At 40.5% G+C, this 144,179-nt stretch overlaps 6 protein-coding genes, 4 long non-coding RNA genes and 1 pseudogene across 13 annotated transcripts in view; 8 read left to right on the top strand and 3 right to left on the bottom strand.

Annotated features, from left to right (window-relative positions):
- LOC120434235 (protein NLRC3-like) overlaps window positions 1–19,959 on the top strand; it is a 22,831-nt gene extending 2,872 nt beyond the window's left edge. The window contains exons 5-12 of the mRNA XM_039601917.1: window positions 658–777; window positions 1,612–1,731; window positions 9,026–9,165; window positions 9,242–11,018; window positions 15,512–15,682; window positions 16,485–16,658; window positions 17,545–17,573; window positions 19,140–19,959. Of these exons, the coding sequence (XP_039457851.1) occupies window positions 658–777; window positions 1,612–1,731; window positions 9,026–9,165; window positions 9,242–11,018; window positions 15,512–15,593 (2,239 nt within the window). The 3' untranslated portion in view covers window positions 15,594–15,682; window positions 16,485–16,658; window positions 17,545–17,573; window positions 19,140–19,959. The remainder of the gene's footprint in view (window positions 1–657; window positions 778–1,611; window positions 1,732–9,025; window positions 9,166–9,241; window positions 11,019–15,511; window positions 15,683–16,484; window positions 16,659–17,544; window positions 17,574–19,139) is intronic.
- A 10,959-nt stretch (window positions 19,960–30,918) lies between these two features.
- LOC120434232 lies at window positions 30,919–35,609 on the bottom strand (annotated as a pseudogene).
- Window positions 35,610–51,453: 15,844 nt separating this feature from the next.
- LOC116328673 (protein NLRC3-like) lies at window positions 51,454–83,920 on the top strand. The gene is made up of 11 exons (XM_039608018.1): window positions 51,454–51,626; window positions 62,430–62,549; window positions 63,013–63,132; window positions 66,234–66,353; window positions 66,747–66,866; window positions 73,067–73,203; window positions 73,336–75,145; window positions 76,392–76,562; window positions 77,108–77,281; window positions 78,136–78,164; window positions 83,397–83,920. The coding sequence occupies exons 2-7, from the start codon at window positions 62,476–62,478 to the stop codon at window positions 74,337–74,339; spliced, it is 1,575 nt and encodes a 524-aa protein (XP_039463952.1). The 5' UTR covers window positions 51,454–51,626; window positions 62,430–62,475; the 3' UTR covers window positions 74,340–75,145; window positions 76,392–76,562; window positions 77,108–77,281; window positions 78,136–78,164; window positions 83,397–83,920.
- LOC120437435 lies at window positions 70,012–72,184 on the bottom strand. Its single transcript, XM_039608019.1, has 3 exons — window positions 71,905–72,184; window positions 71,607–71,747; window positions 70,012–71,450 (listed from the first exon to the last, which is right to left on the bottom strand). The coding sequence occupies exon 3, from the start codon at window positions 71,377–71,379 to the stop codon at window positions 70,231–70,233; it is 1,149 nt and encodes a 382-aa protein (XP_039463953.1). The 5' UTR covers window positions 71,380–71,450; window positions 71,607–71,747; window positions 71,905–72,184; the 3' UTR covers window positions 70,012–70,230.
- A 4,826-nt stretch (window positions 83,921–88,746) lies between the features above and the next one.
- Window positions 88,747–92,593, top strand: LOC120437764. 4 transcript variants are annotated; one of them, XR_005611393.1, is made up of 6 exons: window positions 88,758–88,810; window positions 90,680–90,876; window positions 90,975–91,448; window positions 91,563–91,687; window positions 92,158–92,319; window positions 92,559–92,593. It is a non-coding gene; the product is annotated as an uncharacterized LOC120437764 (long non-coding RNA). The 4 variants fall into 4 exon arrangements; XR_005611395.1 differs by lacking the exon at window positions 92,559–92,593 and having other exon boundaries at window positions 90,975–91,088; window positions 91,243–91,448; window positions 92,158–92,480; XR_005611394.1 differs by lacking the exon at window positions 92,559–92,593 and having other exon boundaries at window positions 88,747–88,810; window positions 90,685–90,876; window positions 92,158–92,480.
- A 60-nt stretch (window positions 92,594–92,653) lies between these two features.
- LOC120437765 lies at window positions 92,654–93,408 on the top strand. The gene is made up of 3 exons (XR_005611396.1): window positions 92,654–92,684; window positions 92,789–92,910; window positions 93,053–93,408. It is a non-coding gene; the product is annotated as an uncharacterized LOC120437765 (long non-coding RNA).
- Window positions 93,409–95,749: 2,341 nt separating this feature from the next.
- Window positions 95,750–99,758, bottom strand: LOC120437428. The gene is made up of 5 exons (XR_005611117.1): window positions 99,744–99,758; window positions 98,527–98,638; window positions 97,627–97,784; window positions 97,135–97,193; window positions 95,750–96,176 (listed from the first exon to the last, which is right to left on the bottom strand). It is a non-coding gene; the product is annotated as an uncharacterized LOC120437428 (long non-coding RNA).
- A 15,295-nt stretch (window positions 99,759–115,053) lies between these two features.
- Window positions 115,054–118,718, top strand: LOC120437424 (programmed cell death 1 ligand 1-like). Its single transcript, XM_039608016.1, has 3 exons — window positions 115,054–115,256; window positions 116,743–117,084; window positions 117,323–118,718. The coding sequence occupies exons 1-3, from the start codon at window positions 115,184–115,186 to the stop codon at window positions 117,427–117,429; spliced, it is 522 nt and encodes a 173-aa protein (XP_039463950.1). The 5' UTR covers window positions 115,054–115,183; the 3' UTR covers window positions 117,430–118,718.
- Window positions 118,719–134,473: 15,755 nt separating this feature from the next.
- LOC120437431 lies at window positions 134,474–137,041 on the top strand. Its single transcript, XR_005611123.1, has 5 exons — window positions 134,474–134,524; window positions 134,611–134,772; window positions 134,907–135,008; window positions 136,371–136,455; window positions 136,715–137,041. It is a non-coding gene; the product is annotated as an uncharacterized LOC120437431 (long non-coding RNA).
- Window positions 137,042–137,893: 852 nt separating this feature from the next.
- LOC116316647 (matrix remodeling-associated protein 8-like) lies at window positions 137,894–143,090 on the top strand. The gene is made up of 5 exons (XM_039608001.1): window positions 137,894–138,149; window positions 139,428–139,790; window positions 140,116–140,475; window positions 140,642–140,862; window positions 141,420–143,090. Exons 1-5 carry the CDS (start codon window positions 138,080–138,082, stop codon window positions 141,432–141,434), a joined length of 1,029 nt encoding a protein of 342 aa, XP_039463935.1. The 5' UTR covers window positions 137,894–138,079; the 3' UTR covers window positions 141,435–143,090.
- An 838-nt stretch (window positions 143,091–143,928) lies between these two features.
- The window catches only part of LOC120437423 (CD226 antigen-like), a 3,113-nt gene continuing 2,862 nt past the window's right edge, over window positions 143,929–144,179 (top strand). The window contains exon 1 of the mRNA XM_039608015.1: window positions 143,929–144,113. The gene's annotated coding sequence lies outside the window, so the exon portion shown is untranslated. The remainder of the gene's footprint in view (window positions 144,114–144,179) is intronic.

Genomic DNA, 144,179 nt, shown 5'->3' with positions numbered 1-144,179 from the left:
GAACAATGATGAAGAAAAGAGTCATTCTGTATATAAAAGAATAACCATAAACCAGTGTCAATAATATTAACTACGCATTCTAAAGTAATTTAAAAGGATTACCCTGGTGTAGCACCGGCCGTTAATGAACCAGTCCTCATCAAGCAACAGTACTCTTTAATGATTGCAGCACATAACTTCACATCGTGGATGTAACAGGGAGACACATCGAGCTATCAATTAGCCATCTTAACTATATTCTAACTCTACATTTCCCCTGACTGCACATCCTCTAGTGGTCAATATGGTATAGTCATTACAGGTCACAACACCTGGCAATAACCTGTCCTAAACAAATTATAGTAGTAGAGAGAAAATTGAGTTTTCCAGTCTCCTACTGTGAGTTAAAAAGATTTCCATGGTGACAGCCTGTCCTATAAAGAGTATATGAATTGTGAGAATATTCACTGCTTCAGCCTCATAAATCTGACACAGAGAGAGAAACCAAGGATCCTAAAATTATTTAAAAAGAAATAACCTGCTATAGCTACCAATAGAGGAGTGGTAAGGGAGTTTTTCAGTCTCATAAATCTAACATGGAGAGAGAAACAGCTGGATGACCAACAACAGCTACATGTAGAAGAATAATCTCACTTGATTCTATGTTTGTGTTTGCAGACGTCAACAACGCAACCACAGAGCAGAGTTTCCAGGGTCCAGCTCTATGTCCATGAACAGTGACATGTCCAGAGATTATCCTCCAGAGTTCAGTCATGAACCTGGACCCTCAGTCACACAGTAAGAGACTGATTCTGCTCTCAACTGAGTGAAGATGATTTAGGTTTTGGAGTCTTTCATATTATTTCAAAGTAGTTGTTCCAGGGTGGAGTCATTGAATTGTACTTAACCTCTTCTACATCAGGTTTTGATGGTGATGAAAAATCAATAGATAAGAAATTGAGATCTTTTGAACAATTAATTATCTAAAAAGTAAAGACTTACATTCTTGGAAGCTTTAAGCTAAACTATATCTTTCAAAAATGGTGAAAATTTGCTTAACATATTAGGAGGTTTCTAGCATTTATGACCGAGGCTTTTAAGGTCACACATTCATTTAAAATGATTTCCACAAAACAACCACACACACAGCAGCTGTGCTGCTTTCAATGTGTATTATGTGTTTAACAACTTGATATGTTTTCTCTATGAAGTTATTTATTTTGATTTTCCTTTGTAAAGTCACTGCTGTCCACCAGTGCACTTATCCATGATTTTGATTGGTTTGATACTGCAAACACCACACCTTTCATGAGAATGTGTTCATAGCTAGACTGATAAACTGCTGTGAATCCTTATCCTGGCAACCGATGGTAGGATTAGTGAACAATGATGAAGAAAAGAGTCATTCTGTATATAAAAGAATAACCGTAATCCAGGTCCAAATATATTAAATACAGATTCTAAAGTAATTTAAAAAGATTAACCTGCCAATATGTTTCCTTACATTAATTAGAGGAGTTGTAAGGGAGTTTATCAGTCTCATAAATCTAACATGGAGAGAGAACAAGCTGAATGACCAACAGCAGCTACATGTAGTAGATTCTGTGTTTGATTCTATGTTTGTGTTTGCAGACGTCAGCAACACAACCACAGAGCAGAATTTCCAGGATCCAGCTCTATGTCCATGAACAGTGACATGTCCAAAGATTATCCTCCAGAGTTCAGTCATGAATCTGGGCCATCAGGCACACAGTAAGAGACTGATTCTGCTATAATCTGAACGAGGATGATTTGGGTTTTGGAGTCTTTCATATTAGTTCAAAGTAGTTGTTCCAGGGTGGAGTCATTGAATTGTGCTTAATCTCTTCTACATCAGGTTTTGGTGGTGATGAAAAATCAATAGATAAGAAATGGAGGTTTTCTGAACAATTAATTACCTAAAAAGTAAAGACTTCCATTCTTGGAAGCTTTAAGCTAAACCATACCTTCCAAAAATGGTGAAAATTGGCTAAACCTTATTAAAATATTAGGATATTAGAAAAACACTCTTTGGCTCTCGGAGGAGGCGGATGCACTTTTTCTCCTCTCCTCCTCTCCCTTATCTTCCCTACTTAGCTCTTATGTCCTTGTCTAGTCTCGTGTTTTTTGTATTACTTTTCCCTGGAACACTGTCTCACAGTCTGTTTCTAAAACCTAAAAGATAATTATGGATTTGATCAACTGGTCTCTGAATGCTATTGACACCCTTTTCTCAATGAGAAGTTTGGGCTCGGGAGAGCCCGAGTGCCCTGGAGGGACTTTCCCTGCCGGATACACGATGGACCGGTGGCAGACATGGAGGATCGTTTGCCAGGCGGGACTATCGATCGAGGACGCTGAAGTTATCTACCTATTGGGAACCATGATAACAGGGTTCTTGCTGATTGGAGCTGGCTTGGCCCTGGCTTATCAGAGAATTAAGAAAGCGGAACCGGCTGTTCAAAGTGACAAGTGACAGTGACAAGTCCAGAGAATATCCTCCAGAGTTCAGTCATGAACCCTCAGTCACACAGTAAGAGACTGACTCTGCTAAAATCTGAGGGAAGATGATTTGGGTTTTGGAGTCTTTCATATTCAGGCTTTGGTTGAGATGAAAGATCGGTGGATAAGAAATGGAGGCTTTTGGATCAATCAATTATCTAAAAAGGAAAGATTTCCTTTCTTGGAAGCTTTAAGCTAAACTATATCTTCCAAAAATGGTGAAAATTTGCTAAACTTTATTAACATATTAGGAGGTTTCTAGCATTTATGACCGAGGCTTTTAAGGTCACACATTCATTTAAAATGATTTCCACAAAACAACCACACACACACGGCAGCTGTGCTGCTTTCAATGTGTATTATGTGTTTAACCCATTAAAATGTTTTTCTGTGAAGTTTTGTAGAAATAGGTAGATAATGAAAAGAAGGGGCCCCAGGAAGATCCCTGTTGCACGCCAGTGGTCAGAGGAAAGGGCTGAGAAATAAAGGATTTGAGTTGAATAAACTGAGTGTGATCAGACAGGTATGATTTAAACCAGGCCAGTGGAGTATGGGAGAGACCGATGTAGGCTAGCCTACTGAGAATAGAGTGAGAAATAGTGTCAAAAGCAGCACTCAGATCAAGCGGAATAAGAGTGGAAAGTAAACCAGAGTCAGCTGCCATAAGAAGATCATTGGTTATTTTTTATAAGTGCTGTTTCAGTGCTATGGGAGGGGCAAAAACCAGACTGGAACTGTTCATACAGATTATTATTAGTTAAATGTGAGTGGAGTTGTGTGGCAACTATTTTCTCAAGAATTTTTGAGAGGAATGGTACATTGGAAATAGGCTGAAAATTCTCAAAATTATTGGGATCTAGACCAGTTTTTTTCAATATTGGGGTGATGGCAGCAATTTTGAGGGAAGCAGGAACAGTTTCAGTGGTAAGTGAAGAGTAGATGATAGCAGATATTATGGGAAGCAATATAATACATTATTATAATACATAATATGATTAAACATTTCCTTGTGGATATTCAGACCAGTTTTCTTATAAAGGCGTTCAAGTCATCGTCCTTTTGCTTTCAGGAGCCTGAGTTCAGCTTTGAGGATTGATTTTCTTAATATTCCGAAAATAAATGGTACGAAGGTGTCATGTTCCGGCTGTGTGCAGGCAGGAGAAGGACCCAAACGCAAAACTCACGACAACAAAATTTAACTCAAAAAGCTGCTTTTTTGCAGAATGGCATGGAAAACTAAACTAAACTAGAAAGTGCATTTTCTGCAGAAACTGCAGTGTGAATGCTTGAATCCGAATGTATGCACCGAAATGAATTAATTGCTGAATTTTAAGTTAAAAATGTTGAATGAGCTGAAAAATACAGAAATTTGCACCTGAAAACAAAAGTGCTGAACTGCTAAAAGCTGTCATCCACAGAGAAGAAGTTGGAAAATAGCTGAAAATGTTTTAAATGTAAATTAGAAAAACATAAGAAATGAGAAAAGAAAATTTAGAGTCAGAAAACATCTGAATGAATATGAAAAGTTCATAATCTTTGAATCACTGAATGACTAAAATGTGATCCCTCCACTTGGATCCACACAGTTTTAAAGGTTTATAAACTCTGAAATGAACGGTTTTGAAGGAGATAGAGTACAAAAAACGTACGGAATAGATAATAAAATAGAAGAATAAAGATTAGAAGAACAATACTGTGAATGCTTAAGCATTCACACTAACTAAACTGGGACATGGATAAGCTGACACGCAGGGAAACACAGCCATGAGGGAGACTGCGACACTGACAAAGAGAAACACAGGGCTTAAATACATAGAGGGATAACGAGGGAATGAGACACAGAAGGAGAGCACAGCTGGGAGTAATCAGGCTGGACGAGACAAGGGAAGCAAAACTAGAATCACTCACATGAGACACGGACCTTCAAGGTTCAAGGTTCAAGGTTCTTTATTTGTCACATGCATAGTTATACAAGTATAACATACAGTGAAATGTATCCTGACACGCTCCTCGACATGTGCAAAAATGGGGGGGGGTAGAGGAAGAACATTTTATATACATATATATATATATATATATATATATATATATATATATATATATATATACATATATATGTATAGTATATACATTGGGTGAATGTGCAGTAGTAGCAGCAAGCAGGTGAATTCTGTACATTAATAAGAATAGACAATCTGACTATTTTACAGAATAGACAATATAAACATATTTAAAATTAAATGAATTTGAAATGTACATTGTGCCTGGGTTTAGAGTGTCTGGAAGAGAGTCCTGTATCAGTCAATTATAGATGATGTGAGAGGGCGGGTGTGTGTGTGTGTTTAGGGCCCGGATGGCTTGGGGATAGAAGCTCCTCTTGAGTCTCTCTGTCCTTGCCCGGATGATGCGGAACCTTCTACCAGATTGTAGAAGTTGGAACAGTTTGTTGCCAGGATGGGACGGGTCCTTCAGTATCTGCGCTGCTCTAGTCCGGCATCTCCTGGTGTAGGTGTCCTGAAGCGGGGGGAAAGCAATCCTGCAGCAGCGTTCTGCTGTACGGATCACTCTCTGGAGAGCTTTTTGGTCCTTCACACAGCTGTTCCCAAACCATGCTGTCATGTTCTGTGTGAGGATGCTCTCCACAGCGCCTGTATAGAAAATCCTGAGGATCTTTGGAGAGACCCTGAACTTCCTCAGTTGTCATAGGCCTAGCCTTTTTTAAAAGTAAAACAGGAAACACACTGACTGAACTCTAGACATGCAAACTTAACAGCAACTGAGGAGACAGAACATAGGGACCTGAAACATGGGACAGAAAGGCACAGTAGACACAACATGGACATAACAACACCACAGGGAAAGAGTAAAATAAAACACAGAACCTCTTAGAAAATAAAATAGGAAACATAATGAAACGCAGACATGACTACATGAACTTGACAACATAACAGACATGAAAGACATGAAGGGCAAGGGAGACTAAACAGGGGTTGGAAGACACAAGGGGAATCTAATAACAAAGAACTATAACAACCCAGGCATGATAAAAAATGAAGTTAGAAAACCTGAAGGGCTTAAACATAAACCATAAACTAAAAGTCAAAACGCTGGGTCAAAAGACCCAGGATCGTGACAGAAGGTTCTTGGTTATAGAAAAGGTCATTTTGACATTGAAAGAAAGAAGCAAGTGATCAGAAATTAGCAGTTCATCAGCTTTGCAGTTAAAGGAGAAAGTCCAGAGCAACAAACTAGGTCCAAAGTATGGACCTTAGTATGAGTAGGAAAGCTTGTGTTGTTTAAAGCCAATAGTATCGAGGCAGGATGAGAAGTCTTTGGTGAGAGGATGATCACTATTGTCCATATGAATATTAAAGTCCCCCAGGAGTATTATATTAGGGGAAACAGTAGCTATGTGAGTCAGGAGATCAACAAAGTCTCTTATGAAGACAGATTTAGACTTTGGAGGGCGGTAAATAACAGCTATGACAGTTGGAACAGGTCCTGAGAGTTGACAAACAACAGATTCAAAGGAACTGTAGACAGGTACAGACAACAGCGTGACTTTCCAGTTCTCACGATAGATTACCGCGAGACCTCCACCACGGCCGGACTCACGGAGTTGGCAGGTGTAAACAAACCCCGGGGGAGTGGAGTCGTTGAGCGGCAAAAAGTTATTGGGCTGTTGCCACATCTCGGTCAAACAGAAAAAGTCAAACTTACAATCAGTGAGTAGATTCCGAATTAGATGACCCTTGCTCGTAAGCGAGCGGATGTTAAGGAGGCCGAAGTTGACATCGGTGCTGTCAGACTGGACAGAGGTGTTAGTAGACCTGGGCAGGCTGGCTAAGACACTATGGTCAGCAGTCCTGTCGAGAGCCCCGGTGAATGTACTTTCGGCGAAGGAGGAAGGCGATATCTGTAGGGATGGGTATTGATAAGAGCTTCACAATTCCGATTCCATTTTCGATTCTGTTTAACGATTCGATTCTTTATCGATTCTCTTATCGATTCTTTAAAAAAAAGGAGAACACTAAGGTCGATTAGCTTAGAACTTTGTTTTATATCTTCTCTTTGAACAAGATAGAAATTTAGGAGTAGCATGGCCTTACAAACCCAACAGTGAGATCTTAAGAGATCCTTAAGAGAACCAGCCTATGGCTTTTCAATGGGGTGTCACAGGGTCCCCGAGGAAAAAAATTGTAAATGTAGAATAATAAAATAAATCGTTCATCCTGGCCTGAAAGGAGACGCTACCGGTAGACTGCAGCGACAACTGCCAGCGAGTGCCAGCCAGACTCTGTCTGTCTCTCTCATCATGGTCTCCTAAATGCACAGTAATGGCAGGTTTTGTAATAAGGCAGATCGCGCTAACATAATATAATAATAATAATAATGCATTGGATTTTATATAGCGCTTTTCAAGGCACCCAAAGCGCTTTACAATGACATTATTCATTCACTCTCACACACTGGTGGAGGCAAGCTACAGTTGTAGCCACAGCTGCCCTGGGGCAGACTGACAGAAGTGAGGCTGCCATATTGCGCCATCGGCCCCTCTGGCCAACACCAGTAGGTGGTAGGTGAAGTGTCTTGCCCAAGGACACAACGACCAAGACTGTCCAAGCCAGGGCTCGAACCGGCAACCTTCCGATTACAAGACGAGCTGCCAACTCCTGAAACTTTGTAAAGTAGGTACTAAAAACCTAGATGGTAATGTGTACTAATACCTAATGGAAAACACTAATAATGATATTAATAATAATAATCATCATAATAAACTGTGTCAAGCTATACCGAGATGGCCTGAGTAGGTACTAGTTGAAAAGGTCTATTAACAAAAGTGCATTAACATTTCAGTAGTAACATTTCAGTATGTTTATTAGTGGCTACAACTGTTAATTTACTCGACAATGCAAAGCACTTTGTATTCATTAAAGTCTCCAGATCTAGTAGTTTAACTAAACAGATGTCATGCTTTTACCAGCTCCTTTGCTTCAACAGCAACAGTGTTCCTCTTACATCAAAGCTACAGCCAGGGGGATGTAGGGCTAAGCAGCCTCACCAGCATAAACAAACAGTGTTGTGATGATTTATTAATTCATACTTTTTGCCCCTACCAACCTTTTGGGTAACTTGAAATTACTGCTGTTATGATTAGATTTTAACATTTCACCTTTTTAAGCTTCTTTAGGCTTCTCATAAGCAGAATGTGTTTATTCCATTACAGTCCCCATCTGTCCTACAACAGGGACTGACTTAACTTTAAACAGAGTGTGTTCCTATGTTGGGTCGTAGTCACAGGTGGCCACAATATGACCACCATCCCCAAAACAGAAACAGTACCAGAGTTTTGGATTTAAAGTAGAAGCTTTGTATGAAGAACTCCCTTTATACAGAGCTGTGATGTGTCTTGGTTCAGAGCTTAAAGTCTGTGTTCAATGATCATTATCAGTGTGGCAATGTTTTGTACAGGCTGCAATACCAGCTGATTCTGGGCATGTAAGTATGATCAGATTATATATCTGCTATCTGCTTCCCCACAGATTTTCAGTTTTTGTCATTACCTCCCTCTGTCAGGAATAGCTGTGTGAAGCAAGCAGGATTGGAACCAAATGCTAACCACGAAAAAAAAAAACAAGAACTAAACACATCCAGAATCCAGAAAATGGAGAATTAATCTGAACAAATTGAGGGATTGAGGGAAATCCTGGGCACAGCAGACAAACAGGTTTCATAGCTGAACTAGAGAGCTGAGAACGTAAAACTGAATACTGTGTGTGATGTTGGATGAGAGGCTGCAGGTTTTACAGAGACTATCCTTGAGTATTCAGTTATGAACCTGGATCATCAGGCACAAAGTACAAATTTTGGAATAACCGGTTTTCTGAAAGTCAAGACAACATTCTTGGAAGCTAGGCTAAACCCTATCTTCTAGGAAAAGTGGAAGTATAAGCTTCACGTTGTTAAACTACTACACTGAAAAAAAGAACATACTGGATGTACTTAATTCAGTAGTGGACACTGGGTCCACACAGATGTTCTGCAACAATTTTGGCAGAAACTTAAACAATTGAGTTAAATTAACACTTAACTTTAACCTCCTAGGACCTGGCGTCGACATATATGGACATCACACTTTGGGTTATTTAGACCAAAATACTCAATTTTGCTCTACAAGGGCCTGATGTCCACTTACGAGGACATTACTACTACTACGACATTGCTACTGTTCTATTGAAATTTTAAATGAATATCCACATATGTGCCTCTTAATTTTCTTAAAAACAAAAATTACGTAAAAAAAAAAATCTGGTAATTTTTTGTTTTTACATTCATCAGGACCCAATCAGCCCAAATATCAAAGAGAAATTAAAAATGCATGCCATGGAAGAGTTCGGGTCTTATGAGGTTAAAACATGAGGCAATTGTGTTAAATCACAATTAAGTCACTGCTGCTATTAAACTTCGGTATTTCTGATGTTGCTGCTTTTCTTTGGTCAGAATAATTTTTTGTTTGTGTCTGCAGAGAGAAGAAGAGGAATTTTTTTGTGAGGAAGCCGGTATCCTGCTGTGTGTTGTGTCAGGATGTCCTGAAAGATTTATCAACCGACTTCTGTTCCCAATGTGGAGTAAAATCTGGAACCAGAACTTATCACCAGGCAGCCAGTAAGACCAGCTGTGCAAAAAGAAAAGCTTAAGTTTCTGTGCTCTGTTGTTTCATTGTTTTTCATTCTTTCAACAGATACTGATCTAAAAGACGTTTTAGATGCATTAAAGGTCACTCTGAAGACAAGATATAACCATGTGAATGAAGGAACTGATAAAACAGGAACTGGAGCCCTCCTCAGATTGATCTACACTGAGCTCTACATCACAGAGGAGCAGAGTGAAGCTGTACACTACCAACATGAGGTGAGGCAGGTGGAGAGCACTTGTAGGAAGACCCTCCATGGAACACCAATCAGCTCCCAGGACATCTTTAAAACCTTGCCAGACCAACAGAGACCCATCAGAGTGGTTCTGACATATGGTGTTGCTGGCATTGGAAAAACCTTCTTGGTGCAGAAGTTCACTCTGGACTGGGCAGAGGGCTTAGAAAACCAACACATCAGTGCGGTGGTTCTGCTTTCATTCAGGGAGCTGAACTTGGTCAGAGACGAGCAGTACAGTCTCCTGGAGCTGATCCATGTTTTCCATCCAACATTACAGAGCGTCACAGCAGAGCAGCTCACTGTGTGTAATCTTTTGTTCATCTTTGATGGCCTGGATGAAAGCAGACTTTTGATGGATTTCACCAACAGGAAGCTTGTGTCTGATGTCACACAGAAGTCAACCATCAGTGAGCTGCTGACAAATCTCATCGAGGGGAATCTGCTTCCCTCTGCTCTCATCTGGATAACTTCCCGACCTGCAGCAGTCCATCAGATTCCTCCTAAATGTGTCGACAGGATGACAGAAGTACGAGGCTTCACTGACGCTCAGAAGGAGGAGTACTTCAGGAGGAGATTCAGAAATAAAGAGCTGTCAAGCAGAATCGTTTCTCACTTGAAGACATCCAGGAGCCTTTACATTATGTGTAGTATCCCAGTCTTCTGCTGGATCACTGCTACAGTTCTGGAGCACATGTTGACTACAGAGGAGAGAGCAGAGCTGCCCAAGACCCTGACTGACATGTACTCACACTTCCTGCTGGTTCAGATAAAGAAAAAAGACAATTACCATGATGGGAAAGAGATGAGGCGACAAGAGCTCACCAGTGCTGACAGGGAAGTTCTTTTGAAACTGGGGAGGCTAGCATTTGAACATCTGCAGAAAAAGAACATCCTGTTCTACCAAGAAGACTTGGAGCAGTGTGGTCTGGATGTCACAGAGGCCTCAGTTTACTCTGGAGTTTGTACAGAGATCTTCAGAAGAGAGTCTGTGATCTTCCAGAAACCAGTTTACTGCTTTGTTCATCTGAGCATTCAAGAGTTTCTGGCTGCAGTCTACATGTTCCACTGTTACACCAACAGGAAGACAGAGGAGCTGAAGGACTTCTTTAGTGAGGACATCTCCTCTCTGGACGATTTTCTGAGCAGAGCCATGGAAGAATTCTTGCTTATTCCAAATAGCCACCTGGAACTGTTTGTTCGCTTCCTTCATGGCCTCTCTATGAAATCCAACCAGAGACTCTTAGGAGGTCTGCTGGGTCAGACAGAGAGCAGTCCAGAAATCATCCAGAGAGCCATCAAAAACCTTAAGCAGATTAAAATTGATGACAAGTGTCCTGATAGATGCATAAACATTTTCCACTGTCTGATGGAGATGAAGGACCTTTCAGTACATCAGGAGATTCAAGAGTTCCTAAAGTCACAAAACAAGTCAAAGAAGAAACTCTCTGGAATTCAGTGCACAGCTCTGGCACATATGCTGCAGATGTCAGAGGAGGTTTTGGATGAGCTTGATCTGGAGAAGTACAACACATCACAGGAGGGACGATGGAGACTGATTCCAGCTATGGTTAACTGCAGAAAGGCTCGGTGAGTCCAGATGTGATTACCATTATAAATCAGTGTAGATCAATAGTTTAGTTCTTAAAGCTATTCTTACTAAAACAGTGGTTCCCAAAGTGTGGGGCCCGCCCCCTAGGGGGGGCGCAGAGCTATTGCAGGGGGGGCGCGGCATGAAAAGGGAAAAAAACAAAAAACAAAAACAATGCTTGGACACTGCTAGCACGGGGCGCCCACACAAACGCAAAGCAGGAGATGAAGCATAGCTGAATATGTTTCCAAACCAACTTCATTCTAAGCCAAAGACTAGAAAATATGGTGAAGCATATCTTCCCTTTGGTTTCACCTGCACAAGTGCTGAGGTAGGTCTCCCTGCACAATTAGTTTTCCCTGCATCGGGAGCAGCGCAGGGGCCCGTTCTTCGTACCTCGCTTACTACATCCAAGATCAAATGACACATCCAAGATCAAATCATCGCGCTAACCTTGAGCTCGCTAATCCGGTTCTCCGAACACACCTGTTGTTGACGATTAGTATAGCTGGCTGAAGTAATCTGAGATCACTGGGTGTCTTAAAAGGGGCTACGCATCGATAGTAGAAACATTGATCGGCAACCCTGTGATTGGTCGGCGAAGATGTCGAAGGAGCGCGCTCAGTATTTTACGGCAGCAGAGCAAGAACTCTTGATTGAGGGATATCAGGAGTTTCAGAGTTTAATTAAAACGCAGGGGAACACTGCAAAGGCTGCAAAAGCAAGAGAGAGGGCTGGCAGAAAGTTGCTGACAAATTAAACTCGTAAGTGATCCATGATATTACATTATATCATGTGATATTATATTATACCACATTATATTATATTACATCATATCCTCTTTCACATTAGAGCCACAACAGGACCCACTAGAACATGGGAAAAAGTAAAAGTGAAATATAAGAATATTCTACAGAATGGTAATATTTATCACTTATATTGCTTTTAGTCTATGACAAGAGACCCTGGAATAATCTGTTTGTTTGTTTATAACAGCAACCAAGAAAAGGGCAGAGCAAATAAAGACAGGTGGTGGTCCTGCACCCCTCGTCACACCCCTTTTGTACTGTGACATTTATTGACATTGTGGTTTTTTTGTGTGTAGTTTGACATAACACTCCATCACTTTTACCTGTTCCCATGCAAGGGGTGACTGAAGCATGCACAGTAAGTCGGGAGTAAGTATATACAGTACAGTAAGTATATATATATAGAGAGAGAGAGAGAGAGAGAGAGAGAGAGAGAGAGAGAGAGAGAGGAAGAAAGTAAATAATACCCTCACGGGAGAATCGATATCTCTCTATGAGCACACCGTCGCGCTGAGCTAAAGGATCCTGTCTATCCCGCAATATACGCTAAATTCTGTAAACTCTCCTTATCAATCTTGCACCTTCCTTGCTCGCGTACAAACGGACAGGACATGGCTGCGACAGACTTCCCAAATCCACCTTCGCTTTTATAGTCGTGGTCTCTCATCTTGATTGCACGTAGTAATTTACTATTACTACTCTAAAATATGAATTACATCTGACATGATCTACTACATGTAATAGAATGATTAATAGTACATTTCCCTTTTTTTCGGAAATGACCTGTATGTATCTGTATGAAATCAATAAAAGAATCAAATGCTGCATTATCTTTAGTTACATTGATAATATTTATTTATGGTAAAACAGTGGTGAAATATCGCTGTTGCTTTCATATAACTGCAGCGGACATACCTGAGTGGCCGCGATCTAATCCTGTTTACATAAAGTAAACCTGCTCCCGAGCAGGTTTACGCTTACGGATCTGTTGCTATGACAGCAAGTCCCAGATGAGCTTCGGAGAACCGAACGATCCAAGATCACGCGAAATCGTCAACATTCAAATCCGGCTAACTTACTTAGCGAGGTACGAAGAACGGGCCCCTGGGCTGTTCAAATCACGGACAAACAGTATCCCACAGTTGTTTATGTTTTTGAACCCATTTTGTAGAGGGTTTTTTTGAAAAATGTATTGATAGCAATGTTGAACATTATTACACAGGAAAAAAACAACTACATGTAAAATAATTACACCGTGACGCCTCTGCCTTTCTAAATGCAGGGACAGTAACTGCCTGTATATGTAAGCGTGTAAAACCTGCAGAGTCAGATTAACAGTATTTTGTCTCTATCTGCCATTCATCTCATGTAAACAATAACGTGGCGCACAGTGTGACGTGAAAAAGGCACATACCTTTGACATTGCGTGACAAACTCTGTATTCCTTGTCCACACGTAAACGCAAAAAAAAGGAGTTTTAAAAAATCTCCGTTCTCGGTGATTCGATATGCCGTTTACATGTGCCCGAAACAGCTGCGCGTTCAAAAATACCCGTGTAGGTGCGGACGGAGCGTAAAAGAGTTGGTAGTTTATTTTCTTACTACCTGTAATTTATTGCAGATTATTTGTATTTGCTTAATTGTTTAATAAATGTTTGAGGTGTGAAATAAACCGCAATGGAGCAAAATATGGGTGTGTGTGGTTGAAGGATGTGTTTGTGCGTGTGCGTGCGCGCGTGCACGCGCGGGGGTGGGGGGTGGGGCGAACATTTTTCTTGTTAAACAAGGGGGGCCCAGCAAAAAAAGTTTGGGAACCACTGTGCTAAAACATTCTTGTTGTTCTTTTACACAGTTCCAATTATCTATTGTAAACATTAAATGTCAATTGATTTTGTGAGAAATCTTGTTGAGATATTTCAAACACTGAAAATGTTTTGTATGTTTTGTTTTTTTTAACAGAAAATTATTTGGATGATTACATTTTCACACATCTATATCTTCAGCTGAAACAGTGACTGTGGCTAAATGTGAAAGTAATGGGATAACATTGAATGTTGTTACTGTGGTTTATTTTCAGCAATAGAAATGAAATCAGTCAAGTGATTTGGTACAGTCAGTGATAATAATATCTATTTAAAGCTTGATAACATCACAGTGAGATGTCATAAATTAATCACCTGAGACTGTAATAGGAAGGACCCAAAGCACACAGCATTTTAAGATGAGTGTGTATTTAGTGTTTTAACCAGTTTGGTTTTAGCAGCTTTTCAGCTGCACACTTCAGTTCAGCTCTGTACTTATTTTTTTGCATATCTTCCTCCTTTTTGGGCCCCAGTAGCTACTGAAATGGGGAAAGCATGATTAGCATAATGAATATCAACTTTGAACGCCAACCTTCCCTGTGTCCCCTGCAGTTGAGTCACAGTCCACAACCTGCCACAATGACTGACACTTCAGTCTTTGTTGATTGACTTATATTGATCCCAAGTCCAACTTTTCATTTTACAACTCTGGAGCTGACCGACACAGCAGCACTTGCATCACATCAGCCATGAAAATGTCACATTTCCATATCACTTTTAAAAAAATACATGGCATCTGCAATTCAAGATAGGGTTGTGCGATATGACCAAAATCTCATATCCCGATATTAAGACATCTATCGTCCGATAACGATATAAATCACAAAAATGTAACATTTTCTGTAAATTCTGTGAATCTCCGGCAGCTCGACTTGCGTGAAGTGTTTCCAGCTGGGCGTCGCGTACCTGGAGTCGAGTGTTTTAACTGATGCATGAAACGATACATTTTTAGACATAGGTTGTAACGGCCGCCGTTTTCTTTGTTAGTATTTATTACACGGCGTGCTGCGGGGAAAAGCCTGTTCTAACGTTTGAGTCTAAGGTTTATTTTTAGCACCTGGCGGCTCTTTTTGCTTCTCATCCGTAAATACTCTGCATCTTTCACGTGATTCAGTTTATTTTGAAAAGTCTCAACAGGATCTTGAGCTTTATTGTGAAAGGTTTATGTGGAAAATAAACAAGCGGACACGAGGTGGTTTTACCGTCGTTGTTGCTAACGACAACGCATAAAAACAAGCGCTTGTCCGTCTGTAATATGGTTATATTAAATATAAGAGAAAGAGAGAACTTTAGGAAATTAATATAGCCACTACAGTGACCATCAAAATAATGAAAAAATATTGCCGTAAACAGTTTATTTTGCGACACCACAAAACAAACGATAGCGTAAAATGAAACGATAGACGTTTTTATATCGTCATCCGATATATATCGTTATATCGAACAGCCCTAATTCAAGATGTAAAAATGGTTCATTAAATATGTTTGTGGTTTCATCAGGAAATAAGTCTCACTTTTTCCTTCTTTTATTTAATGGGGTTTTTATGTGGTGTCCAGCTTGTCCAGCTCGTTTACCGTTTAATACAATATGTGTAAATGAAGAAAAAAATAATTTAAGTCACACATGTGAAATGGAAATCAGTTTTGTCTCCTTCATCCGCGTATTAGAATTATTATTAAAGTGTTTCATGTCAGTTGTATCAGATCAGCTGAACTACTAATGTGTAGAGACAGTGTCCAGTTGTTTTCCATCAAATTCACAGAATAAATATAATTTGTCTTCTTGATAATAACATGTTTTCTATTATATTTTTCAACGCAGACTTTATGATGTTTTTGTCTTTGGGCTTTCCTGTGGAGCTTTGGCCTTAGCTCTGACGTCAGACCCATCCCATCTGAGATAGCTGCGCCTGAGTTCAGTCAGCCTGGAGAAATATGCAGAAGAACTTTTTACTCATCTGGGACATCCAAACTGTAGACTGGAGACACTCAGGTCAGTTACCTGAAACTGAATCGGTTGTTATTTATAAAGATATTTCAGTAAAATAAACCATGAAGTGATCCCCCTATAGCCCAACCAGAGGGGGAGAACGTGGGTGAGACAAAGACCAGAGATTAGAGCAGCTGACCAACAACCTGCAATTTATAGATAATGATATTTTTTAGATGAGTTTGCACATAAAGAATAAGAGATTTTAAGAACACATCCCTGCCACTGATTTACCATTAACTCAGCCAATGATGAAATTTTGTATCAATTATGAGAAAGAGCATTTCTACCATTGATGAGATATTCTGATTATCCTTTTTCTGGCATTGCTCATATTTCAAAATATTACCCCACAGAATATTAATATTATCATCATTATTTGTTTATTTTTGCTAAACAGCTGAGGTTAACCCTTGACAATGGAAAAAAAAATTGTGAAGATGACATTAGCTCAGATTTTCTCAGGTTTTATTGTCCAAAGTGCAATTTTTATTTTGCAATAAGAAGCATTACAAACAGCAAATAGACATATGTGTCTGTGTGTGTGTGTGTGTGTGTGTGTGTGTGTGTGTGTGTGTGCGTATGTGTGTGTGTGTGTTTTCTTTCTCTTTTGATCTACTTGCAGTTTTTATATTCATAACACAAAATATTGTGTTATGAATATGAGTGTGTTTTGTCTGTATGTTTGCACAATAATCTTCAGTTTGCAGCAGTCTGTACCTCCATTAGCTGTTTACTTGTGTTTTCATAAGATAAAGGTGATTTAATAAAATAACACTTTGTAATTCACATGATTGTTATTCAGCTTTGAGAACAGCACTTTGTCAGAGAACAACTGTGCTGCTCTGCTCAGTGCTCTGAAGTCCAACCCTCCATATCTGAAACGTCTGGATCTAATAAGATGCAACCTGGAGGGCTCAGGGATGAAACAGCTGTATGGTTACCTGGAGAGTCCACACTGTAAACTACAGTTTAACAGGTCAGTTCACTTCACTTAGATTATCAATGAAAAATATTTATTTTGTTTCTGTTTATTAGTGTGTCTGAAGAACAAGAAATCACACATACAAAGAGAATAAGGATGTGTAGAAGGCTGACTTTGTGATGATCCACAGTAACAACAGAACAAAGTTACTCCTCACTTAGAGAAAAAAACTTTAAATATTCAGTTCATATGGTAACACTGAACTGCACTTTTAAAGGTTTCATGTCAAAACACTTTATGAATTGTTTGTTTCACATGTCCTCAGAATCTAAATTTCAGGAGTTTGTTCAAAACAACACAGAGATCTTTTTTTTTTTCTTAACCACGTCTTCATACCTCTAGTTAGAAACTTCTTTTACTATCTGTGGATTCAAGTCAAACTAGAATGAGCTCTACACCCACCTCTTTCTGTGGAAAACAGTCAACAGGAGCAGAGCAGCTCTTTCTGTCTATGTCTTTTCAGCAGAGACCTGACTTTGACATTGCTTGCATGGCTTCTAACTACAAATGTGCCACATGTACATCAGTATTTTATAGCCATTATGTTCTCAGAAAAACAAACAGAAATTTCATTCCTGAAAACAGATGAACTGTGAATGTGGCTGTATCAAAATTAAATATGACAGGAAATGTTATTTGTCTCACATTCGCAATAGTAAGCTGCTCACTTCTTACTGGACCTACATCCTTCACAGGTTACACCAAGAGACACTGACTGATCAGTAACAGCAGTTTAGCACAAAAATGAGTTAATTACAATCCCTGAATAGCCTTATACTCAGTTTTAATGTTGTTTGTTTTTATTATGAATTTGTTAGTGTCTGTTCTCACTTTATTAACACAAAGATGTTCTTTGTCCTGTCTCATCATGTTCCTGCAGAGTGACTTTGGTTTAGATGCTGTTCTGTGGTAAGTATTATTCAGATCTCTTAGTGGGATTAATTTATGTATTTCACTGCTCACCAATGTTCCCTCTAATTTTTCATGTGTCTGAGCGAACACACAAACTCCCTGAGCGGTCCCTTGGACCACTGTGAGCAACATCAGACGTGTGCACTGTGGTCACACCAGCATCGAATCCATCTAAGTTACATGGTTTATTAAAATAATGAAATTACAGCATCTACATTTATGTTTCACTACTTTTAATTAAAGTGCTTTAGCCCACTTACAATGAAAATGTTAAAAAAAATCTTGTTCATGACCTGTGTAGTATGTTAACACTATTGGAAGTAAAAATAACTTGAACTCCAATTTTGAAAACACAACTTTCTTTCTTTTTCTTTCTTTCTTTCTTTTTTTTTTTTTTATAAAGCTCTGACTTGTATTATGAGTCTGTGGTGTGGGAGAGAGTCCTTTAACTCTCTGTCTGCAAGATACAGTATATAATGACCAATGTTGGGCAATTAATTATATAGTTACTTCTTCAAAAAAAGTAACTGAGTTTTGCAAACAACAAAGTTTTTTTGCAGCTGTTTACCTAAAAATGCAGCCAAGGAGTTTTTTTTAAATAAACTTTTCAAACTATTTACAGAACAATCAGCTGTTCTGCATCAAATTTGATGCCACACAAATTATTTGTGCCACTCCAAAAAATAATTTCTGTCCACTATGAAAGAAAGGAGAACATCACAAGCCTGATACCTGCAGGCCTGACAACAGGAGATGTATGACTCCTGTAACACTCAGCAGTCGCCTCATTGTTCTGACACATACTGTACAACAAAACTGTTGACTACGCTACACAGTAACTACACAAGACAACACACTAACTTTAGACTCCAAACACGCTAAACAATGCAGATCTCTCACAACTCAAAACATCGCTGTCACTCCTAAAACTCCCCCCCTTCCTAAACAACTAAATGCCATGTTCATGTACATTTTTCCACCAATAGGAAAGGTTTTGTTTTTGTTTTTGCTCACAGGCACTTAAAAAGCACACTTTTGAGTGAACAAAATCCATTGCTGCATGCAAAATATGTATTTCAGTGTTTGCTATTATCCATATACACACATGAAAGCAGCCCCTCTCGCTCAGTTTTTGCATTTGTGCTTGCTCGCAATTTGTTGCTTATGCTCTCAACATTTCTGCCCCTGGGTGTTCAACTCTTTCTGTACACCGTTATATTCGTGCCACAAAACAAACCAATCACAGACTTGGATGCCAAAAATTTCTGATTGGCTGTTTTGGTCTCCAATAATTTAGCTTTTCTTCGCTCAAAATAAATTTCTCCTCAAAATGCAACACTTGCACCTGCAATTTATTTTTTACATGCGCAAATTTTTTTTTACGAGTGCACATCACATCCTTTCTTTCATGATTCACTAAGATGTTGGATGTCTGTGTTTTCAGAGTTAAGAAATGAATTGTGCTGTTTCATTATGTTGTGAAAATGAAATGACTGTTTTCCTAAAACATATGAAGCATATACAACAATCTACTTAAGAACAATCTTTTTCAATCTTAAACAGATCAAGACATACAGTGGTACTTGCAGAGTGACTGTGAAAAAAAATCAGTGGTCAAAGTGTGGCTCTCCCCAAACTTCCTGAATCTGTTCCAGTACAAAGACACAAATCTTTGATCTTGTGTACAAAGGAGAAGTACTGACAACATGGTCAGGCTGCTAGCAGCCTGACTCGTGCCTCCTTCTATGAGCAGCCACTAGGCCCAGGACCCTCCTGCTCCACCAGGCCCAGGATCCACCAGCAGCCACCAGGCCCAGGATCCACCAGCAGCCACCAGGCCCAGGATCCTCCAGCAGCTGCTAGGCCCAGGGCCCTCCTGCTCCACCAGGCCTAGGATCCACCAGAAGCCACCAGGCCCAGGATCCTCCAGCAGCCACTAGGCCCAGGATCCTCCAGCAGCTGCTAGGCCCAGGATCCTCCTGCTCCACCAGGCCCAGGATCCTCCAGCAGCCACTCGGCCCAGGATCCTCCAGCAGCCGCTAGGCCCAGGATCCTCCAGCAGCTGCTAGGCCCAGGATCCTCCTGCTCCACCAGGCCCGGGATCCTCCAGCAACCGCTGGGCCCAGGCTCCTCTAGCAAGGCACCAACAAGTAAATCGACAGTGACTTCAACGGGCCATCACAAGGTAATACCAATCTCACCATTTTCAAAATGCCGCCTAAAAAAGCAAACCCAGGAGTTGAAGAGGAGTTGGAGGAGATTAGGAAATCACTTAATTTCATGTCTGATGAACTGAGCAAAGTGGCTAAACAACAAGGTATGCTACATGACCTAATGGATGAAATAAAACAACTAAAAAACTTGATAAAGGAGAAGGACAAGAAAATAGAGCGACTTGGGCGGCGACTCGAGGATCTTGAACAGTACACAAGAATGGATGACTTAGTCATAAGTGGACTGGAGGCGCAACACCGAACCTATGCCTGAGTAACAGCTAGCGGAGGTAAAGACGGTGAAGATGCCCGGTTGAGGAGCTGCAAAGCGCTTGAACAGCAAGTGATAAAATTCCTTCAAACGAAGAATGTAAGTATTCAGAGCCATCATATCGCAGCATGCCACACGCTCCCCAGAAAAGACAGTAAAACAAAGCCAGCAATTATTCTTCGGTTTGTGAGTCATAAAACAAAGATTGAGTTACTGAAACAGGGTAAGAAGCTAAAAGGGACCGGTGTGTATTTAAATGAACATTTAACGAAAAAGACTGCTGAAATTGCAAGACAGGCACGCAGCCTGAGAAAACAAAATAAGATACAAGCGACATGGACAAGGAACTGCAAAGTAATGATAAGACTAAATGGCACTCCAGAAGAAGCGAAAGTTGTGATGATAAGAGAACTCAAAGACTTGGAGCAATATAAATAATCAGGAATCTGCTATGGAATCTATTGGAAAAGTGACGACTGGATAATGAACAATGGGTATGGAAAGTGTTTCTGGCCTTATGGCTCAAAAAACAATGGGAAAAACAACAACAAAAACACATAAATGACAAGTTTGGACACAGATTATAGGTTTCCATTCAGAGATATTGAAGAGGAAGACTTTGATTATGAGAAGGACTGTCAAGGAGGTTATTTTGCCACACACGCTGAGAAGATGAACTTCAAAATGTTTAACTATGCAGAGCACAACATGCATGACCCTGAAACTAACATTGACCCAGATAATTACTTCTACAATAACAATAATAGTACTTGTGAGTACTATACAGATGACCAATTTAATATGAATATTAAAATGGCAAATGCATTGTCAGTCATACATTTCAATAGTAGAAGCCTGTATAAAAATTTCTCTAAAATTACGGAATGTTTAAGTAAGTTAAAAAGTTTAATATAATTGCAATATCAGAAACATGGCTCGATAATGAGAAAGTTAGTGAAATGGGACTGGAAGGATACGAATTATTTACAATGAACAGGGTGAATAAAAAAGGAGGCGGTGTCGCTTTATATGTAGATAAAGTTTTGAAATGTAGTCTGATTGAATGTATGTCAAGCACCATAGACGACGTATTGGAATGTGTTACTATTGAAATCCATGTTGAAAAAGCTAGCAATATAATTATAAGTTGCATCTATAGGACACCAGGATCATGCCTTGACACATTCAATGAAAAACTTGCTGCTATGTTTAGCAACCTAAATGATAAAAAGTGCAAATAATTTGTGGTGATTTTAATATAGATTTGCTAAACCCAAACGGACATCAGAAAACAACAGATTTCATCAGTACAATGTATAGTAACTGCCTTTTCCCTGTAATTATAAAACCAAGTAGAATAACAATTGATACAGCTACATTGATAGATAATATATTCACAAATAAAATTGACCATGAAATAGTAGGTGGACTTCTTATAACTGATATAAGCGATCATCTTCCTGTTTTTGCAATTTTTCAAAATTATTTTGGGATTAAAACTAAAAAAAAAGAATCAAGCATTTGATATGATACGACATAGAACAACAAGAGCCATTGCTGCCCTCCAGGTGGACTTAAAGGAACACAATTGGAATGAGGTTTTTGCAAATGAAGATTCAAGTAGTGCATATGATGCATTCCTATCAACTGTAATTTCACTATATGAAAAACATTGTCCTTTAATGAAAATCACTAGAAAGCATCACAGATCAAATAAACCATGGATCACAAAGGGGATAGAAGATGCATGTAAAATGAAAAATAATCTATATAAGAGATTCATAAAACTGAGGACAAAAGATGCTGAAATAAAGTACAAGTTATATAAAAATAGATTAGTAAATATTATAAGAACAAGTAAGAAAGAATATTACCAAACATTATTGGAGCAAAATAGAAGTAACACACAAGAAACATGGAGGATATTAAATAGCATAATCAAAAAGGGCTCAAAAAATAAGAATTATCCAGACTATTTTAAAAAAGATAAAGATATTGTGCTTGATAAAACTAAAGACATTGTAAATGAATTTAATGATTTCTTTGTAAATGTTGGCTTTAATTTAGCAAAAGAAATTCCAGAGTCAAGAAATAATAATGACCTAAATAAACATATTACTCAGAATGTGTCCTCCATGTTTATTGGTGCTGTAACTCATAGAGAAATAATTAACATTGTGAAGACATTCAAAAATAAAAAGTCCACTGACTGTTTTGGTATTGACATGATGTTAGTTAAAAGTATTATAGAATATATAGTGCAACCTTTCGCATACATTTGTAATCTGTCCTTTCGAACTGGTGTGTTTCCCTCACAAATGAAAATAGCAAAAGTTATTCCAATCCATAAAAACGGAGAGAGATGTCAGTTTACCAATTACAGGCCAATATCACTACTCCCACAGTTCTCAAAAATTTTAGAAAAGTTATTTGTTAATAGACTTGATAAATATATGAGAAGCATAATCTCCTAAGTGATAACCAATATGGCTTTAGAGTGAAAAGGTCCACTTCGATGGCAGTGATGGAACTTGTAGAAGGGATATCTAATGCAATAGATAATAAGGAATATACCGTTGGTGTTTTTATAGACTTAAAAAGGCGTTTGATACAATTGATCATTCTATATTAATGAATAAACTAGAGAGATATGGCATAAGAGGATAGCATATAAGTGGATGAAAAGTTACCTGGATGACAGATATCAATATGTTGAAATCAATAATGTAAAATCTAATCAGTTGAAGGTAACTTGTGGTGTTCCTCAGGGCTCTGTGCTGGGCCCTAAATTATTCATATTATATATAAATGACATATGTAGTGTTTCCAAACTGTTAAAATGTGTATTGTTTGCTGATGATACCACTCTGTATTGCTCAGGTAAAGACCTAGAACAGCTTCTGACTACAGTGGAAAAGGAGTTAAATATATTAAAAACTGGTTTGATGTAAATAAGTTATCATTAAATATAAAGAAAACAAAATTGATTATTTTTGGCACTAGACAAATGAAAAATGTATCTAAAATCAGGGTTAATGGAATTGAAATTGAAAGAGTGTTCGAAAATAAATTTCTTGGAGTGCTAATTGATGATAAGCTGAGCTGGAAGTCTCATATAAATCATGTGACAACAAAATGTCAAAAACCATTGCTATTCTCTACAAAACAAAGCATGTCCTGAACAAAAAATCATTATACACACTTTATTGTTCTCTGTTGCTTCCATATATGACTTATTGTCTGGAGATATGGGGTAATGCATATAAAACAAATACTCTTCCTATTTTCAAGTTACAAAAAAGAGCTATAAGAATTATAAATCAATCAAACTATATAGAACCAACTAACATTTTGTTTATTAATCTGAATACCCTAAAATTTTATGATTTAGTCGAATATAAAATGGCACAGATAATGTATAAAGCACAAAATAACTTGCTTTGCTGCAGTATTCAGAAGCTGTTTAAAGTCAGAGAGAGTCAATATGACTTAAGGGGAACAGATGTCTTTAAAACAAACAAGATAAGGACAAACATAAAGCAAAGATGTGTTTCTGTTAGAGGAGTTAACCTGTGGAATAGTTATGACAATGATTTAAAAAGGTGTAGTTCATTTTCCTTGTTTAAAAACATGTTTAAAAATAGAGTATTAGAAAAATATATTAATCAAGAATGAAAAGAGCAAAAATAATAATTCTGAAACTCTTGATTGTTTTGCTTTGATGTAATTATCTAAGGTGGAATTTTTTTTGTTTGTTTGTTTGTTTGTTTTGCTTTGCTTTCTTTTATTCTTTGCTTGAGCCCTGTGTACAGGAGCTGCATGCAAAGATTTTTTGTTAAAAGGGTTGGCATAATAAGCAAATGCTTCAGCCAATACCCTTTGATTAGCCTTGTCTCATGATTTTTTTGCTTTTTGGTAATCTTTATTTTGTATTCTGTATGCTAATCAATAAAAATCAATCAATCAAACAAAGACAATGTGGCCTTAACTCCAATGTTAAGCTTCAGTCTACAGATAAGGGCTTTGGAAACTGCTGAACTTCTCTTCAGTGGATTGAGTACAGGACTCAAGTAAATCACCTCAACCTCAGAGTGTGCTGAGGTATTTTCCACTTCCGCCACTGCTGTATGCCTTTGCTTCCTGGATGACTCCAGTGAGTGCATCAGTACTGGAATATTGACATTCCTACACTCTGAGACATTCAGCTCACCCAGCTAAAGGACATGTTGTCTTGAGTTGTAAATTGTTTCAGAGCAGAATCTTTGAAACAGGTTTCATTATACTCATTTCACACACAATGACCCACTGAGAAGACCACAGTTAAAATGTACATTGAAAACACAGCGATGTTGTCATTTATCTTAGAAGAGTCAGTGAACTTTGGAATAAGTTCCGCTACATTATTTGGACTATTGAGCTCTTTTTTTATACCTACAGATACTCTGCTGAGTTGAAAGATACTTTTGAGGTACAATGGCTGCCATCATTTTAGTCTTTGAACTAAAAAGTAGACTTGTGCAGGTCCTGGTTTATTACTTTACTATGAGATGTTTTAACATTTTCACTACTGTAATTTAATTTGTTTTTTATTTGTCTTGCTTGTGCTGTTGCATTAGTAATCCAGCATTGTGTTTTTCAGTGCTGTGTTATATAACAGTTTAGAGAAGGTTGTGTCAGAACATTTAACTTGTTCCGCATTTTGTCATGTTACAGTCTTATTCCAAGATGGATAAAATTCATTTTCATCTCTACACACAATGCACTATGATGACAAAGTGAAAAAATATCCCTGAAATTGTTGCATTTAAAATAAATAATTATAAATAAACAATAAAGTATAATTATAGCCTTTGCTCAATACTTTTTCCCCCCAAGCACCTTTGGCAGCGCCTACAACCTCAAGTATTTTTGAGTTCAATGCTACAAAGTTATTTTATGGACACCCTACCCATTTTTTCACTTAATACAAGATATTTTAGCTTGAAATAAGTGAAAAAATCTGCCAATGAAACAAGTGAAAATTGTCTAGTTTTTTTCTAGTTTTAAGATTTACTGTCTTGAAACAAGTTCCTTTAGCTTACTGAAATGTTGCCCTTTAGCTGATTCTGTCTTATTTTAAGTGTAATGAGATCATTTTGACTAGAAATAAGACAAATACTCTCGGTAAGATTTTGAGTTTTTGCAGTGTGGGGCTTAAATTGGGTTGCAGCCCTGCCAATTGCTCTAATGACTATAAGATGTTCTGTTAACCAATCCACAGGTTTCACGCCATACGAGCTGTTGACGGGAAGGCAGTTCCCGGCACCTTGGACAGCGGTTCCGGTGGAACAAAGCATCAAAAGTAACAGGTCTCATGCAGAATACTGGAATGAACTAAAAGCTCTTGTCTTAAGTTTCACAAAACAGGTTACATCTGGAGTACATACTGTGGAGGCAAAGGTGGTGTGGCTGAAGGTGATCAAGCGAAAGTGGAAGGAGCCCTGGTGGACCGGTCCATATGAAGTAACGGCCCGAACGGCTACAGCAGTCCAGTTGAAAGGAAAAGGTGAAACCTGGTTCCATTGGTCGCAGTGTGCAGTAGCAGATGAGAGCTTGGTAGAGGAAAAGCCATCTCCACCCAACACAGGTGGAAATAAAAAGAGGCAGGATAAACCCTCTCACCTGTGCAACGGGCCGACCAGTAGTCCAGCTGGAAGGCCGAAGCAAGAAGGGGAGCATAAAAGAAAATCGCCACGCCAGCGGAAAGGAGTGGTAACAAGTTGAGAGTTCAAAATATATAAATAATAATAAATAAAAAGGAGCAAAATTTTATGCTAACGCCCAAAATTAACACAACACAATGCAAACACACGAATCAGTGATACGTAATGACAAAAAACTTATTAAAATGTTCCTTACAACCACATGTTTATTATATGCAATAATATTGACCATGGCAGTGTGTTTTATTGTCTATATGTTGCAGAGCACACCGTGTTTGGACAAGTGAAGGGGTTTGTTATGTCTGCCATGCTTTCTATTGCCGCTTTTTTTAGGGATACTGGTCACCTGAGGTTGTTGTCTCATTCCTTGCACCACAGGACTGCTAGAGAGGGTCAGAGCGAGGGCAGTGGACCCCGGAACGGTGGTTCTGGTGGCCATGATGCCATTAATGGAGTTAGAGGCGGCTGAATGGACCAAGGAGTGACACAACCAAAGTGTGGTGACCCTCTTTTAAAAGAGGGTCAAGAGAGGGGATGTGGAGATGAGGGAAATATTTTACTGCTACTATTCATAACCATCATCATTACCATTGCATTAATCATCATTTCATCAAAGCATTTATTGAAGCTGTTGGCATTACGTTAAGACTTGTATTACAGGTGTTATCATAATCAGATATTAACATTTTCATTACAGGTGCAGCTATAATCATTTTATACACACATTGCAGGATTGTGCTTATAGAGAGTTGATGTTCGGTCTATTAAAGGTCTTAAGCTTCGCGTGGCGTGACTGTCCAGGCGATCCATGGTGTAAGTGACTTGGAGCAATAGAAGGTTCAAAGCATGCACGCTTACAAACACACATGACAGTATTGATTCTAGGCCAAAGGCCTGAGATACATTTTGCTTCTAACTGCATTTGAGCTTGCCTAGTAACAGGTGACAAAAGACAAGTCAAGAAAAGGACAAGCCCTCAGGGACCATCTAGGCTTGCAACTTATTGCCTTGTATGGAAGGTGTGATAGAAAAACGAACTTCTTTGTCTAATTTTAGGGGTTTAAGATTGACCATTTACTGTAACTGATACATATTATGTTCATTTGTGACGCATGAAGGGGCGTAACCCTGATAAATGAAACCATTCTGAATTGAGCTGTTCGGTGAAGATCGATGCTGGTGTTGCAGTATACATCTTCCCACGCGTGTACTCAATAAATCATTGTTTGACTGAACTCTTCTGGGCCTGTGTTGGTTTGTTCCATTGCTCAAAATTTTCAAACTCAGGACAATCATTAGAACTAAAGTGTTCTTAACAGAAACAGCAACATTTTTATAGTTACCTTATCTTCAGCGCTCCGTGTGTCTGTGGCCTACACACAGCTGAAGCCTGATTACAGCGTCTGGACACTGAACTGCCTCAATAGCCTGGAAAGGTGCTAACCGCTAGGCTAACTAGCAACAAGATGCCTTCCCTCTCCACAGATGACTACCACAGCCTCCTGCAGAAGATTGCAATACTGGAGACAAAAATTCATCGCTTAGATGTAAACGTGGAGGTAAATGGACTGTGTGGAAATGAAACAACCTTGCCTTTGATTCTAAACAATGGCGAGGAGCAAGCTAGTACACAGCTAAGGAGCACAGATAACATGACCAAGAAAGCAGACTCTGTGAGAAAGCAGACTCAAGCGATAATCCCCCCTTGGACTGTCTTGGTGCAAAACCAAGACATAAATCATGTCTCCTGGAAGTGGGAGGACGTATCACATGCAGAGCACAGCGAACTGAACTCTCTGAAACCGACTGGCCTTCACTTCCTATGAGACATAGAAGCTCTTCTACCCCTGTTAACGGGAGGAAACAGGACTGGACAACCGTGAATAGGAAGGTTAACAACAAACCTCCGAAACAACTGAATGTGAAACTGCAGAACAGATTTGCTCCACTATCAAAGGACCCTGGATCTATATCGGACAACCATCCATCTAAAAGTAGTGAATTAAGGTCTGAAAATCTGTTGAAAAGTAAAAGGCCACAGGGAAAACTAGAGGCTAGGCCTGAAACTCTGATTGTGGGCGACTCTGCCGTAAAGGATGTTCAAAGGATGTGCGGTAAGAACACTAAAGTCCTCTGCTTTCCTAAGGATATGGTCAACAACCTGAAGGAGAGAATTCTTCAAATTGCAGATGAATATCCAACTGTGACAAACATTGTTCTGCATTGTTAAAAATCCCAGTTCTTTTAATCTTTGGGCTGAAGGAAGGACAATACTCGGTGTATAAATGCTCAATCAACAATATTTTATTTCCATACAATTCAACACTTCAGAGCATAAGAACGTCCGGACGGGAGAGATGCTTGCAGAGGGTCACAGCATGTCTCAAAATGGTGGCAGATTTCACAGCCTCTTATAGCTTCTGGCGACCCCCACCTAGTCATAAAAGTTACCTCTTCACATGTTTTTCTCATTCTTAGCGAGACTGGCTCCTGACCTTGGCTCCCTGTTCTTCTACACTAAAGAAGGTGGGGGCATGGAATGTGGTCTATCTCCCCTGTCCTAGACACACCGTCTCCTGCATACAACCTTACTTTTATGATTTCAGCAGTAAAACATGTCAAGAAAACAGTGTAAGACATTCACAGCAGATCAAGGATACAGAGTGATGCACACTTATCTAATGAACTATAAAATGATTATATTCTCTTAACCCAAAAGTATAATGGGGACTAAACTACATACACAGCACACAATCTAAACTAAAGGATAATATATGTCCCACAGCTGTTACCATAACTCAACTCCCTTGACTATGGGCATAAAATAACATATGTTTTACTAATGATCTCACAATTCCCCCTTTGATCTCTTTTCTCAAAGAGATCACTTACAACACGCACTCCAGGGTTGCAAGATCCACGTCTCCCCGATCCTCAGGCCCATCCCTCAACAGAGGCAGCATGGCCCCCGGGCCCTCCGGCCCTGAGGCTATGGCCCTGTCAATGAGACGGATTACCAGTGCTCTGAGGCAAGGGATAAAACAACAACCACATGTTGGTAGAACTGCAGTGAAAACAGACAGTGAGACCATGATTGACATAACAAAACCTTTCCATTGCCCAAAAACAGAAGTCATCCATTCTTCCAGCGGGTTCTCAATACCTGAGTGTTCATGCATATTATGGGCCAGAGTTCGCAACCCCTCCAGAGCCTTAGTTATCGAGCCATCTGGAGCAGTATTATTAGGGATAAAGGTGCAGCACATTTGTCCAAACATCGCACAAACCCCCCCTTTTTCAGCCAGAACCATATCTAACGCCATCCTGTTCTGCACTGCCATTAGGGAGGTGGGACCTAATTGCTCTGCTAACCCTTCAATCGCATCGCGCGTCAGGTTTGCCAACCGGAGAACATTGTAATGCACATAGTTAATTCGATCCACGTTTTTATTGGGGGTGATGGGAAAAAAGGCAGAAATTATTGGGATATTCTCAAAACCAGCTGCTATCTGATCTACTAATTTATACTCATTAGGGACACCGCGTGGAACACCGATAGAATCTATATAAGTGGGGGAGTTAGCCGATAGATCAAACGACCAAGATGATTTCTTTGATAACACATGACGTCTACGTCTAGCCGTGAGTCGCGCATTACCATTCGTGGCTACGGGTTTAACCTTCTCTCCTATTATCAGCAGAGGCGCTCCTAGTCTGACCATGGCACAAACACCAAAAGCATCCTTTGGTATTCGTACATGCAGACTCCCACCTCCACAATAATAGTACAAACCAGCTCGAGCCCAAGTCCCAACGGTCGTGGCGCCCGCAAGCGAGGCATCCCCTCTTCCTGGATACGTCACCGTACACCAGTCAGCCGGGATCTCTCCAGCGTCATACTCCTGCTCTCTAGGGTCGTCTGTTGTAAAATTAAAACAAGTATAATTAGCTTTCCTGGGTGTAAACGGTCCGGGGACAGTATTATTATCTATGGGAGGAAATAAAACAGACAATGGAGCACATTTTCCCGAAGATACTGCCCTCCGAGTAAGTCGAAGCATGCAATCAAAACCCCACTGGTCCTCTGGATGCAGAGGCGCTGGTTCAGTAAATAGATGTGGGCGTGCCGTAGCGCATGCCACACAATCAGACACATTTTGCTCTTTCGCATTTCCAATAAGCCAATCCAACCACAGGTTGCTGTCTACATATCCCGTGGCCCGAGACATCAGCTGTCGGGGTTTCCATTTTGTGTAGTCTACCTGTGTTACCTGAACGTTGGAAGGGGAATCCCCACAGGGGTGATGCCTGTGTTAGATACATTATCTGGTGAATCTTTAAAGTTTATTTTTATCACGCCCATCGGGTCTTTCCCTGAAACATCTACACCCAACACTAAATAAAATACTTTCTCCGCGGTACTATACCGCTGAGGTGTAATCCACCACCCACCAATTGACATTGTAATTGGATTTTGACTGCTGCTAAAATCACGCTGAATCGCAAACCCCTTCCATCTCCCCTGCGGCTCCCACCCCGAGCCCGTATAGGCCGTCACCATATGCCACACAGGACACGGAGAACGCCCCAATGCAGTGGGATGGCCTACAAGACAGGCGTCAGTTAGTTGCAGATCATGACATGTCCAAACCTCATACCTACGCCAACTAGCACTATCATCCCCACATTTTATCACGGAACAAAGGTCAAAAGTGAAGGCTGTTGTAGATCCTCTAACGTAATCCACCTCTATGCCTCCATAATGTGACAAACAAGGATCCGATCCCTCACCTACCTTGCACTCAGGTCTGGTCACCTCAGGGTCCGCTAAGGGAAGAGGTTTTGGATGAGTTCTGAAGCTGGGCAACTCACATAACAGAAAAATAGTAGTTACCACACCAATAATAATTATAGTTAACACTCCCATCACTCCCCAATTCTCCCACAGCTTTATTTTGGTGCTCCAGTTTCCCACTCCCATTATTGGTGCCACCTTATACCTTTCAAATGTACTTAGACTAGAACCTCTGTCTAAGGAGCTTTTAACCTTTATTTTTATTGCTGCAGCTACCAGTATCTTCCAGTTGGGTGATTCTCGACTTCTTTCTTCAACCTCCGGGGTAGACTACCCTTTGGTCGTTGCACAGATCAGGGGATTATTCTGCCCCTTCTTTAGTAAGATCTGCGTTCTTTGGGGTCACAGCCGTGTCCCCCTTTTTCACTAAGAGCCTTTCCGACCGCCTAGGCTCCTCTGCCGCCGCACACTGGCTCCAGTGATACCAAGTGTCGCCTTTCCCTTTCAGCTGGACTGCATGAGAGGCTCGAGTGGTCACCTCGAACGGTCCTGTCCACCTCGGCTCGTCCCACTTCCGCTTATACACCTTCAGCCACACCCACTTCACCTCCGGCGTGGTCACCTCCTTCCCGGTCGGGTCTCCCACCTGAGTAGTAAAACTAGAGACAAGAGCTTTTAGTGCTTTAAACTGTTTCACATGTTCAGACACATTTACTCCCTCCCTTAATTCTCTTACCCCTGCTGCAGGGCCTGGAAACTGTCTCCCTGTCAGCAGTTCATATGGGGTAAACCCGGTGCTCTGATTAACGGAGCACCTCACACTCATAAGTGCTATGGGAAGAGCATCAACCCAGTTCATGTTTGTCTGTGCACAGATTTTTGCCAATTTGTTCTTAAGGTTTTTATTCATTCTCTCCACTTTTCCCTGAGATTGTGGATGGTAAACTGTACCATATCTATGTTGCAACCCCAACATACATTCCACCTCAGCGAGATCTCGATTTTTAAAGTGAGTGCCATTATCTGACCTTACCTTTTCTGGAAATCCATGCCAAGGGACATAATAATTCACCAGACATTTGATCACTGTTTTACTGTCCTCTCTGCATGTTGGCCACGCCTCTGGCCAGCCGGTCAGAGCATCCACACACACCAACAGATATCTGAACCCTCGAACGGTAGTTATCATGTCAGTATAATCAATCACAATTTCCTGTCCTGGTCTTTCTGGCAAAGGAAACTTACCCATTTCTGGTTTCACGGTGGGCTTTGGATTATATTGTCCACAGATCAGGCATGTTCTCACATGTTCCCTTACCATGTTTTTCATGTAGGGATGCCACCAATGACACAAGTCCCTCTCCATTTGGGCTACTCCTACATGTCCTAGCCCATGTGCTTCTTTAATTTTTTCCTGGGCCATTTCTGCTGTGAGTACTGGCCGCCCGTCGGGTCCTCTCCACAATCCTTCTGATTGTACGGCCCCTCTCTCTCGCCACACCGCCTTTTCCTCAGGCGAGGCTCCTTTTTGCCCCTTTTCAATGTCCTCTCGTTGTTGGGCTGGCAGGTTTCCCCATTCCATACCCATACTTACCATCTGTTTTCCTTCTTGATAGCCTGCCACCCGTTTTGCTTCTTCGTCAGCTGCTCTGTTTCCTTTTGCCACCCAAGTGTTGGAATCGTCATGGCCTTTACACTTTATGATGGCCACCTCCAAAGGTTCTTTCAGAGCGTCCTCCAGCTGTCTCATCTCCTCCTCGTGTTTGATCGGTTTATTTGAGGCTGTTCTAAATCCAGCCCTCCTCCATTGCCCCAGTTCCACATGTGCTGCTCCACACACATATGCTGAATCTGTATAAATGTTAACTCTTTTTCCTTTTCCTAATCTTAGAGCTTCTATCACTGCAATAAGCTCTGCTCTCTGCGCTGATTGGGGTCCTTCCAGTGTTCCTGATTTCTCCACATGCAGCTGGTTTCCGACTCCTTTCACCACTGCATAACCTGTTTTTAATCCTTCACTGGGATCCCTAAAACAACACCCGTCTGTAAAATAATCATCTGCCTCATTCACCGGTTCTGCTCTCAGATCTGACCTTACTTTCTCCTCAACCTCTACTATTTGTGCACAGTCATGAGGTGTCCCCCCTCCCATCTGGTCTGCCATGTTGATCCCTTCATGTGTGAAGGTCAAGTTTGGAGACTCCAGAATCTTAGTCAGTCTCTGTTGTCTCAGTGGGGTCATTGTGAATGCCTGTGAGTTCACATAGGCCACCACACTGTGTGTTGTTAGCACTTTCAGTGGGTGTCCTCTCACAACGTGGGCCACTTTCTGAATTATTTTTGCTACCCCCGCTGCATGCTGTGTGCACGTGGGGTGCCTTTTTTCCATATTATCCAGGCCAATGCTGATATACATCAGCACTCGTCTCTTTCCCCCTTTTTTCTGAAACAAAACTCCATTCACCACTCCATTTGTTTCAGAAACATCAACAAAGAAATCAGAGTTATAATCGGGGATTGCCAGATCTGCTGCACGAGACAGGGCCTGTTTCAGCTCTATGAACTGCATTTCAGCTTCAGTGGTCCAGTTCAGATTAGCTGTGAGGTCTCTCATACTGTGTTCTTTTACCAAATCCCGCAAAGGTTTGGTTTTGCCCACATAATCAGGAATGTAGTGTCTACTGTAACCTGTAAGGCCAAGAAATGACAACATTTCTTTAACAGTACGTGGCTGGGGGTGTGACATAATTGTTTCCCTCTGGGATGCCAACATGCCCACCGTCTGCATCGCCACCACACGACCTAGAAATGTAACTTCAGTTCTGACAAGTTGAAGTTTGTCTCTACTTACTTTAAAGCCTGTTTTGGCCAGCTGACGAAGCATCAGCTGTTTTAGCAGCAATCAGCAAGTCGTCCACATACTGGATCAGTGTGCATCCTTCAGGCAATACACAGGGAGAAAGAGCATTTTTAAGTACCTGATTAAAAATCCCAGGTGAGAGGGCAAAGCCCTGAGGCAACCGTGTGTAACGCAGCTGCTGGCCCCTGTAAGTAAATGAAAAAATATCTCTCAAAGATGGATGCAGAGGGAGACAAAAGAAAGCATTTGCCAAATCTATGCATGTGAACCACCGCTGATCTGGAGATAAATTAGTCAAAGCTGTGTAGGGATTTGGTACAGGTACTGTTGGTGTCTTAAGGACAGCGTTTATTGCCCTAAGGTCATGTGCCATGCGATACTTGCCCGTGCCTGATTTTTCAACTGGGAGGATTGGAGTATTCCATGCAGAGGAAGACGGCTCCAGCACACCCACCTGCAAAAGCCCTGAAATTGTTTCTGCAATCCCATTTTCTGCCTCTGGACTGTGTCTGTATTGTGAACGCCAAATAGGGGTTTCATCTTTTAACTCAAACGTAATGGGTGAACAAAATGTCAAACCCACATCAGTGGGACCTTTAGACCACAGAGTGTCAGGGAGTTCAGCTAAGCCTTTAACAGCTTCCTCATGGTCTGATTTCTCCCTGCCATGTGTTCGCTTTAAGTGTTTGTGTTCTAAAACACTCTGATCAGTGGCTGTCACAGAAATCCGATACGTTTTACAACTGGGTGAATATGAGACATCAGTGAGTTGTGTTTGCTGCCAATCTGTGGCCCTTATGGCTGCTCTCACCATTGGGCCTAAATCTTTTGCTTGATGACCCTCATGTATTGCCAACGACACGTGGGGAACTGCTTCATCTCCCATTCTATACCAACTCATTTGATCCTCAGGGAGCGCAACAAACGCTGCCACTCCAGCTGAACCAACATAGATGTCCTGAGAGTTAAGCTCCCAAGCTTTCTCATCTAAACACTCATAAAATAGATCCTCAAACCACTCAGTATGCTCACGATCGTAAAACAAGGTCACGTGGTAGGGGTCACGCGGGGGTGAATAAACAGACATGGACATTATCCAGGGACGCCAGAGTTGGTACTGTGCCAGAATTCCATCTGATGTGGTCAGTCGCGCCCAGTAAATCTGTGCTGTGCGTTCACAATCCTCTGATAACAGCCACTGTCCCCTCATTCCTGATTGCAAACAGGACAGCTGTGTGCCGTCTTTCAAAGTCACTGTTAATCCATCAGCTCCACACATGATAGTAGCTCCAAGTTTAATGAGCAGGTCCCTGCCCAATAAATTAACTGGAACTTGTGATGAAACCATGTATGAATGTGTTAAGGACTGGCGTCCTAATTCAGTCTTTAAAGGGGCGGTTACTGGCAGGGTCATAGGTACCCCAGAGAAGCCGATCACACTGATTCTGGTGTCTGACAGTGGGATGTCTTCAGGAGCAGTACGAATGGTGGAATATGTCGCTCCTGTGTCCACTAAAAAGGGCAGGTTGCGTCCTTGAACCCTCAGTGGCACCAGGGGGTCTGCCCCTCCCCCTATGCCCAGGCCTCTCTGTGGGGTGTGTCAGTATTGTTCCTGCTGCCAGTATTCCACGGGATACTGCCCTGGAGGAGCCATCTGGGAGTTTGGGGCCGACCAACGCCCGCGCCCCCTTATGCCCGGACGTGGCTGATAACCTGGTTGAGGTGGTTCAGGGCACTCTCGAGCCCAATGTCCAGTCTGACCACAGTTGAAGCACACAGTTCCGGGCACATATCGACCTCCTCCCGGCGCACCCCTTTGTCTGCCCATGCCACCGCCTCCTCCCCGTTGACCACCACGTGAACCCCAATTTCCTCTAGCGACCCCACGGCCACCCCAATTTGTTCCTCGCGCAGGTCCCTGTGTGTCAGCTGGCAATACATTAGGATCTACTTCTGTCCCCATTTGTTGATAACTTTGAGCCACCATGGTTTTTACTATTTTGTCTTCTTTCTTTTTTTTCATTCAATTTTTGTCTCGCCTCACCCAGCTGTAACCTTAGCAATTGCTCTTTCATTTTATCAGTATCATCATCTTTAGTAATGGCTTCATCATGAGCTTTCTGCAGGCGGTGCACCAGATGCTTCTCCCACACGTGAGACTCCGCCCCCTCCATGTCGGGGTTATCTAACATGGCCACTCTGACCTGTTCGGGCACACCTTTTAGCACAGCTTCTCTGAACCACAATTGTTGCATCCCCTCTCTACCAGGATGCTGGCCTGTTCTAAGGGCCCACGTAGCTTTAGCCTGTTCAATGTACTCCCGTGGAGTTTGTTCAGGCTTCCACAACAACTTCAAAATCTTAGCAGCATTTGGAGTGGGATATTTTTCACGTAATGCATGTGATATTACATTCACAACACGACAAAATGGGGTGCTATCAACCATCAATGCTGTGCCTGCTATCTTCTCTATGTCATCCAGAGCTGTGCCTTTGACACATCTGGCAACTACAGCTCGGAAATCTCCCAGAGCCAATTGAACACCTGTTGTCGCTCTATCAAACTCTCTCAACCACCCTGCACCTCCGTCTGTAATAGGAGGTAATAATTCAGTCAATGCATTAACATCACCCACTCCGTATGGCTTGTATTTCATGTGACCCCCAGCGGTCACCACCAGGGGAAACTCCCCAGGCAAAGAAAGATTTTCCCTCTCATCCTGACTTCAACGCACCATGGGGTGTGGCATGTTTCCGGGTTTGGGCCTTACTACTCTGCCTCTTCCTGCTTTTTCTCTAACTACCCTATTGTGAAAGGCCCCTCCTAGCTCTGGCCCTGCCTCAAGTCTCTGCTTCCCACAGCTGCCCACTTGAGTGTTATCATCAAGTGTGCCGGATAACCATCCCTCGTATGCGTCCTCATAAAGGCCGCACACCTCACCTTTCCCCACCTGTGGTGCAACAACTACACTCCCTAATTCCTCATCAGAAATCTGATATCGTTGCTCTAAAGTTGATATAACTGTTTCAACCAGCCGCACAGCCCTATCTTCTTCACTCTCCTCCTGCTGAGGTGACTGTTTCATGGGCGGGGCTTGTGCTCCGCCACAGGCTCCCTCCTCACCGACAAAAGTAGAATTTTGCTTTAATATTCCACTCTTCGGTGTTGGAGTTGGCCGTTTGGATTCTTTAGATACTTCACAATCTACATAGCCTCCTGTAACCTCTAACACTTGGCCATCCCCACCAGAGAGACAGCCCTGCTCTACTCTCAGCACAGGATAGAGGGGGGCGGGGGCCTGATAGGGAGGAGGGGAGCTAGTGAGCGATGACTTCACCGGAGAAGCCGGCAGCATCAGCTTATCAGGCTCCTCCTTTCGCTCCCTCATCCAATGCTCCACCCCCTGACATGTCACTGCCCACCTTGTTACGCGGGCTCTCTCCTCTTTTATTTCCTGCAACTGTTTTCTAAGCCTCCGCCTTCCCCAAAGTGAGGTCTCCTCTATCTCTTTACTAATCTCCTGCTCTTGCTCCTGGCGCTTCTGTGCTACTCCCAGAAGCACTTTTGCCAATGAACCTCGTAAATCTCCTCTCGCTCCTTCATTATCACACAACTCCTTGATCTTTTTTGCCACAGCTGTAACCTCTGATTTTTTCTCTGGCGCGCCCGCAGGTCGCATGACCTTCAGCGCCCGCAACAACTCCTCCCTCTGCTTCTCAAAAGTTTTCCACTCACCCTGCATTTCTCCTTTTTCTATGTCAGATTTAAGATCCGGCATATTTCACCCCGCTACACACTCCTTACACTCTCTCTCTCCTTTTTATTATTTTTATTTTTATTACGCCACAGAGTAATACACCCAATTATGCCCGTCTATCTCTATGTGGCTCCAAATTCCCTCTTTATTCGTAATTTCACGTTATCAGGGGACAGGCCCACAACAATTTCAACCACTGAAACGTCACTGAAACGAGGACTCTAACCTCTATTTTAAGAAATGAGGACTCTAACCTCGGTTTTCTTTTTGACTACTATAGAACTCAACCTTAGATGACAAAGCATTCTCTTGTTCTATTCCAGAATAAATGTGAACCCGTGATTACACGGCCGTTCCAGTGTTACTCTGTTATCGTTTGAGGGCCCTGAGTTCTCAGGTGATAAGCCTGGACCTCCAGACGCCGCTGGTCCATGCGTCGCGTCCGACACACGGTGGGGGAGCCAACCCCAGGACAAACTTGGTTTCCACAGGTACACTAGGCGTCAACCTTTGATCTTAAAGCATTCTCTTCGCACTAATGTCCTCCTATTCACACATCAACCGCCACTGTCACTGTGTTCACGCTTCACACACACAGAGCGCGCCCCACACACAGAACACCCAGAGCGCGCTTCACACAGAACTGCACCCAGAGCACGCTTCACACACACAGAACAGCACCCAGAGCGCGCTTCACACACAGAACGCCCAGAGCGCGCCTCACACACACAGCAGCACCCAGAGCGCGCCTCACACACAGAACGCCCAGAGCGCGCCTCACACACACAGCAGCACCCAGAGCGCGCCTCACCAGCCGTGAGACCCACAGAGAGCGCTTTTCACCAGCGGAAATTCACACAGAAACCTCTTAAGCTCAACTGTTAGAACTCTTCCGAAGCACAACCGCACCATATACCATGTACCCCTTTCACTGCGCTTATGACCGCCACCACGGGGCAAAATCGCATCATAAAACAGAAGTGATGCTCGTCCCCGAGGCTCAAAACCGACACCATAAACCAGCGTCTACTTTACCTTTAATCGGGGTGAAGTAAATATTTTACTTATAATGTTATGGCCGCAACCCTCGAGGCTTAACCGACACCATAAACCACCGTCTAACCTCTATTCAATGTGCTGAAACCAGCAACCCCTCACTACTGTACTTACGGCCGCATCACCAGAACATGGCCGTATCATAAACCAAAACCTACGGACGTGTTTCGCATTACGCGTTGCTAGCGCTTAACCGACACCGTAAGCCAGTATCTGCTTAACCTTAATTCTGTACTAATTTTATGACCGCATCAACGAGGGCTTATATCCGACACCATAACCCACTTCAAAACCTCTATTCAATGTACTGGACTTATGGCCGCGTCTCCAAAGATTCTAATGTATTATTGCTACAGAAGCCAGTCTTAGACAAAGTTAAATGTGGAAGGTAAAGTGGGCTGCAACTAGACTCAACGTAGTATGTAATTAGTATCTTGCTAGAAACAGTTCAACTACAACTAGACTCAACGTAGTATGTTATTAGTATCTTGCTAGAAGCAGTTCATTTATACACTGGAATTCAGCCTCAACTTATGTTGTTAGTATCTTGCGCCAAAAACCAGACACCGACAAATTTACTGTGAAAATACGTGTAACTCAGCGAACAGATTGATTTGGAAAGCCCAATATGCACATTTGGTATTTATAATACAACAGGCTGTGCTTACCTTTCTGTTTGGACCGGTCCTTTCTGTTCGCCTCGCCCCACGATCTCACCGCAGGCCAAATCTGCCCCTCCTCAGCACGCCAAAGATCCGGGTCACCAGGCACCAAGTTGTTAAAATCTCAGTTCTTTTAATCTTTGGGCTGAAGGAAGGACAATACTCAGTGTATAAATGCTCAATCAACAATATTTTATTTCCATACAATTCAACACTTCAGAGCATAAGAACGTCCGGACGGGAGAGATGCTTGCAGAGGGTCACAGCATGTCTCAAAATGGTGGCAGATTTCACAGCCTCTTATAGCTTCTGGCGACCCCCACCTAGTCATAAAAGTTACCTCTTCACATGTTTTTCTCATTCTTAGCGAGACTGGCTCCTGACCTTGGCTCCCTGTTCTTCTACACTAAAGAAGGTGGGGGCATGGAATGTGGTCTATCTCCCCTGTCCTAGACACACCGTCTCCTGCATACAACCTTACTTTTATGATTTCAGCAGTAAAACATGTCAAGAAAACAGTGTAAGACATTCACAGCAGATCAAGGATACAGAGTGATGCACACTTATCTAATGAACTATAAAATGATTATATTCTCTTAACCCAAAAGTATAATGGGGACTAAACTACATACACAGCACACAATCTAAACTAAAGGATAATATATGTCCCACAGCTGTTACCATAACTCAACTCCCTTGACTATGGGCATAAAATAACATATGTTTTACTAATGATCTCACAGCATACAGGGTCAAACGATGTGTCCAAACAACAGTCGGAGGTTCTGAAACGGGACTTTACTGGATTATTAAATACTGTAAACTCTCTGAATGCAGCTGTATTCATCAGTGGACCTGTACCGCCAGTCAGAGGAGGAGGCGAAAGATTCAGCAGGTTGTTTGCACTGAATAAATGGCTCATATCAGCATGTACTGACCACTCAGTGCATTTTATCAACAACTTTAATGTTTTTTTGGGAACGCAGGCATCTGTTTAAAGCAAATGGATTTAATTTTAACAAGTCAGAGGTGAAACTGTTCACCTCCAACTTGTTTTATTCCATACGTCATCCATCTGTGCTTGGTGCCAAAGCTGAGATAAAGGAGGAGTTATCTCATAAAGAGGAACAAACAGTACCCCAAGAACAGACAAAGCCCAGCAGAAACCTTGAGGAGGAGCTCCATCTGCCCCCACCCGGGAAGAGCCTCAGAAAGGAGAGACATCTGAGGCAAGAAGAGGGGACCCTATTTGCCTCCAACTCTCTCAACAACACCAACAACCAGGACCAAGGACCACGACCTTCCCCAGTCCCCCAAACCCCTGACAGGCCATCACCCTCCTCCCCCTCCCTTTCTCCCTCCTCCCCACACCTGAAATTCACTGAGGAGATGATGGAGCGGGTCAATGCTGGGCTCAAATCTACCCCCCAGCCCAATCCCTTTTTGTCCCCCATAAACCCCCCACCAGAACAGCCAAAGGTCCGCCATCGAGCCCCGCCTTCAACAGAGTAATCGAAGTTACATTGCCCAGCCTTACCACCTTCATGCTCTGTCTCCGCAGTCTGATGTGTGATATGTGGAGGGTCCAGGCTGCAAGGATTATGGCAGTGGTGACTTTTCCCAGGAGAAGCTGGGACCCTGTTTACTAGGTTTTAAAATTTCTGTACTTTTAGGTGACAGAAGGAGACATGTGGCCTGGTCAAAACAAAGAGAGCTGCACTCTAAAAGATCTTTAAATATAGTAAACATAGCTTGTGTGCCACAGACTGCTCCCAAACACGAGGGGGCAAATAATACCTCTAAAACACTTAAGTTGGCTTTATTAAACGTTAGATCTTTAGCTGAGAAAACATTTTTAATTAATGATTTAATCACTGAGCACAGCCTTGATTTTATGTTTTTTAACTGAAACTTGGTTGGACCAAAGTAACAGTGGAGCTGTCCTCATCGAGTCGACCCCTCCTAACTACAGTTTTATCAGTGAGGCCAGGGTGAGCAGGAGAAGAGGAGAGGTTGCTGTCTTATTTAATGAATCATTTCAATGTAAGCAGCTATCTCCTGGAAGTTTTCAGTCTTTTGAATATGTGGCTTTACAGCTGAAGGGCCCATCCAAAGTTATGTTTCTTAATGTTTACAGGCCTCCCAAATACTGCACAGACTTTTTTAATGACCTCAGTGAACTGCTGTCTGTGATCTGTGTTGATTTCGACTGTGTAATTATTGTTGGGGATTTTAACATCCATGTGGACAACCCTCAGGACAAAGGGACTAAAGACCTGAGTAACACTCTGGGCAACTTTGGGCTGACTCAGCATGTAACAGAGGCCACACATAATAGAGGACACACTCTTGACCTACTGATCTCCGAGGGCCTGAGCATTTCAAATGTTACTGTGTCTGATGTGGGCCTGTCTGATCATTACTGTGAGATCTTTAACCAGGTCTTCCCATTGACACCTGACCTGTCCAGAGGTTCAGTCAATGAGCTCGTCAATAGCTTCAATGCTAAAATGTTAAATGTAATGCACACAATTGCTCCCATTAAGGTGAAGGTTATCTCTGGAAGGAAGAAGTCTCCATGGAGAAACTCCACACTGGTGAAAAATGAAAAAAGAGAGTGTAGGAAAGCTGAGCGCAGATGGAGAAAAACAAACCTCCAGGTTCATTATGACATCTATAAAGAGAAACTTCACAATTATGATTTACAACTGAGGAGTGCAAGGAGGTCCTACTTCTCTGACATCATCACCAAAAACAGTCATAACACTTGGGTCTTATTTTCTACAGTTGACAGGCTAACAAACCCTCCTGTGTCAGTGGCACCTGAACTTCATTCGACCATGGCCTGCAATGACTTTGCCAAATTCTTCACAGAATGTCAAGAGATTTATTCTAAATTACACTTCTTCAGCTGAGAGTCAGAGAGTGGAGACACACACGCTGTAGATTTTTACTTGCAAGGGCGTTCACAGAACGCTCACATCAGAGTGGGGGCCCTGTGAAGTGCGCGCTCTGTTCTTGCACTTATCTTTATTTATACACAAGAGAAATGAATAGATTCGTTTAGTGACGTGAGCATGTGCGTATGTGATTGTGTGTGTGTGTGTGTGTGTGTGTGTGCGAGGTCAGAACTGCTTGTTCAACTTCTTACTATCGCTGTGGGAAGATTCAGATAGAAATATCAGAACACGTTTTATAAAGAACAATCAGTTCTAAGCAAGGAAAAGGTCATCATGCAGTATTCTATGACAAGTAAACATATCATTGAAAGCTTATACTGACTACTAAGTACAATTTTCCATTGACATACCCTCCTGTTGTCAGTATAACTTTTAAGTGAGATATCAGTATGTAACATCTTGTTGTACATTTTCTGTCACATCATCATTAATCACACAAAGTCTGATTCTTTTGGTGGTGCTGCTTTTTGTTCCAACAGGTCGGGGTCAACATCATCATGATTTGTCACGGCTATGTATGCAGCTACAGTGGAAACGATTATGCGGTTAATCATGAGTTTTAGACATGGCAGGGTACATGTTACAAAGACACAAAATAAAAGTAAAAATACTCCAACTCCGATGAGTAGTCTTTTTAGCACCTGTAGCCAGGAGCCAGTGTAAAGCCAAGAAAACCAGTCACTTGGCCTTAAGTTACCTTGGGTATTGTGTTTTTGGCAGGTCATACATGTTCTCACATATTCTTTTGCTGAAGTTTCAAAATTTATAGTGTAGAATTGTCGGTTTATTATAAAGACCATTCCTCCCATTGAAACATGGCTTAAGCCATGGCTCACTAGAGCGACTGTTTTGTGTAATGATTTGGGAAGAATGGGTTTTCCTGCTATTTTCATTATGTCATCAGTGTCTAGTACTGCTCTGTGTTTTAGCCATTGTTTTTGTTCTTTTGGTGGTGCTGCTTTTGTTCGTCCTGCAGTACAGATAGTGGAATAGTGTGATTTTCATGAGTTGTTAGTAAGACTGTGGTTGCTATAGCTGCTGCTTTTGCAGCTTTGTCAGCAAAATTGTTTCCCTTTTTAATTTCAGAGTCATCCTTCTGATGTCCTGAACATTTGCAAATTGCTAAATGTCGTATCACATAAGGAGTTTCCTCCCATTTAAACAGATGTGTGCCATGATAAAAACCTTTCTCCACACACTAGAAATAAGAAACTAATTTCAACCCTCTGTTACATCTTATTCACTTATTTTATAATCCAGTCATTTTTTCCAAATCTAGTATCAATCAACTAATTTGCATGTCAGCTCATAATGCGCTAAGTTGACAGGTCAACAGAAATGCACATTCAAAATATTATCACAAAAGAGAAATTCCTTCATACAGTAAATTATTTGTGTTGCATCAATCAAACAGAAAGCATCTCACAATTTATTGTATTACTAACTAAATTTATTGTCTGATTACTGCTTGGTCATACCAGACTCTCTCTGTATTTATTTTTTCTCTTTTTCTTCTCTGTTTTCACAAACATTTCACCTATTGTCCTGCAAGCTGGAGAGTTAAATGTCAGCAGTGGATAAATTCAGCATTTGATAACAAAACTCTGTTAAGTTTTTCCCTCCTTTAACACCAGTGAGAGATATAGGCGCATGTATAGTGTGTGCTGTAGTGTAAGCTGTTCTTCATTGCATGTATGTGTGTTAGTTCGCTTGCATGCAGGGCCTGTGGGCCTGTCTCACCCAAAAAGGACATTTTCTTAACAGCTGCCTTTCTCTCGTGTGTGTTAAGAAAGGTAAATGTGCTTGAGATTATTATGCTGTTATATATTACATTATACCTGTAATCATAATGAGTGAATCATGATACTGCTGTAGGCCACATCATACTTCTTGTGTAATCAGTATGTAGTTTTAGTTTTCATCATACTTCTGAGTTAAAAGAATGTGAAAATCATTAGATTTATTAGATAGGTTTGTATTATCCTATACTGCTGATTTACTGTGAGTGAGTTACACTGTTTCATGACATTTCATACTGCTGAGTTATGAAGAGAATATTGTGTTCAGAGAGTCAGGGCCTCTTTTTTTTTTTTTTCATTGTAGAGACAATAGAGAACATTGGACGGGAGCAGAAAAACAGGGAGCCAAGGTCATAACTCAGGCTCACTGACAGAAAGAATGTGAATGCTTAGTTTTGTGGCTGTGGCGCATTTTGTATAGCTTTTTTTCTTTTGTTTAGTAGCTTTCTGTCTTCACCTGAGAGGGTGTACCCTAAGTATGTGCCTTCAGGTCTCCACAATTAGAGTTTATTTAAAGATACCTTATGGCCTCAACTCAGCCAACTGACGTAACACACTTTGCTTACACCCTTCCTCTGTGTGGCCAGTCACTAAAATGTTATCTACATAGAGTAGAAACTGTCTCTGCCCCTCAACAGTGAAGCCAAACAGGTGTTATAGGTCGGGGTGTAAAGGCACTGAGAAAAAGTTCAATTCAATTCAATTCAATTTTATTTATATAGCGCCAAATCACAACAAAAGTCACCTGAAGGCGTCTGATAAGTCTATCACTGAGAACCATTGTTCTTTTGGAGTGCCTTGATTCAGTATAGTGTGGGGATTTGCTACTACTTGTAGCATCATTTCAGTGATTTCATTTATTGCTCGCAGATCATGCACTAGTCGGTATTTTGCAGTATTAGCTTTCTTCACCACTTAAACAAAACATATTATTATTATTTTAAATTCTCCTTTCTCAAAAACAGAAAATGGCTGAGAAACACAAAATCTCCTTTTTTTTCAAGACAAGAAACTAAGTTTTAACTTTTCTGCCTTATCACCTAAAGCAAAGCAGACAACCCAGCTCTCAGCTGGCTCTGAACTTATCATCATCAAGGTCGCATGGTGAGAGCTACTACAGAAGTCACAGTACTCCTCACTCAAGCAACACGTCAAAAACAAGAAAAAAACAAAAAACAAAACTCAGCACACTACACAGAGAACAACAGCCAAGACACAACTGAAAATGTTGTTCTTGTTTGTTCTCCTTGAATTTTAGAATAAACTTATTACATCTGCATTAGTAAATCATATGGCTAATCATTATGTGTCACTGTGATCTACAAGTGTCATCACAAATTTACTTATTTTTCAAAACAACAAAGCAAAACAAAACAAATCAGAAGTGTGAGGGGAAAAAATTGAGCTCACAGACAGCTGCATGTTTGAGCTTTAATAGTATGCAGCTCCTGCTCTAAAAACGTGTTACTTGCTCATCAGCTTAGCAGTGACCACATATTTAATTCAGCTTCTCAATCTTGTAGCTTTAGCTGTTGTATACAGGGTTTAGCTTATTAGTTGTTAATATAGGTGTGCTCTACATTTCAGCAATGTCTCATCTAGGATGACAGGTTTTCAAGCAGGTCAAGTGCCTCTATGCACTTAATTAGTTTAGATATTTTCTTTATTTTCTTCATCTCATATGTCATTGTACTGAATTTGAGCAAACCTTAAGCTTGATGCAGACTACTTCTAACAATGATCCACCTCACATCATAACTGACTAAGATGCCTCTTCATATTAATATTATTTTATTATTAATGCTATTATGTTTTCATATATCAGCAATAGTATATTACAATTAGAGATGGCACGATACCACTTTTTTATGACCGATACCGATATCATAAATTTGGATATCTGCCGATACCGATATGAATCCGAGATAGTGTGTTTTTTAATCAATAAAACTCTTTTTTTTAATATCTTGCTCCATTTTGTTTAAGTTCATACTCAAGTTTAAATAAACAACAACACTAAAGTTATTCTGTTATACCTGTATGTAAAAAATACACTGCACCCAAACTATTTCATAGTTCAGCAACACTGATCAATCTAATAAACTTAAACCTGCTCCATCCTTCCTATTCTGGTATTTTAAAGAGTACTTAGCAGAAATATTAAGCAACCTAACTAATAGGGTTGCAAACTCCCAGCAAAAAAAAAAGAATAATTTCAAAAATAATTAAATAGATTCAACATCTTTCTTCTACAGAATTGCAGACTGCACAGATCGTACCTTCCCAAAGGAAAAAGTACTATAGCTTACTAGGGTATATTTGACTTAATACTGAACACAAACTACATTTTTTGGACTAGCACAAATAATTTGTGTGCCTTCTTATATGATGTAGAACAGCTGATTGTTCTGTAAATAGATTTAAATGGTTATATAAAAAACGCCTGAGGCCTTGGTTGCATTTTTAGGTAAATAGTACCATATAACTTTGTTGTTTGCAAAACTTGTGCATAATTTTTAGAAATGTACAATTTCTATTTGGATTTCAAGTTATGAAAATGATTCGTTAAACATGTTTGTGGGTTTTACAGTAAAATATATAACTTTTTTCTACTCAGATTTTGAATTTTTTGTCTGAATTTAGATCAACTGTGCTAATATAGTATACCAAAATGAAAAATTAACTCAAATTTCAGATATTTGAGGTTTTGCTGAAAATAATGATACCAAACAAGGCAAGAAAAACATATTTTAAAGGTGAAATATAGAGGTAAAATCAAAAGTAGTCAAAAACAGCCAATTATACCCTGGACCCCAGAGGGTTAAACACCATGAAACAGTTTCACCCTGTTAACAGCAAAGACCTGGAGGACATCTTAGGTCAACTGAACTCCTCCTGCTGCTGTTTAGATGTCCTGCCAACAAGTTTTTTCAAAAAGGTCTCAAAGACTCTGGAGTCAGACCTGTTACAGATCGTCAACTTTTCTTTAATGTCAAGTGTGTTTCCAGAACCACTAAAAACTGCTGTAATAAAACCTATACTGAAAAAGGACAATCTTGACAAGACACAAATGAACAACTACAGGTCGATCTCAAATCTCCCATTTTTAAGTAAGATCATTGAAAAAGCAGTTTCTCAACAGCTCAATTACCTCTTAAAACAGAATAACTGCTATGATGCCTTCCAGTCAGGTTTTAGACAGACCCACAGCACTGAAACCGCTCTGACCAAAGTGTTTAATGACATATGTTTGAATACAGACAGTGGTAAAATGTCAGTCTTAGTTTTACTGGATCTCAGTGCAGCATTTGATACAGTTGACCACAACATATTACTCAAACGACTGGAGAACTGAGCAGGGCTTTCAGGAACTGTACTAAACTGGTTCAAAACATACTTAGAAAACGGGAAATACTTTGTATCAATAGGCAACTTCACATCTGAGCAGACAAATATCACATGTGGAGTTCCCCAAGGTTCCATCTTGGGACCCCTTCTGTTTAACATTTACATGCTCCCACTGGCACAGATTATAAAGAACAACAAAATAAACTATCATAGCTATGCAGATGACACACAAATATATATCACAATGTCACCAGGAGACCGAGGCCCTGTACAGGCTCTAGGGAAATGCATTGAAGAAATTAATGACTAGTTGTGCCACAATTTTTGCCCAGCTAAACAAAAACAAAACTGAAGTAATAGTCTTTGCTGCCGAAGAAAAGCGATTACAGGTCACCAGAGAACTTCAATCTATACACCTAAAAACCACAAACCAGGCGAGAAATTTGGGTGTAGTGATGGATGCAGACCCAAACTTAGAAAAACACATTAAGACATTAACAAAATCAGCTTACTATCACCTCAAGAATATTTCAATGATAAATGATCTGATGTCTCAACAGGACCTGGAAAGACTTGTCCATGCATTCATCTTTAGTAGGCTTGATTACTGTAACAGCATTTTTACAGGTCTACCTAAAAAATCAGTCAGACAACTACAGCTCATTCAGAACTCTGCTGCTCGAGTTCTCACTAAGACCAAAAAAGTGGACCACATCAGTCCAGCTCTGAGGTCTTTACACTGGCTGCCTGTCCGTCAGAGGATAGACTTTAAAGTTCTGATGCTGGTCTATAAAGCTCTGAATGGTTTAGGACCAAAATACATCAGTGACCTCCTGACCCAGTATGAACCTTCCAGATCCATCAGGTCATCTGGATCCGGTCTTTTAACTTAAAATTGCCCGTAGCCTACCATTGTTACCACTGTCCTGTTTTAAATGGATACTAACTAGCTAACTGACCGAATGCCCATTAACCTTATAACTCCTGTTGTGTGTGTGTGTGTGTGTCTGTTTTGTACAGACAGACAGCCAGGTTCATAATGGATATGAGGAAGTTTTTTTTTTTTTTTTTTTAAAGGAGCTACATTCAGGTAAAAGTGTAAAATAAATGATCCGTCAAATAATGTTGAATCAGTGTTTCAATATTTATATCTTTTATTAGATGTTCATGTGGTTTGGTTATTTGCTTTTTGGTTGAAAGTACACTGAGAGAGGACTTTTTGTTAGTGATCTTAATAGTATTTTTTCATATTAATGTAATTTTGCTGTAAAGAGAAGCAGAGTGCTCTGTTTATATTCTAAAAATGTTTTAAGCTATAAATAAAATTGAATTGAATTGAATTATTTCAAATATTCTGTGCTGCAGCTTTAAATGTTCTCCAAAAGCACACATACACTTATCAGTGTTTCTTAAACTTTTTACAGTGTGTACCACCTGATAAATATGTCAAGCTCTCCCAAGTACCACTATGAAAACATGAAACCCATAAATCGTACAACACAAAATTAGTATTATTAAATTAGTAAAATTAGTGTGTGCAGTAAAGATTTTTATTTGTACTAATTTATTCTGTTTTGGGAGTGTTTTTTATATATCTGTATTATATTATACATACACACTAAAAGTGAATCTATTTTCAAAAAATATACTCAGTTTACTTTTTACTCACTATGAGTATCATTCATTATTCTCCCCCAGTAATTAAGGTTAGGATATGTATTGGTTTATTTTTATTCCAATCCATTCTTCTTCTGCAGCATTTAAATTACCTTTATCAGATTTGATGGTTTTGTTACAGACTTTTCAAAAAATTGTTTTGCTTTTCTTTCACAAATGTGGGGATTAAATTGTGTTAAAATGTACAAAACAGTGATGTCATGCTTTGAGACAAGGACCCAGGGACAGAGAGACTTGATGAATTTAGGAATCATATGATTTAAGAAAGAAATTTGCAGACTTGCACAGAGATGGTAAAATTATGATGACTGATAACGGAGACGAGAACAACAGATGACAAGGACAGGGAGAAACTGGTTTAAATGCACCAAGGAGACAGTCATAGAGAACTCGGGACAACTGGAGACATTTAAGGATGCAGAGACTGAGAGAGACAGGAAAGAAGTCTCATTGTGACGAGTAAAGTTTATCTTGCCTGACTGGGCAGCTCTCTGGGTGCTCAGCATCCCCAAAGCTCTAATCCTAGAATCGCCCCTGGAGTGATACACCTGCTGCTGTCAGACCTGCAGGAATCAGGCTGTGATGTTCTCCTTTATAGTGGACAGAAATTATGTTTTTGGAGTGGCACAAATAATTTGTGTGGGATCTTATTGAATGCAGAACAGCTGATTGTTCTGTAAATAGTTTGTAATGGTTATTTAAAAAAAAATCAAGGTAAAAGGTAAATGGATGCAAATAACTTTGTTGTTTGCAAAACTTTTTAAAATTGACAATTTGTATTTGCATCTAAAGTTATTAAATATGATTCATTAAACATGTTTGTGGTTGTTACAGTAAAATATATAACTTTTTCTACTCTGATTTTATGTTGTTTTTTTTTGTCTGATTTTAGATCAATTGTGTTAATACAGTATGTCATAATGAAAACATAACTGTAAATTCAGACACGTGAGGTTGTGCTGAAAAGGATGATACCAAACAAGGCAAAGTAAATTGTTTTTAAAGGTGAAATGTGGAGGGAAAATCAAAAGTGGTTAAAAATGGCCAATTATACCCTGGACCCCAGAGGGTTAAACGTTTTTTTTTTTGTTTGTTTGTTTAAGTAACGCAATAATTACTTTTCAAATAAGTTTTTAATTACTTTTAGAATATTGTAACTCAGTTACTAACTCAGTTACTTTTTTGAAGAAGTAACTAGTAGAGCAGGGCGATATGACCAAAAATATTTATCACGATATACATTTGAAAATTTGCGATAACGATATAACTGACGATATAATTGACACTAGATAAAATACTTTACAACCATATCCACAAAACTTAAAAAGAGGTTATACACACTCAATACTATGTTGAAGCACAGTAGTATCACTCCGCCAGGCTCCTGCCTGCGATAGCCGTAATGCTCTGACAATCCATCAAGCAGTCTGGGTTTGTAGCTTAGCAAAGTCGTACTAAAACATTTGACAGATTTTCAAGCACCGTGTACCACATAAAATCTTTTCGAGGTCAGTAAAAACAACCAGAATTCATACATAAGGCACACAGGATTATAAGGGGCACTGTCGATTTTCAGAAAAATCAAAGGATTGATTTTAAGTGTGCCGTATTTTCCAAAAAACACGGTAATAACCACAGCCCGCTAGCATGCGCTACCAAAAATAGTGCTTTATTGTGTATCTGACGGACGAAAGCGAAACCAGTTCCACACCACTGAAGTTGCAGCACTTTTACAAACCAGTTCTGGTTCATCGGTTTCATTCAAAGATCTGCTTTTTCCACCGTGTGCGAATGAAAACAAAGGCACTGTGCACGCACGTTTTACCCATATTCTATCACGATATTTCATTTTTCTATTGTTGCCCAACATTATACCGGTATTACCGTGAACGGTATGATATGGCCCAGCCCTAGAAACTAGTAACTATTATTAATTACTTTTTCAAAGTAACTTGCCCAACACTGATCCTAACATAAGTGGAACGCTGTTCAACAGCTTTTGGTTTGTTGAAAAGCATGTGGGCCACATATTCTGTGTTTCATAAAGGTTCCCTTTCATTATCCTCCCTAAACCCAACACTCAAATTAGAAAGTTTTTACTGTATCTGTATGTAACACAACAACAACAACAACAACAACAACAACAACAACAACAAAACATCTTCACTTTCATATGTTTGTCCATAGAGTCAAAAGAGAGTAAGGAGCATTGCTGAAACTGTCAGCGAACAACACTGTTTTTTGTTATTTTATTAGCTAAGGCCTTCTTAATTCATCACTCTGTCTATTATGCTGATACTGAGCTCCTGTGACTGATAGTGTTACTTGAAACTGAGGTAATGCCATTGAGATAAATATCTGTTAGACACCTTTTTACTAAGATTGTTATGGCCAAGTACAATAACCTCAGTTTTACCTGAATTTGGAAGTAGACTGGGAAGGGATCTCAAAACTGGATTATAGATGGTAGACAGTTGGTGTCATAAGCCACTGTCGCTGTTTAAAGATGGTCATTCAAGAGTGGATATAGATGGCTTTCACTCCTATTTTAACCATCTTTCTTTTCTATCCAAAATGTGAACATTGGTGTAGGAGCCATTTTTGGGTTAATACCTTATGTGGCCGCTAGAGGTCACCTTTTTCTGTTTTGTTCATGTAAAGGTATTTAAGGTAGACGCATGTAATCAGTGTCAGGTGTGTCGTTAATTGTAAGAAGGCAAACAGTTTGTGACCGCTGCGCTGTTATGTTAAGGTGGTATTGGAATAAAGACCAAAAAGGACAAGATACTGGAGAGCTGAATGCCATTTGGAAACGTTACCGTGGAGGGTTCATGAGGAGCGGACAGCTGGAGTATCGGTTTGTCAGCTGACGACGTGGGATTCCTGGCAACTGTTCCGTGGAGAGGACTCAGAATTCTTCATCGGAATCAGCACGGCGCCCAACGCAAGGTATGAGTAGCGCTACTAATAAATGGCCATTTGTAAAAGGTGTGCACACTTATTTAAGAAGACGTAATTCCAATGCATTGGTGGTCAAACATAGTAAATTTGATTTATAAACAAACTTTCGCATGTGCGCATAAACCCTCAATACTTGGTAAATATTTGAGTTTTGGAACATGAACTATGAACACAAATGAAGCCGCTGACAGGCCCCCTGAGCCTGCTGCAGAATCAGCTGTGCAAAGTAGCAACGCCAGCAAGGCCAGGATGTATTCAGAAAAGGAAAAACGAGTGGTGAAATTGACTGCTAAGGCACTTGCAGAGAAACTGGACAGACTGCAACGTGATAGAAAGGCTAAATTAAATAAAGCTAATAATTTAAAAGAGAGTATAAGGGTCTCAATGGAAAAAAAATGAAACTTTTATGGTTCAAACATCATTCAATGATTTTGTTGGTTTGTGTAATGAAGCAAAAACAGTTCATGGTTCATTGATGTGTTTGTTACCAGATGTTGAAAAAGAAAAGCAACATGAAACATGGTTTAAAGCAAAAACAATGCATTATGATGGGTTTGCTTATGAAGTGAAAGAATGGTTATCGGGTTGCGAACATTTACATTTAAAGGGTGATCATGGTGTTGATGATGGTGTTAAGCCAGAGGATAGTGTTTAAAATGTTGTTGGTAAATCTTCAGTCACTAAAAGCTCATCTAGTGGTAAAGTGAGCACAATTTTTCTGCCAAAATAAAAGCAAAAGCAGAAAAGGCAGCATTACTCGCTCGTATGATAGTCCTAAAAGAGAAGCATGCTTTGGAGGTGCAAGAACTAAAGCTAAGGAAGAAACGTGAACAGCTTGAGCTTGAAGCTTTGCTTTCTGCCTCTTCTGCAAAGTTAGCTGTTCTCCAAGCTGCTGAAGCTCAAAGTATATCTAACATATCGTCCAATGCTTTGAATTCGTATTATGAAAGGGAAATCAGGAAAACAGCTGCTTCAGCCACAGTCAAGCCCAGTACACCAGTCAATGAAGATAAGCCTGCAATGCAAATAGTACAGACTGAAAGCAACATATCTGCAATGATCCTGCCAGAAACGGAAATGGAAAGTGAGCCACCAGCTCAAACGGTCATCACAACGCAATTTCACAACGTGGCTCCTCCACCGCCCAGGCCGATTCCTACAGCGGGAGAAAGACAGTCGGAGGACATTTGTACCATTTTACAAAAACAAAATGAAATAACTGCAACCCTTGTTCAGCATCAGCATTCATCGTCATTACTATCCAGGATAATACCTGTATTCGATGGGGATCCTCTTCAGTACATCTCTTTCATTTCACATTACGTCGTAGCGCACTCGGTGCTTGCTTGGAAGTTTAGGGGTTTTTTTCGCTGTAAAAAGAAGTTTTCTTCCCACGCACAACGGACGCTAATGTTTTTGTCACTTTTTATGGAATCAAACTCGCTTTAAATGCTTTAAACGCTGCATGCTCATACTCTCTCCCACACTCGATATATTATCCATTGTTGATCTGCAGACAGCTGTTGTCACAAACGTCGCACTCGCTTACATCACTGTCATGAGACATTCTCGCAGAAAATCACGGTTTTAGGAACGCAGTAACGCGTGAAAGTAACGGTAATCTAATTACCGTTTTTTCAATAGTAATCCCTTACTCGTTACTTGAAAAAAGTAATCAGATTACAGTAACGCGTTACTGCCCATCTCTGGTGTTGGGCACATAAGTAAAGACTGTGCTAAGCGTTTGACATGTAGGACGTGTGGTAAAGGTTATCCCACTGTCCTCCATATTGATAACAATGGTTTAAGTCCAGAATTCTCTGGAGAGCCCTCCTCTTCAAAGAATGTAACTCCTATGAAAACTTGTGGTCATATAGGGGCCGGAAGAGACAGCGGTTTGCTTTCCATTCTGCCAGTTCAAATAAAGTCTGTTAAAGGTAGTCATGTCATACAGACATATGCTTTTTTAGATCCTGGCAGTTCAGCTAGCTTCTGTTCAGAGCACCTCATGCAAAAGCTAAATCTTGTGGGCAAAAGAACTCACTTCCTGTTACAAACGATGGGTCAAGAAAAGGTCGTCTCTGCCCACTCACTTACTGGTCTTGAAGTTTCTGGTTTAGGCAGCAATGCCTTCTATGAACTTCCAGAAATCCTAACACAGGAAAGGGTGCCTGTCACCACGGATAACTTTGTAAAGAAAGAAGATCTGGTCAGTTGGCCATATCTGTCAAAGGTTCAAATTTCCCACATAATGGCTAATGTGGACCTGTTGATTGGGTGCAACACTCCCAAGTTATTGGAACATGGGAGGTCATTCATAGCCAGGGGAATGGCCCATATGCTATAAGAACAGCATTGGGTTGGGTCATAAATGGGCCCATGGAAGATGGTAAAAGCAACTTGGACAGCGAGCACCCACCAACAGTTGTAAATAGGATATCTGTTTGTAAGCTAGAGGAAATGTTGAAAAGTCAATATAACTACGACTTTAATGAAAAGGTTACAGCGGAAAAGGGTTTGTCAAGGGAGGACCTTAAGTTCATGAAGATCATGGAAGAGTCTGCAACAATGGAAGATGGACACTACTGTTTGAAGTTACCTTTTAAAAATGATAACATAAAGATACCAAACAATTTTTCCATAGTTAAACAAAGATTGCAAAGTCTAAAACGAAAACTTCTCAACAATGAACAGTTGCATAAAGAATATAAAAACTTTATGGATGAGATGCTAAGTAATGGATATGCAGGGCAAATACCTTCACAGCAGCTGTCTTGCGAAAATGGAAAGAAGTGGTACATTCCTGATCATGCAGTTTATCATCCCAGAAAACGATCTATAAGAATTGTATTTGACTGTGGGGCATCATTCCAGGGGACATCATTAAACAAGCAGTTCTTACAGGGTCCTAATCTCACAAGTACATTGCTTGGGGTTTTGCTTAGATTTCGACAGGATCCAGTCGCATTTATGGGTGACATAAAGGCAATGTTTTATCAAGTTAAAGTTGCCAAAGAGGACAGAGACTGCGTTTTTTGTGGTGGCCAGATGGAGATCTGAGCAAGGACATAACTGAGTTTCGAATGACCGTTCATCTGTTCGGTGCAGTATCTTCCTCGAGCTGTGCCAGTTTTGCTTTGAGAAAAACGGCTGAGGACAACCAAACTGAATTCCTAGACAAGGCATGTGAAACGATAAAAGAGAACTTCTATGTGGATGACTGTTTAAAGAGTGTGGCCTCCACCTCAGGTGCTGTTGATTTGGTCAAAGATCTTTCAGCACTTTGTCAATGCGGAGGATTTACACTGACCAAGTGGGTTAGTAACAATCGCACCCTGTTGCAAAGTATCTCAGAGGAGCAAAGGGCTAAAGACTTGAAAGAATTAAATCTTGACAGAGATAAACTTCCGGTAGCAGGAGAGCTCTGGGCTTGCAGTGGTGTGTGGAAACTGATACATTCAAATTCAAAATGGATATTCCTCAAAAATCCTGCACTAGGCATGGAATGTTGTCAATATCAAGTTCTATTTATGATCCATTGGGATTTCTTGCAGCAAAAGAATGCAGCAGGAGCTTTGCAAAGGGGAACTGGGATGGGATGAACCAATACCCCAAACCATGTTGCAAAACTGGAAAAGTTGGCTCAGTGATTTGCAAATGCTTTCCCATTTCAAGGTTAAAAGGTATATACAACCAAGAGAGTTTGGACCTATCTCACATGCACAGCTACACCATTTCTCAGATGCTGGTGAATCTGGATATGGAACTGTGTCATATCTGCGCATGCAAGACAATAGGAAATCCATCCATGTAGCATTCTTGATGGGCAAGGCAAGGGTAACACCTCTAAAACCTGTCACTATTCCACGTCTGGAACTAACAGCTGCTGTACTTGCGGTCCGAGTAGATCTCATGTTAAGGGTTCAGTTGAGAATGAAACTCGAGCAATCTGTATTTTGGACAGAGAGTTCATCTGTACTCAAATATATAATGCATGAGGATAAATGATTCCTTACCTTTGTGGCAAACAGAGCCTCATTCATTACAACTGCAACTAAACAATCACAATGGAGATATGTAAGCTCAAAGGAAAATCCAGCAGATGATGCTACAAGAGGGCTCAAGGCTGGGAACATTGTTCATAGCAGCCGCTGGATCGAAGGACCAAGCTTTCTGCAGAAGCCAGAAAGTGACTGGCCAACCAATCTAATGGAATGCTCCTTAGAACCACAGAGGACCCTGAAGTCAAAAGTGAGGCCACAGTGAATATTACTCGAGTAAAAGACTTGCTTCATGCTACATGTCAATTGATGGTGTACTTCAGACTGGAGAAGGCTCAAGGTTGCTGTTGCTTGGTTCCTTAGACTGAAGGCAATCCTTCGTTCAATGAGAGATAATAAAAGAAGACCGCAACCTAACTTAGATAACCCAATTTGTAAAGGTACTACAAAGGAGAAAGTAAAGAAAACACAACTGTATAGACTATCTTCAAAGGATCCTCTGGAAGCTGAGCTTGCCATTATTAGATTTTGCCAGCAACAAAGATTTGGAGAGGAGATTGCTGCGTTGTCAAGTGGGAAAGGTTCTGTGAGCAGGCACAGCTCAATTTATAGATTACATCCTTATCTTGACAATGAAGGCCTCTTAAGAGTTGAGGGACGACTGACAAAGGGCTCCTTACCAGAAGAAATGAAGCATCCCTTTGTTCTTGCAAAGGATCAACATGTAGCAAGTCTCATCCTAAAGCATATTCATCAACAGCTTGATCATAGCGGTTGTAACCACACCTTATCCACACTAAGGAGAAAATACTGGATCACAAAGGCCAATTCAGCTGTAAGGAAGGTTATCCCAGAATGTAATTTTTGCAGAAAATATCATGCAAAAGCCTTGGAGCAAAAGATGGCAGATTTACCCAAGGAAAGAATTTTGCCAGATAACCCACCATTCACCAATGTCGGAGTCGATTACTTCGGACCTATTGAAGTGAAAAGAGGACAAGTTACAGCTAAACATTATGGAGTCATTTTCACCTGTTTAGCCAGCCGGACAGTGCACTTGGAAGTGGCTAGCTCTCTAAGCACAGATGCCTGCATTAATGCTTTGCGCCGTTTTGTGAGTCGAAGAGGTCAAGTCGCTCACATCCAATCAGACAATGGAACCAACTTTGTTGGAGCAGACAGAGTTAAGGGAGGCTCTTGAATCGCTGAAACATACCCAAATAGTGGATGCTTTGCGACACATTGGAATAAAATGGAGTTTTAATCTGCCTGGAGCATCACATCATGGTGGAATATGGGAACGGTTAATTCGTATGATCAGAAAGATTTTGAGATCTGTTCTTCAGCAACAACAGTTGGACGACGATGGATTAAATACGGTTCTGTGTGAAATTGAAGCAATTTTGAATGACAGACCCATCACAAAGCTTTCTGATGATCCAAAAGACCTAGAGCCACTTACACCAAATCAGATGATGAAAGGAAAACCATCTTTACCACCCGGACTATTTGACCCTCAGGATATGTATCTGAAGAGAAGATGGAAACAGGCTTCTACTGCACCACGTGGTTCCTGGCCACTTGGAAGAGTTCTGGAAACTATTCATGACAAAAAAGGACTTGTGCGATCTGCACGTTTAAAAACAAAGACTAATATTCTGGAAAGACCTGTAACTAAACCTTGCTTGTTACATGAGACTGTAATCTAAAAGTGTGTTTAAGTGCTCTATTACTTAAGTTTATTTATGTGAATGTATATGTCTAAAGTAGACTGTATTAGTGGCTCCTTATTTTCTTTGTGATTAGAATTGCCATGTCTGATAGCCATTGCAATTAGGGGCCGGGGTGAAGGAGCCATTTTTGGGTTAAGGTCTTAGGGACATTTATTGTCTTTTGCATTTTTAATTTTAAACCATCTTCACTGTGTTGAGTGGAATATAGCCAAATTTGTCAAACAATTTTTTTTTTTTACTTATTTTTTTTAATTGTGGTGTAAATTCATTAAATTAGCCTAAAATGGCTAAGCTACAGAGATGCATCCACCTTTATACCTTCGGACAAAAAGTGTCCCATTGAAAACCATTATAAACGCTATTTTTTACCCCAAATTTATAATAAGATAAACAATTGCAATTTTGGACTTATAGACTTTTCTGGGTAGGGGGAGGCTTAAATTTGTAATTTTTTTTATTTGTCCACCAGGTGGCGCCCTTTTTTCTATATTTCAGGATTGGGTGAATTTATGCCAAAAATTCATATTTTGGGCGAACCGTTCTTCTTTAAAAAGTGGAAAAAAGAGTGGTGTTGTGTGTCACTATCAATGACCTTTATATTTTTTTAAAAATATAAAGGTCTTTATGACTAAAAAAGAAAAAGACACAAACACACTTTTTTTTTCAAATGTATTCAAAAGCTTGAGAAAGTATTTTCTCTCAGACGGCCACACTGCAATACAAACAAATTAAATATAAAAGCATGGACCAAAAGCAAATTAAATTTTATTTTTGCCTTCAAAATGATTTTTTAAATGTAGCGCAGTTGAATGACCTGAATGACCCGGAAGTATTCATTGATGGAAAGCTAACAAACTGCTTTGTAAATAAACGGCATTGAGCAGAAAATGGGGCTTCTGTCATCTCACACTGTCAATCGATCATGTAGAGACGCCAATTATCTGCAAATTGTGAGCGAAGGGGAGACCGATGGGAAGAGCCACAGGATGATTTTGACAAATTGACGGACAATGACGAGGCTCCGGAAGCAGCGTACAGAGCTGGACTCGGCGTGCGTCAAATGCGCACAGTGAACGCTCCGCTCATGCTTTCTGAGGTACGAAAAATGGTGATGTTTTGTTTGAAAAAGTGACAAATAAGTATCGCTACATTACCATTGCGTTTGATGGTTACAACAAAAATGTATATTTTTAAATCTGATGGCTGGAATTTGACGTCACGACGACTTCCTTCCAGTATAGCTTTGGTGACGTCCTCTGGCTAATCCTGGTGCAATCGCTATCTTTTCGTCGTATAAAATCGTCTAGTTTTATAGTAAACGACAACAGATCACTTCTAAACGTCGGTGATAAGGTTGCACATCTAATCTTGGACACTTAAACCCGACCGAGCCTGTCCGCCTGCACGACTGCGGCCATGGAGCTAATCCGACGCACAGGCTCCGGTGAGTAAAGAGCGCTTGGCTCTTTGTTTTGATATATTTCAGTGCGTTGTGCTGGTATTAGTCTGCATGTGACAAAAAAGAAGAAAGAATCTTTCTTGCTATCGTGCTATGTGACCTGCCGTGCCAAATTAAATGTTGGAAAATGTTTTCCACTATTTGGGATTATGCGCATCTTCATGACACAAAGACACTACGTGTTTGTGTCATGAAAAACAAAAATGAGAAATGAGTATCCTTACATTCTGTTTTGAGGGCTACAACAGAATATTATTTGTTTTCACGTGGTATCGGACGTGTGTATTGGGGACACGGGGACCCAACCACTATGCCCCGCGGCTGCTCCAGACAGACCCCGGGAGAGGCAGACTCCTCCCGGGGTGCTGCAGCAGGCTGCTTGGGCGGGACCATTTTCTGCTCCTGCAAAAAAAAAAATAAAAGTGGATCGAAATGAATGTTGGTGCCAATCTTTGGACCATCCAAAGGCCTAATTATAATAACAAACGAATATTACTTCAAATGGTTTTTTTTGGAAAATATTTAGTTTTTTTTGTTTTTTGGGGCTAAAAAAACAGGGCGCTCGTGTAATAAAACTGGGATTTAAAGGGTTAAAACAACGAAAATATAATTAAAACTTTATATGAATATTTCAGGGAGAAGTAGTTTTAAAAGACTGACCAATTTAAAGTGGAACAAAATATTAAAATATAAAGTTTTTATAGCACTTTTTGGGGAATGGACATTTATTGTCCTTAGGATCAAAGGTGGATGTGTTTTTAAGGACCCTCAAAGGTTAATACCTTATGTGGCCGCTAGAGGTCACCTTTTTCTGTAAAGGTATCTAAGGTAGACGCACGTAATCAGTGTCAGGTGTGTCGTTAATTGTAAGAAGGCAAACAGTTTGTGACCGCTGCGCTGTTATGTTAAGGTGGTATTGGAATAACGACCAAAAAGGACAAGATACGTACTGCTGGATTTATTGGACTGTTTAATTAATTCATATATACCAGTGACATCTCGTCACCCCCCGTTAACGACCACGTCAGTGGCTTCAAGCGTAGGCTTAGCCTCTACAATTGGCATCCTCGAAAGAGTGACCTTTGTTGTTTAGATGCAGATGGACAGATCCCCTACCTGTGATTAGGTAAAGAATTAATAGGGGGTCCATGTCCCTCTTAAAGAAGGCCAGACTCTTTTTTTTTTTTTCCCAAGCTCGTTAGAATACGGTGACCTGGATGACCGAGAACCTTCACAGATACAATATTATATATGATGTATTTACTGCCATATGTAGTTCACTTATGTCACCTAAGATGCAGACATATCTGTGGAAGCAAATATGCAAGCAGATATCTCTCTTTAGTCTCAACCAATCTGTGGTTCACACTCTGGGAATGTAGTAATACAAGTTCCTGTGGAGAGGGGAGGAGCTGCTCTGCTGAGGTGAGGAGGAAACAAAGTACTGTAATTTCAGTTTTTAAATTCACAAAGCAGATGAGTGAAAACAAGGTGAGTGTTGCTGAGCAATAATAGGGTATCCAAATTACTATAAAATGTTTCTTAGAAAAAAAAATCATATTAATGTTTCTAAAGGTGGAACAAAAAAGTCTGGAAATAGTTATGATCTGTTTTGGTACTTGAGTTTGTTAGACCATAAAGAAAAGGAACATCATGGATGAATATAAATTTTGGTTATTGATGAAATTGACATTTTTTTACATGTGCTGAGTTTACTGTCTTTCAATGAGCTGTAAAGGAGTAAAAGTATCTATTAATTTTAATTTATGAGGTAGACGGTCAGCTGGATTTAATACAGACTGGACTGTGTGTGTGTGTGTGTGTGTGTCCCTCTTGCTCAATGTATTTCCTGTTCTGCAAGTTATGGGTTTCTATAAATATATTTCTGATGTTTTTCACTGTTGTGCTCAAAGGTATTATTCCTCGTTTCTCTCTCGTGGTGCCTAAAGATTAGTGGTTTGGATAAGAAAAGAAGATATTCCATGATCCAGCTCCATGGCCATGATCAGTGAAAAGTCCACAGTTTGTCCTCCACCTCCAGTCCTTAGTCCTGGACCCTTAGGCACAAAGTAAGGGACTGTTTCTATTCTAAACAAACAAACAAAGTGAAAATGGTTTAAGAATATGGTAAACTTCATTAACATAACATAGTCTTTCTGAAAAAGATCTTAAAGCACTGACAGATTCAAAGTGATTTTAATAAACAACCATTCAAACAACCATGTTGCTTTAAATATGTATATATTATATACTTGACCTCTTGATATTTGTTTCCCCTTTGAGGTTTGTAGTTTTATGTTCCTTTGTAAAATAACTGCTGTCCTAGCAGTACACTTCTCTATGATTTTGATTGGTTTGATGCTCCCAACGCAACACCTAGTATTTCGATGTGCTAAAAGGAAGACAGATAAACCCTGGGTAAACATCAGGAATAAGTTAAGCTGCTTGCTGTGACTCATTTTCCTGGTAACCCTGGGCCTCCTGGTTGGACATACCTGGAACAGCTCACCCAGGAAGGGCTTAGGCTCCTTTCAATGTGGAGGAGCAGCTGCCTGGTGCACTGCAGACGAAGCACCAATTCATCTGTCAATTTCCTGCTCCCCTCTCTCCTCATTCATTTACAATACATCAAGATAGTTAAATTTGGGACAGTAACTCATCCCTGACCATGATTGGGCAATCGACACTTTTCCAGCTGAGGAACATAGCCTCAGATTTGGAGGTGCTGATTCTCATTCCTGCCACTTTGCATTCAGCTCTGAACACCTGGAGGCCTCCACCTATGAAGACAACTGAACCACATCATCTGTGAAAAGCAGAGATGAGATTCTTAAGCCAGTCCCTGTTTCCACTTAGCTATGCATAGAGGTTCTGTCCATAAAAATTATGAACAGAATTAACAACAAAATACGGCCTTTGGCAGAATCGTCCAACGTACTCTGCAGTGCGGACTTTTGGCAGAGTCCAAAACCTACTGGAAAAGGACCAAGCTCTTACAATGATTGTATTGCATACTCTCAAAGCACCTCTTACAGGGCACCCCAAAAAACCCAACATACAGAGCGGATACTGAGATATCCACCCCAGTCTGCCACCTTTAACCAATGGTAACTTCAGATTGAGACCAAATCCAGCTCTTTCAACTAGACTGGTATCAGAGTCAAAGCCATGCAGGCATCTAGCCAGTAACTCACATCCTCATCCACTAACTGTGACATATAATGTCATTATGGGACATTATGTGTCCCAGATCGCTAGTTTTGTTAGCTGGAGATCAGTGAGCCAGGGTTTCCGCTCCTGGCTGCTTCCCGCAACACAATTATTATTGATTACTAAATACTGATGAAGGAAAGTGTAATTGTGTATATAACAAAAAATTTAAATGGAAATCCAAAATTAAAAATATTAGCAAAAAATCTAAAAGTGATTCCAAAGGATTACCCTGGTGACAGCCTGTCCTACAGGAAATACAGTAGTTGTGAGAAAATTTAATTCTTCAGCCTCATAAGTCTGACACTGAGACAGAAGGACCTCAATGGCCAACAACAGGTATGTGTAGAAGAATAATATGTTCTTCATTGTATGTTTGTGTTTGCAGACATCAGCAACACAAACACAGAGGAGAGTTTACAGCATCCAGCTCGATGTCCATGAACGGTGAAATGTCCAGAGAATTTCCTCCAGTCTTCAGTCATGAACCTGGACCCTCAGTCACAAAGTAAGACTCTGATTCTGCAATAAACATGGAACACAGAAACAAGAGTAACAAACTGCATCATGGAGACATGACTGACTGGGGAGACAGGAGATGAATGAAAATAGAGATGAAGGTAACTCGACATGAAACGAGGAAAACAGAAACGACACAAACAAAACACAGAGCCAGAGACTAAACACAGGCTGAGATAAACACTAAGGGAGGGGAAAACTAAGATCACTAAGAACATGTAAAAAAGAAAGATAAGCAAAACCAGGAATAATAATAGTCAAGGAATATTAAATCTGAATCTGAAACACAAACAGTGGGTTGCAGACCCAGCACAGTGACAGAGAGTACACTTGTTGTGAGGAAATTGAGTTCTATGGTCTCGTAAGTCTAACACTGAGATGGAAGCAGCTCAGTGGCCACAAGGTACATGTAGAAGAATAATATGTTCTTCATTCTGTGTTTGTGTTTGCAGACGTCAGGAACACAAACACAGAGGACAGTTTCCAGGTTCCAGCTCAATATCCACGAACAGTGACGCATCCAAAGAATTCCCCCCAGGCTTCAATCATGAGTCTCGACTCTCAGTCTCAAAGTAAGAGTCTGATTCTACTATTAAGTAAATAAAGATCCTTTTGGTTTTGAGTCTTTATATTATTTCAACAGGATTTCCAGGGGTGGAGACATTGAATTGTTCTTAATCTTTTCCACATCAGGTTTTGGTTAGTTATAGATAAATATGTATGAAATGAAGCATTTTGAACAATCATTTCTCTGGAAAGCTAAGACGCCATTCTTCGAAGTCAGAAGCTAAACTCTATCTTCCAGAAATGGTGATAAAAATAGTCTAACCCTTATTAACATACAGTGGCTTGCAAAAGTATTCGGCCCCCTTGAATTTTCCCACATTTTGTCACATTACAGCCACAAACATGAATCAATTTTATTGGAATTCCATGTGAAAGACCAATACAAAGTGGTGTACACGTGAGAAGTGGAATGGAAATCATACATGATTCCAAACATTTTTACAAATAAATAACTGCAAAGTGGGGTGTGCATAATTATTCAGCCCCCTTTGGTCTGAGTGCAGTCAGTTGCCTGATGAGTGCTAATGACTAAATAGAATGCACCTGTGTGTAATCTCATTCATTTTACTTGTAATGTCAGTACAAATACAGCTGCTCTGTGACGGCCTCAGAGGTTGTCTAAGAGATGTTAAGGTTCAAAAATTGGAGAAAAGGAGTATGGAGGGCTCACAAGCAAATAACAACTCTGGTCCAGAAGATGTGATCAAAGCAAAGATTTATTGTTTACACGCGCGGAGTTCAACACTGAGCAACGTCAGCGATTGAACTAAAACTTACAATAATTAGACAAAGGTTTTATAGGGGTAGGACAACAAAGCCCCCTCTTTTGCAAAGCAGACAAAGTACAGCTTACGTCAACCCAAACCACAAAATGTTCCGTTAATTTTTTTAACATAGTTTAAAGTACACCACATCTCATCTCCATCCCGGTGTCGCACCATGAGCGCATTCTTATCTCCCAGAACATCAGGTGCACTTCCTGTAAGCATCTGACAATATGCCGGCACAGTTTGCAATCGCAGCAAAAATACATCTTAACTTCTTACCTACTAAAGTGAATCTACTATGGTGTGTACGTGTGTGTGAGTGTGTCTGCTGTGTATGCTATGTATGTGTCATGACCTCTCCTGCACCCCAGCTCACCTCACACCTCTCGCCCTCGCCAGACATAAGGCCTGCGCTCATACACAGCTGAACTATGTGTGACTTCTAGACTAAATGTCACACTCAAATGATGATACTCAAACCATGAAGGAAACTTACTTAAACTGAACATAAATGAAACTTAAAACTTACTCAAACGGCTATAAATGATAAATGATAAAACTTAAATCTTAGCTCTAAAGGATATAAGTAATAAAGGATAAAAATAACTCTAGGCGTCTGTCATGTAAGCAGGTGTGTTGCAATTCCTTTCAGAGCTCCTGTCCTCCTCACCGTGTATTGGCTGATCATTAACGCCTGCCAAGAGTTTCTGACCCTCAGTTGACCAGGAGCCACAGCTCTTTAATATGCTCAAATGCAATCATGTATAAAAGATTAAAATCATTCTCATAACAAAGGTTCTTTCCTCTCAGATCTGCCAATCTGTTTGCTCGTCTCTACTACAGTTTAATCATTGAAAATTACACTGATCAGCATACTATGTGGAAGTTACAGATTACATAATGGCAAAAGCATTTCGTCAGACCCCTCAGAGAATATTGGGAGCAACAACACCACGAAGTCCAAAGAACACACCAGACAGGTCAGGGATAAAGTTATTGAGAAATTTAAAGCAGGTTTAGGCTACAAAAAGATTTCCCAAGCCTTGAACATCCCACGGAGCACTGTTCAAGCGATCATTCAGAAATGGAAGGAGTATGGCACAACTGTAAACCTACCAAGACAAGACCTAAACTCACAGGCCGAACAAGGAGAGCGCTGATCAGAAATGCAGCCAAGAGGCCCATGGTGACTCTGGACGAGCTGCAGAGATCTACAGCTCAGGTGGGGGAATCTGTCCATAGGACAGCTATTAGTCGTGCACTGCACAAAGTTGGCCTTTATGGAAGAGTGGCAAGAAGAAAGCCATTGTTAACAGAAAACCATAAGAAGTTCCGTCTGCAGTTTGCCACAAGCCATGTGGGGGACACAGCAAACATGTGGAAGAAGGTGCTCTGGTCAGATGAGACCAAAATGGAACTTTTGGCCAAAATGCAAAACGTATATGTGTGGCGGAAAACTAACACTGCACATCACTCTGAACACACCATCCCCACTGTCAAATATGGTGGTGGCAGCATCATGCTCTGGGGTGCTTCTCTTCAGCAGGGACAGGGAAGCTGGTCAGAGTTGATGGGAAGATGGATGGAGCCAAATACAGGGCAATCTTGGATGAAAACCTCTTGGAGTCTGCAAAAGACTTGAGACTGGGGCGGAGGTTCACCTTCCAGCAGGACAACGACCCTAAACATAAAGCCAGGGCAACAATGGAATGGTTTAAAACAAAACACATCCATGTGTTAGAATGGCCCAGTCAAAGTCCAGATCTAAATCCAATCGAGAATCTGTGGCAAGATCTGAAAACTGCTGTTCACAAACGCTGTCCATCTAATCTGACTGAGCTGGAGCTGTTTTGCAAAGAAGAATGGGCAAGAATTTCAGTCTCTAGATGTGCAAAGCTGGTAGAGACATACCCTAAAAGACTGACAGCTGTAATCGCACATCTAGAGATGGTGCTACGAAGTATTGACTCAGGGGGCTGAATAATTACGCACACCCCACTTTGCAGTCATTTATTTGTAAAAAATGTTTGGAATCATGTATGATTTTCGTTCCACTTCTCACGTGTACCCCACTTTGTATTGGTCTTTCACGTGGAATTCCAATAACATTGATTCATGTTTGTGGCTGTAATGTGACAAAATGTGGAAAAGTTCAAGGGGGCCGAATACTTTTGCAAGCCATTGTAGCAAATTTCTGGTATTAAAGACCAAGGCTGTTTAAACAAAAAGATTTCCACAAAACAACCAACACAACAGCTGTGTTGATTTTAATGTGTATTATGTGTTTACAAGGTACATGTAGAAGAATAATGTTCTTCACTCTATTTTTGTGTTTGCAGATGTCAGCAACACAAACACAGTGGACAGTTTCCAGGATCCAGCTCGATGTCCACGAACAGTGATGCATCCAAAGAATTCCCTCCAGGCTTCAGTCATGAATCTCAACCTTCAGTCACAAAGTAAGAGTCTCATTTTGCTATCAATCACTTTGGTTTTGAGTCTCTATATTATTTCAACAGGATTTCTGGGAGTGGAGTCATTGAATTGTTCTTGATCTCTTCCACACCAGGTTTTGGTTGAAGTTTAAGATAAATGCGTATCATTTCTCTGGAAAGCTAAGACACCATTCTTGGATGTCATATGCTAACCTCTACCTTCCAGAAATGGTGATGAAAATAGCCTAACCCTTATTAACATATTAGCAAATTTGTAGTGTTATTGACCAATGCTGTTCAAATGTTCATTTAAAAAGATTTCCAAAAAAGAACAGCTGTGCTGATTTCAATGTGTATTATGTGTTTACAAGGTACATGTAGAACAATATGTTCTTCACTCTATTTTTGTGTTTGCAGATGTCAGCAACACAAACACAGTGGACAGTTTCCAGGATCCAGCTCGATGTCCACGAACAGTGATGCATCCAAAGAATTCCCTCCAGGCTTCAATCATGAATCTCGACCTTCAGCCACAAGGTACGAGGCTGATTCTACTATGAACTTAGTGAAGATGATTTTGGTTTTGGAGTATTTCATTCATTGAGTTGTGCTTTATCTCTTTCACATCAGGTTTTGTTTGAGTTTATAAATGGTAAATGGCCTGTATTTGTATAGCGCTTTACTAGTCCCTAAGGACCCCAAAGCACTTTACACTACATTCAGTCATCCACCCATTCACACACGTGATGGCAAGCTAAATTGTAGCCACAGCCGACCTGGGGCACACTGACAAAGGCAAGGCTGCCGGACACTGCCGCCACCGGGCCAGAGGTGTCTTGCCCAAGGACACAACGACCGAGACTGTCCAAGCCGGGGCTCGAACCGGCAACCTTCCGATTACAAGGCGAACTCCCAACTCTTGAGCCATGATCACCTGTATAAAGCAATCGATATAAAATGTAACTGTCATGGCAGATGTAGGTCTAAGCATCATGAGGTTGTCACCTCATTAAGCTAATCCAGAGAATGCCGAGTGTGTAAAGCAGTAATCAAAGCAAAGGGGGCTATTTGAAGAATGTAAAATATTTTTTAAGTTATTTCACACTTGTTTTGTTTACTACATATTTCCTGGATTCCAAACACCTTCGAACACTTATCTCCAAGGACAGCAGGTCTGCCCAGCGCATGCTACAGGACCGGATATGTTGTCTACACTGGTTTACTCTCACCCCTTACCCACCCCTATTGATTGTCATGTGCTTTAATGGTGTATTAAGATTAATGTTGTTTGTTGCTGAGGAGTTTTTTTTCCTGTCATCAAACTGTTCTCCCATCAGGAGCTCGGTCTGGGTGGAGCTCTTTTTCCCCTCCTCTTACCTCATGTTATGTGCTATTGTTTTTCTTATCAGCCTACCTCTCTGACCTGTCTCCCTAATGTGATGTTTGTGTAAAGTGTGTTTGGTCGGAGGGTTCCTTTGTGAGTGCGCATCCGCCAACCAGCATGCTGCCTGCTGTAACCTTCGTGATTAAAAAATGTATTTCTGATTCTGCTAATAGGCTTCATTTAAATACTAGACCAAAAGCTCTTAACTCATACATTTATATATAGGGCTTTGGAGTTGATGTCACACCGCAATGCATTGTGGGACCGCGGCGCCATTTTTGGGGTCTACGAATAAAAAGAGACACTGTGTTGGAACGACGACGACAAGAATCATGCTTAAAAGCAGCTCCAAAGAAAACGGACGGTATAGAGACCGATTGCGTCCAGAGGCGAAGCAGCGGTACTTGAAAAAAAATAGAGTGCATCGCAAATCTGGACCCATATGAAATACGGCAGTGGAGTAAAGACCCAGACGACTTACCGCCACTGTCCTACCCCGATATCTTCACCTATCTTGTTTGTGGAGTAAGCGCCTACACAGTTTCGTAATTACAAGTCACTGGAGGCGCACATACAATTTACAAATGGCTGGGTGCAAGATTTGGCTATTTTCAAGCCGCCAAACTGCGAGTACGTCGTGATTCATACCAAGGTAAGTCGGCTGGAGTGCATTGTCCACCCCCTGCCATAATTAATGTTATACATGTATCATTGAACTGCTAAAATGTTGTTATCCTATTATGTGCCCATAATTGTAAAGTAGATGCAAGCAAACACATTGATAATCAGGCAAATTATTACCTAACGCCAATTTGTGTCCTCCCTGTCTCATTTCATTTATTGTCTTTACATCAACTTTGTCCTTGTATGTTCCAGGTACTGCACTCCCAAAGATTGAATGAACCTGCATTACGGCCATGGGTAATTGTAAGCACCACGGGGAAGGTCGAAGCCGCACACTGCACCTGTATGGCCGGAGTTGCAGAGACCTGCACCCATGTCGCTGCACTGCTGTTTAAAGTGGAGGCAACAGTGCGGATCCGTGGCACAAAGACTGTCACAGATGAATCAGCCTACTGGGTTTTGCCGGGGAACACAACCAAGATACTGCCAGCGGCTGGCCATAACATTGACTTTACATCTTCAGCAGCACAAAAAAAGACTCTTGATGAAAATATAAACGGACCGTCTGTGGTGAAAGGCAGAAGAAGCCGTCCTTCAAAAAGAAAGATTCCTTCTTCTACGTTTGAGGAGTTGTCACCAGTGTTAGACACACTTCAAAAACACAATAAAGCAGTGTGTTTGTCTGGATTGGAGAAATACTACACATCACACACTGTCAAGTCATCCACATTACCACTGTCTCTGGCGTGTTTGCAAAACACAGGAGCAGAGTCCCTTGGCCTTACCGAGCTACAACTGCACTGTGTAAAGTACGAAAACGCAGCAAAAGTTACTGAAGAACAGGCAGAAGCTATTGAGGTACACACAAGACTACAACACAAGAGCCCAGAATGGTATGTTTGGTGTGCTGGGAGAATCACGGCTTCAATGATGCACGCTGTGTGTGCCACCACTGTAGAAAAACCCGCCATTACTGTGGTTAATCGTGTTTGCTATCCTGTGAACTGTGTCTATACTGTGCAAACAACTTGGGGACTGGAGCATGAACCAGACGCTCGCCACGCCTACACCCAGAAAATGTCAGCGTGTCACAAAAACCTACAGGTCTGTATGTGTGGTTTTCTTGTTAACACGGCTTTTCCTGAAGTAAGTAGGTGCATCTCCTGACGGTCTAACCACGTGTGAATGTTGTGGGAAGGGGTGCCTGGAAATTAAATGTCCATTTAAGTAGAGATCTGACAGCATTCAGCAAGCATTGGATGCACATGACAAAGACTTCTGCCTCGAGTTGACAGCAAATGGACTTAACTTGAAGAAGACACACCACTTTTACTCTCAAGTGCAAACACAGGTGTTTGTGTCCAACGCAAAGCACTGCGACCTGGTGGTTTGGACACAAAAAGACATGGCAGTTGTACGCATCTTCCCAGATGTGCACTTCTGGGAATCGCGTTTAAAGAAAGCTCAGGAGTTCTTTCAGAAGGTGTGCCTTCCTGAACTAGTAGGAAAACATTTCTCTATGCGAAATGCAGCCCTGAGTGGTCACAAAGTTTTTCTTTCTGGTGTGTAGTTTTTATGTCAGAAGTGCATTGAAATATGTATAACTTGATTTCAACACTGCAGCACTTACCATGTAACAATTGTCTAAGTGTAAAATAAAGCGTCAAATGCAGATCTTTGTCGTTACCTTGCTTTTATTATAATGTTATTTTAGTGAAACACAGAGTTTAAAGCTATGATAAACAGTCAATTATAGTATACAGATACAGAAATGGTTACATAATGTGATGTCAGTGTGTTCATACAATTACACAAAAAAAAAGGTTTTCCTAGTAGTATTTCTTCACAGACATACTCAAAGTTTTCACAATCATTAATTAACAAGAACAAGTCTCATGTGTGTGGCTTCACTACAACACTGGGGCACATGTTACCCAAAACACAACACACCCGCACAATTTTATCAAGAAAGGTAACGTCTTCACCCTCACATGGAAGAAGAGAACGGATTGGCATGGTGGTATGTAGCATTTTGAACTTATTGCGCAAACTGCCAATTACTCGCTCGACATGGATTCTTAGGTGTGCAATGGCTCGTGTATTTTCAATGTCCTTGGCATCTAGTTGACAGAAGCCCCTTGTAAATGCTGGGATCTTAACCTCCGCACACATCATTCCCACCGCATCTCTGATGTCAAAGCCTCTGTCATCCAAAACTACATCCCCTGGTAACAGCTTGTTAAGTATGCCACATTGCTCTGTGATGTGTTTATCTGATGCACGGCCCCCCCACCCCTTAGAAATGAATGAAATTGCACCTTGGGGAGTAATCCCGATCAGGTATTTCATGGTGTGTGTACCCTTGTAGTGCGAGCACGTTTGAGCACGAGCCTTTAAATTACATGGTCGTTCTGTACGAATTTCAAAACAGTCAACAATGATGGCTACCCGATTTCCAAAAGTTTCCATAAATTGTGGAGGCATTGTTGCTTGCAAACAGTGCCTTTCTGGCCAGTGTACAAGTATTCCTAAGCGGGCATACAAAACGTCAATTGTATCAGCAAAGACAGAAGAAAGAGTTTTGTGGGACACATTGAATAGATAACTAAGATGCTGGACAGGAAGATCAAGTCTAAGTCGCATAAGTGTGAGTAAAAGCATTTGGAAATGCGACAGTTTCTTTGATGCTGGTAGGAAAGCTTTTACATTGTCTAGCACAGACATAAAAATAGCAAAACAAGTAAGACCAGTGTAATATTTCACTTTTTCCGTGTCACCCTGTAAAAAGTTTTCATTCACCTCTGTCTTGTCCAACTGTGATTTAAGCTTTCCGTTCTCCTCCAGCAGCCGGTTTATTTCTGCTCTGCTCTGTACACAGCGCACACAATCATTTGTCGGTCTTTGATCTTCTGTCTGTCTCTCTCTGAGATCAGCGTTTTCTGCATCTGCACCTGTTACCTCTGCTTCTACGTGTCCATCACAAATCTGGCCCTCAGCCAGAATCACAGGGTTGTTATGGTGTTGCTCTTCTGTGGTGTCCATCTCTGGCTGCTCTTCTGTGGTAACTTCTGCTGAGGCTTCACCTTCACACTTTGCTGCTCCATTGTGAAAGCCTGTCCAATACAAAGAGTGCAAATACACAAGGAAATTTTTAAGTGGTTTATACATTAAGGCCGTATGAATACTCAAAAATGTATGTGTTGATTGACGGACACTAAGATCAACTTTTAAAATAAGAGATTGTGATGGGGGGTGCGGTTGTTGTTTACCTCCTACTAGTGCTTTCTTTTGTTCCCGTTGTGTTCGCCTCCTGTGACGGTCTGCATGTCATGTTTGGATTTCGGAGTGCCCCATGTGTAGCGTTGGTACCCAGTCTGGATTTGTTTGATCCATTTCATAGGCAGGCTTCCCTACAGTTGTGCAAAAGAATTAGCGAATCTTCACATAGCACATATGTCTGCAAAGTCACTCCATTCGATGTTTGATCGCATTTTCTATAACTTCCGAGACCACCAACGATAATATTATTCAGCTATAAAGTGTGATATGAACATATTTAGCACTTACCGGAATGAAAATGTCTGGAGCACACCAAGTGATACCGGGAGATGGAACAGAACTTGATATCAGCTCGTCTCACGGCTGCTATCCAGGCTCGACGCCTTCGTTTGGTAACATCCGATACCTGAGCTCCTTGAAATTGCTTCCAGGTTGGGAAAGCATAAAAAGACAACCCAAGCTTATTCCCGTGCCGATCGTAAGATCGAACATTGCAGCCGATCACACAGCAAGTACGAACCATGGTTGTGCTTTTGCTCCTTCGCCCGCCGCTTGCGGTTAGGCCAAAATCCTTTCTACGCCCACCCCCGTGACATCACGCTCCAAAGCCCCATATTACTGACATATTTTTCCACACAAACAACCACTCACACAACAGCTGTGTTGCTGTCTGTTTTGTCATGTGTGTGGTTGGTTTGATGTGAACAAACTCATAGCTCGACTGATAAAGCTGGGTTAACATTAGTTGTTTATCTAGATTTTTGCAACTTCTTAGCCTTATTATTGATTTTAGGATTAGTAAATGCAGATTAAAAATTATAATGTGAATATGAAATGTGTGTATAATATATAATATGTGTGTATAATATGAAATGTGTATGAAATATGTGAAAAAACTATTTAAAACAAATTATTTCATTTTATTAAAAATTAATATGCAGCTGTGGTGCATCTATTTTGCCAACGCGTTCTCACTCCCAAAGCATAATATTTTACACAAGGTGACAAATCGTCAACATATTACGCTTCTGGGCACCCAACAAGTCCCTAAATGACAAGATCGGAAAAATGAGGAAACGAGAACCGTTTGGAATTATTTTGTATATGTTCATTCATTTTACTTAAATTGCTTTGGAAAACATTATTTAATGTCATGGTTAAGGTTAGGCTTAAGTTTATACTTAGGTTAGGGGTTAGGGTTAGGGCTGGAATACATGGCTGGAATATCTATTACCGCTAGACCGTCATTCTACTGGATTTCATCCATAACCCGGTGTGTCTCATAAGAGCACATCGTTCTTCACACCGTGGTGACAAATCATCGGGATGTCACACCTTGGGAATGAGAACGGGCTGATTTTGCAGATTAATTTCTAATTTAATTTAATTTCTTATACTAAACTTCTTATCTTTTTTGGTTTTCTGTAGTCAGGAGAATTTTTTTTCTTAGTTTTCACAGAAAGAAGAGGAGCAATAATGTTTTTGTAGAGAAACCGGTGTCCTGCTGTTTGTTGTGTCAGGATGTCCTGAAGGATTCAACAAAAGACTTCAGTCCCCAGTGTGGAGAAAAATCCAGAACCAGAGCCAGTAAGAGCAGCTGTGCATAAAGACAAAATTTTTCTGTTGATATTTTTTTCTTATTATTCTGTTATCCAGACATTAAAAAGACTGAAAAGTTTTCTTGCTGTCAAATTTCATTTTGTTTAATTCTTTCAACAGACACATGTCTGCAAAAGGTTTTAAATGAGTTAAAGCTCACTCTGCGGAAAAGATATGAACATGTGATTGAAGAAACTGAAAAAACAGGAAGCAGAGCCCTCCTTAGAATGATCTACACTGAGCTCTACATCACAGAGGAGCCAAGTGAAGCAATGAACTACCACCATGAGGTGAGGCAGGTGCAGAGCGCTTCCAAGAAGAAAATCCTCCATGAAACACCAATCAGATCTCAGGACATCTTTAAAACCTTACCTGACCAACAGAGACCCATCAGAGTGGTTCTGACATATGGTGTTGCTGGCGTTGGAAAAACCTTCTTGGTGCAGAAGTTCACTCTGGACTGGGCAGAGGGCTTAGAAAACCAACACATCAGTGCGGTGATTCTGCTTTCATTCAGGGAGCTGAACTTGGTCAGGAATCAGCAGTACAGTCTTCTGGAGCTACTTATTTTTTTTCATCCAACATTGCACAGGGTCACAGCAGAGAAGCTCATTGTTTGTAAACTTTTGTTCATCTTAGATGGCCTGGATGAAAGCAGATTTTTGTTGGATTTCACCAACAGTAAACTAGTGTCTGATGTCACACAGAAGTCAACCATCAGTGAGCTGCTGTCAAATCTCATCGAGGGGAATCTGCTTCCCTCTGCTCTCATCTGGATAACTTCCAGACCTGCAGCAGTCCATCAGATTGCTCCTACATGTCTTGACAGGATGACAGAAGTTCGAGGCTTCACTGACGCTCAGAAGGAGGAGTACTTCAGGAGGAGATTCCGAAATAAAGAGCTGTCAAGCAGAATCATCTCTCACTTGAAGACATCCAGGAGCCTTTACATTATGTGTGGAATTCCAGTTTACTGCTGGATCACTGCTACAGTTCTGGAGCACATGTTGACTACAGAGGAGAGCGCAGAGCTGCCCAAGACCCTGACTGACATGTACTCACACTTCCTACTGGTTCAGACAAAGAAGAAGCAAAAGTACCATGAAGGACAAGAGATGAGATGAATAGAGCTCACCAGAACTGACAGGGAAGTTCTTCTGAAGCTGGGGAGGCTAGCATTTGAACATCTGCAGAAAAAGAACATCCTGTTCTACCAAGAAGACTTGGAGCAGTGTGGTCTGGATGTCACAGAGGCCTCTGTGTACTCTGGAGTTTGTACAGAGATCTTCAAAAGAGAGTCTGTGATCTTCCAGAAACCAGTCTACTGCTTTGTTCATTTGAGCATTCAGGAGTTTCTGGCTGCAATCTACATGTTCCACTGTTACACCAACAGGAAGACAGAGGTGCTGCAGGAGTTCTTTACTGAGGATGATAAAGGAAATAAGATATCTCTGGAAGATATCTCATCTCTGGAAGATTTTCTGAGTAGAGCTGTGGAAGAATACTTGCTTATTCCGAATAGCCACCTGGAACTGTTTGTTCGCTTCCTTAATGGTCTCTCTATGAAATCAAACCAGAGACTCTTAGGAGGTCTGTTGGGTCAGACAGAGAGCAGTCCAGAAATCATCCAGAGAGTTATCAACAAACTGAAGGTGATTAGCTGTCAGGGCAAATGCCCTGACAGATGCATAAATATTCTCCACTGTCTCCTAGAGAATAATGATCTCTCAGTACTTCAAGAGATGCAAGACTTTCTAAAGTCAGACAACAAATCAGAAACGGAACTCTCTGGAATCCAGTGCTCGGCCCTGGCATACATACTGCAGATGTCAGAGGAGGTTTTGGATGAGTTGGATCTGGCGAAGTACAAAACATCAGAGGATGGACGATGGAGACTAGTTCCAGCTATCGTAAACTTCAGAAAGGCTAGGTGAGTCTGATTAGCATTATATATGAGTATTTGTAGTTTAGTAAGTTGTTCTTACTAAAACATACCCATTGTGCTTTATTACACAGTTCTAGTTATTTATTGGAAACATATGTCAATTTAATTTTGTCACAAATCTTGCTGAGAGAGTTCAGTCACTGTGGTGAGTGTGGTGACTGTGAAGGTAATAGGATAACACTGAATGTTGTCACAGTGGTTTACTTCAGCAATAGAAATTTAATCAGTCAAGTAGTTCAGTACAGTCAGTGATAACAATCTATATGTGAAGCTTAATAACGTCACAGTGAGTGATACACAGTGATAAATTAATCATATTAGACTGCCATAAAAGGGACCCAAGCACACAGTGCTTCAAGATCAGTTCTTCTTTATGCAGAAAGTGTTTTAACCAGTTTGCTTTTAGCAGGTTTCCAGCTGCACACTTCAGTTTAGTTCTGTATCACACACAGCTCTGTCCTGTTGTCCACTCCTTTTTCAGGCTCCAACAGCTACTAAGATAGGGAAAGCATGATTAGCATAATGGATGTCATCTTTGACAGCCAGAATTCCTCCATCCCCTGCAGCCTGGCAACAAACCACACCCTGCCACAGAGACAAAGACTGACACTGCAGTCTTTTTAATTGACTTTTAATGATCCCAAGTCCAACATTTTAGCCCTCTGGAGTTGATGTACACAGAAGCACTTCCAAATCAAATGAAAGATTTAAGATGACATGCAAACAAGACACAGTGTCACTACATTTCAAGTGGAGAATTCAAACCTTTTACCAGTTTTTAAATTTAGTTGATAATCAGGATAAATCAGACTTAAATAATTTCCCACATGCTTTTACCTGAATATTGTCGTGTTGTCTGCTACAGGAAGAAATCGTAAAAACTCGATATTCAAGTGCTTTCAAACATAATGTGCTCCTGAGGAAAAACAAAAAACAACAATGAAAAGCATGATATCCACTTGCATCACATCAGCCTTCAAAAATGTCATGTTTCTATATAGTTTTTCCCCAAATTACATGGCATTAGAATTTACAAGATTAAAAAATGACTCATTAAGCATGGTTGTTTCAAAATAAATACGTTTAACATTTTCCTTCCTGATATGTATATTTTTGTGTGTGTGTGTGATTTTAGGTCGAGATTGTTAATGCAGTATGTCAAAATGAAGAAAATAAATATTATATGTCTTCTTATTAATAATATGTTTTTTCAATATGTGTTTCAACACAGACTTCATGATGTTTTTGTCTTTGGGGGTAGCATTGGATCTCTGGCCATAGCACTCACTGCCAATCCCTCACATCTGACTGAGCTGCACCTGAGTTCAGTCAGCCTGGGGGAATATGCAGAAGATCTTTTTACTCATCTGGGACATCCAAACTGTAGACTGGAGACACTTAGGTCAGTTAACTGAAACTGAATCTGTTGTTATTTATAAAGGTATTTAAATAAAATTATACCAAGAATATATCCCTCTATAGCCCAACTACAGTACTTTTGTCTTCTTGAGCAGTGTATGGACACACACACACACACACACACACACACACACACACACACACACACACACACACACACACACACACACACACACACGATCTACTCACTGTTTTCATATTCATAAAACAAATTATTTTAGGAGTCTCCAGATGTTTCCAAATATCATGAAAAATTCTGCAAGTACATTTAGACTATTTAAAAATGTTTTAAATTACTGCTTGAACAAAACACAGAAAATTTTCTACCAAACTGGAGGTTGGTTAATTTTAATCAGAGAGGTGATTCTGTTGCTATGTGCGTGTTTTTTCTGCATGTTTGCACATGAAAATAATCTGTAGTTTGCATTGGTCTGTAGTCAATAGTCGATTAGATGTTCACTTGTTTTCTCATAAGAGAATGGTGATGTAATAAAAGAATACTTTGTAATTCACATGATTTTTGTTTAGAATTGAGAACAGTACTTTGTCAGAGAACAACTGTGCTGCTCTGCTCAGTGCTCTGAAGTCCAACCCCCCCTATCTGAAACATCTGGATCTAATAAGATGCAACCTGGAGGGCTCAGGGATGAAACAGCTGTATGATTACCTGGAGACTCCACACTGTAAAATACAGTTTAAAAGGTCAGTTCACCTGACTTAGATTATAAAGGAAAAATATTTATTTGGTTTCTGTTTATCAGTGTGTCTGCAGAACAAACAATCACACATACAAAGAGAATAAGGATGTGTGTAGAAGGCTGACTATGTGATGGTCCACAGTAACAAAAGAACAAAGTTGCTCTTCATTTTAGAGAAAAAAGCTTAAAAGCTTTCGTATGGTAACGTTGAACTGCATATTTAAAGGTCTCGTGTCCAACATGTCCTCAGAATCTTTATTTCGGGCTTCTGTTCAAAACAACACAGAGATATATTTTTAACCATGTCTGCATACCTCTAGTTAGAAACACCATCTTTGGATTGAAGTCAAACTGGAATGGCCTCTACACCCACCTCTTTCTGTGGAAAACACTCAACAGGAGCAGAGCAGCTCTTTCTGTTATGTCTGAATTTGACACTGCCATTGCTTCTAACGGCAAATGCACCACATGTACATCAATATTTTAGCCATTATGTTCTCAGAATCAGAAATGGAAAATGGATTCTTGAAAACAGATGAACTGTGAATTTATCTGTATCAAAATTAATTATGATAGGAAATATTATATTATTTCTCTCACATTCACAATAGTAAGCTGCTCACTTTCACAGGTTACACCAAGAGACACTGACTGATCAGTAATAGCATTTTAACACAAAAATGATATTATTACCAATACAAATCTTGGATGCACTTATACAAAAAAAAAAAAAAAACATTGAAATTGACTATGACTTTTTTAGTGTGTTTTTTTTTTTTGTTAACTTTGTTAACAAAAAGATTTAACAATTCTTTTTTTGCTGCCTCTTTTTGGTCCTGTCTCATTGTGTTCCTGCAGAGTGACTTCGGTTTAGATATTGCACTGTGGTGAGTATTATTCAGATATTTTAATGTGATTAATTTATGCATTACACTGGTCATTTCCAGATTATTAAAGAGAATTTTAAGTTAAATCATTGTATTATAGATAATGTTACAATATCTAATATATAATTAAAACCTTACATTGATGTGCATGTCTGTGGATGTACTCAAATCTTTTGAAGACTGGCTTGCTTTAGCTGATCTATGAAGAGTTTCAGTATTGGATGAGTTTACCTCAAAAGGCTTCATTCTTTGCATTAAAATTTTAATCTAATTATTGATCCGCTGATTCAAGATTCACAGAGTTTATTGTCATATTGTACAAAGAAAAGCATTTCTCTGTGCAATAAAATTCTTTCTTTGCTTTCCACACACAGATACCTGGTTAATATATACAAACAGAACAAGATAAAATACAAATAGCATAAGTAAATTAATGAAGACAAAATTTAAGTGTGAAATAGATGTGCAAAAAAAGATATAATCTTACTATGCAAGATGACCTTACATGCAAAATTATTACTTTTAAAATAGTTCATCTATTCAAGAGTCTGATAGCAGTGGAGAAGAAGTAGTTGTTGAGTCTGTATGTTCTAGATTTCACATTTCTGAGCCTTTGTCCCGAGGGCAGAAGAGTGCACAGTCTAAGTTGGGGGTGTGTGGAGTCTTTGAGGATGGAGGCAGCTCTCCTCTGGACTCTCTCTCTCTACAGAGAGGGCAGCAGGGTGCTTATGATCTTCTCTGCAGTTGTTATCTGCAGGCATTTGTGGTCCATGGCTGCAGTGGTGCCATACCATGCAGTGATGCAGCTGGTTAACGTCCTGTCTACAATGTAGCTGTAGAACCCGATGAGCTGTCTTAGGTATTACAGACACCTAAAATAAAATTTAGAGTAGAATAATATGTAAACATTTGATCATTAAATACATTTTTACCCATGTCTCACACAAACATACATAAAATTCAATTCAATTCAATTTTATTTATATAGCGCCAAATCACAACAAAAGTCGCCTCAAGGCGCTTCATAGGTACAGAGAAAAACCCAACAATCATATGACCCCCTATGAGCAAGCACTTTGGCGACAGTGGGAAGGAAAACTCCCTTTAACAGGAAGAAACCTCCGGCAGAACCAGGCTCAGGGAGGGGCGGGGCCATCTGCTGCGACCGGTTGGGGTGAGAGAAGGAAAACAGGATAAAGACATGCTGTGGAAGAGAGACAGAGATTAATAACAGATATGATTCAATGCAGAGAGGTCTATTAACACATAGTGAGTGAGAAAGGTGACTGGAAAGGAAAAACTCAATGCATCATGGGAATCCCCGGCAGCTCACGTCTATTGCAGCATAACTAAGGGAGGATTCAGGGTCACCTGGTCCAGCCCTAACTATATGCTTTAGCAAAAGGAAAGTTTTAAGCCTAATCTTGAAAGTAGAGATAGTGTCTGTCTCCGAATCCAAACTGGAAGCTGGTTCCACAGAAGAGGGCATGAAAACTGAAGGCTCTGCCTCCCATTCTACTTTTAAATACTCTAGGAACAACAAGTAGGCCTGCAGAGCGAGAGCGAAGTGCTCTAATAGGGTGATATGGTACTACAAGGTCATTAAGATAAGATGGGGCCTGATTATTTAAGACCTTGTATGTGAAGAGCAGGATTTTGAATTCAATTCTGGATTTAACAGGAAGCCAAAGAAGGGAAGCCAAAACAGGAGAAATATGCTCTCTCTTTCTAGTCCCTGTCAGGACTCTTGCTGCAGCATTTTGGATTAGCTGAAGGCTTTTCAGGGAGTTTTTAGGACATCCTTATAATAATTAATTACAGTAGTTCAGCCTGGAAGTAATGAATGCATGAACTAGTTTTTCAGCGTCACTCTGAGACAGGATATTTCTAATTTTAGAGATGTTGCACAAATGGAAGAAAGCAGTCTTACATATTTGTTTAATATGTGCATTGAAGGACATGTCCTGGTCAAAAATGACTCCAAGGTTCCTCACAGCATTACTGGAGGCCAAGGTAATGCCATCCAGAGTAAGAATCTGCTTAGATACCATATTTCTAAGATTTTCAGAGCCGAGTACAATAACCTCAGTTTTATCTGAATTAACAAGCAGAAAGTTAGCGGCTATCCAGGTCTTTATGTCTTTAAGACATTCCTGCAGTTTAACTAATTCAGGGGTCGGCAACCCGTGGCTCCGGAGCCGCATGCGGCTCTTTAGTCTTTATTTTGCGGCTCCAGGTGGTTTGGGAAAATAAATTAGAAGTATTTAGCTGAAGTGCATTTTATTTGTGCTTAGTTCTTTTTTAAACTTGTAGTTCTAAATTGGAAGATTATTGTGATTTTGAAATATAAAAATACAATTATATCTTATTATTGTTTCATCGCTCAAAATAAGCGTCACACTCGCGGAAGCCGGTATACCCGCCGAAACCCCGTGCATTTATCGAGACTTTCGACCCCAGGTAGGCCAATTATGGATCTTCGGATCCACATTATGTCAACAGCTGTTCTCCACTGTGAACTCTGTTAAAAACAAACACCGCTCACGCCTCATAAGTGACAGCTTACAGTCCTGGGTAAAGATGAAAGCCCCGATTTGCAGACGCTGTGCGCAGAGGTTCGGGACCATAAGTCTTATTGTAAACATATCACGGCAGACCAGACGATGTTTGCATGAACATGATTTTCAGCATCTCTTTATTTGACCACTTTTCACTCACGGTTGCTGTACGCATACAGCCGGCTGTAGCTTTTCAGCTCACAGCCCGACAACACAGCAGCAGAGAGAGCACAGACTTTAAGGCGGCGAGGCATGATTGCGGGTGCCGCTCAGGTGCGTCCGACTCCCATGCAGCGGCACTGCAGACCATGCCCCGCCACACACATTAACCAGGTAAAAACATATATTTAGGCAGAATTTTGCAAATATCTATTCTTTTTTTTTTTTTTTACAGCATAGTGCTTTTTTTCCAATTACTTTTTAAAAGTCAGGTCAAGGCTCCAAAAGCCTTGACCTGAAAAAGGGTATGACTCACAACAGTTTTTGTTTGCTACATGGATCATTTTAGTTCAGCTGGGTTTCTTTCCTTTTGTTATATTTCTTTAAGAGTTCAAAATGTGTTATTTACATAAATAAAATGTAATTTTCTCCGTAGCACTTCATGGATTTCATAAGCAACACACCTTAGTTGCTCTGTGGATTCTTTTAAAAAGCAGTTAAAAACTTTTCTGTTCAAAGAAGCCTTTTGTTGATCTACGTATTTTATATTCTTTACATTATTTACATTTGATCTTTTACATTGTGTATAATGTCTATTGATTGTATTGTTTATTTTAATATTTGTGTACAGCGCTTTGTGACTGCCTGTCTGTGAAAAGTGCTTAATAAATAAACTTTACTTACTTACTTTAGTTGTTCACACAAAGCATAAAGGTAAAAAACAATATATAGTGTTATCTTCATTTTAGATTTCAAAAAAGTATTTGCGGCTCCCAGTGGGTTTTTTTTGCGTGGAAACTGGGTCCAAGTGGCTCTTTGGGTGTTAAAGGTTGCAGACCCCTGAACTAATTGGTGTGTGTTATCTGGCTTCACAGATAGAGCTGGGTGTCATCTGCATAGCAGTGAAAATTTATGCTATGTCTTCTAATGATACTGCCTAAGGGAAGCATGTATAATGTAAACAGAATTGGTCCTAGCACTGAACCCTGTGGAACTCCATAATTGACCTTAGTGTGTGAAGAGGACTCTCCATTTACATGTACAAATTGGAGTTTATTAGATAGATATGATACAAACCACTGCAGCACAGTACCTGTAATACCCACAGCATGTTCTAATCGCTCTAATAGGATATTATGGTAGACAGTATCGAACGCTGCACTGAGGTCTAGCAGGACAAGCACAGAGATGAGTCCACTGTCAGAGGCCATAAGAAGATCATTTGTAACCTTCACTAAAGCTGTTTCTGTGCTGTGATGAGCTCTGAAACCTGACTGAAACTCTTCAAATAAGCCTTTCCTCTGCAGATGATCTGTTAGCTGTTTGACAACTACTCTTTCAAGGATTTTTGATATGAAAGGAAGGTTGGAGATTGGCCTATAATTAGCTAAGACTGCTGGGTCTAGAGATGGCTTTTTGAGTAAAGGTTTAACTACAGCCAGCTTGAAGGCCTGTGGTACATAGCCGATTATTAGAGATAGGTTGATCATATTTAAGATTGAAGAATTAATTAATGGCAGGACTTCTTTGAGCAGTTTTGTAGGAATGGGGTCTAAAAGACACGTTGATGGTTTGGAGGAATTAATTATTGAAGTTAACTCAGAAAGATCAATTGGAGAAAAAGAGTCTAACTTAACATCAATGGTACTAAAAGTAGCTGTAGATAATGATGTGAGATGATTATTGGTAATTTTTTCTCTAATGATAAAAATTTTATTTGTGAAGAAGTTCATGAAGTCATTACTAGTTAACGTTAAAGGGATTGTTGGCTCAGTAGAGCTCTGACTTTTTGTCAGCCTAGCTACAGTGCTGAAGAGAAACCTGGGGTTGTTCTTATTTTCTTCAATCAGTGACGAATAGTAAGATGTTCTGACTTTTCGGAGGGCTTTCTTATAAAGCAGCTAACTATTTCTCCAGGCTAAATAATGATCCTCTAAATTTGTGACACGCCATTTCCTCTCCAGCTTACGAGTCATCTGCTTTAGACTACGTGTTTGAGAATTATACCACGGAGTCAGGTACTTCTGATTTGAGGCCTTAGTTTTCACAGGAGCTACAGTATCCAGAGTCATACGTAGTGGTAAAATTATGGAGGTAAAATTATTAACAAGATAATCGACCTCTGTTGAAGTAGCGTTCAGACAGCTGCTCTGCTCTATGTTGGTACAGGGCATTGAAGATGATAACAGTGGGTGGATTATATTCTTAAACTTATTTACAGCACTTTCAGAAAGACATCTACTGTGATAAAGTCTACTCTCCACTGCTGTGTAATCAATTATTGTAAATGTAAATGTTATCAGGAAATGATCAGACAGGAGAGGGTTTTCAGGAAACACTGTTACATGTTCAGTTTGAATCACTTTCTTTCATGATTCAGCAAAATGTTGGATGTCTATTTATTTTCAAAGTTAAAATGGAAATCTGCTGTTTCTCTTTGTTGTAAAAAATTAAATAACTGTTTCTCTAAAAATTATTTGAAGCATATCCAATTTTTTTTTTCAATCTTAAACAGATCGAGATAATTCTGCAGTGATGACTGCAGTGGTTTTATTCAGACTTCTTGAATCTGTTCCAGAAGGTACAAAGACACAATGACCGTGTGTCCTTAACTCCAATGTCAAGCTTTGGTTTATGGATGAGGGCTTTGAAAACTGCTGAACTTCTCTTCAGTGGATGGAGTACAGGATTGACGTGAAACACCTCGTCCTCGGAGTGTGCTGAGGTCATTTCCACTTCAGCTACTGCTGTATGCCTTTACTTCCTTGATGCCCCCAGTGAGTGTGTCAGTACTGGAATGTTGACTTTCCTACACTCTGAGACATTCAGCTCACTCAGCTAAAGGACACGTTGTATTCAGTTTTGATTTGTTACAGAGCAGAATCTTCTGAAACAGGTTTCATTGTCCTCATTTCACACCCACCAACCCACTGAGGAGACAACAGTTAGAATGCAGACTCAAAACACAGAGATGTTGTCATTTATCTTGTGTTAAGGGTTCAGAATTTGAGGAGGAAGACCAAAAATAATGACCACTGATTCTCCGGGTGCAATTAGACGACATTTTAATGAATACACATGTGGAGTCCAACACTTGTGCAGATTCAGTGTTGAACTGTCTTACAATAGTCAGAACAAAGGCTTTATAGGGTTTCTGTTGCCAGGCAGATCCAGTACAGCATACGTCAATCCAAAACCACAACCGTTCAGTTAACTTTGAACACAGTTTAAAAGAACATCGTCTTCGGCTCGAACCCAGGTGCTTCCTGTCACCATCCTGCCCAGGCTTATCTTCTGGAACATCAGGCCCACGTTCTGCACAAACTGTCACTCATGCAGGCACAACTTTGCAGTTGCAAGCAAAACATGATTAAACTCTTACCTATATAACTGAGTCTAACTAATATGTGTGTGTGTATGTGGGTGTATGTGTGTGTCAGCTTCTGCTGCCCTTTGTTTCACCCTTCACTTCATCAGCTAAACCTTGTAACCTTTCCACCAGACAGAAGGCCAGCCCGTACGCAACTGAAACTATGTGTGTGTATGTGTGTCTCGTCCTTAAATGCTCTCTCATCTCACCCGTTGCACTTCTGACCTTTCACCAGAACAGAGGCTCATCCTTACATGTAATAACCTAACTGGAACTATATATGTAATATGTTGAGTAAATGTTTTAACCTCTACTAAAAGCTTAATCCAAAGATAAAAGATACTACAGATTCATAACCTACTCAAAGTACTTGCACTCAGACTCTGCTTTCGGTTTCACTTTTGCAAAGCATGGCGTTTCCTGTCTCATTTTGGCACAGAGTATATTTCCTGTCCCTGCAGCTCAGTTTCTCACCCACTGAAGACTTCAGTGTAAGAATATAAAAACATTCAAAAGCCTTTAAAATTATAGATTCAACTCAATAGTTTAAAGTGGTTCTTACTGGACTTGTAATAAAAGCTTAATTGGGTGCCAATATGTTTAAACATCTAAATGCAATATCAATATTAATAATTAATGGAATAGTAATAATGATCATAAAAATAGCAGCAAATAATAGCAGCATAATATTCCAGCACTCCCGACACTTGCAATAGGTCCTGGTTTATTACTTTACTATGAGATGTGCTGTGTCATATTACAGCTCAGAGAAGTTTGTGTCACATGTACTGTGTTAAACAAGAATTCAGTTTTGTAATTTTGAAATATTTGGAAAATACAGATACTTGGTTAAAGAATTAAAGTCCATCTGGAAAATATTGAGAAAACTGTTCTTTTGTCATGTTACAGTGTTATTCCAAGATGGATTAAATTCATTTTCATCTCTACACACGACACACTACAATGTCAAAGACAAATTGTTAAAATTGTTGCAAATTTATTAAAAAAAACAAAATATAGAAATAATTTATTGTATATGTATAACCTTTGTTCAAAACTTTGTTGAAGCACCTTTTGGAAGCACAACTATTTTTTTGTCTCTTTTTACCATCATTCTTTCCTGAACCTCTTAAGCTCTCTCACTTTGGATGGGGAGTATCAGCACACAGGAAGGCTATATGTACCGTCTTGTTCTTTTCCCTCCTGCTGGAGAAGCACAGGGAAAAGAACAAGACGGTACATATGGCCTTCCTAGACCTTGAAAAGGCTTTCGACAGGGTACCCCATGACCTCATATGGCACTCCCTAAGATCGCATGGTGTCCCTCAGGTGTACATCAAATGGATACAGCTCCTCTACGACAACACCACCAGTTCAGTCCGATGCGCCGCTGGACTATCACCTCCCTTCCCAGTTAGTGTTGGAGTCCACCAAGGGTCAGCTCTGTCACCCCTCCTCTTCATGCTATGTATGGATACCATCACGGCCGACCTCCAGTTACCTCATCCATGGTCTCTCCTCTTTGCCGATGACGTATTCCTCACCAGCAAAGACAGAGAACAGACCCAAATGACGACGCAACTCTGGAAGACCCGGCTCGATGAATATGGTATGTGGCTCACTACGAAAAAGGCCGAATACCTGGAAGGAGGCCCCCAAACTGATGGCACCATCATAATTGACAACGAAGAGTTGAAGAAGACAGGAGAGTTCCGCTACTTGGGCTCAGTCATCAGCTACGATGGAAATATAACCTCTGATGTCCGAGCACGAATACATGCAACCTGGTTAAAATGGCGACAGGTCACTGGTGTCCTTTGCGACAGAAGAATGTCAGATCGACTCAAGGGAAAAATCTACAAAGCGGTGGTCCGCCCAGTAGCCCTGTATGGTTCCACATGTTGGCCCGCATTGACCACACATTAACAGGCCCTAAACACCATGGAGATGCACATGCTCCGATGGAGCCTGGGAATTACAAGACGGGACCGTGTTACGAACAAAGACATACGGAAGCGACTAGGTGTTGCCCCAATTAAGGAAAAGATGCTCAAGTCCCGCCTGAGGTGGTATGGACACGTAATTCGAAGAGATGAGAACTCTGTAGCAAAAATGGCAATGATGATCGACCCAGAAGGATGCCGGCCTCGAGGCAGACCGAAGAAACGGTGGATGGACAAAATTAAGGAGGACATTAAGACCATCAAGGCATCACCTGAGGACGCCTTGGACAGAACCAAATGGAGAAACCTTTGCCGAAGAGCGGACCCTGTGCCAGCGGGAACAACGCCAGGATGAAGAAGAAGAAGTATCAGCACACAGACATTTTCATAGCTCTTTTAAATGTTCAGTACCCAGATAAATAAAGCTACTCGCCCAGAGAAGAACGGCTGCTGCTGCCATCATCATCCGTCATCATTTCTGCTACACTGGCAGGGATAGGGGCCAGGGCTCTACTCTTCGGGATCTTGGGGGATATTGCTAACTCAGAGTCTGATAACAGGCACCACACCCGCAGTAGATGTGCTGGTGTGAGGTCTCGCAGCAAGCTATGAAATACGGTGCATTTCTCGGCTTTTAGAAAAACGCTATGCATTGCCAGGTTGGTTGTCAGATTTGAGGTGTTACCTCCTTTGCACAATATCACCTTAAAGCACTTGTTGCAGGCTGCTGAGTTTGCATCTTTTGCTGTGAAGCACAGCCAGACTTTTGACCGCTTCTCCTTGGGCATTTTTGATCTGTAGCTCTTCTCTAAAAGAACATACGTACCTGGTCCCGCCTACTATCCTCGGAAACATAAAATGATTGGTGAGAATCCAAAGTGTATGACATCTCAGGAAAAAAAAAAAGCACCGAATTAAAGCACCGAAATGTGCGCTGCTTTTTGGTCTGGTTACTACTGTTTATGTCAGAACCGGTGCCATAATGGCAACGGATACCGGTGCCCATCTCTAGCTGCGAAGCATGCAAATGCCATCGGCCCAGCCATGGTGGTTTAGTCGTCTATTTTTTTTTTTCAATAAAAATCTTATAATAAAGTGTGCAAACCAGTAAACAAATGAAAACAAATACTGTTGAGAAACTATAATAGAAAATTTAGTAGTATGGATTTTGATCTGAGCATCTTATTGGTAACGGCTTAATTTTACTGCATGATTATGATCCCATACCATAACTGGATTTTTTTGGAAAATGTAAATAAAGTGGTTCCTTTATAGCGCTTTTCTACTTTACCTGATCACTCAAAATGCTTTATGCGACAGGCCTCATTCACCAATTCTCACCCATTATTCACACTCTGATGGATGCATCAGAAAGCAACTTGGGGTTAGTATGCTGCAGATTTTCATCTAGGAAGAGGACCCACACAGTCAATGATCAAATGTTTAAATGGGTTACTCACAGCCGGGATGGGACACAGTGGAGCAGGTTTGGAACCGCAATCCAAACCGCAATCTGGACAACTGGACTTCCAACACAGTCCAACCCTTGCGGACTAGTACATCCTTCTGCCGAAAATAACCAGAGGCCGCACTTCTAGCATCATCACTAGGTTGCACCTTGTGAAGCAGCTCAGTCAGCAAAGCATCAGCGCTCTGTGCTTGAATTAACTCTTGCTGGGAAACTTACAAATATTCAGGAATATTCAAATCTGGTTCAACTTGACATTCCTCTGTTTGAGTTACAGGCTCTGCATCCCTTTTAGCTGCAGCCCTTGTTGACACTCATGGAACTCGTTCAGTATTGTAGATTAAACTGGCAAAGAACTGTCAGCCCCGACTCGATTCCCAGCCAAACCATTCCCCAAAATAACATGTACGCCCTCAAGTGGCAAAGCAGGACAAACACCAGTGGAGATGTCATCCACAAAACTACATGACAGCCTGACTTTGTGTAGTAGGGCACAGATAGTAGTTAAACTTATGTCCTGAACAAGCACACACTCACCAGTATCAGTATGTTCTGAAAAGCCAACACGTTCTCACTCCCAACTCGTCAAATGTGTGACGCATGGTCAGGCTCTCTCTGCTTCACTTATCGACGCGCAGGGTACCCCCCTGGCGTCGAGAATTGACGTGCAGGGTCCTCCTATTGAATACTATAGAGCTCCCTAAACGTTGTTTATTGACGACAAGAGATTTCCATGAAGAGCCTGTTGTTCGTATATTTATATATTTCGAAATCACATTGTAGTGACGTGTACTGAACACAATATATTATATAATGTAAACAACTACCTGAGAAACAGCAGATACAGCAGCTAAATTAATTATAGGCTATTACTTTTGTATCGTTTATTGCATTTATGGAGGGAGAGGTGTATGCTGGGTAATGGCACAGCTAGCGACTGGGTGACTTTATTCACCCGCTTCGGCTGTTATCAGTCCATACAATGGGCGTTATTAGCAGAAATCAGTCCCATAGATGTGGGCCATCTCCACCTGCTAGATTGTTCAGAAGGTTGTTCTCATCCATCCAGATGGAGGATCACTAACAGGAGCGTGGAAGACTCCAGAATCCACTCTGGCTGGAATCCGGTGGATACAGCAGTGTTACAGGTAAGACCATTTAAACGGACAGCATTTATAGAATGACTATTAAAAGTCAGCGAGTGTCAATAATGTTAATGTGGTTATGTTAGTAATACAGCGAGTGCTAATATAACAGCTTTAAGATGCATTTGTAGATATTATTACGTGTTTTACCGTCTTTATGGTGCTAGCTTAAAGTTACGGTGTAAACGTTAGCTTATATTGTAGTAAAGCTGTTACTGTTTAAACGATGTTGGGACAGAAATATTAGCTTCTGTCATGACTGATGAAGTTACTAGTTAATAAAGTTTCCAGTAAAGTGATTAATCGCAGCCACAGATTAACAGTAAATATCCCGATTAGCTTCAATGCATCTATAATAAATATGTGCAAGTTTCAGTGCTTCGTTTAAACTGTATGATACTTATACTGACCCAGGGTCAGTGTAAAATACAATCCTAGCTGTGTGAACAAAGCCTGGCTCCTTTAATCCTGCATGACAAACCTCAGGATGCAGGTTATTATTACTCTTTCCTGCTGGCACACCTGTCACACCTGAGAGTCAGCTAGAAACTTACAGTGACGTGGACATCATGCAAAGACTGCCAGACTCTGTAATACTGTAAATGATCAGTGACTCAGGTTAACACTAAACTTTAAACAGTCCCTCTGTGTCTCTGTGTGTGCTGAACATCTGGAATCAGATTGAGTCAGGCTGCATCAGCTGAATGTGTTATATGTAAATATCAGTATTTTTTATTCAGGTGTGGGGATAATATGTAAGACTGCAGTGAAGCGATGTACCAGATTAATCCCTGGCCAAAGGTATCGTACTTAAATCAGACTACTGATCCAGCCACATCAGACTTTTGTGAGGTCTGTTTAAAGTAGACTTAAAATGAACTGCAGGTTCCTCAGAGGTGGACTGTGAGCACAGAAACACATGTTCATACATACAGCTGCAGCAAGCTTACATTAATTTTAAATAGATTTGTTACTCTGATGTCTGTGTCTCTGTTAGTCCTCTGACAGACTGGTACCTGTCCAGGTGTGCTCTACCTATGACTACTGGGACAGGCTCTGGCTCCTGTAATAGAAATTTCTATTATTCTCATTTAAAGTATTTAAGTGCTTATGCATATGCTTAGTTGTGACACTGTTATAGACTGTTCAGTGAAAGTTTCTAAAACTAGATGAACTTACTTCAGCATCAGCAGTTTGAGAAAACAACTCCCTTTACAGGTGCTGATAAGGCCAAGGGCACAAAACAGCATAACCATTGATCCGTTAGGTTTCATAGCGAGACGCGTGAAGTGTGGTATGATCAGTTTGTAACTTCCTCCCTCTTCCTTGGAATGCACAAAGGAGTAGGAGCACCACTTCTGTGGCAGAGCTGACATGACTGAACTGTGATGTTTGATGTGTGTTGGCTCTCCTGCGCGCAGTAATAAATAGCTTGATCACAGCTCTTTCTGTGTTGCAGACTTTATTTACAAAATTCCACGATACCCCCCCCCCCTCCCACTGTGAACCTGAATTGAATATTCAGAAGAAAATGAATGGATAGACTGACATTTGTTTAAATACTTCTAGAAATCTGAGCTGTTGTGTCCTTGGATTGTGTGGTAATAATATTAGAGCTGGCAATCTTTCTTACTGAATCTCTACTGTGAGTCATGTTACCTGAGATTAATTCTATGTTTACCTGACAGCCTGGACAAATGTGCTGTGTGAAGGATGTAAATGAAATCAGATCTTAACTGCTTACATTTAAGGAGCCTGGTCATATTTAATTGTAATATGAACCAATGATTTTCTGATTGCTGATTCTAAGAGAGTCTTTGTGGAAATCCTGTTTGGCTTTTTGTCATTTTAATTCTCTTTTCTGTTTGCCAGAACAGTTCTCCACAGTCACTGTCCACATGGGTCAGTGGGACCACGCAGCACTCTGCTAATGTGTGGACTCTGACCAGCAACATCCAGCAAGACCCAGACAGCGTTTTCTATCTCCCAGCTGGAGTTTTTTGTTTGTCTGTGACTGGAGAGTCACAGATTTTTGTTGAGGCTGGAGGAACAGCCTCACACTCGCAGAGGTAAGTCAGTTTGCAGAGATCCCTCCCACCCTGGCTTTTATGTGCTAGATTTCTTATCTGAAACAGTAACATTTCAGTGACTGCTGCTTATATCACAGGTTAATACACGCTACTGATCCCTGATGGGAGAATCATCACCTCTGCCAACAAAGAAGCCTGCTGGATGTTTGTTTACAGACTGATGATGGGACATCATGCTCTGCATCTTCAAAGTTTGTCTCTTGATTATTATTCATACACAGTAATGTGAAGTATGCTCATATCTAGTATAACGGGACCAACGTGGTGCTCTTCATTTATGGAGGCTGTTGAGTCTGAATGTTGGATGTTGTGTATCTCTTGTTCTCTGGGCTTTGTTGTCCTCAGTCTTTTTGCAGGATCAGAAAACAAAACCAGGATGACCGTAAATGTTTCTTCTCCAATTGGATGATGATAAGACTGTGACACGGGATGCCACCTTTAGTCTTGTGATGAAGCAAAGCTCAGGAAAAAGTGTGATTAAATGGTACCCACATGTGTGCTGCTGAGAAGGATGTACAGGGGCACCTGCAGCCAAATCCAAGCCTCCTCAGGTTAGTTGTAGTTGCAGAATGCTTTAGGACTGAGACAGCTGAGGCATCAAATGTTTGATTAAATGGATGAAAAGAGAAGTTTCTTCCTGTAATTATCATTTTTAAAATCTTTAGCAACTTCAAGTCTGTCAGCGTGCTGAGGTCACAGAAACAAGAAAAGCAGCTTCAGACTTCAGAGTGTTGTTTACAGTTTTCTGTCATCATGATCTCCCCTGAAGTTTATCACTATTAGGCAAGCAGTAAGTCCACAATACTGTAATGATGATTCTGACTTTGGTCACGGTTGCATAATATTTTAATAATATACAACTATTTTTGTAATTCATATTTTGTCTGTTAATCAAAAATTTACTTTGTGAAATTTGTATTTGAGAATGCAGAATGTGACAATATATTTTTGTTCAACATTTAATTTCTTTCAGTTGCAATTGTTAAATGAAAATATATTTTTTTTTTCAATTTAGCAAACTAATTTATCAAAAATATATATACATATATCTGTATTAGTTTTAATACATTAATTTCACACCTGTATTGAAAATACTATATTGTATTCATACAGAATCAGTTTGGTATCATTGTTTGTCTGTTCACTGATTGTTGAAACTAAGAGCAAGTTTGATCTGTTTAAATCTAAAGTATCCAAAGTTGAGCCCTAATGTTTCTTCACCCTTGTGTGTGTGATATGTGATTTCCTACATGCTGGCAGAGCAGAGCGGCCGTTTGTGCTCACAGATGGTGACGGTGTGGAGAGACGGTGGTGTTTCCTCAGAAGAACTAGCAGAGTCACAAAGGGCACGAGTCCTTCTCACCACCTTGACTTGCTGACTGATGCTCGTCTGCACTGCACAGAGGAAATCAACTGACTGAAGTTTGTCCAGTGACGTGTTATGAAATGTATATTTGTTTTATGCTTACAGATATGTTTTTCTTGACAGAGGGGCTCTGCAGACAAAGCAGAGAAAATATGTGCTTTACATTTTACTGTGATTTACTGGGATATTTGTTGCCTGATGTTCAGCAGGAATGGAGAAATAGAATCAAAGGGAGATATTTTTGATGTTTTTGTGAGTAAATCTTCAGTATTATTTATTTGCTTGGTTATTTTAGGAGTGTTTCTGAGTGAGGGAGAGAGAGTCATCATCCAGGTAAAGTGGCGTGGATCAGTGGATACACTTGTCTCCGCTTTAAAGGAGACACTCTTAGAGAGAGAGACGATCCGAGTCATCCTTAAATGTTAGTGCTTTCAAATACACAAACATTTTTAAAGGACAAAAACGAACATCCAACTTTGACTGTAATACAATTAAATCTTTGCATGTGTGTTTTCAAACTCTCAGATGGGCAGGATATCAGTCTTGGACTGTCTAACCTGCCGGAGCAGCACTGAATGATCACCACACATGAGCATGTTCCTGCAACATTCAGCATCTGATCTGCCATCTGTGTGCTTCTGCTTTTGGTAAGTAGAGTTACCTAACTACAGTAACTATAAACACATGCCATCCATTTCTAACGGCCTGGTTACTTCCTGTCAGTTATTTTAGAAACCATGTGGTCACCTGACCTAACACTGTTTCTTCTTCTTCCCCTTAATGTTGAAGTGTCAAATGTCAAACAGCTGGAGAGGAAACTACACCAGTGTACTGGGATGTTTCACCAACACGTGCCAGACGCTGTTCCTTCATGGTGACATCACCAGAGACAGTCCCGCCCACCTCAGGACCTCTCCATTGATCATGATGATTATAATAATGACAGCGAGCGGAACTAAGACTGTAAAAATCCATGACCAGAATGTTTAGATGCTTTCTAATTATTAATGAATACTGAGAGTCTCTTTCTGTGTTTTGTCTGGGTTTTTTGTTTGTTTTTACCTCATTTGTTACTAACAAAGTTCACCAAACTCACACAGTTTACATTCTGTATGCTTCCATCTTTACCAGCCACACTCTTAACTGCAATTAAAAATAAATCCTTAGAAATCTTCGTTTTCTCTTTTGTAATTGATGATAATTCAGTGAATATACTGCGCTGCTTCCTTTTGTTTCATCACACATTGCTTTAAGTTTTTCAGTGTTCAGTTATTTTTTACTGCTGTTTGAATTCTCTGTATGTTTGACCCTGTAGACTGTTTAATGGACTGCTTGTCTTCCTGTTTGTAACCGCCGCCTGTTTTTGACTAAAGGTTTGATTTCTGACTTTAACACAGTCTCTGCGTGTCCTCCCTTTGTGTCCTCTTCCTCTGTGAATGTGTTGCATGTGTCACAGATTCATTTATTAACAGCTTTCCCACAGTGAATTGCATCAGCATTCATTCACAGCACATTTCAGAAGGATTCAGATTAATACAGTGATCTTACAGTCAGAATTATCCTGACAGACTGCCACTGTAAATTATCTTTCATCAGGTCAATTTTAAAGTTCAGTATTTCAAAGCAGGCGTTATGAAGAATCATATTGGCATTAGGACTGTAACAATATGTACTTACAAAGTCAAAGTTTTTTAATTATGCTAGAATATTGGAAGACAATCAACTTTTAGTATTTTCTGCATATTAATTATACTGAAATAGAGATGGTGAGCCTAACTGTACAGAAGCACTAAATAACTGACAATCTAACAATTATTGGCCTGAGCCGTCATGCACAGTGAGTCTGATCCTGTGCTGTGAGAGTCTGACAAGCATGTTTCTGGTCAGTTTGGAAGAAATAATATCACAATGTTGATCTTTTTTTCAATATTCCTTCTCTTTTACAACATAAACTGTGATCAAAGCTACTTATGTTCACAGCATGTAATAATAGTGACAGTCCAGGGCATTGTGCTCTGTTGAGCTAGGGTTAGGGTTAGCAATTCAGACATATGTAATCAATCTCTTGCTGGATATAACAAACACCTAGGAATTCATATTATAATTTGATTTTCATGAAATATTCATATTCAGTATCAGTCATTTTATATTATAACCACGTATCCACCCAGGCTCATGGTGGGGCAGGGCTCTGTCCTGGGATGCTTGAGTGAAAGGTAATGTACACCCTGACCAGGTATCCAGTCTGTCACAGTTGTTTTCAATATTTGGTTCTAAAATATGAGTGAAAACAAAAATCCAACTAGGATTCTTGCATATGATGGATGAAGTCTGTCTTTGACTGTATTGTCCAGCTGATCCATCAAACCCCAGCAGGTGAACCTTATTCATGACATAACAAGGTCATAATGTAAAAAATTAAACAGCAACAGTCTAAATGTAAAGTGCATTCTAAACTCCTCTTCAATAAATTATATGGATGTGCAGTGAGTCATTCAGGACTATAAAACGTGAACTACAGAACCCAGAGTCTTCACCATTAAATCTCTGGTTGCTTCATTTTTCTATCCCATATCAGATACTTTAAAGGTTTTAGTAAAGTTGCATTCTCATGGTGAGGCAAAGTGCTTTATGTGTGTGTGCGTGTGTGTCATGAACGGCTGTAAAAGCCCTTTAATTACAGAACAAAGCGGGGTTTGAGTTCGAGTTACGGCAGACTGGCGCTACTTCTAAACGGAACGCAGCCTTCCTACGGCGGACAGCTAACAACAGGAATCGGACGCGCGGTCCACCCTAGTCCACAGCAACCACCATAGCAACAGCCTAGCATGACCTTAAAAACATATTCTGTCTTCATAACTATCAAAAACGTGAATGATTTGTAAAGTGTGAAAGTGTTACAGCTGCAGAGAGCTATGGCGGCATCTTTGGAAGCTGTTTACATAGCTAATAATATACGATGTAACCATGGAGACAGTCAGTCACGTGAGCTAGCATGTTTACTACAGTGAATAAGGTGATTGTGTGCACAGCGTCCACACGCTGCAGAGGGTAAAGACATTACTTCAATATTGTTTTATATTTATGTATATTTGCCTTCTGTTGACCATCACCTCAGGTTCACCATTACAGTTTCAGCATACAAATGCACACTGTCTAAATATGAACACATTCAAAAAAATCATGTCTCACAAATAACCACAGCTGTTCATGTTTGTCATTATAGTTTTATTTGTAATAAAATTGTGAACTTCAAATTGTTTATCAAGTCAAAGAACATTTGACAAGTCTGAGTCATTCCTTTGCCCTATGAGAGCTGGAATAAATATATATCCTGACAATTACAGTTGAAACAGTAGAGACAGGTAGAAATGGGATCAGATTCATCTTTGCTTAGTCAGACACGTCCTGTGTTCAGTCCATCATATTAAAAACAAACAATAGCACGCTCCGTGTGAGTTTGCATCCATTTCAAATTGTAGTCAAGCAGCCCAGTCTCATACATAGGTAACAGAAATGTCTCTAATGTAGACGAGTACAGTGTAGTGTAAGCATTAAAAGATCATAAAGGAAACACTAACATTTATGTGAAACTAATTTTAATAAAAAATGAGCAGGTACTTTACAGATTTAAAAGAAAGAATCTGAAAACAACACTTTTTTGTTCTAAGTGGTCAAAGTAGAAAACAGAACTGATGTTCAAGAACAAACCGTAGCTGCACTGATATTACACATCTCCATTGTTGTGGTGAACAGACATGTTGCTTTTAAAACCACATGCAGTGTGTGACCATGACTGTTCACTGAGACCATGAACGCCACTTGGCTGAAGTCTTCTTCTTCTTCTTCTTCTTCTTCTTCTTCTGCTTGCCATCAGAATGGAAGCAGACAGAGCACGAGCTGCTTTGATCTACTGAAAGGAAAAAGCAGAACATATGAGTTGAAACCATTAAGATAGAAACAATCGTTCAATGCAGTTTCTCAGGTAGCTTAGCCTGTTACAACTGTTGATACAAGCTCAGTACAGTTAACACAGTGTCAGGGAACTCCAGTGTGGGAACTAGTGGCTTTAGGCTTGTAGTCATTCAACTTTCATCCATTCATTCATTTAATTCAGGAGGAAGAGATGTCAGGTTGGTGCAGGCTGGTTACATGCATTTGGTCCCATGCTGTCTCTAACTAAATGACTTGGTTCACTTTATGGCTGGGCTGTATGTGGGGTTATATCATGTTATTTGGGCAGGAGTACCTGTCCCCTGTTAGGCTTAGAAAGTTTCTCCATAAGCAGAGCTTCTAACTCTTATGGCTTTTAGCACATCTTAGCTGTGCAGGCTGACAGGTTTTTGGTGGCTCTTTTTATCCCACACTGGTTGTGAGTGTGTAAATAACCCCACTAGTTCTTTTGGGTTGCAGTTTACTTGGGAGGAAGGGGTGGGTCTGCCATGACTAGATGAATAAAAATGATCTGGGATACATAAATTTCATAATGCATGCATATATCTCTATCAATTAAACCTGGCCTGAGGGCTGCCATTTTTTACATTCAGTTATTGCTCTTAGAAATGTTGGATCTAAATAATGAATGTGTTACAGTTAAAGTGACACTGGTCAGTGTAAATGGCTCATTGGGACAAAGAAACCTTTAAATTAAATACCATCACCTGATATCGAGTGTCAAACAATATCAAAGCTGTAAAAGCTGTTTACAGTCAGAATTTATAAAAACTATGATTGTAAATAAATTCAAACAAGTGAGATTTTCTCTTTGTGCTGAATATCAACACTGTGACTTCTTAGCCTGTAAGCTTTACTTCAGCACAGTTGTAGAAGCCGTCACTCCAAATGTCTTTTGATAACAAGAAAAAAAATACCTTTTCAGTCCACGACCTGAAGTTCTTCTCCAAACATCTTCTGCCATCGGCTTTGTCTGCTGGTTTGAAGACAATAGACCACAAAAAAGATGATTTAGTCACTTTGTCTGCATCATGCAGCTTGAATGTGTCGTGTAACGATGTTGAATAGCCGTCGTTATCCCTCTGCTGTGTCTGTAGGATTGTACTGTACAGCATCTCATTGATATGTGAGGAATGCTAATGTAACACGATAACAGACGTCTGGTCTTACATCATTAAAATATAAAGGGCAGGAGATATTTAGATATTTTTATATTTATATTACATTTTATAGCTGACAGATATTACTAAATAGATAGAATTTACTAAATGGTTGATGTACATGAAAAATATGTCCATAATCACAAATGACCATGAGAGCCAGTAGAATTAATTCAACTAAACACTCAAAAGACGTCCTTAAATGCTCTTTAAGTGGCAGAACAAACAAACAAACAGTTAATCGCTTACTTGAGGTGAAATCTGCTCAGCTACTTTGAAAACAGCTTCTAACTGGTTCCTCCTTTAACAGGATGACTGCTCAGGGGTAAGGCCATCATGCAGTCCAGCAACCTTTATGGTCCTGCTTTGATTCACCAGGAACTATTAGGGAAACCTTTCAGTGCCTCCTGTGAAAGACACAGGCATAAACACAAACATTTATTAACATGTTCCACAGTCTTCCAGTTTGATTTTCTCATCCTGTGGACAACAACGTACAGAGATGCAGGTTTATGTTAACTTTTGTAAGGTTTCTTTACTGAACATATCCAGCTGCAGCTCCACTGTGATCCTGGATAAGCACTTAAGAAAATGTGTCAATAAACGAACATACATCAGGTTATTATATTTATCCAAACAGACGGGACCAATAATGCTTCACTGAGTTAGAGACTTTAACAGTCTCTTCTATGTAAGAATGTCTCGTGATAGACCTGCAAACTTGACAACAAAGGTTTTTCAGACTACATGTAGCTGTCCTCTATGTCAGCTCACACATTTACATTCATGTCACACTTATTTCTGCTTTCCCATTTTTATCATTATTACTTACATTTTGATTGGATACCTTGAGTTTGTAAATGATCAGATTACATAATTGGGATACAATTCAATACAATTCATGTATCCAATTCAAGGTCGTGGGAGGATGAAGCCTATCCCAGCTGATACAGGACAAAGACAGGCTGCCAGTTATCGCAGGGCTAAGACAATACGTGTAACAGAAAATTCACTTAAATGTTTGATATTTCTAATAATAATCATAATTATGACTATTATTTGAAATATTATTTAAAGGTTTCTTCATAAATACATTTCGATTTTTTTATAACCCCTAGAATATAAACCTGAGCTGTTTCAGATTCTGACCTCTGACCTCAGTGACCAGGCTGTGTCCTCACTGCAGCTCCCTCTTGGAAGTACGTCTGCTTCTTGTCTTCCCCCAGTGATGACCTTCTGCCCTTAATATCACGTACTGTACCTGAGGAACAAAACAGGACAAACACTTGCCTTCATTTAAGAAGTACATTCATACAGAGATAATCTATGGAAACACACTAGTTCACCCTTTGGGAGGAATCAGTTCCTGTGAAACATTTCTGTAAATCAACATCGTGGAGAATGAAATGAGTTCTTCAGGTGACTCAGCAGATCCACACTGACAAATGAAACTTCTGTGGAAGAAGAATGTGGATTTTTTTTTTTATTTCCAATCCAGTCCTGCTTTAAACTATTAAGGATTAAGCAACAGTGCTCATATTTGCTCTTCTGAAATCTGTGTTAAACAACAACAAACATAAATTAGTAACAAAAATACAGCTGAGTAGAGGCTTTACAAACCACCAGCAGCCATAATGCTAAAGTTTAATCTTCAAATGTCAAAAGTCCCACAGTCAATGCAGCCTGACTCAATCCTAAATGTTCAGCACACACAGAGACACAGAGGCACTGTTTAAAGTTTAGTGTTAACCTGAGTCACTGATCATTTACAGTATTACAGAGTCTGGCAGTCTTTGCATGATTTTCCACGTCACTGTAAGCTTCTAGCTGACTCTCAGGTGTGACAGGTGTGCCAGCAGGAAAGAGTAATAATAACCTGCATCCTGAGGTTTGTCATGCAGGATTAAAGGAGCCAGGCTTTGTTCACACAGCTAGGATTGTATTTTACACTGACCCTGGGTCAGTATAAGTATCATACAGTTTAAACGAAGCGCTGAAATTTGCACATATTTATAACAGATGCATTGAAGCTAATCGGGATATTTACTGTCAATCTGTGGCTGCGATTAATCACTTTACTGGAAACTTTATTAACTAGTAACTTCATCAGTCATGACAGAAGCTAATATTTCTGTGCTAACATCGTTTAAACAGTAACAGCTTTACTCCAATATAAGCTAACGTTTACACCGTAACTTTAAGCTAGCACCATAAAGACGGTAAAACACGTAATAATATCTACAAATGCATCTTAAAGCTGTTATATTAGCACTCGCTGTATTACCAACATAACCACATTAACATTATTGACACTCGCTGACTTTTAATAGTCATTCTATAAATGCTGTCCGTTTAAATGGTCTTACCTGTAACACTGCTGTATCCACCGGATTCCAGCCAGAGTGGATTCTGGAGTCTTCCACGCTCCTGTTAGTGATCCTCCATCTGGATGGATGATAACAACCTTCTGAACAATCTAGCAGGTGGATGGCCCATATCTATGGGACTGATTTCTGCTAATAACGCCTGATGGACTGATAACAGCGAAGCGGGTGAATAAAGTCACCGTGTCGCTAGCTGTGCCATTACCCAGCATACACCTCTCCCTCCATAAATGCAATAAACGATACAAAAGTAATGGCCTATAATTAATTTATCTGCTGTATCTGCTGTTTCTCAGGTAGTTGTTTACATTATATAATATATTGTGTTCAGTACACGTCACTACAATGTGATTTCGGAAATATATAAATATACGAACAACAGGCTCTTCCGCGGAAATCTCTTGTCGTCAATAAACAACGATTAGGGAGCTCTATAGTATTCAATAGGAGGACCCTGCACGTCAATTCTCGACGCGAGGGGGGTACCCTGCGCGTCGATAAGTGAAGCAGAGGGAGCCTGACCATGCGTCACACATTTGACGAGTTGGGAGTGAGAACGTGTTGGAAAAGCACAAAATCCTCAAACCCTGAATATGTCTCTGAGTCAGATTTAGTCAAAACTGGGGTTTCCCAAGAGACTACTGAAATTTCTCGTGCAGGAAAGGTAAGAGCCGCAGGCTTAACCCATTTACCTGTACGAACCTTTTCAACAAGGGACATTCTGCTTTCCAGTGTCCATCGCCATGGCAAGCTTGACCAAAACTAATGGACTTCACACCACAATTGGAACTGATGACATAAACTTAGCTTGACCAAAAGCTTTAACAGGAGCACCAACTGAAAAACTGTTCCTACCAAACTGCCTCTTATGTGTCAGGACATATTCATTTGCCAATTTAGCAGCGTCAGAAACTGTTGTCACTTCCCATTCAGCAATATAAGTGGTAATTCAGGAGGAACACGAACTTTAACCTGCTCCAAAACCATCAGCGATCGTGGCTCAAGAGTTGGGAGTTCTTCTTGTAATCAGAAGGTTGCCGGTTCGAGCCCCGGCTCAGACATTCTCGGTCACTGTGTCCTTGGGCAAGACACCTCCCCTACTGCCTACTGGTGATGGCCAGAGGGGCTGATGGCGTGATATGGCAGCCTCACTTCTGTCAGTCTGCCCCAGGGCAGCTGTGGCTACAACTGTAGTTTGCCTCCACCAGTGTGTCAATGTGAGAGTGAATGAATAGTGGAATTGTAAAGCGCTTTGAGGGTCTCGAAAAACGCTATATAAATGCAATCCATTATTATTAACTCGCACAGATCCTGGAAAGTAGTCAGAACTCCATCTTTAACAATAGCAAAATTCTGACAATCAACTGCACTGAGTGCTGAATGAACAGACTGTAACATAATTACACACCCAGAATCAAGCAGCTGCAAACATATCAGTTGTCAATCAAACATTAGAAAGCTTACCAAACCAAGATAAACCAAGCTAATTGTGCAGACGAGCCCCCATTTGTCACAACCCAGCTCAAAGGACGTAACAAGCAAGAGGGAGACCACACACACTTTTAAAGGCTGTAAGATATTTTTAATGAAATAAGGTAAAGAAACTTAAACAGAAGTTAAATAATACAACAGCCATAACTGAAAAACCCAATGAACATAATGAGTGCCCGACGGCGAGAGAGTACTGGGACTGGCCTTCTCAGGTGTGCTGTATCTGTAATTGGGTCAGCTCTACCAACCACCAGTGTTGGGAAGGTTACTTTTAAAATGTATTCCACTACAGATTATATAATACATGCCCCAAAATGTATTTTGTAACGTATTCCGTTACGTTACTCAATGAGAGTAACGTATTCTGAATACTTTGGATTACTTAATATATTATCATGCTCTTTACAACTACATGAATGTACTATTGGTGTGTGATTTATTACTATTACTTAAGGTCCGCAGCTCCAAACCATAGTAAAGGGACCTCTGGCTAATACATCGGGTTCCGTGTCGGGCTAGTAGCCGAAAAATAGCTTTACTTTGTTTTCTGGGTCAAGTTTAAGATAAGATAAGATAAGATAACCTTTATTAGTCCCACACGTGGGAAATTTGTTGGGAAAAAGAAGGGAAGAGGGACAGTGAGAAAGGGCACTTAGAAAGAAAAAAATCTCCTGGATCACCTGTTGAGAGAAAAAAAAGAGAAAACATCCCAAAAAAACAAAGCAACATATTAAACACAACACTATCGCATTAATCTAGCTAAGTGTAAACAGCAGTAAATACTAAATATTGAATGTTGTTGTGCAGCACGCACAACAACCCTGGCCCCTATCCCTGCCAGGTGTAGTTTATGTCTATGAACAGTGGACACCTGTGTGGATCAGCGCGCTTGTATTTAAAAGGTTTCCCCATGTAACGGTCTGCTAGAGGGTGTAGAGAGCCATAGCCCCGTTCCTCAGGGCATGAAGCAGGCAAGGAGGAGATCCAGGCTCCAGACATCCAGAGGCCCCAGAGTGCGAGAGCCCAAGGAGGACCACCGGAGGGGCATCCGTGCCACCCTCGTGGTAAGAGCTGAGGAGATCCCCAGACGAGGGGTCACCCAGTAGCCACAGAGCAGAAGCCAGAGGGGGCTGCACTGGCATGCCCGCTGGCTCTGCCGGCAGCCAGCTGTGCCAGAGTGAACCGAGCCGCAGGCTGGAGGGTCCCATGCCCCGGAAGAGGCCTGACCGAGCAACAGGCGCCAAGCCTGGCCAAGTAGCCACCGGGAGTGAGCTGGTACATACCTGAGCGCCCAGCCCTGGACACCAAGAACCACCAACCCATCCCCTGAGGGCATCAGTCACTGGCAGGGAGTGTGGTGAGGGGAGATAGGCCTCCACGAGGGACTATCTGAGTTCCCAGAGAGGTGGAGTGTAAGACCCGACCTGACATATAGACACACAGGCAAACGGGCACACACAGACACAAACATGCATTCCCACCCTCAAGCACACACATAAAAACACTCAGCACTCACCCAACGTAAGGATAGACATAAATGGACATGTACACACAATCACACTAACCAAACATACTCTATACCCCGGGTCCAGGTACCCTCGCCCCCAGAGGGGGAAATGACACCTAGGCCCAAGAGAAGTTACCCTTTCCCCCGGGGTGGAGGCAAGCAGACCGCCCCAGGCTCCGCAGCAGCAGGGAGGCCAATCGGACGGCCAACACCTCCTTTCAACCCCCTCCGCCCCAATGGCCAGCAGAGAACGAGGGTGTGTGAAGACCCCATACCTCCCTCCTCCCGCTCATGTGTAGTGTTACTGCGTGTTGTTCTAAAGTGCATTTAAAACACGGGAGGGCATGGTGTTGCTGCCAGAGAGCAGCAGGTGTTAGCACGGCCCCTCCCGAGAACCCTCAGTGTCTACATAGATTTAAAATTGAGAGGTGGGCACCGGCACCAGAGGTGGGGTTGAATACACAGACCATCCTCTGAACGCCGTTAATGTGGCCACCCTCAAGGCCCTATATATATATATATACAGTGGCTTGCAAAAGTATTCGGCCCCCTTGAACTTTTCCACATTTTGTCACATTACAGCCACAAACATGAATCAATTTTATTGGAATTCCACGTGAAAGACCAATACAAAGTGGTGTACATGTGAGAAGTGGAATGGAAATCATACATGATTCCAAACATTTTTTATAAATAAATAACTGAAAAGTGGGGTGTGCGTAATTATTCAGCCCCCTGAGTCAATACTTTGTAGAACCACCTTTTGCTGCAATTACAGCTGCCAGTCTTTTAGGGTATGTCTCTACCAGCTTTGCACATCTAGAGACTGAAATCCTTGCCCATTCTTCTTTGTAAAACAGCTCCACAACTGCCTCAGAGGTTGTCTCAGAGAATATTAGGAGCAACAGCACCATGAAGTCCAAAGAACACACCAGACAGGTCAGGGATAAAGTTATTGAGAAATTTAAAGCAGGCTTAGGCTACAAAAAAATTTCCCAAGCCTTGAACATCCCACGGAGCACTGTTCAAGCCATCATTCAGAAATGGAAGGAGTATGGCACAACTGTAAACCTACCAAGACAAGGACGTCCACCTAAACTCACAGGCTGAACAAGGAGAGCGCTGATCAGAAATGCAGCCAAGAGGCCCATGGTGACTCTGGACGAGCTGCAGAGATCTACAGCTCAGGTGGGGGAATCTGTCCATAGGACAACTATTAGTCGTGCACTGCACAAAGTTGGCCTTTATGGAAGAGTGGCAAGAAGAAAGCCATTGTTAACAGAAAACCATAAAAAGTCCCATTTGCAGTTTGCCACAAGCCACGTGGGGGACACAGCAAACATGTGGAAGAAGGTGCTCTGGTCAGATGAGACCAAAATGGAACTTTTTGGCCAAAATGCAAAACGCTATGTGTGGCGGAAAACTAACACTGCACATCATTCTGAACACACCATCTCCACTGTCAAATATGGTGGTGGTAGCATCATGCTCTGGGGGTGCTTCTCTTCAGCAGGGACAGGGAAGCTGGTCAGAGTTGATGGGAAGATGGATGGAGCCAAATACAGGGCAATCTTGGAAGAAAACCTCTTGGAGTCTGCAAAAGACTTGAGACTGGGGCGGAGGTTCACCTTCCAGCAGGACAACAACCCTAAACATAAAGCCAGGGCAACAATGGAATGGTTTAAAACTAAACATATCCATGTGTTAGAATGGCCCAGTCAAAGTCCAGAGCTAAATCCAATCGAGAATCTGTGGCAAGATCTGAAAACTGCTGTTCACAAACGCTGTCCATCTAATCTGACTGAGCTGGAGCTGTTTTGCAAAGAAGAATGGGCAAGAATTTCAGTCTGTAGATGTGCAAAGCTGGTAGAGACATACCCTAAAAGACTGGCAGCTGTAATTGGAGCAAAAGGTGGTTCTACAAAGTATTGACTCGGGGGGCTGAATAATTACACACACCCCACTTTTCAGTTTTTTATTTGTAAAAAATGTTTGGAATCATGTATGATTTCCGTTCCACTTCTCACATGTACACCACTTTGTATTAGTTTTTCACGTGGAATTCCAATAAAATTGATTCATGTTTGTGGCTGTAATGTGACAAAATGTGGAAAAGTTCAAGGGGGCCGAATAGTTTTGCAAGCCACTGTAAACAGTACATTTGCATAATGATTGAAACCAGCCCACTGAAAGAACAATGGGCTATGAGGTCAGTTCCTTAATCTTAATTATGCAAATTCTCATGACCATTGATCAACAACCACTGACCAAAACCCACTGATTAATGGCCATCAGTACCATTCACAGAGAATGGAGAATGGCTGCAATCACAGCATTGTAAAATATTGACAGATGTACACTTAGGCCCCCTCCTTGATTCAGATATGGTCCCTTTTCATGTAAATGGCCTCCTTGACTCAGCGCTCAAACCAGCATTCCTCCCTTTTTATGATGTGTACATCCTCATCCTTGAAAGAGTGTCCACTGGCCTGTACGTGTAAATAGACTGCAGAGTCCTGGCCTGACGAGGTAGCTCTTCTGTGTTGTGCCATCCGCTTCGCCAGAGGTTGTTTGCTTTCCCCGATGTATAAATCCTGGCAATTCTCCTGGCACTTAACAGCGTACATTTTGTTACTCTGTTTGTGTCGGGGGACCCGATCCTTGGGGTGGACTAATTTTTGGTGCAGCGTGTTTTGGGGTTTAACAGTCACAGAGACCCGGTGTTTAGAAAAAATGTGTCTCAATTGCTCCGATACTCCTGACACGTACGGGATCACTACAGGTTTTCGCTTGGGCAGCGGTTGTCCTTCTCTCCTGGATCGGCTGGAGCTTTCTTTAGGTGCCTTTCCACCTTTGACAAAAGTCCAGCTGGGAAAACCACATTTACTCAGGGCCTTCTTGATGTGCTGTTCTTCTGCCTCCCTGGCCGCTGTGTCAGTGGGGATGATGTTCGCTCTGTGTTGTAGCGTCCTGATGACACCCAGTTTGTGCTCCAGCGGATGAGAGTCAAACCTTAAATACTGATCTGTATGTATAGGTTTACGGTACACGTCAGCTTTTAGATGTCCCCCATTACTGATGGAAATCTCACAGTCTAAGAAGGCTAACCTGCCACTTTTCATATCCTCCCTGGTGAGTTTGATGTGTCGGTCCACCGAGTTAATGTGATCCGTGAATTGGGTTATGTCCTGCGATTTGATTTTCACCCAGGTGTCATCCACATATCTGAACCTGAATGGCTTGGTGGTGTTCCAGGGTAGGACAGCAAAGCCCTCATTTCCACTTCTTCCATGTACAAATTGGCCACGATGGGTGAAACTGGGGAGCCCATGGCACACCCATGTTTCTGCCTGTAGAACTGACCCTTGTATGTGAAGTAGGTGGAATGAAGACACAGTTCCAAAAGCAAACACACTTGGTCGATGCTGAGAGTGGTCCTGTTGCTGAGGTTGGTGTCATCCTGTAATCTCTTACGGACTACCTCCAACGCTTCCGTGACCAGGATGCAAGTGAAGAGAGATGTAACGTCGTTTGAGACCATGGTTTCATCTACCTTCATAATGACATCTCTCATCTTCTCAACAAAATCCAGGGTGTTCTGGATGTGGTGTTCAGAGATGCCCACCAGCGGGTTGAGGATCGAGGCCAGAAACTTGGAGATGTTATAGGAGACAGAGTTGATCGTGCAGACAATCGGTCTTAAAGGTGCACTCTGTTTATGTATTTTTGGTAAACCATACAGACTTGGTGTAGACTCTCCTGGGTATGGCCTGTGGTATGAGGTCCAGTCAATAGCCTTGTCTTGTTATAACTGTTTCAGACAGTCTATCACCCTCTTCCTGTAGCCACTTCCTGGGTCTCGTTTCAGGGGCTCAGAAGTATTTTCATTACTGAGTAGTGACAAAATTTTCTCATGATAGTCTTTCTGGTATAGCAATACTGTGCACCTACCCTTGTCTGCCGGAAGGATGATAATGTTGTTGTCATCACTATGTGATATGATTGCCTTCCTCTCCTCCGTGGTGATGTTGGATGCTGGGGGCTTTGCATTGCTGAGACAGGCCGAAACTTTCGTCCGTAGTTGCTCTGCTTCCATTTCTGCAATATTGTTGTTACGAATTGCTGTTTCTGTGGCTGTGATCAGCTCCACTAGTGGGATTTGTCTCGGTGTGACAGCAAAATCCAACCCTTTAGCAAAGATGTTTTTCTCTGTTTGGGTGAGCTGTCTGTCAGACAAATTCTTCACCCACTTGTCCTCATCCTCGGTGTCGCATTCTTTTTTTTTCTTTTTTTTTTTTTTAACCTGTCCCGTTTGGCTCTTTTGTCATCAGAATTATTGTCTAAAGGTGAAGAAAGATGTCCAACGGATTTACTTTACCAAATTGACCATCCCAGCCTTGCCATAATGGTCTATTTGATTCACCTTTTATTGTTTATTTTATTTTCACTTGCTGAATACGGGACAGACTTGACTGGGGGAAAGAAAGGGGAGAAAGAAAGAGGGAAAGAAAAACAGCTGAGAAGAGGGACGGGGAAAAAGGGCAAAAAACAAAAACCAACAGAATAAGCAGACAAAAAATACATATATCGATCACCTGGATCACCTGTTGAGAAAGAAAAAAGATAACAAGCAGAAGAAAACGAGAGTAATAGAATAAACAACATCACGATGATCTATGGGAATATGACAGTAAATACTAAATATTAAACATTGTGCAGCACGTAAAATTGACAGCGTAAAGTGTGCTTTGAGGTAGGAGCCAAAAAGGGTGTAGTTTGTGTGTGTGAGCACCCGTGTGTACACCTGTGAGCATGAGCGCGCTTGTTTTTAAAAGGTTCCTTCATGTAATGATCTGCTAGAGGGTGTGGGGGGCCACTGCCCCGTCCTCCAGGGCATGAAGCAGGTATGGAGGAGATCAAAACTCCAGACATCCAGAGGCCCCCAGAACACAAGAGACCAAGGAAGACCAACAGAGGGGCAGCCGCGCCACTATCCTAGAAAGAGCTGAGGAGAGTCCCAGATGAGGGGTCACTCAGCAGCCGCGGAGCAGAAGCCAGGGGGGGTTGCAGTGACATGCCCGTGAGCTCCGCTGGCAGCCAGCTGTGCCAGAGTGACCGAGCCCCAGGCCGAGAGCCTGAGGGCACCCCACCCCTGAAGTGGCCCGAGCTCCAGGCTCCAGGCCCCGGCAAGCAGCCACCAAGGAGTGAGCCGGTGTGTACCTGGACGCCCATCCCCGGACACAAAGAACCACCAACGCACCGATGTCTAAGGGCGTCCGCCACTGGCAGGGGAAGTGGTGGGGGGAGATAGGCCTCCAAACCTTGGAGGACCTGAGATGTCCCCAGAGAGGTGGCGTCTGATACCCGACCTGACATATAGACACAGACATACAGGCACACACAGATATAAACATCCATTCCCACCCTCATGCTCTCATAAGCAATTACTCCACACTCAACCAACATGGAGACAGACATAAAGAAACACTGTACACACGATCACACTCCCCAAGCGTACTCTAAGAACCGGGTCTAGGTACCCTTGCCCCTAGAGGGGGAAACTGCACCCAGACCCAGGTGGTGTTACCCTTTTCCTTGCGGTGGGGAGAAGCAGACCACCCCGACTCCGCAGCAGCGGGGTGTCACATTCTTGTCTCTTCTGGCCACTGAGGACACTCTCCGTATTTTGCGGTGGTTTCCGATGTACAACAAGTAAGTCAAACTTCCTTTGTTGCCTGGTCTTAGACTTCTTGTGCTGTGCTTATAAACAGTACATTTGCAAATGTACTGTTTATAAGATTGGGGAAACCTGCAGTCAGCTGAGACTGAAGATGTCCCTTGGATGAGTGACGAAATGTTTCTCCCACAAAACGCTACGTCCAGATGAACAGAATCAGCTTTTGGAGATTTATTCTCCTGGATGATTGATAATGCATCAAGTCCTTTGTTTGTTTTGTTTTGTTAATTCATGCAAGCCCTTCCTTTATTGTGCAGACTCAGCACAGGGCATCAGTCACACCAGTTCTCCTTTGCACTGGACAATGGTCTACTATTGGGTGAAGTAAGAGAAGACAGGAGAAAGCGATAGAGAGAGGCAGAGTATGTGTATATTGTTGTAAGTGAAGAAAGTGTCAGACAGGATCATGAGTTTGTAACTGGAAAACAAAAAGGCCATACTGAATGGTGTCAGTGTGTATCCTCGACAATTTGGATGCAAGTTAGAAGGGAAGGAGGAATTCTGGAGTAAGTTGGATGAAGTGGTAGAGAGTATCCCAAGCCGGAGATATCAGTGATCAAGACAAGGTTTACAATTTTAAGCAAAACAATGACAACTTTTAACAAAAATCACTCCAACAAATATGTTTTCACAACACCTGTATTCAGCTTTTTTCCCTCTGGAGACATTGACTCATAATGAAGATTACTCTTTTCATGCATTTATTGAAACATTTAAATGTTTCAATAAAAGCATGAAACATTTATTTAAACATTTAACATAGATGCATGTTCAAATGAAATTTTCTGTTGTGATAAGTTCGATTATCAACCAATGGAACTGCAAACTGAATAAAGTAAAGGCCTGTGCACTTTGGGTTATGAGTAAAAGTTTGAAAGTTAAGTTTTTCATGATATTCTGGCAGGACAACCTGTTTGAGTGTGTCTCTCATATGGCAGTTTCTCCCTTAATCTTGACCTCCTAGGACCTAGTGACCACATATGTGGACATCAAATTTTGGGATGTCTAGACCAAAATAATACATTTTGCTCTACAATGGCCTGATATCCAGTTACAAGGACATTATACTGCTACTGTTCTATCGAAATTTAAAACAAATGTCCTCATTTGTGGATCTCATTTCTCTCAGAAACAAAAATCAGGTAAAAAAAATCTGGAAATTCTTTGTTTTTATATTCATCAGGTCCCAACATGCCCAGATATCAAAAAGAAATTAAAAATTCATGCCATGGAAGAGTTCGGGTCTTAGGAAGTTAAGAAGTATAAATCCATGGTTATATGAAATGTCCCATAATACAAGGTTAATAAGTTAGCAAGGTGTATGGGGCTGAAAGTCAGTTTTCAGTGCCATGATGGTGGCTTATAATAGCAATAATAATACATTATTGGCCACCAGGTTGCCTAGCAACAGGATTGTCCACACACATTTTGAAATAGCTTGACATAACATGAGTGAGAACAAGTTAGATATGATTGATTAGTAAATAAATATATAACAGTTTTAGGTAATCAGAAGCAGCTGTTTTATTTTGTGAAGAGTCCACACTGCACAGTGGAGGCTCTGAGGTCAATATCAGAATAGTGTTGGAGTGACTCCACGCAATTAAAAAAATACAATAAAATCCAATTTTTCCTTTAAACAAAGCCTCCTCAGTGATAATGTGTGAGGAGAACTGTGACAGAGAGACAAAATTCAGTCAAACAGATCAGTCAGAAGCTTGTTGTGATTGTATGTTTGAGTTTATATGAACATGGCTGCTGCTGTTGTCTTCATTCATTCAGGAATTAAAGTTGGATTCCAGCTGACAGTCTACCAAGATATACAGAGGCAGTGGTCAGCATTCATTAAGTCAAGTCAAGTCATCTTTATTTATATAGCACATTTAAAAGACATCAAGTGTCGGCCAAAGTGCTGAACAAAGGGATAATATAATGAAAGAATTAAAATAGAAGGAAAAACATTTTTAAAAAAAGGAATTGTAAGACATGTAAAGGAATTTCTTTTACTTATGTACTAATCACATTATTTCATTGTATAATGCCTTGGTGCCACTGGATTTTAACATGTCTGACACCCATACTGTAAGACAAATGGTGGGGGTCTATTTAGGAAGTTGGGGGAAGCAGACAACTCCACAGGAAGGAATCTTTTGTCTCTTCGAGGACTCTGGGAGGTAGCAAGGGAGTGTGAACCTTAAGGTGTGAAACAGCTGTGTACTGCCTTTTGTTCCTGTGGAAGGTATTTAACTGAGAGCCAGTGAGACTCTGCTGGCCCTGCCCCGTGGTCATGCAGGCTCTCCACAAGCTTGGTTTTCTGTTCTGTGTGTTTTGATTAAAGAATGTTAGCTACCGCTCACCGCTCATCTGCAGGCTTTATTTAAGTGGAAAACTTCCACAACAGACATGTAAGAGTATATAACATATAATGTACATGCAAATATGCACATACATATACAAAAACTGTACACATTCACACACAAGCACACATATGTGAACATAACATATATACACATACAACACCATCCAATAAAATAAGAGACCAAATAAACAAAAATAAAAAGGAGATCCGAAAGCCTTGGAAAATAAATAAAATAAGTATGTCTTAAGATTCGATTTAAAGACTTCCAAGGATGAAGAAAATTTTATGAAGAGGGGAAGACTATTCCAGAGTCTCGGGGCAGCAATGGAGAAAGCCCTGTCACCTCTAGATTTGAGCTGTGAGCGTGGAACTGATAAAACCATCTGACTGGAGGAGCGCAGAGATCGAGTGGGTAAGTGCAGGCTAAGAAGATCTGAAATGTAACCTGGAGCCAAACCATGGAGAGCTTTAAAAACAAATAGTAAAACCTTAAAATCGATTCTGTGTTTAACTGGTAGCCAATGTAGAGATGCGAGTACTGGAGTAATATTCTCTCTCTTTCTAGTACCCGTCAGGAGCCTTGCAGCTGCATTCTGAACAAGTTGCAGGCGTGACAGGCTTGAGTGACAAATGCCTAGATAGAGAGAGTTACAATAGTCAAGACGTGACGATATAAAAGCATGGATAACAATTTCCAGGTCTTTAGATGACAGGATATTTTTGAGTTTAGAAATGCTCCTGAGTTGGAAAAAACTGCCACGAACAACTGAATTTATTTGCTTGTCCAGCTTGAGAGTGGACTCAAAAATGAAACCAAGATTTTTTTTTTTACATGGGGATGTACATTAACTGATAATGGGCCCAAATTGTTTCTTATGAGACTAATAGTCCTGCTTACCGAAGATTATAATGTCGATTTTGTCATGATTTAGTTTGAGAAGGTTCAGAGACATCCAACAATGTATGTCGCTAAGACACTCTGAGACTTTCTGCAGTGTACTATCAGCACCTGGTTTTAGAGAGAGGTAGAACTGTGTATCGTCTGCATAAGAGTGGTAAGAGATCTGGTGTTTCTGAAAAATGGAGCCTAATGGGAGCATGTACAAGGAGAATAAGACCGGGCCCAGAATAGAGCCCTGAGGTATTCCACAAGTGAGTGTAACTGGGGAAGAGTATTTGTTACCCAGCATCACAGAATATGTTCTGCTCTCTAGGTAAGCGGCAAACCATTTTAGAGCAGAGCCTTGAATGCCGACACGTCTTTAGACGGTTTAATAGGATTATGTGGTCAACAGTGTCAAATGCTGCGCTCAGGTCTAAAAGGATTAAAACTGTACTTTTTCCAGAATCAGCAGCCAGAAGCACATCATTGAACACCTTCAGTAGAGCAGACTCTGTGCTGTGGGAAACTTTGAACGGTTTGTTCTCTAATTTCAAATAAAGCTGCTAATCAGTTTCAGCTTCCTCACAATTCTGCAGAAGGCTTACTGAAGCTGCCAAATCACTGGTTCTTATTTTAGAGCACTATGATTTCATAACCACTATCTGGATATGGAGCAGAAGCTCTGCTCTGTATAGAAATACTGTCATCAGCACACAGAGACTCTTTGTTTCAGTGGAACAGCAGAAATCACTAAAGTCTTTGTGTAGAAATGATGCATTCAGGACTCTCTGCAGATGAATGCTGCTGTGAACTTGAGTGAAATCTGCAGAGGAAACGGACTTGTTGCTTAAAGTCTCTGTGCAGATCTTTGAGCGTCAAACTGTCATATTCACTCAGTTATTACCTCTGTTTGCTCCTCTTTTCTCTTTTGATGGGAATGACGGTAACCAGGGTGGTTTGTGCTGAGAATGGACGAGCTTTGTACTGATGATTCAGAGTGGTTTAGACAACAGGAGCTTATATGTAGATGTTCTGACTGGGACATGTTACTGATGGTTTGAGTACTACATCCAGCAGTGACTGACAGATGGATGAAAATAAGAGGAGATGACCGTCAGTGCTGCAGAGTGAAAAGCTCCACTCATCTATGTGTGTCCCTCACAGAGGATCTGACAGAGGATGATTAGTGTATCTGGACTGCTCTGCAAGAAGTTCCCACAAGCATTGAAGAAAACGGGTTCATGTGGTTAAAGTCTGAGTTTTCTTCTTGTCTAACTGTGTTTGACTCTTTCTTAACAGTGAAACAGCAAAAGAAGATATGAGCACAAAGATGTGTTTTATTTCTACAAACACATTTTGTTTTGTTGTGTTAAAACAAAACAAAAAAAGAGGGGGAGAATTTAAAAAAAATACTTTACACATATCTGGAAAGACTTTAATTAGTCTGTATGGTATTCACTTTTGGGACCTTCTGATATCCTTAACCTCAGATTGATCCAGGATATGTTTGGGGTGTTAAATAGTTGCTCTGATTTGATTCATGAATTAGCAGACCGGAGGTAACGTGACCATGTAACTAATCATGTTCTAAATGTGTGGGTCCTGGTACCATAGTTGTTAGGTTAGCAGCTGAGCAGGGGGCACTCTCACTGGGGAATTCAAAGTGAAAGCCATCTTTAGGTTCAGTCTCAGAATCAAAATAATTCTGGGCATTGATTTCTTGATTGATTGACTGATTTCTAAATTATCCCCATATTCTGAGACATCTTCCTGTGACACACCACTGTGTGCCTGACTCTCTGTCAGCTAAATCTTTTGATCAAACTGTGATTTCTTGTGATTTGACTTATTATATTAATTTATTTAGATATACAATTATTTTGACATTCACTAACACAGTCAGGACCCATGTTTTTTTTTCTTGCCCATTTGTATCTCAAAGCAGAATCCGTTTGATAATTGCCATCTTCTACTGTCTAAAACTATTCTTCAGGATGTGACTAAATGGCAGCCTATCCCTTCATCTATGTCACAGGTGTCAAACTCCAGGCCTCGAGGGCCAGTGTCCTGCAGGTTTTAGATCTCACCCTTGGTCAACACACCTGAATCACATCATTAGTTCGTTACCAGGCCTCTGGAGAACTTCAAGACATGCTGAGGAGGTCATTTAGCAATTTGTATCGGCTGTGTTGGATCAAGGACACATCTAAAACCTGCAGAACACCGGCCCTCGAGGCCTGGAGTTCGACACCTGTGATCTATGTGGTGAGCTGGTAGAAATGAAGAAGTTTCACTGCTGAAGTTCCTTGCTGTAACATCCAGTTTTACCAGTAGGTGGCAGTAGAGTTTAAATGTTATCCAGGGTTCAACGACAGGTGTAACAGCGGTGGCTTTGTGCTGTTCAGGTAATTAAAAAACAAAAATTCACTCTGAGTCATATTTTGAAATCCAAGTTAACCCCTTGTTTTTTTCTTCTGACCAGTAGAAAAAATATATAATGCAGAAAAAGTTAAAAGACAACGAACATTCTTATTTGAGGTACTACCTGAGATTTCTCACTAACTTTGCTTGGAAATTAAACACCTGATGAAACAGAAGGACATGAGGGTAAAAACCCCTCATGAGTAATTTGCTGCTGTGGGTAAGAAAATGATCCAAACATAGATGAATGAATAAAATATAAAACTCCATTTAATTCTAGGGGTAATTACACCCTAAGCCGTGTGCCATATTATAAAATGCTACTAAAATTCATATATAATGTAAAACCCTGAAATTAAAGTTGAAAGGCTGCACCTTAACCGCATATTTATTGCTTGACTTGCAATCCTCTGCGGAGATCAACAAAGGGAAACCAACAAAAATGGTGTCTTTGTCCCAAACGTTGTAGATGACATTATAAAGCATGTGTGTAGATTAGTGCACAAACTCTTTGTGGACTGGAAATCTCCCATCACTTTCTGCTGTTTGTATTCTGCAGTCTCTCATCCCTCCAACTAGTAAATAGGCGGTGACCTTTACGTTTGTTTTCAGCCTTGGAACAAGAAGATAATCCCGATCAATACAACAAGTGGGGATTACTCATACTTTGAAAAATGTTGGAAATGTGACAGCGGAAATGGCATTTCTGTTGGAACGCTATGGATGCCAATCCGCACAAAGAAATACATTCTTTGCGTCAATTTCGTCAGATGATCGTCCGTCCGGGGTGTCCTGGAACTCTTCTCGACCCTAGCCCCACCAACTCGAATTAACTAAAATCACGTGATCAGCAGGGACGTCAGCAGCTTGTCCCGGGTGGGCACAGAAGTCAGATGAGGGGTCAAATCCTGAGGGAGGAAGACGCATCTAGACGGACTTTCAGTCTCTTTCAGCTCTATGTGAAAACTTACATGTAGTGAGACAGAATAGTTGTCTGTAGCACCACCTCAGAATTACATCTGAAATGTCCGCTGGAACATCTGTACTGCTCAGCTGGACCCAGCTGTGGCTCTGCCTCCTCCTTTTGGTCCATGCAGGTGAGACTTGACCTGTTAAATGTATCTGTATCTGTAAGTATTAATAAGTAAGAAATTAAAAAATGACAAAGTGTTCCCCGAAAACGTCTGTCTCTAACTCTGATTCATCTAATATCATTATAACAGCATATTAGTAGTTGGAGAGTGCGTCACCACTTGCCTTTCACTACACTGTACCTTTGATTTAAACCGCTTTGTATTATTTTATTTTATTTTATGTACTGACATCTAACTAACTCATCATTGATTCTAGGATCAAACGTTAAGTGCAGAGCCCTACAATTAAAATTAAATTAACAAATTCACAGATTTCTCTTCCAGGTTAAGGTGGATCCTTTAGTTATTAAACCTACAGGTTAACTGTCAGTCATGTTGTTCAGAATTTTCCAAAGTATTTTGAACAATTTTTTGTAGTGAAACAAATAAGAGGGAAAACATGCACAACATTGATTCAGTCATTTAACTACAGAGAGTATAATATAATATAATTTAATAGAATAGGATAGAACAGAATAGGCTTTAATTCCCATTGTACATGTACAATGATATTTAACCGACTACTGTACAAGAAATATAAATACAGAGAGTGCACAACAAATGGCACATGATAAAATGAAGTGACATTTACAAATTACTTGACAGTACATGGAGACAGTCCACTATATCATCAAGCAGTCAAAAATCACACTGCCTCTCCATACACCTGGACGAGAAGCAAACTGATAGGAGAGCAGCTTAAGGTAAAGTTTTCATGCAAGCCCTCCCTTCATTGTGCAGACTCAACATCAGGTACGTCTGCTCCGGGGCTGGTGATATAGATTTCATTGGCAGCTGCTTTGAATCCTGTCACCATTCAGATCAGTCAGTTTGTTCAATTATAATGTCCACGTGCATTTTTAAGGTGTTACTGGGTGCACATGAAATATATCTTTAAATTATCTTGCATTTTTTATTTAACAAATTTCCCATGTGTGGGACTAATAAAGGGTTATCTTATCTTCGTATATTTGTAAACCCTTACAGTTTTTTCTTTCCATCTAACTTCACCATTTGCCCATTTGTTCAGTTTCTGCTCTCTCGCTCTCTCTTGCTCTTTAAAAGACAAAGGCCCCCAGATGACAGGGAGAAGGAAAAGCAGGAGTTTGGTGGTGAGAGCAGGGACCTTAATGTAGGGACTGTGTAAAGGGAGAGAGCTGGTTCATATAATGGAGAGAAAGTAGATATATCTGTGCAGCAAACCAAATGGAAAGGAAGCAAGTTCTGGTGCACCTGAGGTGGTTTCAAGCTCTTCTAGAATGATGTAAAAGAGAGCAGAGCTAGAGTAGGGGTAATAAAACAGGAAAACTAGAATGGAAAATATTATATCTCATTTATACACCAATCAAAACATATACATCTCAGTGGTCCCTGATCCTCACAGTGATTGGCTGATGTAGAGGTGAACACTTACTTCATAATCTTTGCTTTGTGTTATTTACTCTTTCAGACCAGAAAAACATAACATCTAAGTCTGGACAGAACGTCACTCTGCCATGTCGAGCTCCAAACAAGGACATCCGCATCATTGTTTTAGAGTGGAGCAGAGCTGACCTGGGAGATGAATATGTCCTTTCGTACCGGGATGAGCAGTTTGATCCAGAACAACAGCATCCATCTTTTAAGAACCGGGTGGATCTGCAGGACACACAGATGAAGGATGGAAACGTGTCTTTGATTGTGAAGAATGTGACGACTGCTGATAGTGGGATGTACAAGTGTCGTGCATTTTTGAGTCAAACACGATCGTGGGAATCCATCAACAACATCAACCTGAGTGTTGATCCTCCAGGTGAGTGAGTGGAGTTGAGTGTGTGTGTGATCAGAGGTGAAGCTGCTTCCTGGTTGTTGATGTTTGTTTCTAAAGATGTTGTTGATGAGACTTTGTAGAAAGCAGCTGGTCTGAGTGATGTGATCAGAGTGCAGTAGATAATGTCTGACAGCAGTTTGAAGAGGAAATGGATTCTGTTCTGTTCTTCACTCATCACCTACCTGACAGCTGACACCTCACACCTGTTTCTCACCTGCAGGTCAGACAGGAGGAGGCAGATTTGTCCCACTGATACTTTGTCTACTTGGTTCCACTGTCATTCCTGTGGTCGGTTTTCTGATCTACAGAAGAAAACCACAGAAATAGGATTCACACGTCCTTTCTGTTGAACAGCAGCATATTTAAAATGTCTCAGAGCTTTTTAACTGTGAACTGAGTCTCTTGCAATTGTTACTAAATATTTATTAGAGTTTTCTCATTTTAAAGAAAAGGTAGGCAGCTTTTATTCATTACGTTTTTTAAGCACTGCTTACATGTATTTGCACATGTCTGGATTTGTCAATATATTTACTTCTAATATGCATTTTATTGTTAATGTTGATGAATTTATAGCTGAATTTCCTGATTCACTGCCCAACCCAATATGCAGTTTTATCTGTTTATTGTTTATTTATCTGTTTCTTTTTACAGTGTTTTAATGTCTTAACTGTGAATATATATTTTATTTTAATGACTGAACATGTGTTGCTGTGTTGATATAAGCCTGTGTCTTTTAAAATTTGTATGTTTGTTTTTAAATGTTTTCCCAATCTTACCCCACCTTAACTCTCTGAGCTTCTTCATCCCTACACACCCTGTTGGTCTCTTACTTGCTTAGTTGGAGTACCGAGATCCGGGAGGAAGCTCAGAGGGGACAGCGCCTTCTCTATTGTGGCTCCTGAATTTAGAGAGGCCCCGTCTCTGTCCACTTTTAAAACACGTCATTGGCTTTTGACCTCAGTGAGACTTAGTGTCTCTTGTAATTAAATGTGTTATCTAATTAATTATTTTATTTTTCTTTTATTTGGCTTTCATTTAAATCAAATGTTATTTTTATTATTTAGTTCCAATCTACAGCACTTTGCGCCAGCTGTGGTTGCTTTGAAGACTTTATAAAAAAAAGATGATGGTGATACTTGTGCTCACTGTAATTCAGTCTATATCTTAAATGTTTTTTGTATTATTTTATGCGTTTTAATGTTCTTATTTTTTTTTTACTCTAATTTGTTTCCAGTGTTTGGTGCTTAGAATTAAAAAATAAAAAATAAAATCATAAATAAAGAAAAACTGAAATAGAATAATCTGAATTTTAATCAGTCTTAAGAAAACAAACATCACTGACAGGTACAACCTTGCCACTTAAAAATATTAGAAATGAGAAATAATCAAAAACATGCCAATTTAGTCATGTTTACAAATCATGCCACACTAAATCATTCAGCTTCTCCGGAGGGTAACATATCACTCCTGATCTGACCGTCGCTGTTAAAATGTATTTTTGAGGACAGTATGGAAGCATTAATGATCTGCTTCTATCCATGTTAGTGTTTAAAGTCCAACATTTCCCTCTAGTGGTCATATATAAACCATGTGTGAGGATGGTGTTAATGTAAAATGTGAATCATAGTGTTCCAGTCAGTCATCAGTGTGTCTCTGCACAGCTGTAATTAAAATGTGTTCAGAGGGCCTCAGTGTCTGAATGGTTCCAGTTCAGCTCCATAACAGCAGCGTCCCTGGTTTGATTCCTGTGTTTCAGCTCATATCTGCCTCTCTCACTGAGGGGGACGTAACTACATGGACATGGATTTGTTCATCAATCAAACTACAGATCACTGAGAGCAGAGGACATCTGACTTTTTGTTTTCTTTCCATCTGTGTGAATTGCCAGATGTCTGAGCAAGCTCATTGCATTAAAAGATACATGTTTATAGTTTATATCTTGCATTTTTATAAGAATTTAGTTACCCACTGTATTTGAACCAGTAGAAAAGCTGGTGCTCAGAGGAAGAGGGCGGGCTTTACTTGGTGTCAGTGGCAGAAATGAAAAAAAGCTCAAATGAGTGAGAAGGACGATGAAGGAAACATCTGTGCTGTGTCTGCTCTGTAAGTAGAATCTCTGTGTTTGTTTGAATTCTTGTACTTTGACTGTCTGCTCTCCTGATAACTGATGATGGAGGAGAAGACATGAAAAACAAATCAGGCTGAATTCAAGTTCAAAACACCACGAGGACCAACTGCAGGTCTGAACTGACTCTTTATCTTTGCTCAGGAGTCGAGGAAACACAGCAGGCAGTGAAAAGATCAAATCATTCACTCATTATATCAACACAGCTGCACAGTGGACACATGACTTTACTGTGTTATTTAAAAGTAATGGATGTTTTGCATATACTAAAAGTTTAGTCAAATGCTTATTATTTCAATGATCATTTTTAGGAGATGCTGTTTAGATACGTGTGTAGCATCCCCGGATGAAAAGATGGTCTCTCAAACTGATGGTTCACCATACTCTTATTAAACAGCTGTGTATGTGAACACCCTGTAAGACCATTAGTAAATCTAACAGTGTGTTACCTTTAACACACCTTTGCCTTATTCATTAATCACAAATCAATTATCTTGAACTTACATAACATATAACAGTGAAACTTGTAAATTATTGCATCGCTGCCTAAACATGACGAGGTACGTTAGCACCCTCTAGTGGGTAAAAACGTAGCCTTTACCCTTAGTAGCGGTCAACAGCTATTGTGGGTTTTCACAGTGCGTCATCAAACCGGAAGTCGCCATATTGGAGATACTGGAGGTAAACAAAGCGCGCGCATTAAAACAGATTCCAAACGTCGAACGAAAGGAAATGGTGAATTATTGCTGTGTTTTTGGCTGTACCAATTGGTTAGACTGTGAAAAACATTTGCAGTTTTATAGACAGCCAAAAGTTATTACAAATCACAGAGAACAATGCTGAAAGTTATCAGAGGAAAGGAGGCAGTTGTGGTTAGCGAAGCTAAACCAGGATCTACAAGTCAAAAATCTGGACAACATCCGAATTTGTTCCACTCATTTCTTTTCTATAGTTAAGCATACTTAATGAAATATACTCGAAGTATGCTACTTTTTGGTAAGGGATGATATCATACAGTTAAGGTTTGGCTGATTAAAGATGTTATTGCATTACTTACTTTGGCATTCACAACACATCTGTCGCTGATGACTTGATACTGCATCTCCCTCACCCATCCACACACCATCTGGTTATAGGCCTCCAAACTTTTATAAGATTTAAGGTCTGCTGTCTTCTGGGCGAGAAAACCAGGTAGTTGATATCAAGATACACAATAGACGGAAGGCTCTCCGGCTCGTCATTGATCCAAGATGAAGGAGCCAACTCGTTTAGATCTGCACCACCAATAAACCTTAACCTTTCCAAATATCCTGCCCTTTCCTGTGGACCAAGTCCTTCCCTGTATGCCTTTGCATCTATAACGCATTTTGAGGAGCTTTTCTGTGGTTTCGGACATTGATCCATTGCAGTGTTTACCTCCGAGTGCCTCCAATATGGCCGTGCATGCAGGTTACCGCCCAGAATGTAACGTAGGTGAAAACCCTCTATATGATCCGTAAAATAGCAAAGTACATATTTACAGGACAAACTTTGTTACACAGTTTGTTCCCTCATCAGCCAGGTGCTAAGGAACTGCTTTCAACTCAGGATTGCACCTTAATAGCCGTTTTTCCCCCATTCTCGTCCATTAACCATTGAGCACACCTCTCTGTGCATTAAAATTCAAGTTCAAGTTCAAATTCAAATTTTATTTGCCACATGCAATGGCAGGTTGCCCTGCAGTGGAATGAACCCACCCCCCGACCTTACACACACAGCACAGACATCACATGGGGATACAAGTCAGAGAACGGTTGTATTACAGAAAACCACTGAAACTTACACTACAATGGGAAAGTACAAGAGGAAAAAAAAGAGACCTCTATTCATGCTGGGCTATAAGAGGACAGCATGAGAACAGGAAACAAAAAAACTCCTCTGCACAGAAAAGCACATAAATGTCCACAGTACAACAATATGGAGCACGTGACCAGCAACAGGGTTGGGTAGGGGGTGACGAGTAATCCTGGGCAACACAGCAGCCGTCCTGCCACTGCGCCGACTCTCCAGCGCGGGCCCAGACCCGCCTCGTGTTCCCCAAGAGGAGTCAAGCGTCGAAGGCGTTGGAAGGGGAGGGCGGGACAGTGAGTGCTTATCAGTGTAAGTGTATGTGTGTGCGTGTCCATAGTTCAGCTGAGACAGTGTCCTTCGCCCTGCCAGGCTAAGTAAACAGTCTGCCACCCAACCCAGGTGGCCTTGCATAGGATGGGGAGGAACAGACAAAACACAGTCAAATTTGCGCTTCTACTGTACGGTTTATGTCACTTGATTTACGGCATGAGCTGGGTCCAAGCTCCAACAAAATAATAGCCACTCGCAAATTTACAAAACACTTTACAAAATATGAATGAGGTCATCTACAATGTGTGCTCACAACATAGATACAGGGTGGGCCATTTATATGGATACACCGTAATAAAATGGAAATGGTTGGTGATATTAAAGTCCTGTTTGTGGTACATTAGTATATGTGAGGGGGCAAACTCCTCAAGATGAGTGGTGACCATGGTGGCCATTTAGAAGTCGGCCATCTTGGATACAACTTTTGTTTTTTCAATAGGAAGAGGGCCATGTGACACATCAAACTTATTGGTAATGTCAACCTGGCACCCATAATGTGGTGGTGCACCATCTTGCTGGCAAAACTCAGGGAACGTGCCAGCTTCAGGGCATAAAGAGGGAAACACATCATCATGTAGCAATTTCAAATATCCAGTGGCCTTGAGGTTCACATTGATGAAGAATGGGCCCACTATCGTTGTACCCCATATACCACACCAAACCATCACTTTTGTTGTTCCAAAAGTCTTGGAGGGATCCATCCAATGTGGGTTAGTGTCAGACCAATAGCGGTGGTTTTGTTTGTTAACTTCACCATTCACATAAAAGTTTGCCTCATCACTGAACAAAATCTTCTGCGTGAACTGAGGGTCCTGTTCCAATTTTTGTTTTGCCCATTCTGCAAATTCTGTGTGCCAATCTGGGTCATCCTCGTTGAGATGCTGCAGTAGCTGGAGTTTGTAAGGGTGCCATTTGTGAGTAGCTAATATCTGCCGAAAGGATGTAATGCCACTCTCCAGTGACATGCGGCGAGTGCTACGCTGTGGGCTCTTGCTAAATGAAGCTAGGACAGCCACTGATGTTTCTTCATTAGTGACAGTTTTCTTGCGTCCACATTTTGGCAAATCCAACACTGAACCAGTTTCACGAAACTTAGCAAGCAGTTTGCTAACTGTAGCATGGGAGATGGGTGGTCTCGTAGGGTGTCTTGCATTGAAATCTGCTGCAATGACCCGGTTACTGCGTTCACCAGATATCAACACAATTTCGATCCGCTCCTCACATGTTAACCTCTTCGACATGTCAATGACTGTGAACAAAGAGAAACTTGTGAATAACTCATGAAAGAATAAAGTTACGTTGAAACCAAGCACACCATTGTTTTTCTTGTGACCAATAAGTTTGATGTGTCACATGGCCCTCTTCCTATTGAAAAAACAAAAGTTGTATCCAAGATGGCCGACTTCTAAATGGCCACCATGGTCACCACCCATCTTGAGGAGTTTGCCCCCTCACATATACTAATGTGCCACAAGCAGGACTTTAATATCACCAACCATTCCCATGTTATTATGGTGTATCCATATAAATGGCCCACCCTGTAGTTTGTATTACAAACTGTTTTTTGAGATACATATTAGAGTAGAAGTGCATGAAGTCCAAATTGATCTGCTGTTTTTCTTTTTCTTTTGTTTTGTTTTTTTTTTTTTTAGCTTTAGCTGAAAATGAGCACATATATTGGAGAGAAGAGTTTATGTGTTTGTCAGCTGTTTGTGTTGAGTTGTTCTTTATGTTGACTTCAAATCAACCTGAGTGTCATTTCTCTTTAGTTCTGATCTCACTGCTGAGCTGCACAACAAACCAAGGTCAGTAACCTTCTTCTGTCACAGTTTAAACCTGAGAAATGCTCACTGATGTGACCTGATTGGGTTCATGTTTGCAGTTCTAACAGAAATATATCAGTTTTTCTTTTTTGTTTGTTTTGTTATTTTAACCCTCACAGCTCGTCTGACTGTGAGTCCCAGCAGCTCTCAGTTTTTTAAAGGAGATTTTGTGTCTCTGAGCTGTGAGGAGGACGACAGCTCTGCTGGTTGGACTGTGAAAAGAAGCACAACAACAACTATGATAACTCTTTGTGGAACGGAATGGGGAACACCAGCTGGTTCTTCCTGTAACATCAGCTCCATTTCAACATCTGACAGTGGACTTTACTGGTGTGAATCCAAAAATAGTGCAAGTAACAAGATGATCTCTATCACAGTCACTGGTAAGCTGAGTGTGTGGAGTTAGTGTTGATGAAGCTGTGTGTAAATGGATGAAATGCTGTAGTTTGTCTCTGTGTTGAGGTGGATCAGTGATCCTGCAGAGTCCTGTCCTCCCTGTGATGGAGGGAGATGACGTCACTCTGCTCTGTAAAACAAAGACCACTCCCTCCAACCTCCCAGCTGCTTTCTATAAAGATGGCTCCCTCATCAGGAAGCAGCCTACAGGTCACATGACCATCCAGCATGTTTCCAGGTCTGATGAAGGCCTCTACAAGTGTGACATCAGCGGTCATGGAGAGTCTCCATCCAGCTGGATCACTGTCACAGGTGACACACTCACCTGTCTGTGTTTCTGCAGCTTTCAACATTCACAATGTGACGACAACTTAATGACTGTGTTTGCTTTATTTTAGAGAGAAACACCACCACACCTCCACCTACATCCACACCTCCTCCATCACTCTCTCCTCCTGTTCTCTTTGTGTTGCCATCTGTTGGATCAGTCTGTGTTGTGGTTCTACTGGTGTTACTGGTTCTGCTGGTGAAACGATGTGTTCACAGGAAACCTGAAGGTGAGACTTTCTGATTTTCCATGTCTGAGTTTGTTTGGTACAATAAAGTTCACATTCATGATGATCACAGTAACAACTTTCTTAAATGTAATCTCTGTTTACATATTTTAATTTATATTATTGATCATTTTGAATCATTTCAGCAGATCAAGAAAAAACTGGAGAAGATGACATCCTTACTGACATCATGTGCAGTATAATCAACATATCAAAAAATCAACAAGAGCCAATCAGAGAAATCCGAGGTAGTGGGCTCTTCTTCCAATATAGGAAGTTTTTAAGCAGGTTTCATCAGATTCGACTTGTGATTTTACACACACAGTTTCTCACATGCTGTTGACCTTGTGGCTTAAATGGCATTTCCTATCTATTTGGTCATAAATTTTAATAAAACTGCCCAAATATCTATTAGGAGGCATTGCCAGGAAGGTCACTGAGTGGGTAGATTTTCTTTTAGAAGCACTTTCATGCAGTTTTACAGTCTGAGAACAAATTTATGGAAAGTAGGAGTGAATATAGTTAAGGAACTGGAAATGTTTGAGAATGTGTGTTTTGATCATAGTTTGGATGATGAATAACATCTCTGATTTTTTCCTCTTCAAATGTGTCAGGCACACAGTTGAATATGAAGGTAGAATAAGATTAACACTGTCACTGACTTTGATGATATGATTATGGGAACATTATGGAACATATGAGGGAAGTTCAGAAGTGTAAAAATGTGGACTGTTGTAACAGTAAAACAAGCAAACAAAACTTGCTAAGTGTAGTTATGAACTTGTTTCCTTTGTCTGAAATTAGGTCAGCTTAGTCAGTTCTAATTGTCTTAAGTCTCAAACTGTGAGTATTGTTCACTGTGAGCTGGACTGTGTGTTTGTGGTCTGTGGCTAACTGAAGCTAACAGCTCTGCAGTCGTCCAGCATCCTGTTTCTGATAGAAAGAAAACACTTCAGCTGCAGGTGTTTCAACACAGAGCTGTTCATTTTAGAAATCATTTAAAAGCATTTCCCAATCTCTGTAACAAATCAAATGTGTATAACGTTGATAATTTGGTAGTTTCTGTATCATCCTGACACGTTGAGCACATGCAGTAATCATGTTGATGGTTCCAGTTAACTGTAGTCTGAAGCTGCTTCTCACTGCAGTTTGTCCTAGTTTGGACAGTAATAATGGTTATGCTGTGAGAAAGTGTTGCTTTGAGCTCTGTGGTGAAGCGAGTTAGTCTGTACTGAAAGCAGTGGCAGCTTTGTGGTCGTCCGCTTTTCTTTTTCACATAAACACCCTTCAGCTTCATGTGGCCAATCTTTTTTTCATAGCAGAGGTATTAAGATTAAAAAAAATGTATGAAAAACTGCTGTGGTTTTTAAGTTATTGCTTCTTCTCTTCATGATGCAACATTAGGGTAGAAAGTTCCCCACAGCTCTGCTATAGTATAAAAGTCGTGCAGTTTATATACCTGCAGTAATTTCACATAATTCTGTGTGTTTAATTCTGCAGAGACGGATTCAGCTGCAGTCTACTCAGCAGTGAAAACTAAAAACGACAGTTATGGACAAAAAACTATCAGAACAAGGAGGGCCAGGTACAACTTTTCTTTAACTTTGGACAGGGACAAGCTAGCTGCTCACCCTGTTTCCAGCAATAATGCTTAGCTAAGCCAAAAAAAACAAGACACGATTCAAGCTCAGAGCTCTGACCCAGTTCACACTTCAAATGCAAATGTAAATAAGAGAGGCATCAAGGTCTTGATTGATCTACAAAGCTTGTAATTGTGTTTCCTGTTTGTTTGTTTTTTCAACTGTGTGTGTTTGTGTTCAGACTTTAAACCAGAGCCAGACGTTGTCTACTCTTCACTGAAGTAGTCCACCAGTCCAACATCCAGCTGCTGGTCTCTAACTGGGCCCCACCACACGTTAAAAAAAAAAAAAAATATGTTTTATGCTTTTGTAGAATAGAATAGAATAATCCTTTAATTGTCCCATAAGGGGAAATTTGGTTGTAATAGCAGCAAGAAAGACACATATACAAGCAAACAGTATACAGGACATTGTAGTCATTCAGTGTGTCTAACAGAGCTTAACAGAGCTCTTCTATCTATCTATCTATCTATCTATCTATCTATCTATCTATCTATCTATCTATCTATCTATCTATCTATCTATCTATACATATATATATACATATTTTTTTTACTGGAATTAGTGTATGTAGTGAGGTTTGCAGGCATTAATTTATGCTCAACCCTCTTAATGTCCCACCACAGCATCATTCAGGTTGAGGTCTAGACGCTGATGCTCACATATGACTCTAGAGTATATTAATATACAGAGAAGTTTGTGGTAGCCTCAATTACTTTCAGGTGTCCCGTTCCCGTCACTGCAAAACAAGCCAAAAATCATCGTCCCTCCACCACTGTGCGGACAGTAAAGTATGATGTATTTGTGATGATATCCTGTGTTTGGTTTTATCCAAACACAGTGCTCTACATTGTGTCCGACATTTTCCTTGAGTAGTTCTTTGGGTTTAATAAAGAAAGTCAAATGGAAAATTTGGCTGGTTTGGTTCTGGCTGATAAACACTCGTGTTTATTGTAGAAAATGAATGAATCCCAAAATGAGTTCAACTGTAGCCACATACATAAAACAGCAGGAACTCCATTCAGTGGCTGTAAACCAACATCCAAAAGTAGTAAAATTTTCCCTTTACTCTATTTATTTTGATTAAGAATTAAATATACAGAAATGTATTTGGTAGCATTTATTACTCCTCTTCCATGGAAATATATGTAGTATCACACTCAGGATGTCACCATGAAAACAAAGAAGTGTTTTATTGTATGAAAACCTTCAAACTTATGACCCAGGCTGGACTTCGTTCTGGATCACAGCACAGAGCTCCTCCTTTCAAACTTTTCAGTGAATTTACAATGGGACATGACTCAGAGTTGAAGTCTGCTTCTACCTACTGGCAACACTGAGCATTACAGCAGGGCAACTGCTTTGTAAATGACAGCAATATAACCTCTTAACATCCACCGGTTGAAAACATTAATATGAATAATACAGTGTTATTGATGTCAGCTTTTCATGTAAAAACTGTGGAAGATTTTCAGTTAATTTCCACACAGCATATCTTTATAAACTGTGGGAGAACACACAATCCCACGAGAGCAACGAGCTGAAGGAAGTTAGAACCCAGAACTTTGTAGGCTTAATGCAACAGTTCTCGCAAAAACTCCATCAGAAAACTCATCTAATGATATTGCTCTATATTGTTTCTTCTTGCTTCGATAATGTAGAAATTTTACTCTTTGAAAGACGATAAAACATAGGTATTAATGTTCATATCTTTAGTCTGAAAGTGCAGTCATGAATTTAAATATCCTTACAATAGTTACAAATTTTCTTCTCTTCCAGCTTTGGCGTACTATGATATACCAATATACATAAAATGCAATTAGGGCTCTAAATCTCTTTGACACGACAATATGCCAAATTACACAAGAACTGAAACTCAGTGGAAACAGGTCTTATGCAAAAAATTATTGAAATTGAGAATCCAACTAAAGCCATCTGTAAAGGATGAGACTGTGTTTTAAATGTGTAAAGTTAAAAGCAAAGGGCAGAGTCAAACTGAACAGAGATGCCATCAGGCTAAACATTTGTGTACAAAGAGTTAAATGTTTATGGGACTGAACAACATGTTCTCTTATTTTAAAGCACTGAGCCATGAAAATTTCATGATGTCCAACATTTAAGAACAGTGAGAATGTTTAAACAGTAGCCTGGGTTTTAAGGTCACCTGCACTCATCTGGAGGTATAAATTTCTGTGTTGCCAACATAACAATGCAAGGATATGTGAGTTATTAAAATAATTCCAAAAAATATTTATTACAACCTGATGAGGAAGCCCTTAAACAAAGACTGCCCACAGCCTGTTTCAGGACCACTATAGAAATATAAACTTATAAAAAGTCACAAAGAATAAGGAAATTTGTGTTTGATCAGTTATATTTTTATTGTAACAATACATTGTGCCAGAGAAGATCTGGCAATTTTCTGATGGTTTCAACCCACAAACTCAACTCTACTATTGAACTCACAAATCCATTTACCTTACAATTATGAGATAAATTAAAGGGAAATAAAGAGGTAATACAACAAGCCCCACGTGCGTATTTAAAGTCAAATATCTCGCTCTAGTGGCAACATTGAAGGGCAGTGTTAAGGGTCCGATATTGAGGACGAGAGTAAAACAATGATGGTCCAGAAGAGCTTGATCAAAACAATTGATTTTAATGAATACACGCAGGGTGGGGAGATGTAAACTGCAAAACATCAGTTGTAAATCTCCGCCAAAAAACACTTCAGATCAGTGGCGGTCCTAGCCTGTTTGGCGCCCAGGCGAACACCCACACACACACACACACACACATACAGTTAAGCCCATAATTATTCATACCCCAGGCAAATTTTGACTTAAAGTTACTTTTACTCAACTAGCAAGTTATTTTTTGACTGGAAATGACACAGGCGTCTCACAAAAGATAATAAGATGATGTACAAGACGCATCATTGTGGAAAAAAATATTTCTCAGCTTTTATTTACATTTGAGCAAAAAGTATCATGTCCAGAATTATTCATACCCTTTACAAACTGTCACAGTCTCTGGGAAAATCCAAAGTTCCATACCATTCCAAATAGTCAAAGCTGTTCTAAAGCATCCTAATTACCCTGATTAATTGGAAATAGCTGTTTTGATCAACTCAACAGGTGAAAAACAGCAGCTCTCTGCAGGTGGTCTGTGGACATTCATGGCTAAGACAAAGGAACTCAGTGAGGACCTGCAGCTGTGCATTGTGGCTGCTCACAAGTGAGGAATGGGCTACAAGGCCATATCCAAATGTTTTCAAGTTCCAGTGGCTACAGTGCAAAGTATTATTAAAAATACAAGATGTTCCGCACTGTGGAAAATCTCAGAGGACGTTGTCGGAGGCCAAAAGTGAAACCTGTGCTGGCCAGGAGAATAGTGAGAGAGGTGAAAAAGAATCCAAGGATCACCACCAAGGCCATTCTGGTGAATCTGGGCTCTGCTGGTGGCAATGTCTCAAGGCAGACAGTCCAACGGACACTGTTGGGTTCCACGGATGCAGACCAAGGAAAACGCCACTTCTCCAGGCACTTCTAAGGCATGACAAAGCTCATTTGGCCTTTGCAAATGCTCATCTGGACAAAGAAGAAGGTTTCTGGTCTTCAGTGTTATGGTCAGATGAAACAAAAATTGAATTATTTGGTCACAATAATGTTGCCTTCATTTGGCATAAAAATGGAGAAGCCTTCAACCCACAGAACACCATCCCCACTGTCAAACATGGTGGTGGGAACCTAATGCTTTGGGGTGTTTTTTTTAGCCAATGGACCAGGGAACCTAATCACAGTAAACAGCACCATGAAAAAAGAGCAATACATGAAGATTCTCAACAACAACATCAGGCAGTCTGCAGAAAAACTTGGCCTTGGGAACCAGTGGACATTTTAGCACGACAATGACCCAAAACATACAGCAAACGTGGTGAAGAAATGGTTAGCAGACACCAACATTAACGTTTTGCAGTGGCCTAGCCAGAGTCCTGACTTGAATCCAATTGAGAATCTGTGGAGGGAGCTAAAGATCAGGGTGATGGCAAGAAGACCCTCCAACCTGAAAGATTTGGAGCTCATTGCTAAAGATGAATGGGCAAAATGCCTGTGGAGACATGCAAAAGCTGGTCTGCAATTATAGGAAGCGTTTGATTGCTGTAATAGCCAATAAAGGCTTTTTTTCTATTGATTATTGAGAAGGGTATGAATAATTCTGGACATGATACTTTTGCTAAAATATAAATAAAACCTGAGAAATATTTTTTTCCACAATGATGCCTCTTGTACATCGTCTTATTATCTTTGGGAGACACCTGTGTCATTTCTGCTCAAAAAGAACTTGTTGAACAAAAGTAACTTTAAGTCAAAATTCGGCAGGGGTATGAATAATTATGGGCTTAACTGTATATGACCCTATATATGAAGAGAGAGAGAGTATGCATTGTATGCAAACGGCTACCAAACAGACATCATAATTCGTCATACAATGAGAACAGGACAAATCAACAATTGACACTGACTAATTAATATTATATTATTGTATATATTGTTTGGAGTTTAGTCTCTTACTGTTACTATTTTTACCATTTCTTCTTGGAGGAACTGTAACCCACATAATTTCCTTAGGGATTAATTCTTCATGTTTTAGGATACATGACCTGCCATTATCCAATGACACATCTGCTTACTTGTATCTTTTGCTCGTTTCTCCTTGTAGGAGCCATAATTAAATGTATTGAATTTTAATGATCACTGGGTTTTCATTTGTTTGGCTATGGTGATGTGTAACGAGAGTCACGTGGGACATTAAGAGGGCGTTGTCAGTCTGTCTTTCACTGGTTTGATTTTGACAGAGAGGAGGGCTGGGTAGCTGTAGTTTTTGTTGAACGCAGCACAACGAGTTTCCCCTTGTTGCATTAGAGCTGTGATGTTTTAAGAGTTTGAATCGCGAGCTGATCACATTGCTCTGTAAACTTTTCAAGCACTTTAATAAACAAGCAAGCAATTCCACCTCTTGCATTATTGCGTACAGTTGACAGCGCATCAGGCAAATAGGCTCAATCCCCCGGCCTCTAGCGACTGTGGAAGTCGCTACACTCCTCCTCTTCTTTTCTCTTTTTTTTAAACTTTAAAAACGGGTTGTGTGTGAGACTTTAAATCAACAAAATATAAAATATACATTTTAAATTCTTATTGATCCCTTTACCCCGAGTCCTAAAGTGTATATTTATTTTCTTACTCTTCTTATATTTATTGTTTGTTTACTTGCACTGCTGTAACTGGAGCCTCGTCGTCTCGTCTCTCTATATACTGGACTGTATGTAGTGGAGATGACAATAAAGTTTACTTTGACTTCAGCAGCGCAGCAGGCGCATCGAGGCTCTCGCGCTCACTTTTCGCGTATAGAATTTCGAAAAAAACATCGGTGCAAATTATAAGTCTGTATCATAATGTCTGCTGTTTTCGTGTTGTTGGTTTGTTTTTATTTTGTTTTATTTTGCAAGTTGGTTATTAGATGCTGCTCCAGCCACCCAGAGAATCCCCGCCGCCCGCCCTCTCCTCCTGTGCCGCAAGCAGCAGGCGCACCGCAAACGGAGGGCGCCCTTACTCCCAGCAAATGGGCGATAGAAAACCGATTGGTGCCTATGCCATTCCCAATATGCGCTGGCATGATGTCGGGGCAGCATGAGTACGAGCAATTTTTTTTTTTTTTTTTTTTTTGCCGATGCCCGTGATGCCGCCCCGGGCAACCGCCCGTGTCGCCCGTATCTAAAACCGCTACTGCTTCAGATTGCTTTTATAACATCAGGGTATTATAACGCCCCCTCTTGCATTTACAAGCACATAATTTGCATCTTAAGAACATTATTTGCCTCTTTTACAGACAATGATCAATCTTAAGAGATAAATACAAACACAGAAGTTCCCCTTTCTGGCATCCTCTTCCAAATATGGTGATGATCTCAGGCCTTTGAGGTCCCCATGGACTTGTCCTCCTTCTGTCACCTGTTGTCAAGTAAACTCTAGTGCAACATGTTGCTGAATACACTCAGGCCTTTGCTCAGCTACTATTTTACTGTAACAATATACTCAGCATATAAGCTTTTAAGATTATAGATTTAACTCAACGATTTAAAGTGGTTATAACTGCACCTGTAATAAACATGTTAATATGTGATTATGATAACCCCTGTAATACAAATTATAACATAATGCCAACAGCTTCAATAAATGCTTTGATGAAATGATAATTAATATAATGATAAAGATGATGGTTATGAACAGTAACCTTAAAATAATTTCTTTAATCCTAGAGTAGCATTGCAATAATCTGTGAATCATAGTGTTCCAGTCAGTCATCAGTGTGTCTCTGCACAGCTGTAATTAAAAAGTGTTCAGAGGGCCTCAGTGTCTGAATGGTTCCAGTTCAGCTCCATAACAGCAGCGTCCCTGGTTTGATTCTTTAGTTTCACATCATACTCACCAGTGAGGTAAGCAAGATTTTAGTTATACAGTGCCTTTAAAGGGAAATATTAAAAAGTGCTTCACAACCAAAAATACTAAAAACATGACACCCAAAAGAAAGCTTTAACTACTAAGACATTATAAATTTCAATGAACCACTTAACGGTTATTTGAATTTGTTCATTAACAAAATCACAGCTCATCAACACCAGAGTTTTGACTGAGGGAATCTTTGACACTGACATTGAGTTTATATTTTAATATAATTTAGCATAGGCGTCTGTACACAAGTAAAAAAGCGAGTTACCCACCACCGCCTTTGTAAAACACAGACTCAGAGGAAGAGGGCGGGCTTTACTTGGTGTCAGTGACAGAAATGAAAAAAGCTCAAATGAGTGAGAAGGACGATGAAGGAAACATCTGTGCTGTGTCTGCTCTGTAAGTAGAATCTCTGTGTTTGTTTGAATTCTTGTACTTTGACTGTCTGCTCTCCTGATAACTGATGATGGAGGAGAAGACATGAAAAACAAATCAGGCTGAATTCAAGTTCAAAACACCACGAGGACCAACTGCAGGTCTGAACTGACTCTTTATCTTTGCTCAGGAGTCGAGGAAACACAGCAGGCAGTGAAAAGATCAAATCATTCACTCATTATATCAACACAGCTGCACAGTGGACACATGAGTGTACTGTGTAAAAGTAGTGAAAAGTAGTATTTTATATATATATAGAACATTCAGTGCACACTATCAAAACAATAACTTAAAGTGTTGTTTTTTAAAATATAATCTTAGAGTCAACATAATTAGTCTGACCTGTGTGAACTGTTTTGAGTGTTTAAAAATCAAATCAAATTCACCAACAAAACTTTTTGTTCTATTCAATTATTAACAAAAACAATATATAAAGATCTGTAAATTATCTTCTAAAGTGGCACAACAGCACATTTGCTGAAAAAGTGGTGAGAACTGTTAATTAAAACTGAATTCAAATATTTTTTTAAATCATATCTAACAGTACACACGTCACAGTGGTGCAGTGGTTAGAGTCAGTTGTGATGTTTGGTTAACTGCTGATTTTAGGTCTGAATGTGACACAAATCTTTCTAACGATTGGCCCAAATTTAGAGACAAAGTGCCAGGACATGTGTTATTTGAATTGGTTCCAGTGTTCATTCTGTTTGAACTAGTCAAGATAGATTCTACGTTTAGTTTTTTTGAAACCCCTAGACCCAGAAGAGTGTATTATCTGGGTTTGTCAGCTGTTTGTGTGGAGTTGTTCTTTATCTTCACCTCAAATCCAAGTCCTTAATGTAAATATGTAAGAAAAATTGTGTATGTTTCTGTTCTGTGTCCTGTGTACTGTTTGTTTGTATATGTGTCTTTTTGGCTGCTGTTACAACCAAATTTCCCCTTGTGGGACAATTAAAGGATTATTCTATTCTATTCTATTCTATTCTAAATCAACCTGAGTGTCATTTCTCTTTAGTTCTGATCTCACTGCTGAGCTCCAAAACAAACCAAGGTCAGTAACCTTCTTCTGTCACAGTTTAAACCTGAGAAATGCTCACTGATATGACCTGATGGGTTCATGTTTCACAATGGAGCTCACATATAAAACTGAAGAAAAAAATAAAATCTAATTGTTTTTCATTGTAACCCTCACAGCTCGTCTGACTGTGAGTCCCAGCAGCTCTCAGTACTTTGAAAGAGATTTTGTGTCTCTGAGCTGTGAGGAGGACGACAGCTCTGCTGGATGGACTCTGAGGAGAAACACAGCAACAGACAACAGAGCTGAGTGTGAGGAATGGGGAACACCAGCTGGTTCTTCCTGTAACATCAGTCACATCTACTCATTAGAAAGTGGAGTTTACTGGTGTGAGTCCAGAGAGGGTCCCATCAGTAACATGGTTAACCTGACAGTCACTGGTAAGCTGAGTGTGTGGAGTTAGTGTTGATGAAGCTGTGTGTAAATGGATGAAATGCTGTAGTTTGTCTCTGTGTTGAGGTGGATCAGTGATCCTGCAGAGTCCTGTCCTCCCTGTGATGGAGGGAGATGACGTCACTCTGCTCTGTAAAACAAAGACCACTCCCTCCAACCTCCCAGCTGCTTTCTATAAAGATGGCTCCCTCATCAGGAAGCAGCCTACAGGTCACATGACCATCCAGCATGTTTCCAGGTCTGATGAAGGCCTCTACAAGTGTGACATCAGCGGTCATGGAGAGTCTCCATCCAGCTGGATCACTGTCACAGGTGACACACTCACCTGTCTGTGTTTCTGCAGCTTTCAACATTCACAATGTGACGACAACTTAATGACTGTGTTTGCTTTATTTTAGACAAACACACCACCACACCTCCACCTACATCCACACCTCCACCTACATCCATCTCGCCTCCTGTTCTCTCTGTGTTGTCCTGTGTTGGATCAGTGTGTGTTGGGGTTCTACTGGTGTTATTGGTTCTACTGGTGAGACAATGTATTCACAGGAAACCTGAAGGTGAGACTCAGACTTCCTGATCTTTCATGTCTGAGTTTGTTCAGTAGAATAAATTTCACATTCAATGTGATCACAGTAAAACGTTCTAACATGTAATCTCTGTTTAGATAGTTAATCTAAATGGATCATTTTAGCAGAACAAGAGAAAGCTGGAGAAGATGAAGTCATCACTGACATCATGTGCAGTATAATCAACATATCAAAAAATCAACAAGAGCCAATCAGAGAAATCCGAGGTAGTGGGCTCTTTTTTTCATCATAACAAATTTTTACGCAGATTTTATCTTTTGATTTTACACACACATTCTTTCATGTGCTGGTGACCTCACAGCTTAAATGGCATTGTCTATCTATTTGCCGTAGACTTCAATAAAACTTCCCAAATATCTGTTTAGAGGCCAGGCAGGACACTGAGTGGTTAGATTTGATTTTAGAAAGGTTTTAATGCAACTTTACAATCTGAGAAAAAAGTATTGAAAGTAGGGGTGAAGATAGTTATGGAACTGTAAACATGTAACAATGTGTGTAAGCGAACATTTTCTTCCTCAGATTTCTAAAAGTTAGTTTAATATGAAAATAAAAGCTTCATGAACACTGTTGCTTGTCATTATGATGTGTTGGGTTAAGAGGACATTCTGGATTATGTGTGATCATGTATTTTTATTTCAGTTTCTGTGTAAAATTGTGGATTGTTGTAACAGTAAAATAAACATTTTTATGATTTGATGCTTTCACAATAAATCGTTTATGTTTATAGATTATAAATAAATTTTATTTCTTCATGTAAAATTTGATCAGTTTTGTCAAATATAACTGTCTGTCTGTAAAGTCTCACACTGTACTTACTGTTGTTCACTGTGAGCTGGACTGTGTGTTTGTGGTCTGTGGTTAACTGAAGCTAACAGCTCTGCAGTCGTCCAGCATCCTGTTTCTGATAGAAAGAAAATACTTCAGCTGCAGGTGTTTCAGCACAGAGCTGTTCATGTTAAACACATGAAGGAACATGGAGACAACATCTGGAAAATGATTTCTTTAAACTCTGCTCACAGACCATTAAAGAAATCAAAGTGAATAATTTCATCAAGGACGTCTTTTTATAGTTTTATGATGCTAACATTTTAAATCCAGTCTTCCTCATGCTCCAAAATGAAAATCAGAATCTGGCTGTAATAAAGTTAATAACTATCTTGTTGTTTATGGCATGTTGACGAGATACATTCGTCCTGCTGATGATTCTAGTTTACAGTTGTCTGAAGATAGTGAAACTTCTCAACACAGTGTCTCTTGGTTTGGCCAGTAATAGTGTTGATGTTGTGAAGGTCTTTGCTTTGTGGTGAAGTGCATCAGTGTGCACTAAAAGCAGATGTTTGCAGCTTTGTGGTTGTCCTCTTTTCTCTTTCACAGAAACATCCTTCAGTTTCATGTGGTCAGTTTCATAGCAGAGATGTTAAGATAAGAAAAGCGTGTGAAGCTGCTGCTGTTTATAAAACCTATTGCTTAATCTCTACACTGTGCAACATTATGAATAAAAACAATCTTTGCAATAGTATGACAGTCATACAGATTTTGTACAATGTCAAAAGTGTTTTATTTTGCAGAGAGTTATTCAGCTGCAGTCTACTCAGCAGTGAAAACTGAAGATGTGAGTTACGGATGAACAGCCATCAGAGCCAGGAGGCCCAGGTACAGCTGCTCTTTAACTTTAACTTTAAACAGAGCCAAGCTAGCTGCTCACCCTTCTCACCATCATGCTAAGCTAAGCTAACAGAATCGCATCATATCTCGAGCTCAGTCTGAAGTGGGACTGTGTATGATGCAGAGAGGTGGAGATTGTAAATAATGTAAATAAGATTGTAAATAAGAGAGGAATCGAGGTCTTGATTGAACCACAAAGCTTGTAATCATGTTTCCTGTTGTTTGAACTGTGTATGTTTGTGTTCAGACTTTAAACCAGAGCCAGACGTCGTCTACTCTTCACTGAAGTAGTCCACCAGTCCAACCACTGACGTCCAGCTGCTGGGCTCCAACTAGTCCCCCCATCACCTCAGACCAGAAGAGATCCACAAGTTAAAAATATATTTTTTAATATGTTTTTATCTAACTTGTATACGTTATTTTGTCCTATTTTTAAGTGAATTTGCTCTAAAATTTAAAATGGGAACAGTAAACATGTTAAAATGTTCTGGTGACTGTGGTTCAGATGGTAGAGCAGTTTGTCAGGTAATTCTTGGGCAGGATACTGAACTTTGCACTTCCCTCAATGCATACATGTGAGTGTGTCTGTGAATATTACAAAATTTATCCTTAGGGATAGATAAAAGTATTGCAATAATGTATGTGTGAATGACACTTGCAATAGAAAGTGAAACTGCTTTGAGTGTTCAAGTTCTTGCGTGTTTTCCTCGTGTGATTCTGTGAGTTTAAAAAGATTTAAAACGGAAACTTAAACATTAAACCACACCAAACTGAATTCATGAATTCATGTGAACCACATCTCCTGAACCACCAATCTCCTGTTAAACCACTAACCGCTGAACTTTGGAATTACTAATAACTTTTAAATTTTGCTGCCATCTACTGGTTAAATCTAAGTTTTACAGCAGAGCACCTGTTTTATAATTGACACAGTTTAACAGCCACACATCCAGCAGGTGACATCAACCTACTTTGCACTATGGTTACATTTTACCCACATGCTAAAGAAGAGTTTCAGAAATTAAAATATGCCACATTTTAAATTGGTCCTGTGATGCATTTTCCAGTAGGCGAGGACATAAATGTCAAAAGCTGATGAAAAAGGGATAACGGCATGCCATGCTGGATAATGAAGGACACTGGCAAAAGTAAAACCGCAGAAAAATTAATCAGGAGGGATAAAACTCGACATGATTATCACTATTTTTTGTAAAGTGTAGAAGTGAAAGAGGAGAAGTATCCATTGCAATGTCAAAGTACTAGAGTGGACACAAGGCGAGAGCCGGTCTTTAAATCCACTGCAGTAAAGAATTTAAGGCAAACAGGTAACAAGGTCAACAGGAAAGACTCCGCCTCTGGGCAGGGCCAAACAAGGGAACCAGACAACCTCAATCTTTTCTTCACCTGCAGGAGTGGAGAGAGACAGAGACAGAAATGAGGAGGGAGAAACAGCAGGTGGCCTGTCCAGACCATGACAAGAACAATATAGATACCTGCTATCACACTCACAGACTTTCAGCTTCCTTTATCAGATTTTAAACTCAGGGATTCTGTGATTCTTGAAAAATACCACCATCTTTTGGACATTTATCGCACTTTAAATGAAGAAGCAATGTCTGCTGTGACATCGGCGTCTCTCTGCCTGACTTTACTGTCTGTCTGCCTCTTGTTTGTCTCTGCAGGTGAGATTGAATTTTTGATTGATAAAATAATACCTCTTTAAGAATTCTGTTCATGGTTTAAAAAAGTGTGTTTAACTGGCCTGTATGACCTGCCAGATATGCCTAAAGTTAAAGAGTTAAAGCTTAATTATGACTGTTCCTGCTCCAGAGCAGTTTCAGCGAAAACTGTGATTCTGTTACAAAGAAATGTGGCTTTCTTCCAGGAGGAGAGCTGAGTCGTTTAACAGCATTAACACTCTGTTTACCCGAGCTTGTCCTCTCCTCCTGCTACACCTGCTTCATTTCCTCATACCTACAGGTCATGTCAAAGTTCACATCAGAGCACATCTGATATCTGCTCATCTGCACAAGTTTGTCTTTTTACAAGCATAACAAGTCAGGTTGAATCAGTTCTTGCACAGCATTAGCACAAGGATGGGTACAGCAATCTGTTGGCAAAAAAAGAATCTTTCATAAAAGCTTCTCATTGGGACAAAAAGTTCTTTATTTTTGAACTAACTACATGACCTTACCTTTCACTATTCACAGAAAAGTGTCACTGTCACTGAATTTCAAACAGCATTTTGTAGCCAGAACAGATATTTAAAAATGTAAAACTTGAATTTAGTAGACTTCGGTGCAAGATTCCAGATTAATACTCCATTATCAGTCGTTTGAGTGAAGCACAAATGGCTGTTCTGAGCTTTACTGCCTACCTTTGCAAGCGAGATTCATTAGGATTCCCTTGCAAAGCTAGGCCAAAAAAACGTAAAACCTATAAGGTGATTTGATGGAAGTCATCAACTTTCTCTTTTAACCTCGGCTTCTTGATTAGGCCCAGTGAACACTCACTAAAACTATCCCATTGGCTGATCAACATGGGTCTAGGAATTATATTAGTTGGTAGCCTGATTGAAGAGAAATGTATTTAAATGACTGAATATTGTTAATGTTAAATACCTACAAACAATCTGACCAACTTGAGAATATGCCTTCTGTCACTGCCTCAGCAGAGGTGTAAATGAGCTAGTGACGACCAAGCTGTATTTATAACCTGAGTAATGTAGAATTATGAAACAGTTTGTGGTGCTGTCAGTACATTAAGTTCATTAAGTGAATTCAAATCACAAAGATAAAAAGTAATTCTTCAACAGACAGTCAGTCTTTAAATGAATGTGCCCTTTTGTTTGTCTGAAGCAATTTACAGTAAAAAGCTCACTTATCTCGCAGTAGCTCCTAACTGTGTAGTGACTGGTTTTACTTGCATCTCTTTAACCGCTCTGTTGTTTCCTCTTTCAGACCAGAAAATCATCATAGCTGTGCCGGGACAGACGGTCACTCTGCCATGTCGAGCTCCAAACAGCGGCAACCCCATCATAGCTGCAGAGTGGAGCAGAGCTGACCTGGAGCAAGAATATGTCCTTTTTCACCGGGACGATAAGCTTGAAACAGAAGAGCAGCATCCATCTTTTAAAAACCGGGTGGATCTGCAGGACAGACAGATGAAGGATGGAGACGTGTCTCTGATTCTGAAGGATGTGAAGACTGATGACTCGGGAGCGTACGAGTGTTACGTGGTCCAGAGAGGAGCGAACCGCAGGAAGAGAGCCAGTCTGGATAGTGACCCCATCAGCACCACCTACCTGACTGTTGTTCCTCCAAGTGAGTTGGTAGAGTTCAGTTTATTAGTAGAGATGAAGCTGCTTCCTGGTTGTTGATAAAGTTTTTTGAGTTAAACATGTAGCAGAGGTCCAAAGCTTGGATCCTTGTACCTTGCATTTCCTACTGGCTGCAGCCTGCAGAACATAAGTGGACAAACATGTGTTCTTAGATGGCCACAGTAACTTAGACAAAGTTGGTAAAGGGCTACATGTTGGAGAACTAGTTGAAACATGATACATTTTTTTGTTTTGTTTTTCTGCAATTGGCTGCTATAGTGATCAGTTAGTTCTTTAACCTCTCTGATCTGTGCTGTTTCATCTTTCAGGCCAGAAAAACATCACAGCTGAGTTTGGACAAAACGTCACTCTGACATGTCGAGCTCCAAACACTGTCCTCATACCAGGTGTGGAGTGGAGCAGACGTGACTTGAAGGCACAATATGTGCTTTGGTACTGGGAAAAACAATTTGTTCCATATTATCAGCATCCATCTTTTAAGAACCGGGTGGATCTGCAGGACAGACAGATAAAGGATGGAGACGTGTCTCTGATTCTGAAAAATGTGACGAATGCTGATGGTGGAACATATGAGTGTTGTGTCGTCCAGGAAGTAAGAGAAGGTAGAAAGTTGGCCATTTTAAAGACTGAGCCCATCAGCATCATCCACCTAAAGGTTATTTCACCAGGTAAGTCAGTGGAATTCATTTTGGCTTTGGACACATTCAGTTATTGTCAGAGTTGTTCGACTGTGAGCCGATAACTCAAAATGCATAAAAAGAATTTGGCTGTGATCAGAGGTGAAGCTTGTGTATACCTGACAGCTGACAGCTCACACCTGTTTCTCACCTGCAGGTCAGACAGGAGGACACGGAGAGGATGGCGCTGTTGGACTAACAGTTGTTATTGTGCTTTCTATAGTTCTTTTCGCAACTATAATATACTACATAAAAATGACAGAAAATACAGAAGGAGAAAAAAACAGCACTTCTCAGACAAGCAGCAAGCTGAAACGCTCCAATCGTGTCACTCGTCCCACCTTTCGTAGCAAAAAGACAGAAGCTCTGAAGACAGATGTGAGTTCACAGTGACGGGAATCCAGCAGACAGTAGTCAGCTGTAAATATCTAACTTATCTTGAGTTTGTTTTTTTTTCATCTTTGGGGTTTTTCTGGTTCGGATTGGTGGCATCTGGGAGTGGGTATGTCTAGTCTGCAAATACTTAAAAATCAACCATCATAATAATAAGTTAAAATGACAGTTTTCATCGTTTTCCTTTGGAGAACACTGAAATCTCTTTGGAGCGCCTAAAAGTTCTCTTTGTGAAGATCATGGGAACATTTCTGTAGTGAAGTTTCCTGTTTTATCAACTTTCTTCATCAGTTTTGATGCATTTTTTTATGCCTTTCCCCAGTTTATATCTATTGTGTTATTTTATTATTAATAAAGTGTGAACATGTGGTAATGTTGAGTGTGATTTCATAACTCCTGCTGTGAGGTTTTTGACTGTCTGTGAAGATGCTGGCTCATAATGAAAACTACACTTGTCACTCATTGTAAACAAATAATTTATTTATTTAGGATTACTTATATACTATATTATATGATATATTTATTACTCTTATTTCTTTCAGATCACAAAACCATGAACAGAATAAACCTGTGATAAGAGCATGGATGATGGGGCAAAGACGGCACTTTTCAGTTGCAGTACAAAAAACAAACAAACAAAGAAAAAGAAAGAAAATTAAAATGAAAAAAAAAAACACCACCAATGATAAAATCTAATCTGATTACCTTTGTTACCTTTCTGGCACTTAGGCAGTTAGACATTCTTTAGATTCCTACAGTTTATAATCTTGAGATCAAGGTTTAAAGCAGAAAAAAATATAATGCAAATATTTCCATCACAGTCGGATTAGAATCTGTTCACTGTAAAAAAAAAAAAAAATGTAAGTATTTGGGGAGGTGAACCTGAACCGCTCATACTAGGTCAGTTCTGATAGATCAGAGACTTACTGGATCTTATCTGACATCTCTTTCTGCCTGGTTACAGTTGATAAGTAAGAGACAAAGAAAGACGTTTTGCCATTGTGTCTTTTTTTTTTTTTTGTCAAACTTGTTTTGTTGACTCCCGCATGAAAATACACTGCTCAAAACAATTAAAGGAGCACTTTAAAAACAGATCATGTTAGGCAGGTATACTGATATGGAGTGGGTAGCGTGTCGGAATAAAAGGATCCCACATAATTTCATGGAAATGAAACTTATCTAGTGGACTGAATTTAAAGACACATCAAACATCAAGGTGAAAGAATTATGTGGAAGGCTAGTTCATTTTTCAGTAACTCATACTGGTACTCAGTCTGTATGGCTCCCATGTGCTTGTATGTCTGCCTGACAACATCAGGTCATGCTAATGACGCAGGGTATCTCCTCCAAGACCTGGAACAAGCCATCACTGAGCTCCTGGACCATCTGAGGTGGACCAAAATATCATGTCACAGAGGTGTTCAATTGGATTTTTAACCAGTCAGTGGCATCAATTTTTCCATCCTTCAGGAACTGCCTGCATACTCTTGTCACATGACACCGAGAATTGTTGTGCACCAGGAGGAACCCAGGACCCAGCATATGCATCCCCGACCCACAACCAACTGCCAACCTTGTAGGGTCCAGGGATACACTCATGCTACCAGCAATGACACTGACCCCAGCCAAATACAAAACTAGTAAAAAAAACAATCAGAAAAGATGAAGGGGGTTTGAGTTGCCTGATTGTTGCCTCTGTAGTTAATTTCATTAACAACAAAGCAGCTAAACTGTTACTTAGCTGTTCAGATCAATATCCCAGAAGTTTAACAGAATTGATGCTAAACTCTGATTTAAGTATAGCAAAAATATGTCGTTTTGCTGTAATACACTGAGACCAACAGATGGCAGAAGACTTTAAATGTGAATCTGCATCACTAGGAGTTTACAGAGTGTGTGGGGTTTGTGCTGACTCAGGAAAAAGGAAAACAAGATTTAAAAAATATCTTCAGGCTCCGTTTGAGTCACAAGCTCATGAGTTTTTGAAGCTCGTCCGACACCGAATCATCTCAGCTCTCTGTTTTAAACTACTGAATGAATCTCCGTGGAGGAGGGACATTTAAAATACAAACATCCAAACAGTGATCTCTAAACTGATAGCCATAGCTTTTACACTGCTTCCTGTTACACCACATGACTGGAATTAGTGCAACTGTCAAATATAATAAAATTACAAATCTAAGCTAAGTTCAAGTGGTTACTTTCTTTTTTTATTAAATAAAACTCAAAATTATGACTTTTTAGTCACATAAAACTAGATCATGATCATGTAATTAATTTAAATCAAGCAATTAGCTAAAGGTTGAAAAATGTGACACGTTAGTTTGTTTGCGTTGGTTAGTTTCTAAGTGACACACACTGTTTCTGTGCAGTTTACATAACACACAATAACAGGATTACACAAAGGCTTTCCTAAACTCACTTCACTGAGTTCACTGACTATAGTGCAAACACTGAGTACTTACTCCAGAATTTTCACATTACAAATCTTACACCTTCCTTCATTAATGAGCTTTTAATGTGAAAGTACCCCAGCAAAAAGCAGCATGTTTAATAGAAATGTCTGTACAGTGGTGACTCTGTCGCTGTACTGATGAATCAGAGTTGTAAATATGAGCCTGTGTGTATAACTGTGTTCCTGTTGTAAACAAGAAATGTGCAGATACTGAGTCAGCTGCTACATCTTGACACACCAATCTTCTATTCTAGGTCAGGTTTTGTTTATTAAGGAACACACCCAGCTCTTACTTATAGCTCTCCACCCAAACACAACACTGGATCCAGCCCTGACTCCTGCTCATGTTGCTTATGGAACAGTTCAAACTTTCAGGAAACAGATTTATCTTCTTTACACTAAATAAAGAACAGCTGAACCTATTAGCCTGTTCTCATGGCACTTGGATCAGGGTTAGACTTCCAGGTGGGTGTAGGTGTAGGTGTGGTGGTGTGTTTCTCTAAGGGCACAAAGTCTCTTATAACAAACTGAGAAGTGCTGAGAGTCACAGCCAGGTGAGCTGTAAGGGTTACAATGAAAAACTGATGACTTGTCATGCTTCTGTCTTCAACTGTCACTCAAAGATTCAAGGAATGCGGAGGAATCTCTGCATACCAGGAAAAAGCTGAAAAACAGGATCTCAGGGCTCAGCTCCGAAACACTTCCATCACTCTGACTCCACCTTTCTCAGAATCCATTCATAGAGAGCAGCTGAAGGCATCCACCCACCCACATACACCTGGTAAAACTCTCAGCTCCTTTCACTTTATTTGATAAGTTGTAGTCTACTCGGGTTTTTATCTCTGGC

This window comes from Oreochromis aureus, linkage group 3, assembly GCF_013358895.1.
Source record: "Oreochromis aureus strain Israel breed Guangdong linkage group 3, ZZ_aureus, whole genome shotgun sequence".
Taxonomy (NCBI): domain Eukaryota; kingdom Metazoa; phylum Chordata; class Actinopteri; order Cichliformes; family Cichlidae; genus Oreochromis; species Oreochromis aureus.
This window is presented reverse-complemented; position numbering and strand designations above follow the sequence as displayed.

Coding starts and splice junctions, on each gene's coding strand:
- LOC116316647 (XM_039608001.1), top strand. CDS start 138,080: ATGTCTGCTGTGACATCGGCGTCTCTCTGCCTGACTTTACTGTCTGTC. Junction 138,150..139,427: donor CCTCTTGTTTGTCTCTGCAG/GTGAGATTGAAT, acceptor TTCCTCTTTCAG/ACCAGAAAATCATCATAGCT. Junction 139,791..140,115: donor CCTGACTGTTGTTCCTCCAA/GTGAGTTGGTAG, acceptor TTCATCTTTCAG/GCCAGAAAAACATCACAGCT.
- LOC120437424 (XM_039608016.1), top strand. CDS start 115,184: ATGTCCGCTGGAACATCTGTACTGCTCAGCTGGACCCAGCTGTGGCTC. Junction 115,257..116,742: donor CCTCCTTTTGGTCCATGCAG/GTGAGACTTGAC, acceptor TTACTCTTTCAG/ACCAGAAAAACATAACATCT. Junction 117,085..117,322: donor CCTGAGTGTTGATCCTCCAG/GTGAGTGAGTGG, acceptor TCTCACCTGCAG/GTCAGACAGGAGGAGGCAGA.
- LOC120437435 (XM_039608019.1), bottom strand. CDS start 71,379: ATGGACACCACAGAAGAGCAACACCATAACAACCCTGTGATTCTGGCT.
- LOC116328673 (XM_039608018.1), top strand. CDS start 62,476: ATGTCCATGAACGGTGAAATGTCCAGAGAATTTCCTCCAGTCTTCAGT. Junction 66,354..66,746: donor TCTCAACCTTCAGTCACAAA/GTAAGAGTCTCA, acceptor TTGTGTTTGCAG/ATGTCAGCAACACAAACACA. Junction 73,204..73,335: donor AAAATCCAGAACCAGAGCCA/GTAAGAGCAGCT, acceptor TTCTTTCAACAG/ACACATGTCTGCAAAAGGTT.